General features: G+C 38.9%; 2 protein-coding genes across 3 annotated transcripts; both read right to left on the reverse strand.

Moving 5' to 3' along the window:
* Nucleotides 1-8,492: 8,492 nt before the first annotated feature.
* On the reverse strand, nt 8,493-23,092 carry LOC102695762 (histone deacetylase 2). The gene is made up of 14 exons (XM_006626165.3): nt 22,930-23,092; nt 21,776-21,888; nt 21,025-21,142; nt 20,009-20,083; nt 19,477-19,615; nt 18,432-18,573; nt 17,898-17,990; nt 17,401-17,509; nt 17,090-17,230; nt 16,300-16,408; nt 16,064-16,194; nt 15,214-15,369; nt 12,356-12,413; nt 8,493-8,938 (listed from the first exon to the last, which is right to left on the reverse strand). Exons 1-14 carry the CDS (start codon nt 22,982-22,984, stop codon nt 8,908-8,910), a joined length of 1,470 nt encoding a protein of 489 aa, XP_006626228.2. The 5' UTR covers nt 22,985-23,092; the 3' UTR covers nt 8,493-8,907.
* A 9,677-nt stretch (nt 23,093-32,769) lies between these two features.
* On the reverse strand, nt 32,770-120,438 carry LOC102695568 (heparan sulfate glucosamine 3-O-sulfotransferase 5). 2 transcript variants are annotated; one of them, XM_006626164.3, is made up of 3 exons: nt 119,949-120,438; nt 37,997-38,138; nt 32,770-37,065 (listed from the first exon to the last, which is right to left on the reverse strand). In XM_006626164.3, exons 2-3 carry the CDS (start codon nt 38,101-38,103, stop codon nt 36,135-36,137), a joined length of 1,038 nt encoding a protein of 345 aa, XP_006626227.1. In that variant the 5' UTR covers nt 38,104-38,138; nt 119,949-120,438; the 3' UTR covers nt 32,770-36,134. The 2 variants fall into 2 exon arrangements, with proteins under 2 accessions (XP_006626227.1, XP_069052356.1); XM_069196255.1 differs by lacking the exon at nt 119,949-120,438 and adding an exon at nt 50,236-50,340.
* Nucleotides 120,439-131,988: the final 11,550 nt, after the last annotated feature.

Here is a 131,988-nt window from a genome sequence, read left to right on the forward strand (position 1 = left end):
GCTGTACCAGTCGGTGATTAAGTAGAACTACAAGTTGTATAGGCTTTATTGTTTATTGCTGGTTTTATGACCTTAAGAAAGTGTAATTATGTATTACCAGCAGGGTGTTTTTAACTGTGATTATTGTATAAATGAAATCTTGATATCAAGAAGCACATGAAGTTTGCAGCTCTTTTTCCACCCTGCTCATTTTTGTAAAATAATAAAAAATCAAGTCATCCTGGAAGACCTTTTAAGCAATTTTAAACTCAACAAAGCTGTGATAAGTGGAATGGTTACTGTTTATATACTGTGGTATGTTTTGATTACAGCAGACAATGCTTTTTTCAGTGGTCTTTGACAATTAAGGAATCTCTCAGATGCAATGTTTGTGTAGCATCTTGTCTTTTTTTTTTCTTTTGTAAATACTGGAGAAGCTTTGACCAATTTGACTTAGAGATGGAATGTAACTTTGCTTACAAAATTGCTATTAAACTCCTCTGCTTAAGGTGTTCTAATTTTCTGTGAGCACACTAAAAGCAAAAATAAATGTGAATAAAATTTGACTACAGTGTTTGTCTTTTGTTCATTTCCTTTCTTCCTTAGCTTTGACTTTGCAGTAGGGAGCGCAGCAGTTTGCAAGTATATGGTAGGGAGTCGCTAAACAAACCCGTCAACCATGGAAGAGATGGTCTGATATGTCATGATCAAGGTAAGACGTAACAAAATGGGTTGAATAAAGCATCTAACCACTAGAAGTTTCAGTTCCTCGGATCTACAAAAAATAAAAGTAGAACTAAACTAGTCCCAACTTATGATACTTATAATGCTGATGGAGGAGTTGAACAATAAAACAAGTTAAAACGGCTGTGTGGAACTGCCTGCCTTATGTTTTGTGTAATTTGTTTTTGTGAAATCTTAAGCTTCTACACCACAAAATGGCGGCTTCAGGGAATTCTGCCTTTCACTTAGTGTAGCTGTAGTGTAGTCTCCTATTACTAAAGACTGGCGTTCAAGACCCAAGGTGTTGACAGTTGTCTGTAGTACTAGTGATGTCATTGTTCTTGCGGAACTATAAAATCTCTTAATCCAAAGACTGCATGAATCAATTATAGACACTTTTGTAAATTAACATTAGAATGATGGGGGGTGCTTTAAAGTAGACTGTACTTTGGCAATGTTTGTAGATGCAAATAGTAAACTTCACAAACTCTCCTATGCACTCTATGGTTGTTTTTACATTTTGAAGATTAGTTTTATAAGAACATGCCATGGTATAGTGACTGAACTGTGTTTTGAGTGTCTTCTGAAGATCAAAAGCATGCATAATTTCTTCCTATTCTTGTGAAAATGGTCTTTGTTTATACTTTTGGTAATTAAATGTTTGTGGTGCAGTGATATTTCTGCTGTACAGATTTGTTTTTAGTTGATTACTAATTGGAACAATCGCTGGGTTTATGATAAGCGATAGCCCCATAGAGCTCCCACTTTAGTGTCACATGGCAGCAGGGAAAGCAATGTAACAAAGAACAGTATCCAGCAAATAATTCCTTACACTTACATAGTGCTTTTCTGGACACTCCACTCAAAGCTCTTTACAGGTAATGGGGATCCCCTCCACCACCACCAGTGTGCAGCCCCACCTACAGTAGATGATGTGACGGCAGCCACAGTGCACCAGAACACTCACCACACACCAGCTCTCACTGGGGAGGAGAGCAGAGTGATGAAGGCCATTCAGAGATGGGGAGGCCATGATTGGTAAAGATCAGAGGAAAATGTGGCCAGGACACCGGGGTAACACCCCTACTTTGTTTGAAAAACACCCTGGGGTTTTTAATGACCACAGAGAGTCAGCATTTCAGTTTTACATCTCATCTGAAGGACGGTGCCTTTTTACCACATAGTGTCCCTGTCACTATACTGAGGCATTAGGACCCACACAGCCCGCAGGGTGAGCGCCCCCTACTGGCCCCACTAACAGCTCTTCCAGCAACAGCCTTAGCTTTCCCAGGAGGTCTCCCATCCAGGTACTGACCAGGCTTACATCTGCAGAGATTCAGTGGGCTGCTAGCTGAGTTTCAGGGTGATGTAGCTGCTGACAAAGCAACCACTTAGTTTATTAGTTTAATGAGGAGAGAGAGTGCCACTGATACTTGATTGATTATTTTTTGCAACAGTTTTAAAATATTTACATTAACAGTAATTATTAGTTTCTGGTCTTTTGCTGGGTAACATGCTATTCAAGATGAATGTTACTCGTAGTAAACTGATGGCCACATTAGAATCTTGAGTTGTATGGTTGTATTTTTCCCAATTGACAGCAGCTGGTCGCTGGTCTCTGTTTCCTCCTGTCCTTATGCAAGTGCACTAGAGGCATACAGAGGTTGCCCTGGGTGTTGTCGCAGTGCGCCTGCCAATTCCCTTACCTGGCAAAGAGGATCTTGCATGTGCCAAAGGGGAAATACTGGCGAAGCAACCTGATAACAACACCCAGGCAGCAGGCACCCAGTCAGGGACCCCAGTTGCTACTGTCAAACGAATAATATCCCTGTCGCTCTGATTCTATGCCAATTCAGCCTCGATCAACACTTCAACACTGGGATGTTCTCTCCTACGTTTGTGAGCTGCACAATGTGCAGAACCAACTCTGCTGGCTCATGATAACATGTTTACGATGCATTTTCTCAGCATTCACTGATTTTTGGATCCTACTCAACTGACAATACAAAGAACTGAGAAATCAGGCCAAACTGGCTTTTCTGGATTGCAAAACTCTTGTCTATAACATGTTGTTCGCTATTTCTTTACTGCCTGTATACGTTAAATACAGCTTGAATGGATTTCTAAGTAATGCAATTCAGCTGTACTCAAATTTCTGATTCATTTTCTGATGTGCTTTGGAAAGTGTTGCAAAATGAAAGCAATAGGAATCAACCTTTTTCATAGGCGATGTATTTTCTAAAGATGGAGTATCAGAGTTATTTTATGAGTACTGTTATTCATATATGGCACTATATTGTACAAATTCTGTAAAATATATGGAAAGATATCGTTCGATTTTGTTTATGGTGCCCACCTAGTTGTTACAATGGTTAAAATGACCTGATTTCTCAATATTGAGAAATTTCATGTCAGAAGAGGAGTGTGCCTGAGAAAATGGTCTATTTGTATTTTCTACAATAGTCATCAAAGTAGATTAGATTCAGTTAAATCCAAAATACCCCCAGGGAGCAATTTAAGATTGCTACTTATTGGTTACGTTTATGCAGAGCATGAAAGCTCACCATAAGGAATGAGTGAGCCAGCCATGGTGACATCTCTCCCCTGGATTTTCAGAAGTGTTTGAACCCCCCTGTTAAACGGCTAAACCTCTCAGATAGTGGGTGGGATATTTATTTGGACACACACACACACACACACACACACCAGGGCCAATGTTGCCAGCATGTCTTTGAACTGTGGGAGGAAACCAGAGCACCTGGAGAAAACCCACACAAATATGTGGAGAACATGCAGACTCCACACAGACAGCAGCTCAGGAATCAAACCCAGAACCCCAAGCTCTGCAAGGCAGCAACCCTAACCACAGTGCCACCAGGCCACCCTCTCATCAATCACACAGAATCGAGTTATTGTCAGAATGGCAACGTGAAGGTGGTCATTCCAAGAATTCGAATTTGTTTTTTAATCTGTGAATTTGCATACAGATCAGCCATGTCTCATCCCTTGACTCAGTTCCACACGATAGGATGTGCAGTATGGAGGTAATTCAACTGCCATAAATGCAGAAGTGATAGAAGCTGGACAGCCTGGTGGCAGGGTGGTTAACTCTGCTGCTTCTCCATTCTTGGGTCCCGTGATCAGTTTTGTGTGGAAAAACTCCAGCTTGTAGAAGGCTTAAGAGACTGTGACAGAACTCACATAAGGACACGGGATCTGCAAGGTGATGTGGTCTCTTTAGCCCATCCCACATTCAGGAGAAGGGGCAAAGCTGGAAGGTTAGGTGGCTGGGTCGCTTTGGACTATATGGCATAGGGTCTCACTATCACATCAGCTTCAGGACACTTCCCTGTTGACAATGATAACAGTCCTTTTCAAGGACCAACGCATGTGAAGACCACCCACTGTTTCTCCAGTTGTCTCCTGGTTTTCGTCCGAAGACAAGCTGACTAGGTTACTTGCAGTCCCTTAATTTGTCCCTGTTTGCTTCTGTGTGTGTCTTGCAATGGACATGCTTCCTGCCTTGTGTCTTGGGCTTCTGGGATAGACGCCTTACGGGGAACAAGTTACTTTCTGATCAAGGATTGATGGGCTTTAATTATTAAAACAATTTCCATCAATTCAGTTCAGCAAGTACACTGAACAAAATTCTATAGAATTTGTCTTTCATCTTGATTCTGTTGATAGGCTGTACAGACTACAATCTGAGTTATTTCACAATTCACTTTCACAAGCACATAAGAACACTGAAAATTACTAGACTAGAGCCATAAAAATGTGACAAATATATAACAAACTAGGCTTGTAGCTCCATTATGAATGATCCTGTTAAACAGGTGCAAAAATAAAAAAAGCAAAGGAACAGATAACGGGGAATCTAATGTGCATTTTACCTACTGTAGCAATGAATACGCAATGGATCATTAGGAAATTCTAATTGCAGAATACTGCTTTTTTATGATTTCTTTTTCTTACATACATGCATGATACCAGTAATATCTGAGCTTCTTTAGCGTATTACAGGTCACGTGAAAAGCTTACCATTTTTAAAATTGTCAGTTGAAGGAAGCCTCTTCATTTATATCAGCAATAGCAACTATTTTTATTCTGCTTTCATTTATGTTTATAGAAGTATCAGCACAATCTATTTTTTGAAGCAGTGTGTTTATGTAATATTATGTCATCATTATGATGATACTGTATGCACTGCAATAATTGATTAAATAATTGGTTTAAAATATGAATTATAAGAAAACACTTTGGAAAATCAAGGGTTGTTTACTGAACGTTTGACTTTATATTACAGCTTACTTTCAGATAGGGATCTTTAAAGATAGGGATCTTTAATTCGATACACACTTTCAAGGGAGATCTACAGTCTAAGTATAAAAAGAATTGGCATGTGAGGTGATGGACATAAGACAACAAAGAAAAAATCGAATTGTCTGTAAACATCGATGCTACTAAATACATTTTCTTCTATGCTCTTACAACAGCTTGTTTGAAGGCAGGGTAACCACACGAGTGTGAAATGAAATATGTATCAGCTTGGACAGAAAAGAGGAGTTCACTCCAAACCTTAAAGATGAAAGCAAAACAAGACATGAAGGGATACGAACAACGGGTTTCACCTGATGGCGGTTCAGCCCGGAAGAAGAGAATTGTTTACAACTAGAAAAACAAAACCCTGGAAAGGGGAGATTTACAGCAAGTTGCAAGCGTATGTGCTCAGGACCCTGTCGATACACCTTCTCTAATGGCAGGAAAAGGTCAGCTGGTCTGCTGACTGGTCTTTTGTGTAAAGGATGCAAACACAGCCAGGTAAATTCCTAGATTTTAGCAAAAGGATAACAGCTGCTATAAGGAAGAAAACAAATTGAAGCTTTTGAAATGGACCAGTTGTTTGTAAAACACTGTCTGTAATTGTTCTTATTCTCTTGCATTCACATTGTGTCACATAAAAAAAGTTAACTTTAGCTGAAGAAAACTAAATTTTTCTCCTTTCAACTAATTCAACAGTAAGTAATGCATGCTAGAAGGAACAGGTGAAGGTTCATACCGTGCTGAAAGGTAAAGAAAATAACATTTCTGCTGTGAAGTCTTCATCATCTGTGACACAAGAAGAAGGCTTCACAGCCAAAACATTGTTTTTCCTTTAACTTTCAGCACGGAATGAACCTTTACCTATTCCTTTGCAGCCTCCACATACAGACACAACTATATACTCTGTGCTCCAATATTCTCTTCGAGGTAAGTGCAGGTTTCATTTGTTCCTATCAAAGAGCGCCACCTTGTGGGTATTTCAAATATGACAATGTATACCACCCATCCATTGTCTAACTCAAGGGTCTCCAACCTACGGATATGTTTATCCGGCCCGAAAACAGAGGACTACAGCGCCACCACTTCACGCTTACGCACAGGTGTTAAAGAAGTCAAATAACCTTTACGTTTAGGTTCACTTGTTTGGTGTTCTTGTGTTTTCTTGCATTGTTTGTTTATTATTTTACGTCGACATGTCAGGAGCTTGGAGAAGAAAAGTTGACGAAGAGTGCTGTGTTTTTAACGAGAAGCGGCCTGGAAACCATTTCGTGACTTGAAAGCAATAACAAAGCGTTGTGCTTAATAATATGCAAAGAAACCGTCGCTCTTCTCAAGGAGTATAATATCCGAAGGCATTACGACACGAAGCACAGAAGTGCTCAGACTTGACTGGTAAAATGCGTTCAGATAAAGTAGAAAACACTGAAGAAAAAATTTATCAGCGTGAAATATTCACAAAGCGATCACAACAATCAGAATCCATTGTAAGGGCGAGTTTCAACATAGCCAATGTCATAACTAAGGCAGGGAAACCATTTACTGATGGACAGTATATAAAAAAAACGTGTATTATGAAATCTGCTGAAGACCTGTCCAGGAAAAGTTGCTTTGTTCAAGGAAACAAGTCTGTCAGCTAATGTAATTGTCGCACAGAAGACCTGGAAAATAACATTTCTCTGCAGTTGAAGAAAATGTGGATATACTGTAGCTGTGAAGACAGTGAATTTTATCTGATCGTCCTCCCTTAATCATAGTGTTTAAAAACTTCCTACCTGAAATTGAGAGTGAATATCCGGGCGTTCCGTACCACTGTGAGGTTCGCTGGATCAGCCAAGCTGAAGTACTAAAGAGATTTTTTGAATTACGCACAGAAATCGATATTTTCATGACCTATTAACGCCCTCTCTGACAGTGTTTGATTATGGAAGCTCGCCTTTCTTGACTGCACATGTAAGTGAACTGAACGTGAAACTTCAGGGCGAAAATCCTGTCATTTCAGATTTGTTTTCACATGTAAAATCCTTCAAACAAAATTCTTTTTGAAAAACAGGCGGCAGCTCACAATTTTGTTCATTTTGCAGCTTGTGAAAAGTACAGGAATGATTTCTGTTCGCTTTAAACGCGATTTTTACACCGGAAGCAGCAATTTCAGGACAGTTTTCAAGATTTTAAAAGTATCTCGTAGAACACGAGACTGTTCCAGATCCCTTTTGCAAGTAAAGGTGAAGATCTTCAGCCCGAACTGCAGCTCATAGTTGACCTTGCTAAGGATGACTTGTATAGGGATCTGTTTAAGGAAAAGGTTTTTTTAAACTTCTGTAAATCACTGCCTGAAGACAGTTTTAAGAACATTAGAAAATTTGCTTGTGGAATGTTTTCTGTCTTTGCCTCCACATATTTGTGTGAACAAACATTTGCAAAGATGAAATGTGTAAAATCTAAATATCGAACATCACTCTGATGAACACCTCAAGCAGATTTTGATTCTGGGGGCAACAAAGTTTGAACCAGAATTGGAGGACATTGTCACAGAAGCAATTCCAAATGTCGCATTAAATTTGTACCCATGTATGTGATTATTTAAGTTCCATTTGAATATTACAATATATTACATTTATATGGGTTTTCATCATATTATAATTGTAAATTGTGTTGTTTATTACGTATTCCACTATCATAAAACCTCCCTGTCTACCTACCCTCTGACTGTCTGGCCCTCCAGCCTTTCTTCCAAAGCAAATGTGGCCCTCAAGGAAAAAAGGCTGGAGCGCCCTGGTCTAACCACTTCATCCAATTCAGGGCTGTAGGGGAGCCAGAGCCTAACCCAGCAAGCAAGGGGGGGTAAGGCAGGGTACATGTTGGATGGGACGCCAGTCCCCTGCAGGGCAGACCTACAGTCACACATACCCACGCCCGGTCATTTTTTCCAGAAGTCTATAAACCGGTCGGCGTGTGTTCGACTATGGGAGGTTAGAGCAGCAAGAGGAAACCACACAAGCACCGGTAGGACTTACAAACTCCACGTCCGTAAGACCCCCGGTCCAGAACTGACCCCAGCCCTGTGAGGCAGCAGTGCTCAACTCATAGAAAGCAGGGGTTCTCATCTCAGGTCCTAGGGCTCTGGAATCCCTTAAGTCCCCTAGGTCTTCTTGATATAAACAGCCCCTCCCGTGGAAAAACACTTAAAACTGTTTGAACTGCAGTTCAGGCAGACCAATTTATCCCTTCTTCCTAACTTCAAACTGATAAGAATTTTAGGGAAACGTTAAACTTGCCAGATGCGGCTCAGGGTTAATGAACTCCTGGCATAAAGATTCTGAAGTGTGCCGTGAACGTTGCTCAACTCCTCCAGGAGTATCTGTTGATTGGGAATTCATGTATAGTCTGGAAAAAAGAATCTAGGAGCTAATCAGGTAAAAAACAAACAAACATTAATCTCCAATTCAGTACAATAAACGCACAACACATTTATAAAAAAGCTTTTATTACAGAAATGAAAAGTGTGAAACTAAAACAAAAATGATGCCTTTGCAGGTTTTCATCTTTTAAAAACCACACCTACATTAACATCATCAAACATCATCTCTAAAACATTTTAATTAAAAATGGTTATAAAATGTAAAAAAATGTCCCTTTGCAATAAAAATGCTTTCGTTTAAGGGTATTAAAAGAAAATACATCATCTTAATCCTATACCATGATACCAATACAAAACAGTGCCATTATAAGATTTTTTTTTTTTGTGATAAACTCACGACACACATCTCACATCTATAACACAGATCAAAATAAATAGGGTGTTAAGATTTTGAATCCAAAGCGAAGTCCAGCAAATCGATTGCCAGTTTAATGGTTCCAGATCTGTTTGCCTTTACGGTTTGTTCAAGCACTACTAGGCTGCTCGGCCTTGACGCTGTAATGGACAAAAGAGACAGAAAAACAGTAAGAAGTACTTGACTAGTATTGACAAAAGCAGAAACGGTATCGCCTCTGTTCAGCATTTGCCTACTAATTATCCCTCATTAAGCAAAGAAAATTAATTTATTTTTAAATGCCTTTTTAAACAAAAGATAAAAATACAGAAGGAACAAAGTTCTTAAACAAATGCAATCCGATCATTCTGTAAATTTCGGCTCCAGCAAAAACACGCCCGCGGTCTAACTGTTAAGCAAATGCTACTTTCAATTTAAAACGATAACAAGCAGAACCGAGCTGCAAATCGTGGGTCTTTTTGTGAAACATTTTTGAAAACAGGATCTCTGTCCAGAAGGATAGAGATCTGGATGCTACTTCATTAGGACGAGTATAAATTCTAACAGAAACTGCTATAGTCAGGCCTGTTCATTTTTCCTAAGAATGACCGGTTTTATATAGCACCTTTCTGCTTTATAAAGGATTTCAAACTGCTTGTGCTCGTGAGGGTTGAAGGACCACATTCAACAGGGAGGACCAATTAACTTTCCCTTCTCAACAGCTTCCATGTCCCCTTGCGGGATTATAAAGCCCTTCCAGGGCACAGATGCCGTCCTTCTTGTATCGGGAGTCAGTTCAGACTCCCGTGTTGTGTAGTGTGCATTTAGGACCCTATACAGGCGTTGAAATCCGGAGGAGACTGGAGAAGGACAGCAGGGAAACACGACAGGATCAGGACGGGAGGACTGACAGGGGGGCGCAACGGCAGTGTTCCGGTGCTCGGGGGGCGTGGCGCAGGGGAACACGTCCAAAACAATCCGGAAGGGAAAACCAAGAAGCAGTCCAAAAGTCCATAGCCGGGAGATCCATCCGAAGAGAGACGGGAACGGGGACGAGGAATCAGGAACAAGGAAGTTAAAATCATAACGGATCTAGGCGCTCCAAGCCCCGAACTCGGATGGTCAGGACGCTGGGGTGAAGCCTATGCCGTCGGGTCTCTCCTGGACCCGCTGGTAGGTGGACTTCTGGGCGTCCATCTTCCGATGCTGAGTGCAGAGCTTCGGAGGTACTGGGTTTAAATAATACACACGGACCAAGGGGCAGGTGAACGTAATAATGAAACTAAAACACAAAAAAGGGTCAGAGTGCCCTCAAGAGGAGGGATGACGATCGTGACGCTTCAAGCATGTTCTGGGTCGTCATCAAGGCCTGCTCCCAGGGGATGTGCCCAGCAGAGCTCATCAGGCTTCTCCAGTACAGGTAGAGAAGTAGCAAGTCTACTCATGAGTTCTGTCGAGACAGACAGCTCTGCTGGTCCCTGTCCACAAAAAAGTAAGTCCGAGAGCCCCACAACAAACTTAATTTTCACTTCTGATATCCATGGTTTTATCCTTTGGGTCATTACCCAGAGTTTTTGACCACACCTGAGGATCGGGACGTGCAGCTGATTGATCTGTACACCACACAATCCGCCACAGGGCCCGCGGCGCTGCTGGTGCTGGACCAGTCCAGCTGCCAAATTTACACTCCAACTTGCCATTGTTCTCAAATTAAGAGTTAAGCTACTTGGGCACCTCCGCTAAGGGCAGGGTGCTCCCCCTTCACCAGGGGTAAGCCACAGTTTTTTTTTCTGGAAGAGAATCGTGATTTCAGATATGGACGTTTTATTACAATCCAAGCAACAGAGTCTTAAGTGCCCACTGGAAATCACAATCAGACGAGGCAAGAAGTACAAAATCTTCAAGGTGAAAGGATACCACCTTTTATCCTCAAACAAGATATTCTCCGTACCTCAGCTGTACCTTGGCATCCTGTCTATGAAAGTCACGAAAGTCTTCTTAAGGGGAACTGCAGTCCCAATTTTTCAGAATGGTTATTACATCTCGGTAACTAAAAAAATTAATTGACGGTACCAAATATTTTACACATTTCAAACTAAGCACGGAATCATGGACTTGGTGAAAGTACTGTATAGTTGCCACGGTTGAGAATTCGTGAGAACTGCAGTGTGAAGTGGCACTTCCTGCTCACTGGTCACTGTAATGACTCATGCAATGTGAGTGTATAAGTACAGGTCGTGCCTCAGACATTTAAAACGTGATCTGCATACAGAGTTAACAAGTAAGAAATATTTGCAGCGCAGTGTTTGCCAGGGGGACTGTACCCGTCTTCCATGCAAATTGGAACGATGACATCTGAACATATTCCAGCACTTTCAACATCTCCAGACAAACCTCATTAGCTTGGCTCATTTTTTTTACGACAGCAGCCACTTCAGCATTAGTGACAATCTATTCGGATGAGGGGGTGTTGCTTTGTGTACAGAGGCTGTGTCCACCAGACTGAAGAGTTCTTCAAGGTGCTCCTTTTCACCTCTCAACAATATTCTTGAATCAGGTCAGCATGTTGGCATCTTTGAAAGAACAGCCTGGGTAATCTGCCAACAACCCTACCTAAGACATCAAATGGTTTACCAGAACACCTTTGTGGTGTTACACCAGCGATTCTCCTTCTAAGAACTCCTTTCAGGCCCAGTCTTTCACTTCAGTGACCATCAGAGCCTCAAACGTCTTGACCTTCTCAGCCTTTTTGGGAGATCAAGGGACCAGTTCTGGCCCTGCTCTGAATGTCTTGTTCTTCACCTTGAGAGTTTTATTTGCCACTGGTGTCCACCAATAGGACATAACGTTGTCACCCTGACTGGCACCACCTGGCTTCTCGAGGCCCTGAACACAGCTCACTCAAAAGTCCATATTCACCTAGAATATGAGAGAGGTTCTTCCAGAGGTGAGAGCTGAAATCTTTCTGCATACGGTCATTCACAAGATGTTGCATTCAGTGCATGGGGCTACAACTGATCACCAAGTGGTGCTACCGTAACAGCTTTGCACATCTCTGGATAGTTGGACTCTTCCAAGCCATCACCCTCCATTTATCTCCAATATCCATCATGTGAGCATTGAAGCTCTCAGGAGAACCAGAGTAGATAGTGGGCTCGGTGCTCAATAGGGTACCATCTATCTATAAGAAGACTACATCTCTGCACTGCTGTTTTCATGACTCATGTAAATGAAAACAGTCAGGAGCTTCCTCCAAAACCTCAAAATAATAATCTCTGAAAGGAGCAAGCTTAATTGTAGTTTTAATCAACATTATATACTGTTCTGAAAAACTAACATTTCAACTAAAAACATTTCATTTAAAAATCAAAATTTGAAAACTGATCTTAAAGTTTATACCATAACTGTTACATTTAGTCTGAAAGATCCATAAAAATCTTAGATCTAATCTAATCTTAGACTATTCAGACAAGGACAAAAGTCCCAAACTAACAAAAGTTTTCATTCAATAAGTCAAAACATTTATAAGTAACTAGTCATCTACCTCTAATACACATGCATCAAACTCCAAGACTTACGTTTTGGCATCTGTCTTTTCTGAGCTGTTTTCCTTAGATTTCTCTTCTTCTTTTACTTCTGTAATAGTAAACAAAAACTGTTGTAGCCAAAACGTAGGAGGGACAAAAGTACATTACTCCATGTCCTGCACTTTACCACTTTTTAACTAGCTGATTAGGTTCTTCAACAGCTAATTGATCCAAGGATCTCATTCTTGAAAGAAGCCAGGGTATCACCTCCAACACCTGGTCCAGAGTGTTTGTCTTCCCTGCAATTGTGTATCAAATAATTCAAACCTGTTTTCCAGCGGCAGAAAATGTCCTATAGTAATTCTTGAATAATCCATTCTGTTGTAACTGCAAGGATAACACTGATAAGAAAAAACCCTCATGTCTCAAAAAAGTACAGGATGCATTATTGTTTTAAAAAACTGAATTTAAAAATAGTGCAAAAAGCTCTATCTAAAAGAGATTAGACTAATGAAGATATCAGGGTTTTTTTTTTTACATTGGGCTAAACAAAATAAAACAAGCTTTATACATAGCTTACATAAATATGATGTATTACTTGTACAGCACCATAGTAGTATATAATAGTAATTTAAGACTTGTTTTTTTTTTTAAACTCTCTGGTTAAATGTTAATACAATGAGCACTGAAACATTATAAAGGCAACAAATTCAGAAGGTTAACATGAGAATGACACTTTTTTTGGAGTAGGCGCACAGACATTAAACTGCCATCACACAGGTAAATGTACTATGCTGGCTGATACTTGTCCTATTCCTCCTTGTAGTCCAGTGGAGCATGTGACTCTTCACTGGTCTCCGAGACCTAAACATTACATGTTGCCCCAGCTCATTCCCCAAACGGGGCTCAACTGTGGTGGGTACGGCATCCAAGGCACGACGATAACCTTCTCATCTTTCACAAGCAGAGAGAGTGTTGATCTGTGGAAATTGTGTCGCATTCGGACAGGCCAGCAGGAAGACCAGCAACTCCTGGATCAGGTTCCAGGAACGTGAGCCCGGAGCACCATGCACTTACGCTGCCACCAGACACGACAGGTGGGAGTTCTACACTGACTAGACACTCCTGCCCAGTCGTTCATGTTCTGTACCCAGCACGATCTGCCAGGCATGTAACCAGAGCACAGATGGTGGTGTGCTAGTCAGACGGACTGCCTCACAGCTGCAGAAGCCTGGCTTCAGTTCCAGCTTGGAGCTGCTCACTGTGTGGACTTCGTATGTTCTACCCATGTTTATAATCCGTTTTACCCCCCACCTCCAAGAGACACGAGGTTAGGTCTGGTTTGGTTTTCTAAATTGGCCCCTTGCAGTGGGAGTCTTAAGTGGAATTCACTGATGGAGGGATCATTCTATGCTCCCAGTATGTCCAGCAACAACTATGAAACATATGGAAATAAATAAAAAAAATCATTGTGCTTGATGGGCTGATTGGCCTCTTCTAAACTGTGGCCTGATTGTCTGACAAACCCTCTTAGAAAGTCTTCTCGTGCCCATAATCACTTTACTGACAAATTGTGGTCCCCTGTTGAACACCATATTAAGCCACTTTCAATACTTTTGAGTGCACTGATGCAGTTTGTTGTCAAACTTCTACATAATTTCAGCTTGAGCTACTGTGATCCCTTATGGATTCTGTGAATTCCTTCTCAGCTTTTCGCCTGCTGATTTCTGTTCCCAAATAAAAGTAAGAAAGTGCTGCGCTGTGTGGAGGCTTCATGTTGGGACATTTCCAAACCAAGCTTGAGGCTCCAACCCAACCCTTTATGTGTAACAGCCCAACACAACCTGCCTCCCTGCCCTGCCCTTGTCATCAACTTTATTTTATGATCCCCAGAAGAGGATTAAGAGATTATGCTTTTTTTATCACATTTGTGATATGAGCCATTTAAAAAAAATGCAGCACTTATGTTGGAAGAAATTGATATACATATCATCACCCATCTCTTAATCTGTATCTCTTTCAATGCTTCTTTTCTATATATTTACGTTTGTTCTCCAACATTAATGCTTTACTTTCATATACATTCAAAAACACACTTTCAATTCAGACATGGGAGCTAAGAACTATACCTAGGAGGGAACTCACTGAGCTTTATCATGCTCTCAATCCAGAACTCACTCACATTATTGGTTAAGTGTTAAACAGGAAATCCAGCACAAAACAAAATCAGATAAGGTCTCGTACTGAATTCTAGGCAAGATCAAGAAGTTACAGTAAGTCTGTATATTGTAAATGGGAAGGTCATTTATTTTACCTTTCCGGACACAGTCCTTTATGAGGCAACTAATGAATAGAGCTTTGCTTGTCCCACACAAACATCTTCAGTGTGATGTCCTTCCCACACATTCTTCTCCCCAGCGCTCCCTCTCTGCCCGCAACACACAACCAGCAAACACCTCAACACCTTTCAGGAGCTCCTCAGATTTACCGCTGTATGATCAATCTCCCTGCCTTTTACCGTACCCCATACACCACTGTGGGAGACACTTTCACACCACTCACTGTAGAACAGACCACAGGAAAGTTGAACTCTTCACAGCTGCTGAAATCTGCTACCTTACTTGCTGTGGTTTAAGATATTGTATGCTGAACTGTATTTTTGCTTCAGCGTGCAATTTACCGCCTCTGCTTAGCGTAGAAACTGTAGGATTAGGCCATTTATTAGTGTTATATTACTAAACATTATTTTACGATTAAAACCAAATTAGAATCTGTAAATCATAGGTTTGTAATTGTTGGCACAAGTGAGAGAAACAAAAGCTCTGAAACTGAAAGGTAAACAATTAAATCGTTCCCAAAATACGCATTTGCTACTTCCATCGTATTTCAGTTCTCAGAAGAGTACTTGCCCGATTTCTTCTCCTCGGCTTCTCTCGGATCCTCTTCTAGCCTGGCGCGCTTCACGTTTTTCTTGTGATTTGCAACATTTCTCCTCCCTCCCTCTCCTTCGTCTTCAGAGTCAGAAAACTCTTCATCGCAGGCTATCCTTTTGTCAGATGCCCGGACTGAGATGGACAAGAAAAAGACAGTCAGTGTTCATCACACATAAACTATATGCAAGTCGTCTCATTTCCTGCATTTGAGAGTCGATTGAGAGTCCCTAATGACAATTAAAAACACAATAATTCAAGAATTATGAGACAAGGTTAGCCGGTCTTTAAAGATCATGTCTTTAATGAACTGCAGATTGTTTCTAACTTGAAAGAGAAATGATAGGTGACACAGATCACTCGTATCAGAATTCACTATTCTCATATTTCATCCTTCCAGTAACCTCATGTTTTGGCCAGTGCCTCTTGGCTCTTATTTCCCCAATTTGTTGCAAAAATCTGCTGACAAATATTATTTCAGTATTAAATAACCATGTACTTGCAAAGGCTCTGAAACACAAAGCCGTAGCACTTTCGGTTTTAATAATTTGTCAAAACACAGGCAGTCGAGCATACTCTTCTCCTAATTAGGATACACCAAATGCTTCGAAAAGGAACCATTATCATTGACAGAGAGCAGTGTTACTTCAAAATAATCACCAAAAAGTCTGAAGCTCTAATTAAATGACCACCTAATAGTCTAAAACATTTAAAGTGCTTAACTCCCAAGTGGCTCTATCTCAAAAAGCCTTATAAGAAGATGTCGTGTATATTTTCACAATTGTTTTCAGCCACCAATATGGAACGTGTACTGAAAGCGAGACATTACTTGATAAGCGCTTGTCTGGGTTATCAGCGTCTTCGTCCCCAGTGTCTTCGGGCACAATGTCCTCGGGAATGGCCTGCATCTGTACTCCTGGGGCGTGCGGCAACATTCTCAGGTTCTCAAACAGGCGCTGTCTGCAGAGACAAGTACAGCCCCACATTGAGATCTCAACACATTCTGCACCTCTCCCACAATCCGGTTTTCGTTAAGAAGCTTTTGGACAGAAAGAGCCTCCTTACTTGATCTTGTCCAGATACTCTTGCGTGTTCTGGTTTGTCATGTTGGAGGGACTGATGTGCAACTTAAAGTCAGGTCCAAAGTATTCGAAGTAATCATTGTATGGCAATTCTAAAAATGACAAAAAACAAAAAATAATACATTTTCAAATCTAACTTGCCAACAACAACAACAACAACATGAACTCTTGACTAATAAGATCTCCTGTCTGGCACTCATAGGATACAAGAGGTGATGCTTCAGAGCCTCACAAATCTGTGGTTCATATCATGTTTTTATTTTTCTAATAAATCCTTCAACACTGAATCCAGAACCTTGGAGAGAAGCAAAAGGATATGAAAAACTAGGAATCCCACATGAAGGTAATGATGCTGTTTTAGATGGCCTCAAGTTCGGATGGCTTTTTTTTCCATCCAGCTAATAAATAACTTTGAACTTAAATATAGTTTAAGAAATAAAAGGTATAAAATCTCAGATTATGCGTTATGTACATACATGACAAAACAAGACTTTGTGTTTTACGCTCTCTTCTTTAGTACAGTAGCTTTCATCTCAGTGAGATTCAAGCTTATAATGTAGTCTTTACAAGACAATTTTAAACGTTTGCTGCCATAACGACGACTCCTAACAGCAAAAATATTTTGACTCACTCATCCTGCAAAGAGTAGTTAAGTAGAACTAAAGTAGTAGGATGTTAGTTAAAGAACTGTCTTAAGTCCGGAAATAAACATGTCTAGCATTAACAAGTCTCACTCGGGGCCTAAGAAAGGACACAACATTCAACTACAGTACCATCAGGAATATCTGTATCCAGTGCCACAGCAGTTTCGTATGTCCAACATCGGGAAACATTACGGATGGTGTAGCCCCCTCCCCCCAACATCAGCAAAGGTAGATTGAAAGACTTCATGTATTCCACACATTTTGCATGACCTAATGAGGGGGGAAAAAAAACAAAAACAAAGGTATCAAAAGATCAAAATGATGAGATCAAATAGCTCAAACAAAGCACAAGATACACACATACATCCGTGCCTGGAAGCTCAGTTCTGCACAAACGGACGGATTTCTGCAGAAGGGTCATGCACATTTTCTGAGCGTACCTCTTATTGTTAGGTTAAAGCAGCCAAGCCGATCTCCAGAGAGCGAGTCGGCCCCACACTGCAGGACAACTGCACTGGGCTGGTACATCTCCATTACCTTGGCCATTACCTGCAAAGCCGGACAGAATTCCCAATTAGAAAATATTAGAGAAACTGTGTTGTATAATACAGTAGAAAGCTACATGCACAATAAAGTTAAAAACGCATGCTGAAATGCACAGATGAACACCAGTCGTATAACCTTACAAGATATAAATGAACGGCTTTGCAATTGTATTGTTTTGCACAGTGGGTGTATGCAAGTACTGTCAATGCAGTTACAATAAATTAAGTCATTACAGCTATGCCAATACATTTAGATTACTAACATGCCATATTTTTTTCCTATATTTTACATAACATTTTTGCTACACAAAAATATAAAAAGTGTAAAGACAGCAGTAGGCATTATGCACTATGATTTTGGCTGTCAGTCTATACATTAAGGATGCACTTACTGGCTTAAATATTTGTTCATATGAGTCATCATCTATTCCATCTCTCAGTGGGAAGTTGACAGCATAGTATTTGCCTTTTCCTGCACCTATATCCTGTAAAGAAGCAGGACAATATTAATAAGATGACTATTAGGACTGCCATAGATGCTTACTAAAGTAATCTCCTTTGCAACCCAACAAAGGATTTCTGTTACAGCAGCCAAACATGTATGGTTCAGTTTCAACACAAGCAAAAAGGATAATAAAACCAAAAAAAAAGTGTACTATTTAACAAAAAAAATACATAACACAACACAGACAACTGAAGAATAAAGCCCACAAGTTTAATTAAAAGCGGAAATCGCTTGGATTACATTATCACAGGTCACAAAAATACGTTTTAGCAGGCTTAAGCAAGAGAAAAAAGAGGAATAAAAGTATTAAATACACGCGTGCATGCATGTCCTCTACAACATAAACATTCAGAATAGTCTCATGTTTGTCAGTTTTGAGTTCTGCTGCGATCTTGGAAATAAACACCCACACATCACTTACTCGAAGGTCTCCGGTGCCTGGGAAGTACTCTCCATATTTATGAAATGAAACTGTCATGACACGGTCGGTTGTGTAGAAGGCCTCTTCCACACCATCTCCATGATGGATATCAATGTCAATGTACAGAACTCTCTGGTGGTATCTGAGAGAAATGTGAAGAAAAACTGAATTCCTTTCAAAATTGGTCACGAAGCTTACATCTTACATACAAATGAAGGAACGCAGTCTTTAAGGAAAAGCTATGTAACTAGAAAACAACCAAAACCTACAGTATCCTACTGACCAAGAAAGTATAGCAAATACATGAATAAATGCATGGTTGCTGAAAACACATTTAGGCAGGACTATCCTTTGTTCTACTTTGTGTTTTAAGACAGAAGATTGGACCATGTCACATACAGCTCAAATCTGTGCGTTCCCTCTAAACATCTAGTACAACAGCCTAATCACATTTCCTTCTGTGTTAAGATGTCAACCAACTACACAGAAATACATTTAAAAATTAAGACTTAGGTAGGGGTCTTGATTAGCTGATAAACAGCTACACAGGAATTGACTGTAAAGGATCTACATGGTTACACATTTAGAACACAGTATTCCTGTCTGTGTCTCTCCTGGAGAGCAAGCTGGGGTATGCGGAAAGACGAATTCCTAATGCAGGAAATTGTATATGGCCAATAAAGTGATCTTATCTTGTCTTAAAATTACCACTTCCTTGTACATGTAGGACTCCCATATAGACAAGGCAGCAGACATGCTCACTCTAAACTGCTTTTGTGTCCATTGGATATCAGTCAGCTCAAGGTACAGTCCAGGCTCACAAAGCTGCTTTTGTAAGTGTATTAAGACTCTGTTTCCCCAGTGCTATTGAAGTGATCACAGCAGTGAGCTGAGCCGTCAGCATTTCTCGATTCTCGACCAATAATATTTGGGAAACAAAAATAAACACTGCTTTTTGTAGCTAACAAGCTTTGCCTTCATACGAAGGCAGTTCTAACGCCTGTCTTTAGTTGCAAGACGTGAGACTTAAGGGTGAGAAACTTACTTGAGCAGCTCAAGGATTCCTAGAACAATATCATTGACATAGCAGAACCCGGAGGCCTCGGACTTCTTGGCGTGGTGAAGCCCTCCGGCCCAGTTGATTGCAATGTCCGTCTGCTGCCTGTTCAGCTTCACTGCTCCAGCTGAAAAGGGCCAAAGAAGCTCAGTTACATTTAGATACGTAACTAGAGTGTTTTTAACTTTATACTGGCATACTGCAGATGTAAAACAATGTGAAGCCTAATTTAGGCATTCACTGTTATGCAGGGTGCCCGATCTACTAGCACTGACAGCTGGGCGTCCCAGTCTGTCTAAAATGCCCCCGTACTTCACACGTACCTGTACGCCTTCAAGATAACGCGAGAATTTTTAAAGGAGTGACAGATGTTCTTGTAAAACACAATGAAAATGTGCATAAATAACTCTGCTCTTTGCTTTAACTTTGATTCAAGGTGGAATGAATCTCGGCTACGATTTAAGAAACAGTCATGCCATATCAACCATGTGCTACAAGAAGTCTGGGTTTTTCCACTTACCAGCAGATCCCCCTGTTGACAGCTGGCAGAACTCGAACAACCCATCGAAGACTGGACAGTCTTCCCCAACATTGACTATAAAAGAATGCGACGCATACATTTCGGGAGGTTAATAGTTAAACAGATCATGCCTTAATAGCTCACACTGTCATCCTATAAATAGTACAGATAACTCTGAATACCCAGAATGATAAACATCTACTAACATTTCAGACGTGTTCGTCAAAGACAAATGGACGTCCACGCACATGTGGTCATATCAGTCACTCAGGTTATAATATATAAACAGTATTGCAATTAATAGTATAATAGTCCCCAATTTCCATTTTTTATTTTTACATCTTAACTACAACCAATGTACTGTACAGTACATTTTGTAAACCACTGATTATTTTTAATTCTGAGAATATTAATAGCATCTAGCAAAACAAGTCTTGCAGCCTCACCAATACTTGAAGCAGCAAGATCTTGTTTAAAAACAATTATTTGGTTAATAACTGAGCTGGATGCCTTCTTTCTTTATATTATCGTCCCTGAACATTCTCCGTTATTGGACAGCAAAACCAATTTAACAGATGAATCTACAGAAATACTATCTGCTAAATATCTATCAAAAACAATCAACCAGAGAACCAGACAGGAGAAACAGTTGTTTCAACTGTCGTTTTCTTCACGTTAATGATACCATAAACGTGATATGTCCAGGTAAAATGACAGCCAGTGATGTATTTAAAAATCTATATTCTATATGGTTTAGCTGCTTTACATAATTACTTTATAATTATAAATTAGGTATGATTTGTGATATAAAGACAAAAATGGTAAGCTAACCAAAAATAAGTAATTAACTCAGTAAGGTCTTTTTTAATTAGTATTGTATTCCTAGTCAGGCGCTAGAAAAAAACAACATCTGTAAAACAGATTTAACAGATTCTTACATAAGTTTTGCAATTAATCTACAGTGAAGTGTTTGATTAGACAAGATCTCAAACTGTCTGAAAAGTTGCAATGCTCACATCTTTGCATTTGTTTGCTGAATTCAGACATGTTTTCTGTTCTGATTGATCTGAGGAACTTGATGTAATCATCACTGTGGTACTTTGTCATTTCTTCAGCTGTGGCCTTATGAGGTCTCTGCAGACACAAAAATGAACATAATCCAATCAACAGAGTTAAACACAAGACAGAAACAAGAAATAAATATCCCAATGGCATTTTAGTATCATACATACAGGAACAATATAACTATGTATATAATAAATATATTAAAATGCCAATATTTAAATCTACATTATAATGTATTTACAACTGATCAAATAGTACTAATGCTCCCTTATTTATTTATTCTATTGCTTACTTTCATAAAGAATTTTGCTATCCTAAGAAAAAAGAGTCCAGATATATTACACTATGAACCTACACACTGAGCGGAATAAGAGCATTTTCACATACTGCTTCCGTGGCTAAAGTACATCAGTCCTCTGCTTTAGTGTCTGCATGATAACTAATCATAGAGGTATTTCTCTGTTTAGCAGGTGCCCTGTTCTAAGGTGAATTTTCATTGTAATACAAAGTTTAAATGACCTGTAAGTAGGAAGGAAACAACAGGTACAACAACATGCAAATTGAATAAAATGCACACTGTAGATAAGTGAAATGGCAATAATGCTGACTTGTGAAGCGATGCTTGGCAAACACTTAAAGACAGCAATGCAACAGACACATGTTCAGCGGAAGTGTAATCTGTCATTACACTTCAAGACTTACATAGATTTCCATTTTCCTGTAAAGCCCATAGTTTAAAAGCAAGTTGTGGGTCATGCGAATTCTGTGAGGTTTCATGGGATGCCCCTGTCCATAATAATAGTTTCCAATGTCACCTGAATAATAAAAAGTAAAGGTTAACAGACAAAACTGGGCATGACTTATTCAAATTCTTCGTATTGAAAGAAATACAAAACTCTTTTATTAATAAACCATTCAGTGCCATTTATTTCTAAGATGTTAAGGGACACCTTTTCCTGCTGTGGACTTAAGTCCACATTTACATTTTGGCAAACAAATCTTCACTTAAGAGACGCAATAATTACAAATTAAACGATGAAGATTGTTTTGTTGTTGTTGTTTTTTTGCGTCGGGCTCATTTCCATAACGCGAGGAGGCCACATGTCCTGGCGTCAACGTACTTTAGAGAAGCACAATCCGCTTGCAGTTTAATCACACGTAGGCAGGTATTAAAGAAAGCAAATATACGCGGGATAGTGTAACCGTTTTGGTGCTGGTGAGTAGCGATAGCTACATTTTCCGTGGCGTCTATAAAGAAAACGGGCGATACCTACTAAATCTGTAAAGAAAACAGCGCTAATGGCTCTGACGACGGAAGGAGACGGTTTTGTTTTGGATGAAGGCGGACATGCGCAGTGTATGGTTTTGTTTTGTTCCCGTCGCCACTAGGCCTTGGCGGCAATGAACAACTTCTGAGTATTTAATTTGATTCAGCACTGCAGTCGGGACACCTCGCTAACCTAACCCCCCCCCCTCCAAAAAAACAAACAACAACTTTTAAAACAGAAATTATAAACGCACAACTGCTGCGCAGTGGCCATCGTGCGTGATGTTTCTGTGTATTATTACGGCTGAGGTACGCGAAATGTTCGCATCGACTCTCGGGGGTTCAACGTAAAATCAGTTTCAAACGCGTTGTAACTTTCAATTATGCGGTTACAGTCGATGTAAAAAGAAATATCAGCTGCGAGACACGATTTTACATTTTGCGTTACATTTAGACACACTAAACCCGGCCACCCGTCTCTTGTCCCTCTCGTCTTCACTCGGCCCCTCTCTCATTGTGAGCGTCACCCCCGTCGTCTATTGTATAAATAATAACTGCAAAGCAGGAACAGGACTGCAGGGTCTCGTACCGTCATAATAGTAGCAGACTTTCTTCTTTAAACCGCCTTGGAGGGTATATGCCATGATTACTCTCTGATCGAAAGGTGATGTCGGGTCGACGGAAGCTGGTTATATTTTCGGCGGAGAGATAAGGAAAGACGGGGAGCGGGGCGGTACACTGACGAGAAAGAGGTGGGCCGTGTGGTGGTGGGGGTGTCTTATATCCAGCGCCGAGCATCGGACTGAATAAAGAAGACGGAAATATTCCAGCTGTCCATCAACACACTCTGTAACACCGACGGGCCTTAGTGCGTCAATCATTGAAGTAAAACAATATATTATTTATTGGTATCTCGCTGATCATTTGTAGATGGTGAAGCCACTTCTGATCCAGGGTTGTGTGAGGCTACTAACACGAACAGAAATAATTTTAGATACCAGTTATGCCGTCGTCAGCAGGACAAAGCACTATATCCAATATATGAATAAATGTGATCTATACCGGTCATGTTTTTGAAGTACTGTACTAACAGAAATAAAGTATCCGTCTGTACCAAAAAAAAAAGTAAAATGTAAAGAGTTAGCTTCTTGAATGGCAATTTAAGTGTCTTCTATAAAAATGTTATAAAAAGTGTTTGATGATTCTAATACAACTGGGATAGCTGTTGTTAAAATGATGAGAGCAATATTCAAGGGTCAGGCCTTTGTTACTTAGCAGTGCAGTAATAAAGATGTGTGAAAGTGCAAAGCCAAGTTAACACAGCGCATCCGATCTGAATTCTGATATCTTTTTTTTTTTACTGTTCTCATTGTATTTAGTAGTGAAATCATCTGGGAATCGGAAACCAATCAGTGAGAGTGAAGCGATTTGCCTATAATCTTATGGTATTTATCTTTTGATTTATAGCTAAAATCAACACAGATGGTTTCTTCGAAAGGAATAGTAAAACGGATCAGATGACACAAGATGAAACTGTGGTGAAGTGCCTTCAAAACCTAAAACAGAAATCATTCCTTTGGAGTCTGGAACAGGCTACCAAACCATGTTGTTGAAGCTGATACTCTGGTTTCTTGCAAGAAACTTTTGGATGAGACCTCTGGAGCAATTAGTTACCAACAACCTAACAGGCTAGACGGACCAGACAGCCTCCTCTTGCTATAACCTTTCACATGTTCTTCTGTTCAATTGATTGGGGTTTTATAGGAAACCCTTCAATCACTGATGTCTAAAAGCTTGGCACAATGACTTGTGATCAACTGTAATTACTTCTTTGTTACGTGAAATAATTTATAGATCAGTAGGAACTTACATTTTCAGTCCTCAAGGACAGGTGTTCCCTCAGCTTCACAAATTACTCATTTCATTGCTTAATATGTCTGGTCTATGCCAAAAATGCTTTAGAGAATTTTTTAAAAATACAGGACTGGGGCTTTCCAGGGTTAGGGTTCAGGTTTCCTGACATAATCTATAAAATACTGTGTATGAGTACCTAGTACTGTACAAATGCAAGTGCTTCAAACTTGAGTATTCCTTGGATAAATGATACCAAGTTTCTAAATGTCTCCCCTTACCAGGGATACCTCTTGATTCCAGAGCTGTCTGTTCATGTAGTTTCACAGTTCTCTATAGAACTTGTCAGACTCTAGACAGGGAATGGAAAAGTCAGTCAGGGCTCCCTGGAAGGAGCTTCAGTAGGTTTTGCTTTACTATTAAAATGGGTACTGATTGGCTGCCAGTTGTTCAAAAGCTTTAGTTCTTTTTCTTTCCCTGAGAAAATGGAATCGATCAATGACTCTTCATACTTTAAGCCTGTAGGCCCGTGCATGTTTCCTGTTAATCTGAGACCTCCACACGGATGCCCTGGTATGGTGCACCAGATAACAAAAGTCGTTGCATTAGGTCTATTAATTCACTAATCCATTATTGATTCCCACAGTGAAATAAAAATGAGAAACCTTCATTCTGAAATATCAGTCCTGGTGTAGAGAGGAGCTATGAGCCTAGTGTGCCTGAATGGAATATAAATGCTGAGAAACTCATTTCAAATGGTGCAGGATAGCTTTCTCAAAAAGCACATGATCCAACAAAGGGGCTCATAAGAAATATAGTTAGGGTTAAATTATTGAACCTGCCTCTAGGACTTTGTGTATTAATCTCAACATACAGCTAACCTTCATTGTGATCATTTATGTCATAATGAAAAATACAGAACTGCTTTACTGATTAAACATCTTTTAAAGCATGAAGGAAAGCTGGAAAAATAATACTTTTCAATTTCTGTGAGAGCTGCAGGTTCTGTATATGGGAACACAGAGTCATTACGTATTGTACTGTATAATGGTTTTCTAGACATCAGTTTGTAGTTGGAGGCTGCACTTTATCTGCGCTGTGTGATAGTCATTAGACTCATTTTTCCTCTTTTCAGTAAAAACACTTTAATAAAATTTTTCCCTGTCCCTCTGGGTAACTGCCTCAGTAAGATACTTTGTCCTATGACTAAATACTAAGCCCAATACGTAGCAGGACTAAAATATCAATGTAAACTTCAGAATATCATTGACTAATTATAACTTGGCACCCATGGGTCTCTTATTTTTAAGTTAGATTTACATCAGGCCATGCGATACCAGAATATACAGTAAATTATTCTGCTTCTTTCTGTGATGGAAGCTGACATAATTCAAAGAAAAAGAGACCTTCAGAAAAACATACAATTACTTTGTTGACATTTTTCCTGTGAATTTTCAGTGAAACATTACAACCTTCCCTACATTTGTACTTTAGTAAGTAGCAAAAAATAGAAAGGAATAGAATGTTATCCTTGAACTGTATCCAATTTAGTATAAGACATGCAAACCAAAAAACATAACCTTCATTGTTCCCTATTTGACGTTCAACTGCTTTTTACCAACTTGTTAATCTTATCATTTTGTGTCATCTTGTTAATCTTAATATGACAAGTTTCATGCATATACTGGTATATCATTAACCAGTCTGGATATAACTACATTCTTGGATGGGAAATTCAGTTCTCTATAGAAATATTACTGTGTCTATAAGAAGCAGAAACATCATGAAAATTAAATTAATTCTGTACCATGCAAACTACAAAGGAAGAAAGAGAGATTGATTCCATTCAAAAGAAAGAAACTAAGAAAATATTTGCTTTATACTTTTCAGCAAAGAGCTAACCAATACTTGTTATATTTTGCTTTCTAATTTCTGCACAAACACTAATCTAATTGGATTACACATCAGCATACAGTGCTTGGCACAGTTTTCAGATTTTGTTGCTTTAAAGCCTAAAAGTAACAATTAATATTTGTTATATACACGACCTACTCCACACATTCTAAGCAAAAACAAATAAGTAACTTTATAATTAATATGAATGAAAAATGGAAAGGTGATGATAGCATAAGATTCAAACCCTTTCCTGTGCAAATGGAAATGAATTTACATGCACAGTATTACTGTACCTGCGCGAGCCACCTACAGTAATTAATGGTTTCAGAAAACGTGCATTTGGCCACGTAGTGAATTTCAGGCAAAGACTCAACCATGAAAACTAAAGCACTTTCAAATCAAGTCACAGGTTAAGTCTTTGAAAAGCACAGATATGGAAAAGGGACCACAAAAGGTTGAAGTCTTTGAATACCTGCATGAACACAGTATAATATGGGGAGAGTTCTTTTTCAATGGTATTTGCTATTAAAACCTATAAATTTATATTCCTAAAAGAGCAACATGCTTATTGCATATGCAGTTTAGCAGTTTCTAGGAAATCACATTATATTAAATTGATTGAATTTAAGTTTCTTGCATATTTTATTTTTCCTGCAAAATCTGGATTTTACATGAAGACATCCATCCATTTGATCCAATTGAAGGTCACTGGGGTGTCAGAGCCTATCCCAGGAAGCAAACCTGGATGACATGCCAGTCCATTACAGTGCAGACAGACACAAACACAGACACACCACACCAGTTCGTTTAGATAGGGTATGTCTTCGGATTGTGGGAAGAAACTGAAGTGAGCAGTGAAAACCCATGCAAATTCAGGGAATTACATACAAACTCCATGCCGACAGCACCTCAGCTCTGGAATTGAACCCAACACTGCGAAGAACAACGTTAACCACCGTGTCACTAACTGCCCAATTTAGCCTTTGTCATAATGACAAAAAAGTGGCAGCACACATTTTTCTTTTGAGTAAAAATAGTATCAGTTCATTGTTTTTACAACGTTTTCAAACTCCAGGACAGAAAAAAAAATGAGCCAACTTAAATTTAGGTCACACAAACATAAATTATTCAGCAGTAATGGAAGTGTCAGGTGTCATTAAAACTTTACTTTGTTATTTTTTTCCTGTGATTTTTATAATATAAAGTTATAATATACATGTGTATAAAATGATTTATAAAAAAACTAGGTAAACTTCTTATGGGCCCATCCACAATTTCAACAAGAAAACCAATAATCAAACTCTTAAGAAATTATGCAATTTGTGCAATTTAAGCAATCCAAGCAATCTTTTAAATGACAGTAATAGAAGGTTTTTAGATATTTCCTGACACATAAACTGCTGATTAATAGATTTTGATCTTTGGGGAAGGCAAACCTGAAACATTCTTGTCACTAACATCATACATGCAATTATGAACTTGTGTCAGTGCCTGCCATCCTGAAATTTCTAGATGATTAATATTTATCAACAGGAGGCCCATAATAGAGAACCTTTGTGAATTGCCATGGATAGCTTGAGATAAAATCCAGTATGAGAAGAGTTATTAATCCTGCTGTAACACATTTAATTTGCATTTTTTCATTTTCCAATTACCGCACAATGTAACTTCAAAACACCAGGTGTAATGTCATTCATCGACAGCTAACCTTATGCATAGCTATCCTCATGGTGCTCTCTGCACCACCCAGATTACTGCCGAAAAAACAGATATGGTGGAAAACCACACAACTTTTTAAGAGGAAAGAACATAATGTCCTGCAAAATCATATATTAACACAATAATTCAGCTAAAAATATCAATGAGGGTGCTGGACTACATTGACTGCGTTACATGCAATGATTAGTGCAGGTAGTCTCATCATTGTTTCATACAGTATGACACGTGTCTGGACTATAAAACATTCGGGGATGAAACTAGTTGCACTGCCTCTCCTCCAGTTCTTGGTACATAGTCTTGACTATAGTCACACATTGCTCTTGAGCACATACTGTACAGTTCTTTGCATTCAGACATATGGTGTCTGCACAACAGTATACACTTCTTCTTGTCTTTAGATAGCTTGTTAATGGACAGACTTAACACACTGGTGTTGTGACTAGGGCTATGTGTCATTTTTCCACCATGATCACGTTTTGCACATTCTCCTTCCTATGACCATTTGTCAGAGGTCACGGGCAATCATCCAAAGGATAACCGATTGATGAGGCACCTGCAGGTTAGATAGGAAGACTTCATCTGATGACACCACGACCAATCACCAATCGTGATTTCCTGGTTTAAAAGATACTGCAGAGCCCACCTTATGTGCTTGCTCAATCATTCCCCCTGTCTCTCTCGAACATTGCAATCTGTCATCCACCACTTGACTGCAACCACTGCTCTCCGTGTCCGGACTTTAACTTCAGTTCTCAAGGCTGAGAGAGTGCGGCCAATCCATAAAACAGGATGTAGCACAATATTCTCTCCATGTTATTGTGCTTGATCAACAAAATTCATTAAGTTGAACCCTTTGGTCAAGTCTAAATATCGGAGCATATGTATGAACAGTGCTAAACCTGGGATAAACCTGGGAGTTCCCATCTCACTTAAGGCCAGACCCAAGCCAGACGCTGTGCTCAGACCGTTTTAAGGACGGAAGGTCAGTGCCATGCTGATGAAACCCGATGAGCAGTCTTCGGCTGCAGCTCAGCTCGGTCTCTCCCTCTGCGTCCAGGTGAGTAACTGGCACAGACCCAGCCACCTGAAGCAGAGCAGACCACTGGGAGAAACCCAACCCAATCCTGTCTTCCTTTTCACGAAAGGCTTGGCCAGTGAATCTTTAGAGAGTATAAAATGTGTTATTCAAAAGTTAAACTGTTAATACAAATACATTTTTCATCAAGTTTAGTTCACAATAGTAAATGAATATTTAATAGCCACTGGCCATGGCTAAACCTGCACTGGATACAAGGGTCATTACTGTCTGGGCTATTCCTCCCACTAATTCTGACCTATCTCTGCAAACATGTGAAAAATGGCATCTTCAAACAATTTTTTTTCGTTTAGTCTTACATTTTAAAATTCTCATATTAGAGATAAGACAGATATAAAGCCAAATACTCCTGTTTTAAACAGATGCATATATCCTTGTGTACATAAATGTCTTCATTATATTTATTCTAAACTTGGATATGCACCAGAATTTATATTTTTTTTAACGCTGGCTACTCTTTTAATGTTTCACCATGTGCTATTCCCATTTCAAATAGTCAACCGATTCCGTTTATTACTTCACAGTAACCTCGTTGGTGGAAAAGGATGAAATTGGAGAATGAAGTCACCTTGCAATACGGCAAATGTTTTGGAGGTGGAAAATGGCTTTCACCTACTTTGTGTATCATGTCCTGATATTCGAATTTAGACGCTGATTCAGATGCAAAGATTTTTCTAAGACTCTAAACAAGCAGAAAAGTAAAAAAAGTGAGTAAAATTTAGAAGGAGAGGACTGTATAATTGTTAATGCAAATCCATGGAGATATCACTACTCACAGCACCCTAACAGAATATCCTGTTATTCTGTAGCAGAATTCTGTAGCAGAATTCTCCTGCCAGACCTCTGGGACAAACATGGACAGTGTCTTCATTGTCAAGTGCTCTTGTTGTCCAGAAGAAGAACATTAAGCAAAGTAGAAGGCAAGCATTCTTTTAGAGTTAATCTCAACCTGTGAGGCATGGTAATTTTACAGGTAGATCTTTAAATGGGTCTCTCATATGGTTCTGAATTGTGAAAATAACACCCTGGAGTGTAAACGATTAAGCTTTTATTAATGTTCACAAAGGAGAAAGTGTTATTGCATTTGTTTGCACTACAATTAAAAACGTATATGATAGCTTGGTACAATTGCAGTGATTTGTCAAAATCAGTAAAACAACCATGTGTACTTTAATGAGGTCAGTTTATTTTGTGTTGAAAGAGAGCTCCGCAGTAATTTTAGTTCCATGTCTGTCACTTTGCTCGTCTTCGTCTGAACAACATATACTGTATATACAGTATAAATTACATGGCTCACACTCCACACTGCTTTATATGATAAATGTTTGACCACATAAAAACACGTTTCCACTCACAAAAGAGCAGAAAAGTGTGCACAGTTTATCAACAGTTACAATACTGAGCATTGGACTAGGATAACCCTTCCTCGTTAAAAAATTAATAAAGTAATATGTGACTGACCACTTCTAACATCAATATCTTCTCCCCGATGTCTCATTCTTTTTCCCGCTACCTTAGATCACTGGGTTTCAAACTTCAGCAACAGTGACTTGTACCCTGCAAAGGCACATTGTGCCAACTATCCCACTGCCAGGCTAAGGTCCAGGGTGCATGCCGGTGGCAGACAAGTTGGGGTACTCCGACAGCCATAGGTCCATCCAAAATGGCGTTTGCCTGTTGTTGTTCTGAATTTCCACACATGCAGAAGTTGGAATGATGGCTTCAGTACGGAGTCCACTTTAGGAAGAGGAAGTTCTGGAAGCAGGAGCTTAATATTGGCACCATACTTCACAAAGTCACATGGCGAGAGGTTTGATTTGATGGTGTTGTTCATGTAGTACTGGCCTGTAAGTCTGCCTGAGCTCTGTCTTGATGTGGTGGAGCAATCCTTCCCACACAGTTACATGGTCATCACTGCTCCAGTAGCCTCACTATCTGTGTCTCTCCAGAGAATTGTCAGCATATCTTTTGCTGCAGTGCCTCCATAGCTCCATTCATCCGTTCTGAATCGCCTTTCAACCGTAAGAAAACCTGAGACTCACTGATGTTATTTCCAGTTACATACCCATTGCAAACTGCCTTTATCCTAGTCTGGGGCGTGCAAAAGTCTCCTAGTTCTCCCCCCAAACAACCAAACATACTGAGGAAGTTTGTTAACCGCCCAGACCAAGAGATACACCTGACTTCTCTCAAGCAGTATTGGAGCTCGGCTGCATTTGGATTATAGTGACGCAGTCTATATCTGCTAAGGTCTTTGTGTCTGTTAATTCTTATTTCCTTCATTACTGGTTCTTGAACTTCACTTAGACTGTTCTTATTTAGCACATCCACACTGACAATTAGCACATCAGTTATAGACTGATGTCTTTTAGAAACACCTGAAGCACTGTTCACATCTAGACCTATGCTAACCACTTGTTGTACTAAAAACTCAAATGCTTTACATCTGCACAGCACGTTATCCATGTACTGTACTAATTCATACCAATCAAATGTGCTGTCACTTATTGTCTACCCCTCTGCATCCCAAGTGTTCACTCCCTGAATTTTCCTTTTGATATGAGCATAGCCTGCCTAATCAAAGGGCCGTACTGAGCACCACAACATGGTTATTTCAGATCAGGTTTATAAACGCTGCAACCCTGAAAATCACATCTGTATGCCATGTACCATTCTTCAGACATCACCACAATCAGTTCTAATTTCCATAAATTACTGTGAGCAGTATGTATTTTGACAGGCTGAAAGACCCCTGTGTTATGATTCTGGATTTAATCAAAAGACAGTTTAGAACACAGCCAGTTTCATTTACTACTTAATTAGCCCAGTGGTGTGGGTACAGCCTAGGCAAGATGGAAGGCAGAGCTCTGAGCTTGGAAAATGTAGCATTTATCAGAGATGTTCTCAGAAGAAAGCTTGTGTTGAGTCAATGGACTGTTTATCTTGTTTCTTTTATACACAGTTGTGTGTGTGAGAGAAGCATTTGGCTCTCAAAATGTTGTTGACTTAATTTGGATGTTATTTTTTTAATAAACAAACATGAGAAATACTGCTAAGAAATACAATAGGTGTTCTTCCCTTACATCATTGCTAATCTCTGCTATGCATGTAATTACATACAAATACAGTAAAAACATGAAATGTGGGTACATGTTAGTAGATATGCAAACTAAGTCATTTAATTAAACATTTAATGTATTTTAATGCAATGTTTCCCAAAAAAGTATTATCTATGTGCTGATATAATAATCTCTCTTGTTCAGACTGGATACACAAAAAATGCCGAGTTCCAGCCTGCTGTTCTGGAATGAGTTGTAAGACCTCTTTCTCCTTTGTTCCTCTGAGTTCTTATCTTACAGTGTTCCATTTTGATTTATAATTGTAACATTCTCCTGGGCCAAAAGTTGGCAATTTCTTTTGTAATTAACAAACTGTGATGAATTAAAGATACATATCAAAATGGAAGCCAGTGGTGTGTGAAACAGGTTAATTAGTTTCCCATTTAGAGTGATTTATTAAAAGTAGGTTCAGAAGCATGGCTCTGTCCTGTATATTAAATGAAAAAAAGTCTGCAAATGGTGACTTTTGAATCCTTCCCATATTAAACCAACATTAAATTATATTTAAGGAATTGAATAATAATGTACTATAAAATATAATTACTTAGCATTAAGCTACTATTTACAGACATGTTGCACTATGTACTCAAGCTTCCTATATCATTTTTTTGTGGATTCGTAGTCTAAAGAAAAGATATGTTTAACTGTGGTCAGAAGATCTGAGGAAGGCCTCCATCATGCTGATCAAAGAAATGTAATGTTTAAGGTGAAGTGCAAATCACATGCAAAATCATTTGGACAACATTAGGCATCATAAAGTCATGTTTAATCCTAGTGTCATCAATTAAAGACCTCCAAGTCTTAATTTAAATTAAAAAAACAATGCATTTGCTACCATGAATAATGTGAGACAGCAGAATAAAAAGTATTTTTCTCTGAATCCCTTGAAATGGAATCATTCTCCCGGCAGTTTGATTATTGTTTAGATCGTACAAAAATGTTCTATTGTTGAGAATGTACACAGTGAAAGGCTTTAGCTGCGCATGCCGTACCTTCAATCTGTGGTGAAAATGGTGGTGAATAATCTTATTACACATATTGATAAGTATCATTATGCAAATTAACACAACACACCAAAATACCATCAAAAACAACCCCCAGATCCAAATTCCTGCTTTAGAATCATTCGTACAGAACATTGGACACAACCAAAATGAGAAAAAAATCAATTAATATTCCAGCACATTAGTAGTTCTCAATGTGGAAGAATTACTTGCTAAAACATGGATATTTGTCTCTCTTAATTATGAAAAATGTTTTTGTTGAATGAATACGCCTTTTGTACATATTTATGAGAGCATAACCTATTTTAGTTGTAGTTTTAACCTTTTGTCAGTAAACACATCGAAAATGGATTTTGAGGATTTAAGCTTTAGTATGAGGGGTTTATTATTTGGAAAATACAAAAGACACAGAACATTATCTCATATGTAAACAGACACTTTTAAATCAGCATCCTTTATACAAATGTACACAACATACAAAGTAAATATGGTATGTCAGTATTTCATGGCTATCTTTTTCAAGTTTAAACAAGGTAGCAAACTCTCTATCATTTCAGTGATTTGCAGAGAATGCCAATAGATTAACTGACAGTGTGAGTTTAAACTTAATTAAAGAAAATAAAGTTTACTGCAATTCTGATATTAGATACACACAAAACAGAACAAAAGTGAGGAAGCCTTTTGAGACCAGAGTTCAGACTAATTTATGTTATACCCAGTGACAAAAGAATCACTGACTTATCACTTTACTTATCATGTAATACTGTATAAGTAAAAAAGCTAAATCAACAGAACTAACAGTGCTAAAAGAACAGAGATTTCTACAGAGGAAAGGAGTAAATTCACAAAATACTGAACAGGCCCATATTTATTGCATAGTATGAACTGAGCTAGAGCTCATTTAAAAGGCAGTGTCTATTTACTTATGTGAAAATTGTCTCATATTGTATATGCATATTTATCCACTTATAAAGGCTGAAAAGAAACTTTTTACAGCAGAAATGGACACAAAAATATAGGAATATTTTACCAGTACAATGAGTGTTATAGTCATATTTCACGTGGAACGTATTTCACAACAGGCAAAAGAATAGCCTTACACAGTAATTTAGAAACACCTGAAAAAGAAGAATATATGCAAATGAAGAAAAAGAAGGATTCTATTTAGGAGTTAAGGAAAGGTGGTGGTTAATTACATGCTGAAAAGTAGAAAGAAGAAAAAACTACAGTATAATTTGGCTTTCTTTAGGTATGTCACTAGTCAAATGAATTTAAAGTGTATGAGATGTGCATCATTTAAATTTTTTTCAAAAGAATGATGGCAAACGAGTGATTTTTAGCATGCCCTGTCAATGTTAATGTGCATATTGACAGAATAGTGTTCTAGTAACACATGCTTGCAGTCCCTAGGGCTAACATGCTGTTGCTCCAGAAATCCCCTGGCATGCAGAGAGAAAATGACGGTTTATATTTCTTTGGATAAAACTGAAAACATAAAACCTATTTTTCAATGGAATAATGACTCATTTAGAAATGTTGCTCTTAATAATATTACTGGTTCTTTCCTCCAACAAATTTTATTCAGGTTAACACACACCTAAAAATCATGGTAGGTAGGTGCATCCTACTTTTGTGTCCTACATTGATTTAATGTCTCTGTAGTATAAATGAAAGAAAAGCAGTTATTTTTCCATAACAATTTCTTAAGCCAGAGCATCGATAAAAATCAGTTTCTGTTTACCATCGTTAAAGTACACATTCCATGTTGTATATTAAGAGAGAAAAAAAGCATTAATCACATTACAGACATTTTTGATGACAATAGAGTAGCATGGGATATATCTTTCTGAGCATTCAAAAATAATTTTAACATTCCTGTAGCATCTAGCTACCTACCTGCATCAAGGGATAAGTTATAACTCCAGTACAACAAATTGTTCTTTTGTACCAGTTAGGCACTAACAGCAAAATAACTAAATATAAATAAAATTATTACTCAAAATTTAAAGCATTTCAGTAAGGAATTAAGAAATGTCAGGAGTTCTTCATCATAGCCTGTCATGACTGTCAACATTGCAGAATTCAGAATACAGTTTCAGTAAGTCCCCACTATAAAATATACATTTAAGCACTGATAATGCATGGTCAAAGACTCATACATGCAGAAATACATAGCTGTTGAAAAATGTTGGTGTTCCTTATTTGCATTGAAGTCTATTAGTCAAACACTTCTAATATAACAAAAATGTCCAGCTCTTTGAAAAAGCAAAAAAATTGCTTGAAGACATTTCAGACTTCCCTGAAAAATGAAATACATAAACATGGTTTAACATATTTTTTCATGTCATTCCTGCAATGAAATGATTGCTGATTTTTCCTTATAAAGGTTACATAGAAGAAAAGAAAATAGAACAAACTGGACATCTGATAATGATTTCAAAATTCAACTTTTTATCTTAATACCTCCATTACTGACTACAAGACTAAGGATTGCAGATATTCTGAAATACAGGATAATGCTTAGTTTAAACAGTTTAATGGTTCTTTTCATGTGATGAAAACAAAAATAGAGAGCTATGTTTCTTAAATGTCTGAATGTGACAAAACATACTGATACAAATTCAAATACAAATACAACAAAAACATTTTACTGTGTGTGAAAAAGCTGTACTGCATCTGAAGTTATGGCATTTATTACTGTTCCACAAACACTTTTTTATTGATATCTCCTTTTTCTAAGGTGGACAACCCGCGGGTTGTGAAAATCAGGACTAACAGATCACATGTCTCAGCATATTGTTCAGACATGTAAGCAACACTCCATTGAAAAATAGCATTGTGTAAAAGCTTAGAGAGCAGTCCCATTGTAATCTATCACACAGCGACTGTGTTTGATGGCCTAAACGGACCTTCAAAATAAAGAGGTGATGGGTTTGCCGCACATTTAATTACTCAACAAATAAACAAATATTGATCCCATTTTATATTTGGTCACATCGTGATAATTTGTAAGTCTTTATTTGACTCAAAGTGCTTTTAAAATTTTTTTTTCAAGCAGGGCATTTCAAAAACGCCCACAGGCGCCGCCATGTGTTGTAAACGTTGGTCTTCACGGCCAGTTGAATGTCCTGCCAGTGATCTGATAAAACTTCTGATTGAAGGGGTGAAAGAACTTCCGCAGCTTTGTGACAACAGAGGGGTCCACGTCCGGGTGTATTCTCCCCTTGCTACCAGCCAGGCACTTGTTAAAGACAATGTTAAATCGCAGGCAGTAGAAGCCTCGGGTAACATTAAAATATAAGTTATACTGGCTAATTCTCGGAGGGAGATTTAGGAACTGTTCAACGAGCTGCAGCTCGGGCAGGGGATCCGTTATAAGCTTGTCACCGTCCACAATGTGGAACTGCTCGATAGGAAAGTACTTCAGCCACCTCTCCAAATGTTTGGTGTAAATGCTGGTTCGTACCGCTTTGTATTTTGTGTTCACGTCACAGGTGTTAGTATCAATGGCGAGTTTCTCGAACTTGTAGTACGTCTTATTCTTCCTTTCCTTCCCCTCCAGCACTTGCGTGTAATCTGAAATGGCTCTCGTCGTGGGTTCCCGCACGATAATTAGCAGCTTGACGGACGAGTTCATTTTAAAGATGCGCTCGGGGACTTCCTCGGTGATGAAGTAGGCGGGGCTTTTCTCTATCGTGATTTGGTGGGGGAAGGAAAAGGGCATCTTCCCTCGGTACCACTCGATGCCCTTGGCGTAGTTTTGGTCGTTGTCGAAGAAGTGGATTTCCTGCGAGGCTTTGACCACCGCAGGGTGGAGGTTCAGCATTTCCAGGAGCGCCCTTGTGCCCCCTTTCCGTACTCCGATGATTATGGCCCGGGGGAGCTGCTGCACCAGGTTGTGGAGGCGGATCTGCTCCTTCGTGGCGTTCCCCTTGCGGAGCTCGTGCAGGAGGCCGCGCTTGTACTGCAGCGTGCGCAGCGGGATCTGTTCTGGGAGCTGAGGCGCCAGTCTGCTGTCTATGGGGCAAACCGGCTGCAGCCTGTTCGACAGAAAGAAGCGTACAACTGATTCACCACGGAATGAGATTATGAACGGTGTGTAGTCTTGAAGAACAAGCACACAAGCAAAACAGAAAAGCACTGTAACAATTCCCAATAACATGGGTTTTGAAGCTGCTCAGATCAGTGGTGCTACATACAAACAAGTGGTGTCAGAAAGGTCTGTAATTTACGTACTCAGATTATCGTTTTGACCACTGGAGCATTACTGAAGCGTGAATGCAATATTTGTAATCCATGCCTAAATTCCGTTATGACTAATGCTGCTTTGCTCTTTTCGTGGTCATTAAAGGCTGGGCTTTTCAAAGCTTGAACAACGTGTAGTCATCAAACTTTTGTGCACCTAATTCATAGACACGTGGATGCTGTGTTAGGGAAGGCTGGCTCTCACCGTTGTACAGCGCCAGAGTTTAAGCTTAATTTTAGACACTCTCCTCCCCAGAAACATTCACCCAAAAGAGACTGGTAATTCTGTTGGAATCCTTTTCCCTGAGCATCTAGGCATTCACAAGAGTGGTATAGTGAAGTCAAGAAAAGAGTCGCTGGAGCTCGTAAGCATCCGATCCCTGGAAGTGTGTGTCTTGTCTGGTTAATTTTGATCAGTAATGGGTTCACCACTGGTTTTCTGAGAGATAGACTTAATTAATAGGGCATGCTGAGAATTAAAGTCCAGAAAATATTATAATTTTGATATCAAAGCAGCAAAACCTTTTGGATGCCGCTTGCCATCACACACATAAAGTGTGTTTTTATACTCCTTAAAAAACTGAGTAAGTTGTAAACTTGTGAACAGGGGCTTTATAAAAAAATGAACAAAGTTTTTTTGTGCTTTACTTGTATTGTCGCATCATGTTGTCAGTTTAGAGACCAAACATTAAAAAAGAAAGTTATACATTTAGTCACGATACAAACCTATCCAAGCTCCCAACTCTGGCAACTAGATACAAGAGACTTCCAATAGCAAGGCTCCCCAGCACTAACAGCTTCTGTCTCAGCAACGCCTGCTGTTTGAATAGCATGGCCCTCCATCAATCTTCAGTACTACGTCTTCAGCCTGTAGAGATCAGAGCACATAAACCACTAATCACCAAGTGGAAAAAGACAGGTTCATGTTTATTAACAGACACTCAATCAATTGCTACAAGTGATTAAGCCACACTCACAAAATCTTTTAAAGTGCAGCATTGCCATTAGCTGAGATGGTTTTATCAAGCTCCTACATCTAATCCAGTGAAATATGGGACATCTTGTCCCACGTGAGTCCCGACAGTATCTTTTTTCAGGTCATAAATCCACAATGTATAATGTTAATTTTTTTTCTACATCAGATCAAGCTGGACTACTATATTATAAAAATAACACTGTGTGATCTAACTCTCTGCAAGCGTAAATGACAAATAGACTCATCAAGGCATTTTTATGGAGTGCTGGATGACTCCAGAAATATGAAAACAAAAGCTGGGAGTAAGAGTAGATAAATCCTAAATCTCGCATACACAACCACAACAACAATAATAACAGTCTACGCAGATAACAGAAATAAATATCATGAGAATCAGAGATAGTAGGGTTCTAATGAAATTACCACATGCAAAGACCCAATTATGCTGGAATGCACATATACCATATGCAGAGATTCTAAGACTAAAATGTTATGAGAATATGACCTTTCCAGCATGGTCTACTTGCCGTGAAGATACAGCTTTAGAATGTGCTGTTAATCAGCATCCTGACCTGATGTACAGCAGAGCCTCAAGAGATTCAGAAAAAGGTCTGGAGGTACATACAGTAGTATAGAACCATTAAAGCTACTGTAAGTAATTAAATAATTAATCAAAGCATGTATCACCTGCCCAATGCTATATCATGTGACCACGATTCTACTGATTTACCTCAAGGGATAGCTAGTTTAATGGTTTTCATGGTACAGTAATAGTGTGACACGTTTCACTGTGTATCTTTATTGGGTAATTTCACCGCAGTTATGAGCCACGAATATGGATCAGACTCGACTTGACAATTTTGCGTTTCCAAAAATCCTGCTACTGACATTTGAATTTAACAGTCTCCTTCAGACTCCTAACATGACTAGATGTCATGAACTACAGGAATCAGCAGCAACAATGTACAGTCGTGGCATTGTGTTATTGAGATCAGTCTTCATTTTGTTAGAAGAACACATTTAAGAAATACGATCAATATTACCCCACCACAGCACTGTTTTTAATTCTTTATACGCTTTATAGGAACTACAGCAAAATGCATCTTAACCATTAGATCATAATAATTACATCAATGAGAGAGAGATTATTAGCAACAACCGTGATTTTCTGTTTTCTTATGTCCTCTGACACAAAGGTAAGGAAAATACTGTACATATCAAATGCAAGCCTGTGAATAAACACACTGCACTTGAGCACTTTAGTCAATTCTGTGTGTTACAATACACAACCTGTTCCTACAAAATGGCTTTGAAATCCTTTAATAAAAATCTGTTACATTTTTTATTGTTCACAATTTATTTCATAAATAATATACAAATATATTTTAAAAAAACAATGTAATAAATTCCAAACAACATTTAAAATCTTTCTATTAATTATTTTAGTTATTTGGTATTTTATTTTCCAACTGTATACATGAATAAGAGGCATGAAATTAATCAAATGAAATGGCAGGACTGGTGAGAAATACTGTATAGAGCATCCCATTGTTTCTTACTTCACTATTACTTGGGTGAACTCTTTAAGGTAGTTATATTGCTATGTGCAGCCTCACACAATACTTATTCATGTTGTGTGAATACCCCAATGCTGTTCAGAGGATTTATTAAGTGAATTTGTACTACTATGCAAACAAATAACTACTGTGATTCTTCACAATGCCAAAATGAAAGACCTTAAAGAATTGACTGAATACGTGAAAGAACTTCCCCTGTAGGGGGCGCACTAGCACCATTCATCAATTACTGAATTCCTGGAACAATGCCTTATATAATGACATCACTACAAGATTTCCTAGTATGAAAACATACATACAGATTAATAACAGCAGTATCTGTGGAAGAATTCAATAAAATATAGGCTACACATTGTGAAAAATTAATATTAAAAAAGGCACGTCTTGTTCATGCCGCTCAATCAGTCCAACAGTAGCAAAAAAAGCACAACAGATTGTTTCCATTTCCAACCAATTGATCAAAAAAATATTTTCCTAAAACTGTGCTTTAATTCTACCAGAGCATTAACTTCAAAAGGATGATGACACGTATAGTACTTATATTCCATAGCACAATTCACAATTTGACTTTTTTCTGTTGCTCTGTTGCAACTGCTTGCGCCTGGAAAGGAAACTGTGTTTCCTGCTCAAGGCTACATTATATTGTAGAACTCCACAGAATGAGAAGGTGGCACAGAAGTACTACTTTTGTTATATTAAACAATGAAGATGCTTGTGATTTATTAAGCCGATCATCTTCAAAAATATTTTAAAAATTCTAAATCACTTTGAAAAATTTCATTTTAACACCTGCCTAAGACTACTGCTGACTACTACTATAAACCAACTTCTAATACACTTGATTATGTAATACACTCATTATATGAAACACACATTGCACCTGTAGTTTGTTAATAATCCAAACAAATCTTAAAAATAGGTCTGCTTTGAGAGTGTCCTACTGTATTATCACTAACACCATATACTGTACCAGTATAAGTAGAATTGTTGTAATAGGTTAAAATAAAGATTGAAAATGTGTTATAAAAGCAGTTAAAATGTTATCTGTCTGAATATACAATTGTGGCCTTAGGCTGCTACCTTATTCAGTAAGATGCCCTTTTCAGATTAAATGTTTTATTACACTTTGTGACTGGGGATTCACAGACATCGGAGTGAAGCAACCAATTTAAAAATCTGACTATTTGGGTGAAAGTTGCAATCACAGGCTCAAAGGTTCAGCAGCAAGGAGTGTAGTCAGTCTTTCCTGTAGTAATAGCTGAATTACAGAATTTTTTATAAAGCTAAACGGACATTCCATGTAATACTATTAAAATATGCCTGACACTTATAGACCACAGTTGAGACATGAAACAATCCTCCTTAACAAAACATTCTCAAAACTGTTCTGGAAAATATCCAGATATACTGTATCTTGCAAATTGAGACATCCAGAATGACTGAAATTGAACAATTAAATAAAGCATCTCTAAAAACAGGACTAAAGTTCTGTGATATTGGTGCTATGGATGATGTCTCCAAGGGACTGAATTGGTGCCACTTTATTTAAATCATTCTGTTCACCCAGAAATTTGTTTACGTTATTTATTTTCTAATGCTTCACTCTTAATCCTCCATGTCTCCAGTTTCACTAACGTTGTTTGTTGGAGCTGTTTCTTAATTCCTTAATTGATTACACTGTTTTGAAAGCACTGAAAATTTGGTGCTGTAAATTGCAGCTGCTATAATCTAATTGTGATAATTAAGTGCCTTATGCCATTCGACAATGCAGTGTAGGCAGGCTTTTAAGAATGTGGGGTGTGCCTCGGAACTCTCATATTTTCAATTGTGTTTGTATCTTGTGACACATTTAATTATCAGCATGCAATGATGTGCTGTTTTTAAATAGGTCAAGGGAGTTGGTCTGTATGGGTGACCTTTGTAGCCACTGATTTAAACCACCTACAGCTGCCATCTCCCAGGACATCCTAATGAAAGGCCTCAATGCCAAAACGAGAGACCTTAAAGTGGCATCTACAGTACATTTTAACTGTTACCCACAGCAACGTTACAGAAAATGTCTCAGAGGACTGGGTGACATTAATGTTTCAAGAACACAGGCAAAAGGTTCTACACTGCTGTGTTCAACTTGAAAGAAACTTACAACCTTGAACATAAAGACATGTTCTAATGTAGCTCTTAAAGGCTTTTAATTACTACATCCATCAATTTTATTCTATTTTTGCATTTTCTAGAGAAACTGCTATTAAGCATGTCATGTCCTTTTTTTCTTCTGTGGTAAACAAGAAAATGTCAAAATGTTAAGAATTGAAAGAGCAATGCAATGATTTGGTTATCAAAAGCCACAGTAAAGAACACTGTTGCAATTAAAAACATGAAAAAACACTTACTATGTAGAACACTCAACAAAGGATAAAGAGTGTGTTGAGCATAGTAAGTTTATAGGTTAATAGATAAAAGAGAGGAAAGAATGTAGAATGTTTCTCAAATCATTTGCATTGCTGCCTCACAAAATCTTTTTTTTTCCATGGTTGTGTGGAAAATCACAGAAGATACTTTTTTCTTTTACTTCATCTTCTTACTCACCTTACAGTATCACATTTTTTAGTGCATTTTTTATTTTCAGTAACTTAATTAAACCTGCCTGTACAGGCTTCTGAATAAAATTGCTTCTTGTCAGTGGTAAGGTCTTGAATAGTCTCTGCAGTATAGTATTTTGTATACAATAGCTGCTTGTACACGACTAGCAAACATTTTTATTTAACCTTGAGAATTCTATTCAATAATGTAGTCCATGCATTTCTGAGTTCCAAAAATTGAAAACGTTTAATTCTGGTACATAATACATAGAAATATAATATATGGTAATATTAGAATATATAAGATTATAAACATATAATAATAAACAGTCATAACGAGCTGGCTACATCTAATTTCATAATCTTATGTTTTAGATTAAGATTAAATTGCTATATATAAAAGACCTAGACAAATTGGTCTCAACCCCAATACATCACTTTTCCTGTTAGCCTTAGCTATACAGTATCATTTGAGTGCGTTGAAGGAAAGAAAGAAAAATATGAATTATTCACCACTGAGAAGTTTATTATTATTGATCTTGGCTTTTTCACTTGAGAATGATCATAGGTTCTGCTTTGAGGTTATACCAAATTCTCATCACAGTTCCTCACTTTAGTTCAGCCATCTTGTGATATTACACATACATTATTTATTGTCTTGAACTGTCCTCTGGCACCGTCATGTCTATAGAGCTTTATTTATTCATTTGTACATTACTGGATCTCCTGCTTGAGAGAAATTAGTTCAACATTCGTTTTTTTTTTCCTGCACATACTAGTCACATTAGGGGGATTGATGTTTCAGAGAGCTCAACAGAGAATCGGAGCTAAACTGGAATATTATACATTCCATTTAATCAAACCCCCAGTTCTTCATCAAGCCACATCTTTACCAAGCATGAAGAGTTAGATTTAAAAAAAATCCTTTGTTTAAATGAGGCCAGGTAGTCCTTTATGATATTGATTTTCATTTGTTTTTAAATGGATGCGGTTGTGCTTCAAACTACAAGCCCAAAGAGCTTATGTTTTGTTTAGAACACTACCTCTGTTTTATTATTCTGACATTGTTTACACTGTCTCCTGATCAAGGCATTCAAGCTACCTAAGACACTTTGCAGATGGGGAGCTAAATTGGCATTAGACCTCCTCAAGGGACATTCTAGTAATCCCTTTTTCAAGCTACAGCTTTGTTCCTACTTACTAATGACAGCCAAATTCATTTAACCCCTTTACTTGCAATATCCGAACATGATAACAACATTTTTGAATGACAAAACACCTTCATCTTTAAAAAAAATAAACTGTAACCTACAAAGTGAAGGGTTTTGCTTCCGAAAAAGAAGAAATGTGGTTACCTTGTCACCTTTTGATAAAAATATCTTTTGATAAAATGTTTCTTATGTATTGTATCGAGGATTAATCGGTTAATTACTTGTCAATTTCAGAATTCATCATGGAAAGCAGCTCCACGTAAAAAGTCCATTAGGACTCATGTACATCCTGCTGAATGTTGTAAAAGAACATACAGTCAGATTCTGAAACCCTATGGGCTTGATGACAGATCCATCGGAGTGGAAATGTATCAACATAGAAGAGGCCTCATAGCTTCATTACATTGGAAATGACTAATTACCTCGCACCTTGCTAGAATGTTATCGCCAACTGAGGTTTGAAAACATTGTAAGTGTAACATTGATGTTACATGTTAAATGCATGTCACAGTTAAGCACCCTGGTACCTCTATTTTCTACAGGTCAAGAAATGGGTTTAACACTCAAACAGTAATGGATCCTTATTTATCTCAGCATCACGGAAGACTGATTACGATCATCAGGTGCCCTTACAGCTTGACCACCTGACTCAAGGTCATGGGGCTGCTGGGCACACCCAGACATTGGCAAATTGTGGTAGTTTTTGATAAACCCTTTCCTGTATCACATTTGGTGGTGGCAGAGCACATTCCTACAGGAGAATTTAGGATTGTGTATGAGCTCTTTTCTTCTTGGTCCCCTTCACAGCTGGAAATTGTTCAACATTATTAAAGCAGTCTGGCACTGCCACTGTCTTAACTTTATATTAGCAAACTGCAGACACACATATTGTTTTTAGGAGATTTGTGCTGTCAGGCTGCTTTCCTCTAGACACTCTGTGAACCACTTAGAGTGAATTAGAAGACTGATTCAAGTCTTGTCCACTAACACCTTCAACATCCACTGGCATCTATTCAGCAAATTGAAGTACACCATACCACACATGACATATTTATATTATAACAACCAGGATTATAACACCTCAGTAGATCTCTGCATTGTGAACTGGACTTTCAACTTTCTACTGCCTGTCTATGACTCTACTTGAATTGTGCTGAATTTGAAAAGATTCCAATTTTATCAGCCTCCCCAAGGTGGTATGGACTTTTTTCCTGAGACTTAACAAATCACACCTTTAAAGTGCTTGATTATCTATTGCGTGCAGTGCCATCACACTCTGATGTACTGAGTTTAAAATCACAAAATAAATGAGGCGAGAGAGAAGATCAGCGAGGGAAACCGTCGGGTAGGAGATTCTTGGCCATGTATGACAAGTAGCAACAGCTGGGGGTTCAAATCAGAGGCCTGTGGGTAATGGGCCTGCCCCCACACTCCAGTGAGAGGCGTTCTCACATAAACCGTAATTATCTCATTTCTGCAGCAACTACATTAAAATAAAAACCTATAATGCTAAATTGAATATATCGCCCAGACAGTGGGAACAGAAACTGCGTAAATCACACGATTCAAAATCCTCGGGAAACATGAATCATCACACAACTGAACAAATTCCAGTAAATAATAATAATAATAATTGCTTACACTTATATACCGCTTTTCTGGACACTCCACTCAAAGCGCTTTACAGGTAATGAGGTCTCCCCTCCACCACCAGTAATGTGCAGCCCCACCTGGATGATGCGACGGCAGCCATAGTGCGCCAGAACGCTCCCCACACACCAGCTATTAGTGGGGAGGAGAGCAGAGAGTAATGAAGCCAATTCATAGATGGGGATTATTAGGAGGCCATGATTGGTAAGGGCCAATGGGAAATTTGGCCAGGACGCCGGGGTTACACCCCTACTCTTTTCGAGAAACGCCCTGGGATTTTTAATGGCCACAGAGAGTCAGGACCTCGGTTTTACGTCTCATCCGAAGGACGGATTGTGACGTAAATCCGTCACAAGTAAAGAAAATAAAATAACTGCACAGTATTCCGGAAACTGAATTACATGATAAAATGAATACGTCCACATGTCTGTAACAAACCCACTGGGTCATTTATGAAAATCCTCCAGGGAGAACTTAAACGTGGCTAAATTCAACGAAATATCAACCATGTACTGTATATAAAATGTACTTTTTAAAGAGTCCGGTAAGTTGCAATTCTGTACCACTGACATTCTAGACGCTCTGTTATGGTCTTGTAATATATTCAATGTGGTCAAATGGTACTAGGACCAAACTGCAGCTGTGAACATAGGGGCTATGTCTTTAGGTAGATACTGTAGGAGGCATGTTAACCACAACTTATCATCGCTCTAAAAAATGACATGGGGAAGTAAACAGCCACATTCAAAACACCCTGTTCACACACTGCAAAGGGCAGATATGGGAAAGCCCTGAAGTGGCTGTAATAATAAACTGTTCAATCTGTGAACTTGAAAGATACTATCTTCAGTATTTCAGCGTGCTGACTGCAAAGAAAAAAAACAGATTGGCTGCAAGTAAGATTAGGCAGCGATGCAAAGCCCTCAGCTTACAAGACCTCAACTGAGATACTCAAGAACTTCATACTAGCTCCAATGAGTAGATGGCAGACAAAACATTGTGAAGCCCAGACACATTGTACACCAAATGAAAGTGAACATGTGAAGATATGGGATATATGCTTATTTAAATTTGTGTGAACATCAGTTCTGTATAAAGCATCAAACACATAAGTAGTTCAGGTGGGTAGATGCGTCAGCATGCGTAGGCTGCAAAGGAACAAGTAATAGGTTTATTCCCTGCTGAAAAGAGAAGAAAAAAAACACAACGTTTCAGCTGTGGAGCCTTCTTCAGGTGTGAGTATTCAAGTATGTTCATACTGTAGTTTAGAGCACTGTAAAAGGAGAACTGGATCTGAAAACTACTGTTTACCATTTTTCTGGAGGATATTTGATGTAAAAAGGTGTGAATAATGCTTTTCATCTGTAAGTGACTGGTACAGTATGGAACGCTCAGGATTTGGTTAAAAGACTGACGTGAACAGGTATTACTATGGGCCTGTCTATAGAGGACAGTACAGACAGCTCAGGGTCTCATTCACAGAAAGCTGCTTTGAGTATTACGTTTTGAACATTAATTTGCTGTGGGCAAAATCTAACTGAAACTTCCTCTAAGGGAAAGTATCTTTAAAAATATATCATTCATTCATCTGTTTTCTAACTACCTTATCTACAGGATCACAGGGGAGCCTGAGCCTATCCCAGCAAGCAACGGGCACAAGGCAGGGTTCACCCTGGACGGACGCCAGTCCATTGGAGGGTTAAATATATATTTAATAAATTATGTTTGTTGCGCTGCACCTTCATAGTGTTTCTCGGTCATATTTCCTGCCATGGCAGCTGACAACTGCTCGGCTACCCTGGGCTGTGGGATTTGAACCCGTTCTTTAAGGAAAACGGGAGCCTCAGAAAGTGTTTTAGATTCTTTAAAACATCTTATCCTGCTAGGATTATCTGATATTATTTTGATAGACATTTTCATAAATGTCTGATACACATACTGTATGTCACATTTTTGCAATCTTACTTTACTGTCTTTTGTGATGACTACTCTGGTTTTGTGATAATCCTACTGCGTTGGGCCCCTGAGCAAGGCCCTTAACCCCCACTGCTCCAGGGGAGCCGTATAAATGGCTGACCCTGCACTCTGACCCCGGGCTTCTCTCCCTGTCTCTGTGTCTTTGTCTCATGGAGAGCGAGCTGGGGTATTAGAAAAGACTAATTCCTAATGCAAGAAATTGTATATGGCCAATAAAGTGATCTTATCTTATCTTATGACACGCATTTTTAGTGGCATTTAGTTAGTGCCTAAGAGCCTGGACTGCATTTAGAAACACAAGAAAACCAATTCAGTTCCGTTACTCTTGGCAGGCATTGCAGAATCTTTCCCTACACAGTTTCCACAATGTTTTTCTGTTATTCAATGACTAGAGTGGGTTTTTCTCACACCCTGCCAATTCAAGAACCTACCATTAAGACACACCGGTGGGCAGTGTGCCAAGCACGTCGTAGCGGTTCTGATCGCCATTCGAATCCCGCGTTTAAAACAAGCCTGACACGACTGCAACTGCCGAGCCCATATGCGCGCCACAAGCCAAATAAATCACGACTGAGGAGTGGAGCCTTCGATGTGTAAACATGATTATGAAACATTTAAAAGTGCTTGTTTTGTGAACGGCAGTGTCCCTCGGGGACGGCTCGTTACCTTGAGAGACGTCTAATTGCAGCGAAGGCTCCCTTCCCCCCCTTCTTCACTGCCTCCCCCAAATCGCTGGAGGGATTGGCAGCATTTAACAAAGAAGTGTCAAGAACTCCTGTGTCCAATTAAGGTTTTCTTTGAGGATTAATACTCAGGTTCTCTCGGCACCACCACCCCACAGGAGCTGATCTCTACAATCTTGCTCTTATCTCCCAACAGGATCCTTGCAGCCTGAAACGAGCTGAGTTAATGGTTCCATTAGCCCCATCGAACAGGAAACCGTGGACCTGATAAGCAGTGGTTATATTTCCTTCTGAAACTGACAGAGTTCTTATAAGCAATCGATCCACACTGCCATGGAAACTCAAATAATTCTAGTGTTTTCCCAACTTGTTTTTTCACGTTCTTCGGATTTTGGGGTTCTCTGTAGTAAATGAACGGATTTTGTTTTTAGATTCTTTCATGTTGCAGTATTTTTCTAAATACAGCTTATTATTATTTCTACCAAAGAAGCAGGGGGGTTGCATTTCAAGGAAGCCATTGGACAGATTCAAGAAACGCAACACTGCAATGCTTGTGGCAAGCTTCTTTTCTCATTGTGGCTTACTGCTCGTTTCTGGGAGTGCCACAGCCCCACCAAAAACCAATACCTGCTAGGGCATTCAGCATTGAGTGGCTGTGGTACGGCTACATCTGGGCTAAGTCTGCATCTGCTCCTGCTTTATCAGTGTGCGGTTTCCTAACAATCCTGACTTTCATCCCTCCCCCTGTCTCTCTCTGGAGATTACTCATCCTTCTCAGAACACTATAGCTCTGGAAAGCTGCCAGAGTCTCTTCGTGAGTTACAGAGCACAGTTAGGATACAAATGATGCAGACCTGAGCTCTAACAGTTTTCATACCAAACTAAAGCTACTTTGCCCAGTGATGCATCAGGCTCCATGCTGCTGTTTGACAACAGCCAAGAATGAAAATATTGAGCCACAGAAAACATCCAAAATCTCCTCCTCCTCTTCTCTTTACACATTGTAACTTTGCTGGCTTCTTCTTCGCCGTGGACAGAAATATTTGTGCCCCTAATCTCTCCAGCAACATAAATGTAATAAATATCCTTCAGGATACCCGTTGAAGACTTCTTTCTCCTAGCAGTAAGACCAAAATAGGAGGAGTTGCAGTGTGGAAAGAAGTTACTTTTCAGAATAAATAAGAGACAAATGAAACAGAATGCAGACGAATGTGAAGTACTGTGTGGAAGCAGCTAGAAACTAAATTCTAAGATACTCTGGATACAAGACAGATGGCAGCTATAAAGGCCAGCAGAATGCTACAACATACAATGTAGAACAAGAAACCCTCACTTAGGATATTGTTCAACTCTTCTCACCACAGTACAAAAATATTCCTGTCATGGAAATAAAGCAAATAAACTAATTCCACATCTAAAATATGTGTTTGACACAGGTTAAAACTTGTTATTTTCAGCCTTGAACAGAAGACATTCAGAAGAGGCACGGTACAAAAAAATAAAAGAAAAACATTGAGAAAATGTATCCGTTGGATTATTTCAGGATCAGCAATGATAAGCAAAGTCCCTGGGGCACAAATGAGACTTAGTGAAAACAGGACTGAGAATGGAAAGTACTAGTTTACACAAAGAGTGGTGGGTGTCTGAAACAAGCTGCCCATCCATGGAGCTGATTCCAACAAAATATTCAACAGCTGAATGAGATTTGTGGATCAATCAGCACCTATTAAACCAAGCAAAAACCAAGCATAAAAGATGGGTTGAGTGGTCCTCTTTCATTTGACTTGCATCGTCTAATTATGTCAAACTTTAATACTTATTTCAAGAAGTGGACATAAAAAACATAAAAATATGGTACATGTAAAATATCTTGCACTGTAAACAAAAGTTATAATTACTTATTCAAATAATATGCTACTCTGAAGAAAACTCAGTGCAAATACCAAATATTGAAAGTATCTAAAATCAAAATGACATTTTTATTGCATGAAACAGCAATTCCATGGTAAGTTTTAACCTAGAGCATTATCTGTAAACCTTCAATACAACACACCACTTCCACAAATTACACACTTTAAGGTCCCAAAGGTAGTCAGTCTTATAAAATGTGTTATTTTTCCAGCCCTGTGACACTTTAAAAAGTCTGAACACATCAAAAGTAGGAGCAGTCTGAAAGAAACAGATATTTAAAAATTGTCAGGATTTAAGATGATTACTTTCATGGATTACTCTGGGAAATATGATGATTTAAAGGAAGAATTCAGATTGCCTCCAGACGGATTTAATTACTGTGGAAAAAATGCCAAATTTACCTTAGTACTCTTATGTAATCTGTGTCTCTGCTGCCAGGAGTGAAGATGCAGTTTTTTAAAAATGTAAATATTTCTTAAACAAAACATTCTTCAAAAGCAATTCAACTCCATTTTAAATGCAATGTCAAAATCCAGTATAAGTGTGTTATGGAGAGAGTCTGGGTTTGTTTACCCATACAGTGGAAAATGACTTTCACTGCCATGTTATTATAATCTTTGTTTTAGTCAGCAAATACCTGACCATTTCGCAAATCAGCAACATTTTTTTCCCATAACATCAAGGGAAAAGAACATAAAGTCTATTTTTTTCCCAGGACTGACCACATGACGAGAAGCCCCAGTTTATAATTCGGTAAAATTTCACTTTCTGAAAAGTATTCATCATCTCTTTGAGTGAGATAAAAAGCACAGTGTGGATAATCTAGTTGATAGGCAATGTAGGGTAAATGGTCAAGAAAAAACTGCAACACGTTTCTTTATTAACGATTTATGAAAAAGTAAAAAGTAATTCATATACTCGGTGCTCAAATAATTATTTATTACATTGCAGCTTTCATTAATTATAGGGAATAAAAAAAGAACATACAGTATTTAGGGAGTTTAAATACCAATTAGGGTTAGATAATCAGAACAATAAACAGGATGTTTTAATGGTTTCTTTTTTCTTTTTCTTTTTGTCAAAGCGGCAGTCCGAGAAACTGACCTTAAGGGGTCAGTGCATTGGAAAAGAAGAATTCGCATTCTGGACTAACAAACAACAAAATCGACCTGCAGTTCTTTCAGCCTTGCTCTGTAAACGGCAAGTACTAACACCTTCTTGAAAATTGGGAAAAAAAGGAATGTCAGGAATTTTTTTAACAATTACCGTCCAAAGGAACTGAGAGGACTGCAATGGCAGCAAAAAGACAGTAGCAAAACTGGTTCACCTTCATGGTTGAAGAAAAACAATTTACCTACTGCTGAGATCCTAATGTTATCAACATGGTCTTGACTGATGCCTCAAAATGATTGAAGCATCACATGATGTTTTAAAAACGGAACATTTAAAATATTTAAAAGCATTCGCCCTGTTATTTTTCCCACAAGTTTCTGACAAATGCATTTAAAACCAATCATATTGAAGCCCACAATGGGCTTCTTTAGAGAGAATTTGAAAAACAAAGAAAACTTGTTAGACCTGCCAGACAGGGAAAGGCCCCATTAAAATAATGTATCTGTTCTGAGCCAAAATGTTTGCTATTGCAATTACTAGGGCTCCTGCAGATCCTTCTAAACGTATCTGTACAGTGAAGTCTAGAGTTTCACTATTAACATTATTAACTCTAATAAACATTATAGTATTAATAAAAAATAATAAAAAAGTTATTTTATTTATAATGAAGTACTTTTTCATTTAGTTCTGTTCTTGTGGGTCAATTACATGAACTGATAGTACAGACCTGCTTCAATCTGAAAGAGCAAATGTATTAGGGCATATGGCTGACAGGGTGACTCATGTTGGTCAGGTGTTTGTTTTGGGCTAATTAGGCACTCAGTAAAAAGCTATCAACACCCCATATGTCTGTCTCTGAGCACTGTTTGGAATCTGAAGTCAAAAACAAAATGAAAACCAAAGTACCTTCTGTTAAAGCAAAGTTAATCGTTAAGCAGAAAGAAAAGAAAAATCCAATCAGACACAAGACATAAAAACTGGGCAAAACAAACAATTTAGAAAATACAGAAGAAGAAAGACAAATATCTGCAGTTAATGACATAAAAACCACAAAACAACTCTCAATGAGATCTTTAACTACCTCCAGAGAACAAAGGGTTCAAATTCCAGGGTTCGCAAACCACTGAACCAGCAGAAGTACTCCGCAGAAATTGCACTCATCAGCAATTGACATAATGTTTGCTTGGAAACCCAAAGATGAGCTAGGAGAACAAAGAACCTTGGAACAAAGTTTTATGGACAGATAAGACCAAGATGTACCACAACAGGGGTAACGAACAGGTTCAAGTGTGGAGAAAGATTGAAACTGCTGATTCTCTGAAGAACATCATCTCAGCTGGGAAGCCCGGTGGAGGTCATGTCACGTCCTGGGCTTTCATGGTCACCATTAACACTGGCTCACTCATCTTTATTGATAATGATGGGCAATTCTACTACGGAACATGACAATGGCCCAAAAGTGAATGACGAATGCAACTACGGAGTTCAGCAGACAAAAGTGTGAAGTTCTTAAACTGGTCAAGTCAATCTCCAGATTTAAATCCATTTGAGACATTATTTTACATGCTGAAAAAAAACGAATTGAGGACAGCCCAAGAATAGTGAAGAACTTAAAAGTGGCTGCAGCGAAGCATCTCAAATGATAAAGTCTTATCTATCTATTATACTGAGAGTTTGGTGATCTTAATAGCTTACAGGCTTCGCGTGGTTATTGCCAAATACTGGCATTTACACTACTTAGTGCCCGAATTCTTATGGTCACTTGAAATTATGGAGTTGAACAGAAAGCACATTTTTGTTCTAGCATGACCAAATCTATGCATCTGCAAACATTATTCTTTAAACAAAAGGTGTATTAAATTGTTTTAAATCATCCATATTAATTTCACTGCACAAAATATAAATTGCTTGACTGTAGAGCAAAGCAGTTTTGACTTTGGTGTTCGAATACTTTTGGAGGACACTGTACAGTATATATTACAATGTAACCATTTCGTTTAGTTGTCGAAATCTGCCGCAATTTGTTAGCATATTCTTTCTGGTGACATCTGGTTAATTATGCACTGAAACATTGTATTTCTAGGCTGTTAGTCTTAATCTTGCTAAACCTTGCAGGAAGCTCATTCTATAGACTGCAGTGATGCATTTACTGCTCTAATTGTTCTAAACCATTAAGATGCAGGGAGACGAAAGCTGAATATGTGATGTGTTCTGAAGCACATGGATTTATTGGGATCCCAAATGACAGGATTTGTGCTCTGCCTACCATAGAATCTGAAGTGTTTTTTTCTATCTCCATTGAGGCCATTTGCTGCAGAAGAGTTTGTTGCTGTATGGATTATAAGCAAATAGGACAGCCCAGCCTATAGTAGCATCTGACATTACCATGTTTAATTCTGCCCACACAAAAGGCACATCTACCATAGACTGCCACCTGGAAAAGTCTTAACTCACGTCCTGACCTTTTCCATGGCCTGGTATTATGTCTATATTTGGGTATTCTGACCAACAAATGGATACCAATATCTGACATTTTATTGTGGTCAGTTCAGACAAAAATATACAGTACTGTAAGAATCATTATTCTGCTTGCAATAGGTCTGTTACTGCAAAAACTAAATAGAAATTCACAACCTAAAAGCTAAATGTGGGTATGGGCACAGGATACAGACACATGAGCATGACACAGCATTCTTTGCAATTTGCACAACATTGACTTCCTGTTATTTTGCACTCCAGTGCTTAGTAGAGTCAATGTTTCACAAGCAGAGAATAAAAAAATCAATTTGAAAAAGGCAGATAATAGACCCCAATGACATAGTATGTACTGTAGCCACTTGAGCTCTCTTTAAGTTTTCAGGTGGCTTATCTCTTCTTGCTTTGATCTTGCCACCTACAGTACGGGTTATGCTAATTTAACCTAATCTTTAAAAGTATCTAACCAGTAATGACCCGTTGTACTCTTATTAAGAGGTCACAGTTAAACTAACCTTTACATTTGACTTGAAAAAGTAAAAAGCAAGTTATCTGCTTTACTTCTGCTTGTAATGCAGAAATACATAGAATAGTTATTCCAAATTTTCCGTTTCAAATACCGAAGAAAATAATCTTTAAGAAAATAATGCATAATATTCCTTTAGTTCCTTATGATCATATCTGTCTGAAGAACATCTCCCAGAGTTGCAGTGTGGTTTAGATCCTCAAGACACATGGCTGACTGGCTGACTTGCTTCAATTCCAGGAACAATACTGGGAGCAACACTAACCTCTCTACTTAGAATTCGTTGACTAGACAAAGGCCTTTTTTATGAGGCACACAGTAAGACCCCCCTGAAGTATGGATGTCCTCCAATTTTCAGCAGATATTTGTGGAGTAAACCTCATAAATGTATCTATTACAGAGCCCAGTTTCTATCACAGAGTCAAACAAGGGTGTGTCATTGCTCAAATTCTATTTTTAATTGTTGTTTGTTATGCTGTGCTCCATTTGATAAGCTCCCTGCTGGAGACAACTTACCAAATAGATGGGAAAGTTCTTAATTTCCAATGATTGAGTCCAACACAAAAACCACCACAAATGCTTTTCATCCAGGTTTAGTATTCTGATGATGCTGCTTTATGTGCCTTGATAATTGAAATGCACCTCCAGACAATTGTCAACTTATTTACTGCGGCACATGAGTTGATGAGACTTACATTTAACAGGCAGGAGACCAAAATGCTCAATCAGCAAGCTCTAAATGCACACAATGCGTGTTTAAGAATATAAAGCACCTCCCATACTTTGGGGGCTATCTTTCACAGAAGGCTGGAAGAAATAAAGCAACACCTAAAATCTAGAGGTTCAGGCTTTGGCAAGCAGAAAGTACGTGTTTGAGGGTCACAAAAAATTTAATAAATTGATGACCTACTGAGAGTCATTATTTCTCTTTGGGGTTCAGACATGGACAACATACTGTTACAAATGGGGGTTATGAAAATGGTGAATATCAGAGATTGACCAAGTGGTTTAGTCAATAAGTGAAATAATTATTCATAACTTTTAAGTGATTTTTCCAGAATACACCCGGGCGGTTGGTACAATTAGAGGCAAGTGAACTTTTTGTTCTCTGACACAGCACTGGTGAAAAGAGTAATACTGCAGGCACACTTGGTTAAGCAAATATTTAGTACAATGGCAAGACACAAACTACACTACACACAATAAAACATACAACACACAAGTTACTATATGTACAGTATTTACCGATAATGCATTTCAGAGGCTTAACATTCATCCTGAAACACCCCCAGACTTCTACTAAGTATAAAACTCTTAAATAATGCCTACAAAGGCCAAGTAAGAGATCAGCTGCCTTCTCAACAAATGTAATAAAACCTACAGTTAAATCTCTCTCTGCACCCCGGACGTCACAGAATAAATTGGAGCCTATCTTCCTATTCTATTAATGCACCCTCAGCAGGAAAGATGTCTCTAACCGAGGTATCTTTTACCTAAAAAGTTCCCTAAAAACACAGAACAGCAAGCTCTCTCCAGCAAGGTTCAAATACTGAGCTCCAATCAGGTTTTGTTTGGATGATCATGAAGTAGGGGCTCTCGCCTGGCGCAAGCTTCAAGTCCCCACTCCTCTCTCTTTTGTCCTCTTCTTTCCTGCTTCCTGTTGTCTTTCTTTGTCTTGTTTTTGTTTTTTTCTTGTCATTAATGTGATCTTATATGGTATGTTTCCGTACTGTTCATTGACTATCATTAACCCACAACTTACCTACTGTAGGTAAACCAAGGTAAACTTTACAATTTGTTTTTGCTTTGAACAGGGAACTCCCACATCTAAAAAAAACATCCCCCCCTGCTTTGAAGCAAGATGTTTTTAGTCTGCCAGGTGTCACAAACTGGTTTTAAACCCTTAGAGATACTTCCTGGTTGCCTAAAGCTGTAACAATAATAAAAACGTTAATTGAAAGTACTGGAATTGTATTACCTATGCTGGTTTTCACCCAAGATTTTACCTATCAAGTAGGAGGGAAGACCAACCAACATTGCTCTCTCCCACATAGGCACCACAAGCTCGGAAGCGATGATCATCTTCCATCAATTGTGTTGGGCTGATCATGCTGCCTGAATGTCAAACTCCCAGCTCCCAAAGAAGAATCTCTTCCCTCACCTGGCCAGAGCTATTACTCCAGAGGAGGCCGGAAGAAGCAGTTCAAAGATATGGTAAAAGCAAACATGAAGAAATTCAAGACTGATTTTGTCTCCTGGAAAATGAAGGCCCTTGACTGAAACAGATGGGTCAACAAATGAATACTGTCAAATTTAATGTGAAAATATTACATTATCAAAAGTCTTGGCAGTAATAAAAGAAGATTTACATGATCTGAGTGAGGTGAAGTTAATGACATGAAGAGCAAAAAACAATCTTATCTGAAGCTCAATATGATTTTCAGCATTATTTAATTTTCTGGCTGCTTACAGTATGTCACTCGAGTCTTATACATGTAAATCTCCTTCTACACCTCGGTTTTCTTTAGTCCATGTCTTTCTCAAAGCAGGAATTGTTGCAGAAGTGCTTCTATTAAATCTGTAGAGAGAACCATGCAGACAGCAGCATTTTCTAAAAGGAAATGCTTTAACTATAGTATTGTTAGATTCGGGTTCTGTGCTTTGCAAAACATATTACGTCAGTGACAATGGTTGTGTTTAATCAAACCCCCCAAAATGTTTTTTTTGTGAGTAAGAAAATCACTATTGGTATGCGTTCAGAAAATGATCTAATAGTAACAGCGACTGGAAATTCCGTCTAAAGCCAACAATCCTGAAACGTAGGTTTGGAATACCATCTACCTACTCATCTCTCGAAACATAAATATTAAGTTTGCCCATAAGACTTTCACCTTCTCTTTCTTTTTTTAAACAATGCTGTCTCCATGCTGTGTATATCCATGCATTCACTGCCTCAATTCATTCACTTTCAAATCTCACCCCAGGATGATCTCTTCTTCAGAGCTCAGGAGATCCAGTCACTTTGTTCACCCTGCCCTCACACACAGTACACACAGCCCCACCCACAATGACAAAGTGACCTTTCCAACTGTCCACTGGCTATGTTGCATATCCTGGCCTCCTGAGTACTGTAGTTCTTCTGACTTCTACTGAATGATCAAGAGCTACACACAGCCTACACACAGACACCTGGCCTAAACCATTCTGTTCTCAGGCTCTTTCTGCAGGACCTTTTACAGTAACATGAACTGAAAATTACAAACTAACGCAATATGCAGTGTGTTGATTTAACATTGTGGAATGGCACATGGTGCATAAAATGATGGGTTATGTTATGATAGTAAACGTCACGATGCTCGTGCTGTGACAGAAGGGTGCCTTTCCTACTGAAGTAGAAAATTAGCATTAGGGAAAAGGCAATGATTTGAAAAATGTGTCAAAAGCTGTCTCACTCAGGAAGAAACTGGTTGTTGTTTATGGTTTGGTGGATTTTATATTGATTGGAATCAGGTCTTCTGAACCGCTCATACCAGGTTGTGCTTAAACATAGCTTGTTTGACCTCAATTCAGACACGGATTTCCCAATCCTTCCTTAACAGTCAAATCTGTGTGCACAGAATCCTTCCACCTTCCTTTGAGAGAGAAAAAGGAAAATGTATATTGCTGTTGGCTCAAAAGACGCCAAAACAGAAGCAACCAAATGATGGTAACATAATATGATTGGTTACCGGTTCGAATCCCGTGGGCAGCAGAGGAATCCTACTCCGTTGGGCCCCTGAGCAAGGCCCTTCACCCCAGCTGCTCCAGGGGTGCTGTACAATGGCTGAGCCTGTGCTCTGACCCCCACCTTCTCTCCCTGTCTGTCTGTCTCATGGAGAGCAAGCTGGGGTATGCGAAAAGAAAAATTCCAAATGTAAGACATTGTATATGGCCAATAAAGTGATCTTATCTTATATTAATTTCTGTGCTTTGCAACTACTTTATCTCCTTGTATCTTGCTCTTGTCAGATCTTGGAAAGCAAGACCTTGTTAGTAGTGGAACAAGATTTCTCTAAGGCAGTGGCTCTCAATCCTGGTCCTGGAATACTCTAGTGTCTGCTGGACTTGTGGGATTTTAATCACCAGTGCTAATTGCTGCCAGAAATTGTTCTGTTTGCTTACGCTTTTTTTCTGTACTCAGGCCTTTGTTTCTAAAACCGTACAGTACAGTGCTACAGTATGATTAATCACTTAAGACATTTGTAGTGAGAAATAAGGAAGGAAATTCTTAATAGTCAAAGAAATTCTCTTTGCCAAATGAGAAAAAGTTACATAAAGTTCTGTGCAGAGTATATGGCATACAATGCCCTCTAATTAGTGTATTTAAAATAAAATCAAGGGCAGAGTGCAGAAAAAGTCTAAACCAGCAAGCAAATCTGTTACAGGTATGAGTTAGCAGCAGGGATTAAAGGCTCAGTATAAATAAATACAGCAGACATGACAATATTTCAACTCCAGGATTGAGAGCCACAGCTCTACAAAACACCATGTCACTGCTGTAGGTGTTTTTGTGGACCAATAGGTGGCACTTTTTCCCAGCAGACAAGAATGTCCACACCAATGCCCTACTATGGTGATCAGGGACACTGAAGTATTGAAGGTGCCATCCCTCGTATGAGATGCTAAAAAGAGGTTCTGACTTATCATCAGATAAGCCATACTGCTATTCATAAGAGCAGGGTTCATAGTACAGGTGTCCAGGCTGAATTTGTACAATCTGGCCTTCCTACAGTTTCTGAGGTGAATTAAGTAGGTCCCCTGTAATGTGCACAGATCTTTGGGATTCTGTGAAAATGCAACAAATCTTTATTTTAAGCAATAATAAAGGGTATGTTTTGAGACATCCAAAGATTATTACACAGCAGTTTTTCATCAGCACAGATAGTATAATACACCCTGAAGAACTGCTGGATGTAGCATAAGATTGCTTAATTGAAGTAATGCAGCTGACTGACAGGGTGATTGTTTTCATCAGACGAATGTAGAAATCAAGGCAGGAAGGTATGTGGGACTTTGAACATGGCGTTTACATACTTAAAAAAACCAAGCATCAAAACAAAGGAGTATGTGTTCTTAGTAGTATTTTAGATATAGATGATCAAAAATCTGAATATGGAAAATACAGCTGAATTTGGAGAAATGAGGCCTACAGATCTATGACATTTATTCCTGGAGTGTGCAGATGATTGCTGAGCACAAGAGTGATGAAGCAGGCCCCAGGGTATGGGTAAACTATTCCCAGTGTCAGCTCAACAACAGTGTTACTGTGGAAACAAAGGCCATTACATCTGCTGGCACTATAACCCAGTTAACTAAACCGCTCAACCCATGCATCATCCGAAGACTATGGTAGCAATTTCTGTAAAGATATCAATACTAGTAAACTTCCAATATCACTTGAACAGAATTACACGGTATTAGTGCAGTTCGCAGCTAACAAAATGACATACAGTCTGAGCTAAGACAAATACAGAAACCTAAAACAAATAAGAATCATAATTTTTCTACAGAAAATTCAGTGCTTGCTCGATACGAATCGCAAATACTTCATTTTCGGGCTTTATTTGCATTTAAATTGTAAATACGATCACAGTGCTGTACAAAGACGATCATTGCCTTATTTCTTATTAATCAGATATTCTTTAACAATCGTGAAAGGAAGTGCATATCAAAGCACTAATTCACCTCAGTGCTGTACTTTTTATTTCATTCTTCTTCTTGTAAACAGAGCACAGTGTGTGTCACGGCTTTGTCCCTTTGCCCCTTTGATATAAAGCTAATGAAAAATCAATCAACTCTCTGCAGGGTAAATCATTTCTAAAAGCCAGAAGTACAGTGCATCTTAAATCCATTTTATTCTTTTGCAAAATAATTGATTTCATGTATAAGGCAAAATGTAAAAGATTTTTCTTTTAATACTAGACAGCAATGATAATTATTTTGCATTTATTTAACTTGACAAGAAAATCTACTATCTAAGCAAAAAAAACAACAACAGAATGCAATCAGTCTTATACTGTGACTGAACAGAGAAGGTCATTTTGTACAGTCCAGTTATTTCACTGCTCCAGAGTCTCATTTTCTGAGTTTGTTCTGTGAACATTAGAGCAAAGACTTTTTTAATCATATAAAAAGATAAACAATCAGAAGTATTTTAAAGGCATTACAATCAAAAATCCAATGTAGTTGCACAGCTTAAAATAAAAAAAGTATATAATTATTAAAATACACCAAATGTATACAGTGTGTATTATGCATTTGTGATATTCGCAAACACTGGAGTTTCCTCATGGATCCTGTGATGTCAAGCAAGGTGGGATACAACAGGAAGATCATCTACAGTAGGTGGGCCCCTGGCCAACAGATACCTCTGCCTGGCAGTCTCCTTCAAGGTAACAGCTGGTCCCAAGCCCAGGTTAAAGAGGAGCACAGGAGGGCTGAGTGTAGGGCCAGCAACCCTACCCATAAAAAAACCCACTGCTACAGAAACAGAAGCCAACACTATGAGAGGTGATGGAAGTGGGGCAAATCTGGCAGCTGGACTTCTGTTGATGATAGTAGGGAGGAAATCTTCACACCAGCTGCAGATCTTCTGACACCAAGAACTGCTGTTTTCCAGATTGGAAGCTGTAATAGACTCCACAAGGAAGGGATCGCAGCCAGTAAAGGCTTCAAAAGTAGCTCAGGGTTCAGTGTTTTGCTCTACCGTTTTGAATGCTGAAAAGTGACCAAGCCCATCTCAAGGAAGACTGACACCTTCCAGACCAAGTGCCTGTGGCTGACATGAAGAAACTACTGGCCGAACACCATCAGGAAACCATCAGCAGTCCTCAAGCCACTCACTGCAGTGGTCAGAGACAGACGATGGAGGTGACTAGAACAGTTTTGCGAATGTCACATCTTTGCAGGTTTCTACAGGAAACAGTAGTGGGGGACAGTAGAGTTTTGAAGTGCTGCTCCTCATGCAGTCAAAGCCTTATTGATCAGAGTCTATTGTACATGTTTGACTGTATTTTAAGGGTCCTCAGATATGAACTTAGGAGACATCCCACTGATGGGGACGGGTAAGGGGGTTTATGTGGGTTGGAGGAATTGTTAATTTCTTGTTTTTTGTTGTTGTATTTTGTACTTTTCACATGCATCAATCAGGTTTGTATATCCTTATACCACTGCGGTAAGATACAGTATCTGCCATCTGAAGTGTAATATTGGAAAGGTAGAGTCCCAAGGTATATGCATTGGAAATGTCTTAGACAACGTATTAAAATTATATATCTTCTAAAGCCAAAAAGTGAATATCATTTAACTGACATGATCAAAGTTAGGGGGAAAAAAATCAGAAACACTTCAAAAAAGTTATATATTCTATTGATTTCAAGTTTAGAATTTCACAATATCTTGTCTATCGTCTCTAAAGGTCTCTCTTTCTGCTGTGCAAAAACATGAGACATTTTGCATTGATTGCCTTTTACTCATTGTTTTCCTTCTTTGTACAGAAGTATAATTCTATGGCAATCTTCTATCAAAGTGTTTGCCAATTTTTACGCATCCTGGCAAACCAGTGTTTTGCAGCACACAATTAGCCTTATACCGTTATGGATGTGTATAGAGAAACAAATAATGTTGACAAGGAACAGGTGACAATGAGCCTGTTAAAATGTAGCACTATGGGTGACTGATTAGCTACTGAAACACTTCATATTGGCTGCTTGTGACCTTGGTTTGTTATGATCAGGTTTTTGAGGCTCCTGATCAATATGAATTAAAGACTACAAAATGGGAGTCTTCGTTTCTTGTCATCCAAACACATCTCTATTAATATAATATTGTAATAACATTAGATGACAATAGTGGCAGGTTTGAGTAAATTGTTACAGTTCTTGATATGTATGCTCATAACATACACATATTATAACCACAGATTGTCTGTTGTCTAAGCCTTTTGCACAGCAGTGTGTGTGTATGTGGTGTCGGTGGACTTACTCCCATTAAATCCCAGTTACAGGGTCCCTGCACTCTTTGTACAATGACCTTGGTTTGACCTAACATTTAGACTGGTCTCTCTGTGCCTAGCCCGACACCATGGTTAGGTGACTTCTCCTATGTTCTTAACCTCTTTACAGAGAGCTGTAATGAAAATGTGCCACAGCCGATTTCACTCTCATACCCTTGTGCAAATGCCTGCACTTATTTTCTTTCTAGAACTGTCTGAAATCCACCCAGCTGATAAAAATCGATACATACAACTTAAGAGAGACAGCTGCTCTCTTACAAGCATATCAGCATTCATACAAAAGTACCAACCTATGAACTACAAAATACGATCATTAAGCTTGTTCAGTGTACTGTTCAATCGCACAGAGCTGTAAGTGCATTTATGACTTCTGCTTTTTTAGAAGGGACTTCAATGGAATAGCAATACATTCAAAGCTTAGGTGCTCCACTTACCACTATTAATTATTAATACTGCCACATTAGGTAGGCAAACTAGAAAGATGTCCTGCCAGTGAAGCCATGCAGATGGAATTGAAAAGCCATGTAACATGGAATAAAAACACGTATACTGTATATAGTCTATATGAATAATTGATTTCATACATACCTAGTAGCTCATAGCTTCCCCTACAGGTTCCTAGTGCAAGGTAACCAAATCAGGCATTCTGGGCACAGTTATTAGGATGCAATTTGAGACAAAGTCAGTTAAAATGTCACGATTATAGTCCCCCCTCCTTAAGGGTGCTCCAGCCCTTCACTTTAGACTTTATTCTGTGCACCTGATCCCTATTCCCAGCCCACCTTAAAAGCCAGGCGCTGACACTCATCCGGGCTCTGCATCTGGTTTCCGTACCGTGCGAGTCCGGGACCTGGAAGCGCCTGGTCCCGTTAAGGTTTTAATCTCTGTTCCCGTTCCTGTTCCCTGTCTGCCGGTTCTGACCCGGTTTCTGGTTTTAATTCCTTGTTTTGATGGATCTCCTGGTTTTGGACTTACCCATGTGTTTTGGATACTCTCTAAGGATTATTCTTTTGGATTGTTCGCCTCGGCCACACCTCCCCCGTGCACCAGCGCACCTTGGACAGGCCCCCCTGTTTTCAGCCCCGTATTCCTGCATGACGTTTTCCCAGTGTTTCCCCACTTCTTTGGATTGTGTCGTCCGCATAGGGTCCGGAAAGAACTGTTCGTTACATAAAAGCAAAGGAGATACAACTGCCCCAAATCTTGTGCCTTGACAAATGTTCAGTGGTCCCAAATTAAGAATTCTGGATGTAAATACTACAAACTGCACACTGAAAAGTAATACAATCTATAACAACTAACTTCTCCATTTAAGTACAAAATGGAAATAAATATAAGTTATAACAGGAATTTGAGAGGAAGTTTAGATCCTAATCTCTCACATTTCTACTCGCCTACACATATTAGTCTCACAGCAGGGATTTATCTGTTTCACGTGCCCTCCTGCCCCCGAGTTCCTGTCTATACCCTTGCAGCAGGCTCCCCAGCTCATTCCTCACAATAGCGAGGGGGGCTTGGGCTGGCTGTCCAGTCTGGGAGAGGCTGCCATTCTCCCAGCTAGATCAGTCTCGCCAAATACTTTATACATATTCATTTTCTCTTGCATTTGTTAGGATCTATAAATACACACTTCTCTTTTTAGTTTTTTTGGAGCGTGGTTTTATACATAAAAGGTACTGCCAAAGTTAATGCTTCTTCATAGTTCTGTGGAGTTGAGAGCATCCCATGTGGCTTAGTGATGATGCTGATGTTATGACATGAGGTGGCACGTGAGACAGCAACAATGACTACAGATCTCTTTTCAGGACCTCTCACATGCTGTTTGAAGGAGGAAGTGATTTTGCTGAAAAATAACCAGAGTAGGTGGAAAATCAGGTGGAATGTGTGTTCTATCTTCAGCTGAAATTACCAGAAATTATACCCTGCACCACACTTATGTAAACACTGATTAAAATCTTTCCTACTTCATTTCATTTTTATGAGGGTAAGAATTGATAAGATCAGCTTGTAGTACACAAATGCTATTTTACATCAGGAATTAATTAAGCTTTTTTCACTGACTTGTTAGTTCTTTGATCATGTCAGGTGATTCAAATTAAATTTGTTTCACTCCTAAATATTTTATTTGAACAGGGAGGTTATATTTTAGATTTTGCTTGAGTGACAGCAAACCAAAAGAATATACTGTAGCTTTTAGCATTTTTACAAATATCTGATTTTAATAATAGTGGCAATACAGAATTACTGGCATTGCAGAATTTTTTGTCTGCATTTTGTCTGTTTTTTCTTTAACATCATGTAACAAAGATTCTGTCGCTGCATTCTGTCATGTGGTCCAGTCGGCTAAGAGGTGTTATACTGATATATCATTTTGTTCGTGCTCTGAAATTGAACTACAGTTGACCTCTCCCCATTTTCCCTGTGACCTCCACAACAAAGCTGTCCTTTAATATGAACTCAAATGTAGCATGGCAGGCTAGACTTGCCGAATGGTGAAAGGCAACTGCAGCACCTTTAGTGCTGGCTGTAAACATTGCTTTTGCTTTGTAATGTACATATATTGTTGGTAATTTTATGATGTTATTAGGACATTCCTGGATATTATTTGGTTTTGTAGACATGATTCACTCCCACATCAAACTAAAGTCTGTGTTTGATGTTTTCTTATTCCTCATGAGCTGTTTTATACCACTGATACTACTGTATATTCTGGGGGACATGTACGTTCATCAGCTGGCGATTTACATATTACTACAACCCCTGTATAAAAGTACATTCTGGAATACCAAGGAGTTAAGCAGTAAGGTTCTTGTTTAGAAAATTCAATCAAACCAGCTTGTAAGATGACTTGTTTGGCACCTGTTTAACATCCCATAAAATAGGCAGGAGGGTAAAATAACTGTGGAAGAACGGAGATGTAACAGATCACAAAGATTATGGCCTATTCAACGGCTTATTGTAATTTATTTAAAGGTTTGAATTCATTTAAGAACAGAAACCCATTTACATAGACGGTTTGGGATCAATAAAGGAAAGTAAAACTGAAGTCCAAGTTGACAAATTGCCAATGGACATGCAGGGACAGAGTTGGACAGTAATTTACTATCAGAGCCAATGGGGTCCTAACTAAGGAAAAAAGGAACCTATAATTTGTGCTAAGCCTAGGAAAAAGAAAGTGTAACAAGTAATTCTGAAGCTTACAGACCTCTGAATGAGCTAAATTCAAAGCTGTTGCCATATTTTCTAATGCATTTAGATACTGAAAACATGTAGAACTGATGTTCATTTGGAGGTAGAAACTAGATATTGATTTCAATAGCCTGGCAGCACAGCCTCATTAAAGCATAATGATGCTCATTACTAGAAGCTAAAAGGAAACAGTGTTGATCTATATAAAAACTGACTTAAACATAGATAAAATATCACCTGTACAAAGAAAAAAATGTCACCTGAAGGTGACTATCGAGGCATTGATTTATTCTTCAAAACAAAATGAAATTCTGTAAGTATTAGTTGAGTAACAACATTTTAGATCATAATAAAAATATAACCTGAACTTAATTGTTTTATATTTAAAATGTTTATTTTAATACTTTTTTCTAGTTAATATGAAAACCTTTAGCCTTTGTTGACTATTCTGGTGTCTTTGCCTAGAATCTACATGTTATGTAACCAAATCTATTGCGATATATTTGAAATATACACGAAAAGGCAACTAAAACAGCTCCATGAGTTAAATAATTTTGAGACAATGGAAATATATACTGAGTGGCAAGTATATTAGGTACACCTGCCATTCCCATGTCATTTAGTGCTCAGACATACTATTTGAAGCAGGCTGGGCAGGTACCTACTGATCGTGTGTTTGAGCAATTCAGTGGCAGAATGGGTAAGACAAAAGATTTCAGTGACTTTGGTCACGGGCATGGCAGTGGGCACTAGACGGGCCAGGAGCAGTGTATCACGGGCTTTCACGAGCGACAGTGTCACTGGTTTATCGAGCACGGGGCACCACCCAAATATCAGCCATCCAGCCAACAGCGGCCCTGTGGTCAGAAACAGACCGTTGAAGAAAGGGTCTCATCTTGTGCAGAGTAACAGTCAACTAACAGCTGAGGTCAACAGTGGTGCCGGGGGAGGCCCATCAGAACACACGACTTGTCCTGCCTTGTCACGGATGGGGTATGGCTACCCACTCCTGTCAGCAAAGAACCAGAAGGTACAGTTGCAGTGGGCTAAGGAACACAAACACTGGACAATGGAGGATTGGGAAAACATCGCCTGGCCTGACATGTCCTGGTTCCTGCTACATCACGCTGTTACCCTAACTCAAGACTAACACTCCAGATCCCTCTACTGCACTGAACAAAGTTAGCCAGTTAAGCTGTCTGGTTAAGCTTTCATTGAAACTCTGCATTATTTGGACTCCACACTATCACTCATTTACTACTAGATTTTACTGGTTCAAAAACACAGTTCTGTCTTAATCATGCTCCCTGATGTTGATAAGCACAGTCAGCTATTAGCTCAGATGAAACCATGATTTATTAGAGAAAATGACATGTTCTCATCTTCTGAGAACAAGAACAAGGACGGTCTATTTTCCTGCCCAGTGTTTTTGAGCAGGTTGATATTGATGAGGAATGACCTGTCAATGCTGAGGCCATCAGTCTCAACAATTTCAGACTGTTCTGTAACTAATTCGTCTGTTCTGAGACCCAGCTAGTAATGATTTCTAGGTAGACATGATGACAATAAGACATCCGACCACCTGCTGTGACATTCCCTTTTTCACCTACCCCTCTTCTGTGCAGTTGATGGTTGTGGCATTTTGCAGATAAATGGTAGAACTTATTAATGCATTCTTGTATAGAAATGGGATTTGCACAATGCATAAGCATCTCGACATCTTGCACTGAATGGCATTCCACAAAAGGTTTGGGCTGCTGTGTTTGTTACACACATTTCACCAATGCAGAAACAATACCAAGGACACGATTTTTCTTACACCAACAGGTTCTGATGATATTTTTGATGATAAACATGACCTGATAATGTTTTGCACAATTTATCTTAAGAAGAGTCAGGATTAATCACATGAAAGGAGATAAGGCCATTTGTTATGATTCTGATTCCTATTCCCTGAAGTGGAGGGATTAAGACAACAAATGACATTGTTCTAATATGGCTAAACACGTGTGCACAATATACCAAGAAACAAAAACTGAAATTCTACACTTTTACCTCACATTCATCTTTTGATCTGAAATACAGATTTTCAGTACGACTGAGGTATAGTGGTTCGCATTGCTGCCTCGCAGAGCTGGGATCCTGGGTTGAGTTCCTGGGATGCTACTTGCATGGTGTTTGTACTGTATGATCTCCCAGTGTTTGCATGGGCTTTTGCTGGGTGCTCTGGTTTCCTATAGGCAAAACACATACTGGTAGGTTCAATGCCTTCTGGGAACATTGCCCCCAGTGTGAGTGTGTCTGTGCTTGTGTGTGCCCTGGTTGGATGGATAAACCGATTTCATTGGGAAATGCTGCCATAATTTATATTACCTTTCTTGATTTATTTTTATTTATGCATGGATTGCTTTGACCATACAATTCAATTAACTAGGAATGTGAGACTAACTTTTATGAGATTTTAATAGATATTCTATTAATGATGAAATTATTACAAATGAAGGTTCTGTAGAATGTTAATAAAGCAGTCATACTGTAGACACATAAGAGTGACAATACTAACCCCAATGTAAACTCCTTACATCTGAATATTTGTGGATACTTTATTAAATATCTACAGTACCACCATGATGCTTGTTCTAACAATGTTTTTAGAACAGCCATGCTTTTTGCAAAAGTACAGAGACAATTAGTATTTTAAAATGCTAATACTTTAAAAGCACATAAATGTAATTGATGCAGCAGGAACAAATTTACAAAATAAGATCTAACAATAACAATGACACCATTTAATATATGGAAAATTATTTTAATTGCAGAACTGTGACTGTTAAAAAGAAAATCATTTATTTTTGGTTTTGAAATTAAACTCAACAGTTTGGTGGTTACAAAAACAATGCTAGAGACTAATGGGTGAATCAGAAATCCCTGCTGAATTTGTAATCTTATTACAGATTTTTGTATTCCTTATTGATATACACCCCTAGTCTTTAATTTGGTAATATATTATAGAAAACTGTCACTTCATTTTTAAAACAAGCCCATGAAGCACCAATTTTGCTGACACGTCACTAGAAATATGAGCAGCAAAATTAATCACTTACTGGAGGAATTGTGTAAACAGGGTCATTTCTCACTCTGCATCAGGGAAGTAGTCACAGGAAGGTGATGTATGGCTACTGGTGAGATTTAGCACACAACAACCACAGCCTGTATCTGTAGGGGTATTGTGGTACAGACACATTACTCCTTGTAAGCAGAACGGCTGTCAGGGAAAGAGACAAAGTCACACCCAAGGACAGGTAAGGAAAAGAGTAGCTCATTAGAAATTACGAACGCAATGTAGTGCATTGTGTCAGTTGGCCTCACTCTTGTTCCTCAGAATGGAGAACCCCAGATTCTTTAGTACCAAATGGCTTTATCAAACGCTTGTAAAAACCTGTTTAACTTAGAAACATCCCAAATGACCCTTAAAAGAGGTTATTATAGGTTTACACAAATTGGGTTTAATAAATATTCAGGGACTTTGGCACTTCTTTAAGGGAGACTGTAGGTACTGCCAATAATAAAGAATGTGTGCTGAGACACAAGAGATGCAGTCAGGAAACCATGACGACTTCAACATACTGAATCTCTGATGCTTCTTTAACTAAGCTTTTCTTTTAAGCAGCAGAGTATGAAAGCTTAGTTTAGACTGATACACTGTAGTGACACAGAACAGATATTTTCATTGCACAGTAAAGCTCAATATAAAACGATAAACTATTCTATTTAGCAATAAAAAGCTATAAATCTAATTGTTATGCTTACAGTCACAGACTTCTATGAGGATAAACATCTTTTTCTTCAGAGGAACAAGTAATAGGTTTATTCCATGCAGAACAAAAAAGAAGAAAGAAAACACGTTTCGGCCGCAGAGCCTTCTTCAGGTGTGACACCTAAAACCTGAAGAAGGCTCCACAGCCGAAATGTTGTGTTTTCTTTCTTCTCTTTTGTTCTGCATGGAATAAACCTATTGCTTGTTCCTTTGCAGCCCACGCATGCTGACCCAGCTCCCCACCTGAACTAACTTTTTCTTCATTCTTGCAAATTACTGAAAATAGCCTTTAAAAGTAAAACACGATGGGCGGGCCTTTGAATTAAGTGCGGAAATGCTACAAATTACAAATGAATTTTTATCCTCACCATAGGCAAGACAGATAAAGGAAAAGCAAGGACAGTCCAAAACCACAAATCATATTTTGAGAAAACCACATATTGTGTACTGTATGTACCTCTGGAGTCCATCTGTAAAAACCCATTAAAGCTATAGAGATCATATAACATGATCCTGTCAAACACATTCTCTATCATAGTGCCAAGTAAAGGTATTTCTCCAGCCTGGAGCTGTACTAGAAAACGTCCTTCAGAATGAGCAATGCCGGTCAGTACCTTCTTTTTCTTTTTCCCCATGTTGTTTTCTTTTCAGATGCCCTTCTCTGACAGAAGCCTAAATATGGCATTATTCTTAAAATGTAAACTAATTTTTTGCACACCAAACCAAACCTTCCACAGACTGTCTTACAGCTGTTTGCGATCTTTAAATCTTTCATCCTTATTTTACGCTGTTGACATTTTAAACCTAAGTACCTAAAAAAGAGGTTTTCGATGACGAGGTGGCTTAAAGATTTTGATAGACATTCCAAGCATTAAAAAGTAACCTTTGAGGGGCATATATATCTGCTTTCATGGAAAACATGTAAACCCACAACCAAATTAAACACCAAAACACTGACTAAACTATGTAATAAATTATAAATTAAATTGAGAGAACATGAGGCAGGGAACATTGTTCTATGATCAGGTACCCTGGTTGCTTTTCTCTGGACTGATTCCAGAGCTGCAATATTTTTTAACAATGTGGTGACGAAAATTGTACAAGGTATTCTAATTGTACAAGGGGCCTAAAATTCCCCTGAACTGAATTCTAGACTTTTGATTTGACTTTAATTGATTTGACGTCATTTGACTCCAACCTGGTGTTATCAGCGTGCAGGTTTCATACCGTCACTACTTTGACCAATTAGTGAGTGGTCAGCTTTCTGGGTCAGGCACTTCAGACAAGATCTTTTGTCTCGTCAGAACCTGCCATCCTATCCATCTGTAATAACTTAGGCCTGTTTTGTCACCTTTCTTGTGGAATGGAAATTTTCCAATCCATGTTTACTCATTTCTACCATCCTAGAAATACTTGCCTTCACCTGGTGAAATAACTGCATAGTTTAATAAGCATGATTATAATGAAACACTGTAAGAAAAGGACAAGGACAAAATAACATTATTCACAAACTATTGTGTTCCCTTTTCACGATCTTTTGTTTATATAGTGTATTTATAGATTCATGTTGTGTTTCTTTTTAGGTCGTATGTTCATATTATGTATTGATTTTCCGTTTTAACCCTGTCATAATTTATTCCACAAAACTAATGAAATGGCACAATGTTACAGGAGTGAAATGCTATAACATCAGTTTTGAGAGGACGAAATGACAATCAATAATATTATATGCTTACACTACATTACCAAACCCATTTGGAAGTATTGCATAGCAAGCTAAAGATTCTCTATTAAAGTATGCTGTATCATGCAGAGGCAAAAATACAGTAGAGGTTATGTAAAATCCTATAATGCACAGCTTCAATTGCAAAAGAGAGGAAATAAAATTGTTTCTTTACCCATTTGAAATAAACCTAATTTATATATGAAATTCTTTTAACACCAAATAAAAAATAACAAATCAGCATGCTGCCAATTTGGGAGGAGATTGTATGACAAACCATATTGGTTGCTGGAAATCAGTCAGACTTGTCTGTTCAGTCAATGAACTGTTGAACTTATTCAACACATAATTCTAAATTTCTTATGATTCGGTGCGTACCAGGATAAATCATGTGATGACAGCACCGTGCTTGAATTGGTCCTTTTCTGCAAGATCTACTGCTACATGACAAAGAACAGTTTAGAAAAAGACAACCACTAAAAAGCTTCTTTCTACATAAAGCTATTTTTTTCTAAACACATAGTACTGCACATGTGGGGTTGTGGGAGCCGTGTTGTTGAATCTGACTTGATACAATGACACACTGTTGTATCTCTATTGGTCAGAATATATATTTTATCTGTATGTAGAGATCCAAGTTTTTACTATTATGCTAAATACAATAAGGCATATTTTCTGGTACATGTCACCGACTGTATCAGATTTAGCTTTACAGAATACAAATTTAATGGTTTGCAACTTTCTAGTACACACATCATATATTTGTTGGGATGTACATATGTAAATTGTCCATCTATATAGTATATTATAGATAACAATGTTAATAAACATATTTTTTTCTAACTCAATATTATGTCTGTAGACCTAGTTGTCCAGTATTCCATTAAGTAAATTATGAACATAGTCTATCTGTTCAAAAAAGTATACATTACTAAAAACCTGTACAAGTCATAAACACTCATTCTTTGCTTGCATTTTTCCATTCAGCTATTACATATTGATCTTTGTAACACAGCATATACTGGGAATTGTGTGCACTATTAAAAATATAGAATTGGTTCATTGCAGTATTTCACATCTATACAAATCTGAAATTCCTTGAAGCTTGTATTAATTTCAGTCATCCAGAACTGTAACTGAGACTACAATATTTAAACGTATGTATCTCTGTAGGTATGCAAGTATCATTCCGAATAAACATCTTTACTTTTGGTGTGCTTCTCACCTCTTCCCATAAATGCCTTAAGGCAATACGGCTTCAACGGCTTTCAAACTCCCCGTGGTAAACATTATACAATATCTTATTATAAATCAAGACGCTTGTGCTGCAAGTGAAAAGCAAACAACTTGTCTTCACTAAAGCACCTTGAATCCTTAAAGCACACTGATGTGTGAAAAACTCACACTGAATTTAACCTGTTTTGTTTTAAAAGTAACTTCGATTGGATTGTGGGCCAAATTATCAAAAAGAATAAAACTAATACTTAAATTCCCTTGCGCTAACTGAAAAGCTGGAGATGCTCACAGTACCCATCTTCTCAGAATAAAATTAACAAAGACCTTCATTATTTTTCAAATACCGTAACTGCATACAAAAATGGCGGTAGGTTTGATGAAAAACCACAGTGTCAGAAAAGGAGTCCACTTTACCCTTCCTGCATCAAGTTACTGTATTTATCTGCTGATCCAGCCACATGAGATGGATGTCCTTTAGTGCTGGAGTTCTATAATTATCATAGATGCAATTTCTTCACACCCTGCACTGGGCCTTAAAGGGCTGAGTTATCAACCAGAACAGAAACTGGAAGCTTAAAATGGCTTTTCCACGAGAAACATCCATTAAAAGTCTAGAGCTGAGCATCATTTTGGGAAGGGAATACGCTTATCAATACTGCACAATATAAGACGTTAACAACTGGTGTGAAGAACACTAAACCGACCATTAAACTCCACTTGCCTGCACTCAACACGCCTGAATACAACACATGAAGAGTCCTCATATAACCAGAAATAAAAAAAAAACACAACCAAAAGATATACACAGAAGGATTTGTTTTGAAAGCATAATTAGCATAAAAATTCTGCTCTGAGGATGATTTTGTAAGGTTTGAAAGAAAAAAAAGTACATGAGGTACATGTAAAGGTACACACAGGATGACGTGTACAGAAATACAGAAATTCACATAAATTACAATCCTCAGTAATCAATCATATATTTTATATTGGCCTACTCAAGGGAACAAATACTGCATCTTACTTAAATGATAAAAAGTGAAAGTGACTGTGCAACAATGCATGAAGCACAGTGCCATGAAAGATAACTTTTCTTTCCCAGTTCTCTGGGTTTTCCCCACATCACATTTAACTTTAGGGAGATCAAGCTGCATAAACTGTCATGGTTTACCTAGGACATGGTTATGTTAACACCCTTACAGTGCCAAAAAAAATAAAGAATCACTGGATCTTTAAAATTCAAGAAGTCAGAACAATTTCTATGATCACCATGCTGGGTGTAGTGGCCTGGACACTTAATTTGCACAACTGATTGTATATTTTGCTTTATTTATACATCTCATTTTTTTTCATCATACATTTAAACATACAGTACATCATCCTGTCAAATTCCGTGTGGACTTTAAAATCCTCATGCTCACCTATAAGGCTCTGCATGGCCTTGGCACCTCAGTACCTGTCTGAACTATTATCGCCCTACTCCCCACCTCGCAACCTTCGCTCTTCTAATTCTGCTCTCCTTACTGTCCCCCAAGCCCGTCTACATTGTGTGGGTGACAGGGCCTTCTCCTGTTATGCCCCCAAGCTCTGGAACTCTCTCCCAAAGGATATCAGAGTCACGTTCTCTAAACTCCTTCAAATCCAGACTCAAAACCTTCTTCTTTAGTAGAGCCTTTACTTAACTGGTTCTATTCTTAACCCCTCTGCTCCTACTATACTTAGCACCACCATCCATGGTCTCCTCTGTATATTGTTAATGTGTTTTATCTTGTGTATTCTTTTTATTTATTGTTGTTGTTGTTGTTCTGTAAAGCGCTTTGAAAAGCTGCCTTTAAAGGTGCTATATAAAATTAAGTTTTTTATTATTATTATTAAAGTTTATTATACGTGTGTGTCTATGATTTGTTAATGGGTTCATGTTGTGTTATAGTACATGCATTAAGCATTGTATCATGTCTTTTACCTGCCACAAAGCTTATTTCCCATCTGGGACAATAAAAGTTGGTAAGTAGGGGGTCAACCCCTGTGTCCTGGTTAAATTATACCCTCGGCTTGAACAATATGACATTACTAAAGTTGGCCTAAAGCCAATTGGTAAAGCAATTTCTCAAGCAATTTGTCTCTTCCTGATTAGCTGCATTGCTCAGCTGCTGGCACATAATACCTGGTGCTGGTCTCCCAGGTGGTGCTGCACTTCAGGGCTGGAGGAAGGAGGTCGCCTCATATGCAAAGCTTTTGGGGATCTTTTGAATCCAGCAGTAAAGAACACAACGAGCTTGAATGTTTTATCAAAACTGAAGTTTTCTTTGTTCATTTATTTAGACAAAAAAATAAGAACAGAAATAAGTGATGCGTTTAGTTTGTAAATTGTAATATAAAAAAATCAACATTTATTTAGCTTGGTCAATTCAGTACTTCAGTGGTTAAAAAATGATTAAAAAAAGATTTAGTCACATTTAGATGTCTTTATAGCAACAAATATTTAAATTGTGTTCTAGATTGTGTAAATGTCCATTACGGTGTGTATCAGATTATTTGAAATATGTAAATCATTTTAAGGCTTTAAATATTTGTGAATACCATTTACTTCACAAACTCAGCACTTTATCTGAACTTCCCAAAAGACTTAGACAGAAACTAACGATGTCATAAACCTATACATTGTAATGCGCAAAGGAAACTGGTAGAATAAATTGCAATAACCTTTCAAAAACTAGCAGCTTTTAAAAGTATTAATTTCTACTCCAGATAATTGGAAAGGACACCTAGGTGGCCGAGCAATATTTTTTATGGGATTGCCCTGTCAGGGACGTAGATTGTCTTTCGAAGCTGAAAGATCGTTTAGTGCAAAATGACAGTGAATCTTGGAAATGGGTCTCCTTAGAACGGTATTTGCCATAAATTACCACATGGAATTCTCTTCAAGGTCAGCTGTAAAAAAATGGCATGCTTTAACAGCCTTCGCAAAGCCTGGAGGATGACCAGAGGACCCACATAAATGGCCACTATCTAAGTGAAGAGAAGCGAACTGTCCGAGGGGAAACATTAACATCTTATATCCCAGGAGAACCTGTACAAAATAACTGGAAAAGGCATTAAAGACTTCTGCTCTGTGCAAAGAGGACAACCCAGAGAGAGCACAGCAGCTAGGGGCTGTTGCAAGCAGCAAACCATAAAAACTTTAATAGCTTTAGCTTGATCATGTGTCTACTTTGCATGCTTCTCGTGTGAAGCCCGTTAACAAGGCAGAAAAGCACAGACTAATACGAAAGAGAAAATGGGGATTAACCAGGTCCTGAACACATTTTAAGCTCCCCTATTAACTCTACATCATCTTCCTTCTGGGCAGAAAGGTAATTTATACTCTATTAAACAGGCCTGATCTGCATTAGATAAAAAAGACCAGCTGTAAGGAAACCAACTGGCTATAGTGGGTTACCTTAGACCATTCTGAGTCCACAGTCGCACCCATCAGGGCTCAGCTTTCCAACATTTAATACAGATTTAATATGGATTCATTGTATTTAGTCACATAAAACACAGAATAATCCCCCCAAAGCAAAGCAAATTGCCCAAAGCAAAATAAAAGTTTTTCATACAATGAAGTGACACATACCGAAAGGTGACAGAGTTGATTCCATTACTCTGTATAGCAAATATATAATTGCATTTTCAACTGACATTCCTTGCAGGGTTTTTGGAATACAGAGTTATAGTTTAGTATTTCCATTACCTAGACAGGCTTGTGAAAAACTGAGTTGACAGTATTAAATATTATACATGAAAACCTGTGCACTGAATCCAACAGCACGCCTTAAATTATCTGGATTTCACATACTGTATAAGGAAATTAAAATTTCCATCATATGTACAGGTACAAGTCAGCCGTGCAACACTAGTTCTGTTATCCCCGATTGTAATACATTTTCTGATCAGTGTGTGAGATGTAGCTTTCTATTTTGAAATGTTACTTTGGGCATTTTGGTTAGTATAAACACAGCACTCCTTCTTCTGTTAAACCATGCCACATTCTGCTAAATATACCCTCTAGTTTGCCTGACACTCGAAACTATTACGTTCCATGATAACCCATGATTATTCTATTCCATTACTGCGTCTCCATTAAGTTCTTTCCTCTTGCATATGAGACTTGATAGCTGAAACATGACTTGTGTTTTTAAGTCTCTCAGATGCTTATGTTGAGTATTCTACAAATGGGTTTCAAATAGATTGTCCAGTACATTTAAATACAGTATTCTGATATACTAGAAGAGAAAACACACACTATACAATATTAGATTAGAACAAACTGGCTTAAAGAAACAGATACACTAGCCTTCTAGACTGACCTCATCAGATCTCAGTAGCAAAGCAACCCTGGGCCTGGTCAGTACTGGGATAGGAGACCTCCAAGGAACCAGTTTTGTGTTGTAATTTGTGTTGACAACCTGGCAGCACTCTTTCCAGACAAACGTCTGAGAGTGGTGACTGGAGACACTGTGCTGTAAATTATGGTATCCTTCAGATTTGATATTAAACCAAGGTCCCAGAATACTTGACCATTAAAAATTCCCTGGCATCCTTCATATGAATAGAGATGCTAACACCAGGGTCCTGGATAAGCTCCACATTGGGCCTGCTGGATTTGATTGGCATCGCAGTGTCTTGGTTCCCTACATCATGTGCTGTGTAGTGGGGCTGCTGGTGGATAATGTCTGCTACACATCACCCAGGTGGAAGAAGGTCCCGTGACCCTGAATTGGATGAAGCTGTTAGAAAATAGATGGATGAATGTTTTCAGTACTGCAACACCAAAACAATTTAAAGAACAGTGCGAAGTCTGTCAGGGATCATGGAAAACCTTCCTTTAGAGTATGAAAGGGAAATGGCTGATACACAGCTTCAGAGCTACAGTTTCGAAAAGCTGTCTGGTTACAGGGCCTTCAAGAGTATCCAGTCCCATCAAAGCTTCCACATTTGGTTTCAAATAGCACTTTATATTTAGAATCTACATTATCTACTCCAGACTGATGATGCAAATTAGAAGATTTCACAAGTACTCAGCCGGTTTGCTATTACAACTCTAAATCTGCCCAGGTACTAAAGAATTGTTGGAATAAATCGCAAATAAGCGTAATCGCCTCTGTCTGTGTATAATCATAGTGGTTTAACTCCACACAGGAATAAATGCATCTCTGTCTCATTAGGCTCCGCGAGACAGACATTGAATTTCAAGCCAGTGATACAACAAATCAGTCGTGAAGGCCGAGGACTTTTCAAAACAAATCAGTGACAAAGTGGCAGAGAGGCACGTTGAGTAAAGGGACATCCGTTGTCAAGAAGAAGAAGATTTGGCTGAGGAAGTGCATCTATATCCAACCATGGTGTTCTCAAGACAGCAACAGCTGGGTTTGTTATTTCTTTCCCTTCTGTCAGAGAACGTTTTCTGGTAGTTTTTAAGACACAGTGAGGGCTTTTCCTTAAACCACCATACTCTCTAGAGTCCTACACTTTCCTGTGGAAAGAAGGTCACTGCTGAGCATGATGCTCCACTCCTCCAGGTGCTAGCACCTCCTGTAAGCCCTGGTCCAGTTGGCCAGTCCTGCTCCTCAGAGGTGCATGTCACACCCATCAGGCCTGACAAATGACTTACAGCACAACACAGCTATTCAGAATCTTTGATATCCCTTAATATAACCATTTCTTCTTCATTCTTCTTCAAGCCTTCCTAGCTTATTGAGTTCTGAAGACTGGTCACTCCAACCAATCTAGGTCTAGCAAGAACTCCTCCTGGCAAAATTCCACTCTCTTTCCTTCCTGCCTGTAGCCTAGATGCAGACTAAATCCCTTTCTTCCCAATTGGTTTTATAAGTCTCTTAAATTACCCTCAGAGGAGTGGATAATTCCATGGAGAGCCTATCCTAACCACTCCTCTCCCTCATACAGAATTCCTCTCAATTCGAGTGCTATAGATTCAATCAAACCAGCTGTGTATAATTCTGCTGCAGCGCTGAAGAAATCAGGTGGCCATCTTGGCTCAAGGCCACATCATCAGGTCCTGGGTTTTGAGCCAAGATGGTGGCTTATTCATTCACAAAGCCACCACTCACTACATCATATACCCATTGACTAGAAAATTGTTAACGTAGCACCCTGTCAGAAAAAGGGTGTCAGACCTAATCCAAGGAATTATAGACAAAATAACTAACATCTATAACATGCAATATTACAGAATGTTAACTGTACGGTAATATGATTGCAAGGGATAATCAAAATGGATTTAGAAAAGACAGGCATTGTTTAATCAAGCAACAGCATTAATAAATATCAACAAATTTTAAATTTTAAGAAGGCGTTGACAAAATTCTTTATTAATTCTTTATCTACAAGTAGTAAGCATTCAGGTAAAGTACAGTATGTCTGTTGATTGAGAACTGATTATGTAACAGAGAGTATAGATCGTTGTATACAAAGAACATTATGAAGGGAACTGATCTGTGTATTCAAAATCCTCAAATACTCTGACAAAGTTAATTTAATGTATGTTTAAATAATTAAGTGAACAAAAAGAAACTATAAAAAGGTGCATTTGAAACTGGGAATGGGAGGCATTAGTTTACTCGGGGGATTATGGGAGTCTAGAACAAGCTACCCAATCATGTTATTGAAGCAGATGCCCAGACAACTTTCAAGAAATGTCTGAATGAGATTCCTGTTTTAATTACCTACTAAAACCTAAATCAGCTAAATGTTCCAAACACCCTTTTCTTATTTCTATCTTTTCTTACCTTCTCCAGGAGAGATTTAGTAGGTTTTGTAAAACGTACTAACACAGAAACAGATTTTCTTTCACCTCCTAAAAAATACAGTTCATCACAAGACCAGAGCAAGGGAATTAGAAAAACAACCATATTTCTCCCTAAGGCTGGCATTGAACTGAGCCATTTGAGTTTGATTCTTCAAGAGGATTCCTCCACCTGCACACTCTGAAAAGAGCCCCCTGAGGCCCCATTTTATCAGTTCGGGAATAAAGACATTTCGAGTGACAGTGAAATCCAGAGAAGGGGATCAATGTCTGTGCGAGATGTGACTGATAATCTCCCCAAGGAAAGGACTGAATGTCATTCAGGCTAATTACTTGTAAATAGAGTTGATCTTTAGAACAGTCAGAGACTTGCTTTCTTTCTTCCCCAAATATCACCCTTTTGGGAGAACAAATAAGAAAGAAACTAAGAAACTGAAACTGCGTCTGATCTGCTAGCTAATTTTAAACTGGTACGGACAGATAGCATCTGAAACAAAATCACAAGATACAGCTATGCTACAGTTTATCAACTGGATTTGTATGTGCAGCAACATAAGCTTTTTAGCAACAGTGACTGAGCTATGATATTATTCATTCATATTATAATTCTTTCTGGAATTGGAAGTATCCTTCTGCATCAGAGCGGTTTACTATATTACCTTGTTGCAATTTTGCCAAAACTTAATTCCTTACTAATAGACTGAGAGGAACACTGTTAAAAGAAAAACGTATGGCCAAAAACATTTACAGAAACAACCTTTTATTATAATTATGCCTACAGATTTTGAGTCATCGACGTAAGAGAAGCTAAACATATGATTAATGCAGCTCAATATGTAAGCGGTACAGAGTTTAATACAGTCCAAATATACTATGGTGACTATTAACGTGATACAGAAAGTCATGAGAAGAGCTACAAGATGGAAATATATTGTTAATATCACAGAGTGATTATTTGTGTGCCAGTTCTTCAGTGGCAGATGCAGATGTTTTTAGTGGGGCAGCAAGTGTTCATTACAGATAAGGGAGCTTCTCTGCCCACACAATTATGTTGCTGCACGTGGAAGTCAGAATTACTCAATTTGATGCTGCCGAAGCATTATAATCCAAAGCCTTCTTATTTTGAGAATTTTAAAAACTTTGATGACTTTGACCAGCCACCAAGCATAAGCTATGGCAAACAAGATTCTCGTGTTAGTGCTTCTAGGCTGCAGTTGTTAATGCAATTTCATTTTTTTTACATACACAGAATATCAGAGAAAATGATAGCGTCTGGCAGAAATCAACACGGACTCTGGAAGTGCATCCAGACTCCACACAGAAGGTTATAAACAGGAATAGTTTTGTTGTTGTATAAGCTATATTATGATGCACTATAGAAAGTTAAACATGAATTTGTAAGTGCTGTAGATAATGATAGATTTAGTGAATACAGGATATAATATTACTATATAATTACTTGAGATAAGGATATAATTTTGATTGGAGGAATGATCCTCTTCTGTTAAGAAGTTCTGTTGTGGTTTGATGTTCTTCAGCCTGTATGGTAGGGAAAGACTAGTAGACTTCAATAAACCATGAAGATTTCAATGAATAATTAATGCTATGCTGTGCTAACAAATAATGTAAAATACATCAGCAAAAGTCTGGCTAAAAATTAAATCATGCAGCCTGCTAAAATTACTCTGGATATATTTGCCTGTGACCCACAAATAAATGTATGATGTGCATACTGTACTGTGTACACAGTATACTGTATATGAAGAATCAAACAATGTAATATTTTATCATTTAGTTTTAACACCCATTCAAGGGCATTTTCTGCAGTCTAAGTGGAGTAAGGCTCAAGATATGGCATTGAGATTTTTAGACATAGCTGGAACTGCTGGTGTAAAATGACAGAATTGAAGAAGAAGCACACGGAAGTTGTGTCTGCACCCACAGATCCAAAAAGGGTGATAACAGTCAACTAGCATTAAACTGGCTCAACTACTTATGTACCCGTCCAGCAAAATAGTGGAACCTTTAGGGTTTCCATTATACTGTATAAAGATATACCAGGCAGCTTGAAAGTTTATGTAAAACAGGATTGAAGTAACTACAAAAACTGAGTTAGTAATATTAACTTGGGGGTGTTAGTAATTGAATTAAAATTCTAAATACGAAAATTACAGTTCATTAATATCAGGTCCTGGTAGCAGTTTGCTATGCCAGAGAATTACCTTTCAAATGTTTATACTAACACATCTTCTGCTATAGGGGAAAAAGAAACTGAGCAGTAACATGGCAGGTGTTTCCTACTACCAAGTGATAACAAAGTAATGACCAGGTTGCAAAATTTTAAACAAACATTTTCTAAAATGTATAAACTCCAACATTTCTGCAAATGCTTTTTACAGATATTTGATATTTACACAGCACTGCAGAGCCAGAGAGCACAATCCCAGCCACAGGCAAAGAGGCAGGGGCTCAAGCCAGAGAAAACAACGATGGAGATTCAAAGGCCTTGTCAGGCACGGGAGAGGTCAGCAGCACAGGACAGAATTCAAAAGGTCAAAGCAGTCCAGGTCAGTCCGGCATGGAGACACTAGGGAAACACAATGGTGACTTAGGAACATGATCAAGAGAAAAGTCAGAGAGGCAACCTAGCCCGAGTCAAAGAGCCAAGCTACACAAGTGAACTCTCTATGATTTAGGGACAAAGCACTAAAACTGAGCAGGGAAGTACTGTCAAATCTGGTTCATATATCCAGCTGGAACAAAGCGAGTGCTGATTTAATTATGTACTGGTAGGACTGATAATCTGCCTGACTGTGTTGTCAATGGACCGGGCTGATTAGCAGATTAAGAACCCCAAATGCTAGCCATGGTGTTTCAGGACTCCACCAAAAGTCACCATGACACAATGAATAACAAATTGTCATTTAGCAGGTGACATTTCATCTAGAGAGAAGAAATAAGACTTTCTGGTCAATAATAAAATCACTGAGAATCAGAGCCTTGGCATTTAGAAATCACAGAGAGCAATTAAGGGCAGTAAATTTACACAGCACGGGTTGCAGTTTTGGGGAAGAATGTGCAGAAAGCTATAATCAATAACCATGGCCCTTGAGTGAAACCCAATGTTGACAAAAGAAATATCACTATTTTAAGTATTTGCAAAGTGGTCAGAATTAAGATCCAACGAGATCCTAATTATTGAGCCAAAAAGTCATTACAGTGTACAAAACGCAAGTTATGGTTCAAAGTTGCACAGAAATTCCATCTGTCACACAGAATTAGCAGCAAAGATCGCTGCAACAAAACCAGTAAGAAACACAGATCACGGCAACAGTAATCCCTCGCCAGGAGACATTGCTCCAGCTCCTACAGCAAAGAGATTCATAGAAGCAGGTCCGGGATATGAGAACAGCAGTAACAGACAACCCAGGACCAACTGCAGCACTCAAGCACAAGAGCAGTAAGGCAACCAGTGCAACCAGGCAACCAAGGCAACAGGTTTCAGCAGTATCAGGATTGATGCTTCCAACTAACCGAAGACCACATGCAGGGCACTGACCACAACACATTTGTCACGCCCACTACTCCTAGAGGGCGCTCTACTTCTCTCCTGTAATTAGTGCCCTGTGATTATTCATGTCTTTCTGGTGTGTCTTGTTGTGTAGCCTATTTACTTCCTGCTTCTGCTCTGCTCCTGCGCTCAGCATTGACGTTCGGATGTCCTGAGACCCGCCTAGCACCAGGTCGCCCCACGTCCGCTACCTGAGGGCACAGGTTTCTATACGGCACTTCCTGAACAGCTGAGCCCGGGCTAACCCCGGTCCCGCTGCTACGCATAGGGTCTTTATCGCTCTCCTGCCATTCCACGGTTCGTCCCTTCCGACATCCGTGACAACATTAATGGCAGAATGCAGCACAAACGTAGCAAGGAGAGGAGCCAAGTCAGCAGTCTGCAGCAATATCAGGACCCAAGAGCACACGACACGGAGATCGGCAATCATCTCAGCTGCCCAAGCTAGCCAAGGCTATCCACTCTGGTTAGGGGCCCACAGCAGGTCGTAACAAAATCAGGGAATCAGGTGGGAGGAGAAGGGAGAGGGTAAAGACAATGAAAGGTCCAAGCCAACCCCAGTTTGTGCAGGCAACATAAAGAAATTAGTTAAATAAGCAAACTTCTGTAAGGAATTAGCAAATGGTACAAAGAAATATACCGGTGAAACATCTAAAACCTACCAGTGAAGAGTACATAAGAAATTAATGAACAAAAAAAGTGTCGGGAAAGTGTCCTCTCACAGCTGGAAGTTGACCCCATCTCTCTAACCTGCCCAGCCAACACGCAGAGTCGTTGCCAGTTTGTTCACTGGAGGGACCTTCATTCTCTAGAACAGCTGTTTAACCAGCAGAGGCTAACATGTTTCCCAGATATATGGTCATTCTGTAGCTAGCCTTAAAATCCACTGACATATGGCTCTCCAGGAAAAGGGAAGCTAAAATGTTGTTTTCCGATAGATTAAAATGCCTGTGAACTACCTACTGAAGTACAAATACATAACCATTTATTTCAATTTAGGTGAAGAAGAAACATTTGCAATAGCACTGTGATTATTACAAATAGGTTTCCTCTGGTTAAACTTAATTACTTACTAATTACTAAATGAGCATGGACTTAACATTATTCTCACTAACAATTCTGTTTAAAAGTGAAGGTAAATGACTGAACTCTCAAAGCACTTGCAAATAGATCCTGAAAAGTAGCCAAATTCAGGTTTACATTTTATAAAGGCTTCATCAGGTAATGCCTACAGATAGATCTTAGAAAGTGACCTTGTGTTATAATATCTATTTTTTATTGCATTCTGTCTTTGCCTTAGGTTATCAAGAATGCCAGACAGACACTTATTGAGTTGTGAGGGTTTGATCAGATGAAATTACCCACTTTTATAAGACTTCAGCACCAGGATATTGCAATTTATCTATCCTGACCCTACAAAAGGCAACATTTGACATGGGATTATTAACTGTAGAGGACACACATAAAAAATCATAATCTTAACATGAATGCTGAAATTTCTTCAAGTTACACCAGACTCCAGATTTTCCCTTACACTACAAGAAAGTCATATTTGTGTATAGGATATTTGGTATTTAATTGCATTTTGTTTTGGCAAATTAGTACGCAGATTGCTTGTACTAAAAAATATATATTTTTTAATTCTCACCCTGTGAGAATTTTGTAATTCTCAGGTTCTCCAGGGTTAACAGATAAACATTTTGAATAAAGTAAGAGAAGTTGCAACCCATGCTTATTAAGAAATGTGTGGCTGTGGGTTCACAAGCAATCGTGTTTGAAAAGTTTGTACAGTATATATAAAAGGTAAACAGATAACCAAGTTTTAATCTTCCACAAGACCACAAATAAGTGACACTGGACCTTCTGGAGGCAGATGAGGATATTCAGAGGAAACACCATGAACGTTCTCCATGATTACCAGAGGTGGTCTAAGTAAGGCGGTCCAGAGAATGGATAGCTCTAGACTGTCTGTGACGGAGCCGACCAAATGCAACTATCCACCTGAGAGACCAATTCTACACAACACAGATTACAGCTGCTGACCCAAAAGATGGTATCTAGAAAAAGGCTGCATAACCTATGCTGAATAAGAGTATGGGATAGGTGGGTAGGTCGGTCCCTTTTTCAGGCCATAAAGGCCCATGGGGAATGGGGGCAAGGGCCACCATTTTTTCCTCAGACATCCGATGCTCCAGCCGGCCTGTTACCCCTGGGACTCATTTGGAAAGGAGGCTGAGTGGACCAGGGAGCCATCTGGAAGGAATTAGAGCTCCATCGCTTGCCCCTACCTGGGATTGAACCCGGGACCTTCCAGTCAAGAGCCAGACACCCTTGCTGTCTGAGCTACCACGGCCCCTTTAAGAGTATGGGATAACGGGACAAATTCTGGAAGGTTCACAAAGGACCATGTAGTCAGGACTGTAAATCAACCTCATTTTGCTGACTGTATAGTAATGTTGCAAATGATACTTGCTTTAGAAGTTGACTAATATTGGTGGGAACCTCAAAGCACAATATTATGCTGACCACATTTTGAGACCTATTTGTCCACTTGCCATTACAACAACGCCAGCATCAGTATCATTCTCATTTTAACGCAATGATGCTCCCATTCACAAGGCAGGATGCAATCAAGAATTTCTGCTTCAAAGTGAGATTAGTGTCACGCACTGATCCACTTCATCACCTCCCTTCAGTTTTAAAGCACTAACACAGGGCTTACAGTATAACACTAAAATAAAGTTTATACTGAATAAACTGCACAAAGGAAACACTACACTCAGGATTTAATCAAATATATGAAAAAGTGATGACAAATAAGATCACAGAACATCTGAATAAAAGCACAAAACAAAGACACATGATTGTTTTTTAGTATGAAATATGACATTGTCTAAATGAAAGCATTGCAGCATTACATACATAGGTATGACATCCCTGAGCATTAACACTGTCGTGGTTTCAGCCTCTGAGTTTCTGCAGAGTTTAAAGGCCTCTTTCAATGAAAACCTAGAAAACAACTGAGAGGGAATGGAAGCCAGAAAGAAATAAGAATTCAAGGAGGAAGGTTTCCCTCCCTTACTACAATCCGCTAAACATTGTTCGGCCACTCTTCCTGTGCGTGTGTTTCAGCCAGCTAGCAAATATTATATTCCATTCAAGTTAGTAATGGCACAACCTCAACATTTTATCTCTTGTGCTGTGTGGTCCTGCATTGTCTTGCTGGAAAATGAGCACTTCCAGTTTGTATTTGCAGCAGAAAATCTGTCATCTGAAGGACTTTATAAAGCAACCTGGGTAGTAACATTGCCTTTAATCTATACCACAGCCCTACGTTTATTAAAGGTGATTTCCTCCTCACATCATTCCACTATGCAGCCTTTTGACTCACACACTTCAACAAAAAGCTCACCACTTTGTCTCAACAGACATTGTTTTGGATCAGATCTGTCAATGTTAAAACAGTTTTCAATCATGATTTAAATACAAGTAATAGGTTTATTCCATGCTGAAAAAAAGAAGAAAGAAAACCCAACATTTCGGCCGTGGAGCCTTCTTCAGGTGTGAGCAACTGATTTAAATACTCTCCACTCTCCACTGTTGCTACTTGAGATGTTCTCTGGCCCACAGAAGATGGTGTTTTTCATTTCTCAGTTGTCGGTGCTCTCTGAGAAATGACTTGTAGTTCATTTTCATGGAATGGTGAACAGCTATTCTTCTTCAGTTTTTTTCCCCTGGAACTTTTTGCGCCATAGCTTTTGTGTAACAGGGCTTGTGCACTGAGCCAGTTACAGAAGTGACAAAGCTAGACAGTGTAAAGCTTTGCCACAGCAGGAGGCCCAGTACTGTGGTGCTGGCTTATAGGGTGGTGCTGTGTGGCTCTGGGCCCACTAGTGACTGTGATTGAGTCCTGGCAGGGGCTGAGCAGAAATAAATGTATGACTGGTATCATGTCGAATTCTCTCCTGGTCGAGGACCCGTGCTTTTGGTGTGGTGGCATTATCTACTGTTTAGTGATTGGAGCTATATGTGCTTGAGCCCATGAGTGTCTGAGATCAAATCCTAGCAGGGGTAAGAAGAGCTTAATGGTGGCTTAATAGCCTGTCCCTCATAGTTTTACATGTAATAATTAGTGCCTTGTGTAATTGAAATTGAATGTTAAATAGTGCACAAACCGCACATAATGGTAATGGCAGATAGTATCCTTAAAATGTTATGTGAAACTTGTAGAAAAGGGTCTGTAAGATAGATAAGAACATGGAGTTTTGTTTGCTAATTCAGAAAAGGCACAAAACGGAGCGTCTTTCAGGACCCTATGCAGACGACACAATGCGGAAGGGAGTGAACACACACAGGGAGGAGACGAGGAACAGGGCTGGTAGACGAACCGGCTTGGGGGGGGCATGACGAAGGTGCCCCAAGGGGTGTGGTCCAGGTGAACTGTCCAAAAAGGAAGTCCGGAGGGAAGTTGTGCAGGCAGATGTCCAGAGCCGGGTGATCGATCCGAGCCGAACAAGACAGAGTTAAAAGCCTGATTGGGATCCGGTGAGGGGTTGTAGACAGACGAGACAAAGTTAAAAACCTGATCGGGATCCAGCGAGGGGTTGTAGACAGACGAGGTCGGGGGGGAAGAAAGGGAGAACGGGACCAGGCGCACCAGGTCCCGGGCTCGGCTGGTTCAGGACACCTAGGAGGCGAATGCCACCCGAGCCAGGGACGTAGGGTGACTCGGTAGGCGAGCCTCCGGGCGTCCCTGTTCCAATGCGGGGCCAGGAACAGAGTGAGCGTCTGGCTTTTGTAGGGAGGCTGGAACAGGGAGCAGGTGCACAAAATCAACTAAAAAGTGAACGAGCCGGAGCGCCCTTAAGGGGGAGGGACTACAATCGTGACACAAAACAAGGCGAAGAGTCATCCAGCACCTCTCAGGAAGGAGGCTCAGTCAAAACTCTGGATGGAAAAATGAGTCCTGCTGGATAAGTATACACAGCACAACTAACCCATCTTGCCCAATATTCTTTCGCTGACCTTTTAAAAAGTATGACATCCACCTCTGTGCTGATACAAACCACACAGGAGACAATTATAGCTGAGGCTTTTTATCAATAAACTGTTCCATTTAAATTTAATTTGAAGTCATTACCAATCATATAAATCATAAACAAAATCCATTTGGACAGAAGAAAAATGTTATTGAATTTGCTTCTGCTGAAAGAAGTGTGCTTGCAGTATTCTATGATCTGGAAAATCAAATCTATTGGCATAATCACACAGAACGTCAAATAATAGAGCTTATAACAGAAGTTCAAGAGGAAGGTCAGGTCCTAATCTCACCCATTTACACTCCTGTGTGTATATATAAATCTATCTAGCACCCAGGAATTCCCTTTTCATATCTCTGAATATATCTCACACTGCTCCCTCCACCTTATCCATACCCTCTCTCACTCCTTGCAATAGTGAGGGGGTTCAGGAGCCTCATTCTCTAGACCGCCAGTCCCTCAGCTAGGCAAGTCACATCAAACACCTTCTAAACATTCTGACCCTCTATCTTATTCATTAGGATCTAACCAAACTACAGAGAGATATTTTGTCATCCGTCATTAACATATTCGCCTAATCTTTGGCACTGTGCCTAAGGATCTGCACCTGTGCCTGTGGCTGGAAGGTTGCTGGTTCAAATCCCGTGGCCGGCAGAGGAATCCTACTCTGTTGGGCCCCTGAGCAAGGCCCTTCACCCCAGCTGCTCCAGGGGTGCCATATAAATGGCTGACCCTGCGCTCTGACCCCCAGCTTCTCTCCCTGTCTGTGTGTCTCCTGGAGAGCAAGCTGGGGTATGCAAAAAGACAAATTCCTAAAACAAGAAATTGTATATAACCAATAAAGTGATCTTATCTTATCTTAAACTCTAACAAAGCTAACAAAGAGTAAAGAAATACTACATGAAGGAATTGACACCAGTTATTCCATTAAATAGGCTGATTCCCCTTTCAAGTTCTAAAATCTGGTTTTCCTGTTATACCATTTTATTTTTTCTTTCAACACTTCCAAATGCTTTTTCTGGTCACTGTTTGATCATATTAGTTATGTCTACAGTATGAAGCAATATTAAAATAGGAGGTTAATAAACTAAATTTTAATCAAAAAGTGCTTATCTAGCTGGAAGCAAATCTCATTCACTTGTAAAAGAATAAAAGGCATAAGTATAGAAATGAAGTCAATCAGCCAAGTGTCTCTGGGGCACAACAGATCCTCAATAAAGCATATCACCACATATCAAGCATAATGGACACCCTTAGGTAATGTTATACTTTAGCAGTGAAACAAAAAAGAATTTGCCATGCAACATTTTTCACTTAACCAGTTGAGACAGTTATGTGGAAGATGGCAAAGCTTTAATGTACCAGAGTAGGCATGTGGAAAGTACAGGAAGATACTGTATGGTTCTGTACAGACACTTCCACAATTCCCAAATTACCTCAAGTAACCTAACGTGACTCTGTGTGTAATAACAGTACTTCCCATCATTTCAGGATAAATACAGCAACTCTGTAAAATCCCTCACTCAGGTGGTGAAAGTTAAGCAAAGCTTAAAACCATGAAAACCACAAAACAACTTAGGGCAAATGTTGTAGAATGGCACAGGTAAGAAGAAGGTTATAAAAAGTTTTCAATAACACTGAAGATCACTTTGAGCTTGACAAAATTGGTAACTGATGTAGACACTGTCTATATGAGGCACTTCCTCCAAACTGAGAAGTTGGACAAGGAGGAAACTGGCGAGAGATGTCACTGTGAGGCCAATGACAACGTTGAAAGAGCTGAGTACAGATTAGAGTTCAATGCATGTTAGAGTTGAAGGAAATGTCCAAAGCAAAGCACAGGCCAAATACTAGAGGAACATCTGGTTCAATCCACTTAAGATTCAAAACTGGGTCAAAAATTCATCTTTCAATCAATCAAATAAGGTTTATTTATCAATACACGAACAGTACAGCATACAGCGGTGTTGTCAGCCATGAAATTATTTTTCCGCGAGCTCGTTAAGTGGAATAGAAGAGTAGAAGGAGAGGAATTTATGGGGATTAGATTCATGAAAAGGAAAAAAAAATAGGATACAATAAATTACACACAATTGCAATTTACAATACAATTTACAGATTGTGCGAAAGTAACACAAGGATAGGAGGTATTTAGCGCTCTTCGTATGTGTTCTGAGAGTGCAAGTCACAGGAGGGCGCTGGTGCACCTGAGTTCAAGGAGGTAACTGCAGGCATCTGCTGTGGTTGGCTGTTGAGCAGTCTTACTCCCTGGGGGGAGAAGCTGTTACGAAACTTGGTGGTCTTGGTCTGTAAACTTCGGTATCGTTTTCAGCAAGACAGCAATCCAAAGCTCAAGGCCAGAGCTACACTGGAGTGTGTTAAGAATAAGAAAGCGATTGTTCTTCAGAGGTCCACTCAAAGTCCTGCCTTTAATACGATTAAAGAATCTCTTGAAAGACTTAAAAACTGTTGTCCATAAGCATACCTTAGAACAAACTGGAAAATCATCAAGACTTTTACAAGCATCCAAAGAGTAACATGCAGGGAACTACAGGCTTCTCCTTTTTGGTAAATGAGACCGTTCATGACTCAACTATCAGAAAATGACTGAACAAAAATGGTGTTCATGGAAGGATGGTAATGAGAAAACCACTGCTTTCCAAAAAAACGTTGTTGCCCATCTGACATTCGCCAAAGAGCACATTGACAATCCACAAGTCTTCTGTAACAATGTTCTCTGGACAGACATGTCAAAGGTTTAATTCTAAGGCCTCAATGAGAATAATTATGCTTGGCGAAAACCAAACGCTGCTTTTGAACACAAGAACCTTGCCAGGCCATCAAGCATGGTGGTGGGAATGTGATCATTTGGGTCTGCTTTGCTGCTTCGGGACTTGGACTTGGGATGGCTTTCCGACATTCACACAACCTTGAATTCTGCACTGAAGCAGGAGATTCTAAAGGAGAAAATCCGGCAGAATTAAATCTTCAAAAGAGTGTCTGAAAAAGAGATTCTGCATTTTTACAATGACCAAGTCAAAGTCTGAACCTAAAACCCATCACAATGTTGTGGCAGGACCTGAAGCAAGCTGCTGATGCAAAGGAATCTCTCATATGTCACAGAGTTGAAGGACTTCTATAAGAAGAAGACATTGGTCAGAATTCCTAAAAAAATGTAAGATAGATAGATGATAGATACTTCATTGATCCCGTGAGGGAAATTGCAGATTGTAAGAAACTGATCAACAGTAATAGGAAATGTTTAATTGCAGTCATTGCTGCTCAAGGGAGTTCAACCCATTACTGAGTTGAAAGCTTCACATACTTTGTCACACATACAGTAGATATTGAATGTTGCATTATTTGAGGATAAATGAAAGTGTTTTGTGTTGTGCGCCATTTGTTTCACCAGGTTAACTTTATGTATTGTTAGTAGTAAGGACTCCTAAGGATTTCCTAAGCCCTAACATTTTCTCAACACTCAACACATTCATTTTCTCTAAGACCCACACATATGTAAAACCCACACCCCGGCTTCAGAGACAGGCGCATCAAGGGCGCACTGGGGGTGCTTGTGAGCACCCTTGTGAAACACAAATTTAAAAAATCGGACACTGAGCCCTAGCAGACTTAAGCGGGAATGCGCATATGAAGAGCACAAGTGTGCATATTGGGATATGAATATACAGTAGTTAATATTACTAAATATGAATATTGAGTAAATATTAATTGTTATCTTAAAGTTATCAAACTGACTAAGAGGACACAAAGATGAGAGACCTTCAAAAGCTACAGTATACCCATACAGCTGACACTCGGGAAAGAATATTATGAAAACAGACTCAAAATGAGTATCCTGTTGCACTTTAAACCACTTGTAACAATACTCACATACTTTTGAAACATTTGTTTTGCAATAAAGTACAGCTGTTGGCTTGTGAAGATACAGTATTAGCCTGGAATGCAGGCCCCCTTTTCGACATGCATAGTCAAAACCATCACCATAAAGGAGTGCCAGTCTAATATAACTAAATCCCTTCTAAAAGTGTGCATCAAAGGAAGAAAAAAAGTGGAATTCTTATGATGTGTGCCACAGCGGCATATGAATTATGGATGGAAAAACACTTTGATAACAGTTTGTGTTGTGTTTTAGGCACTGCATAGAATTTATTTAAAAAATCATAAATATCCATATGTATGTATGTGTATTAATGATTTAAAAAATGTTAAGTGCATTTTAACTAAGTTTGTCTGTGTACTGTGAATGTAGTGCTGAAGGAATGACTGAAATAACTATGTTCTCATGATTAGCAACAAACTGTATATGATCTGAAATAATAATTGTAAAAAAAAACAGAAATTCGCTAATGCTGTTTACATTCATCTCACTTCTCAATGTCTGGCAAGAGGCACGTTGTTTAAAGATTGTGTAACACGAAGTGATTGAATTATTTGTTTGGAATGAAAGAAGGAAAACGAGTGAGTGCGAAGAGAAGAGCCATGGACATTGTTGAAGACTTCTGCACAGGCAAAGGGAAAGCACATCTCGTGCTGCTGTGAAGATTCTCAGTAATGACATGTACAGAGAGAGATTTGTTTCCATGTTAGCAAATGAATCTGCCACCATAATGGCATGCAAAACTGGAATGTTGTTCTACCCTGACAGATCTGGAGATCGGTTCTGCTAGTTATCATGATATTGCCCTATATTTATCATAAGGACTTATCGGAAGTGACTGACTTTCTTCTGCCAGTTACTGCACCCTAGTAAGACTGCCTCAGGTTTCTGGAATAAATCTTGACTCATCAGCGCATTACATGTAAACACTGGACCATGGTTCATCTTAGAGGTTGTTCACACCTTACTTGCTGGTGTCTAGTGGCCTGAGAGAGCAATGTTGGTGTTCAAGGAATTCCAGTGCCATAAGCAGGCGATCTCTCATACTTTCAATTCTTGTCCCACCTGCTGTATACTGCAATGTGCAGTCTGCCATGCCATCTATAGTGAAAAAAAAGTTTGTCTTGATGGTTGCTGGTGCATATGAAAAAATCAATAATGGGTTAATCAGTGCCAATTATGTGTTCAATCAACTAATTATAAGTGGTTAGTGATTGAATATAGTAGTACATAGTATACTGCATATTATTATTGGGTGCTTCCACCTCAACGATTTAGAGCATTCCAACGATGTTGAGAACGTTGCCTTCTATCTTCCTTAGTCACAACACCAAACGAGTCTGAAAGCATGTCTTGATCCCATTGTTTCATATTCATCCGTGCACTTTTGACACAAGTTACGTGCCTCACTTTTGTGAATAAGCCAGTTCCAGCACAAGCCGCTTTCAGCTGATAGAGGTTTTGTCATTCACCAGGTAAGGCAAATACTATGAAAGATATACACCACTCAGACATTTCTACTTTGTTTCAAGATTATATCCCAATTCTAATCATCTGTTCACTTGAAAACAAAACTGTACTTTCAATTCCAATATCCACTGCTTTTCCTGGACAATATATGAGCACAATAAAACAATGTCAGCTTTGAGGCTGTAATGAAGCCCTGTTGAATATACGGTTTAAACATGAATGTGGAAAGTGCATCACGCACTTCTGAGGAAATGTGTCTTTTGCATTTAAATTTAAAGACTTTTAATGCCAGGAGTAAAAGCTATGTCATGGCCAAGGAATGTGTCAATTAGTAATAGATGAAAACCTGGGTTCAGTAAGTGATCTACATTACAAAGATGGGCTATTTGCAGTTCCAACATCATTGGCATCAGATTGGAGATAAAACACAAAGCCTTAGAAACCTTTTAAAATCTATTATTAATTTTTCTGAAAAAGAACAACATTTTAACTACTATTAAATATGGCTAATTAATAATATATTTCTATACACCAATTATAGTAATTATAAAACAATAAGAACATGTGGGAAATGATAAAAACAAAGCATTAAATCCTCACTATGAATATGGCTGATGCAATCTTGGTGAAAATTATATTGTCTTTATACTAAACAAAGAACAGGAGGTCCACAGTCTATGTGTAACTGAATGCTATAAATAGCATTCCCAGTGCATTTCTTTTAGACTTGATAATTGAGACCTCTGAGATTTTGAATCGTCAATTCACGCTGAGCCGAATACACTGAAATCTGCAGAATCTGTGACAAACTGGCTATGAGGACTTACTGTATGAGCTGAAACAATCCTCTAACTGAACATTCAGCAGGAAGTCATCTGTGAGCCCTGTAGTAGTATTTTCATGGAAACAGCAGGACCAGCAATGTTTAAAGTGCTAACAGACCTTAGTCATTATTTGAGTCCAATGGCCACTGGGTCATCCAAAACCCACTGAGTCAAAAGGAAGTGGAAGATGATATTTAGTGAAAGAAATGAGAAACTCAACCTATTTTATGCAGACTGTAACTATGCTACAGGAACTGATATTTTCTATTCAAGGAGAAAAATAAATTTCCTTCAAAGGTTTTGCAGTGTGCTTAAGTTTTATTACAAAACAATTCAATCTTGGATTATGTGTCTACTTAATTCAGTAAAAAAAAAACACGCCCCATAAAAACTCCATGCAATGACAAGAGCTTACAGTCCCTGGCACTACATAGAACGACACTACTAAAGCAAACCCCATTGATAAATCCCCTTAAAAATGTTTTGTCCATAAAAGACTGGAGAACAATCTGCAGTCTGCTCAGGTGAGTCAGCACTATAAACAAACAGATTAAAAAAAAACAGTCTGTTCCACACCTAAGACGTCTCTCTCTCTCATTGTGACCTAGGGTAGAACTCTTTACAACCAACAACATGACTTCAGCCAAAATTATGACCACCACACTCACTCACTTGGCTACCCTGATCTCTCAATTTCCACTTCTTCTAACCTGTTGCGGCCCTCATTCACAACCAACAAATACCCAGCCTCAAAAACTCAGAAGGAAAGAGATCATGCTTGACTGATGGTCCCCTGATCGATTCTAATAGCCCCAAGCTATTAAAAGGGAACTGTGGCACCAATTTCTCAGACCATTTATAAAATCTCAGTAACAAAACAAAGCCGTTCACATTACAGAAAGAATCTCACATTTCGGATTAAGCCCAAAATAGCCACGCTGTTGAAAAGCAGCATTGGAGTTCCCACGAACTGCGACGTGATGAGGCTCCTTCTGCTCACTAGTCGCTGTAATGACCAAAAAAATGTGATGTACAAAGCAAATAAATGCAGGTGGTGCCGCAGACATTTCACCGGAGAAACGTTCCAACGCGATCTGCATGCAGAGTTAACAAGTAAGCGGAATTTGTTGGCAAAACCGTCTCTGAATTTAAGGCGATATTTTTATGGGATTAAAAGAGATGCATTCACAAGCTTGTTTACAATGCAATAAATCGTGACTCATCACCAGAAGTTGTCTTGTTCCGAATCACAGAACATGGGGCTGTGCGTACCTGGAAATTTAGTCTATTTTGTGATGTAAATTGGAGGTTTGTACTGTACATTTTAGTTTAATTGTGGCTTGAGATTCGGTCATCAGTGCTGATTCTTCCTAACCCTGAAATATACAGTAAATACAGCATTGCAGTTCCCCTTTAAATGGGTCCAGTCGGGCAAAACTATCTACTTACACTCATTATATCAAAAAATAAATTCAATTAATTTTTTTAAAGGAGGGGCACCTCTCCATCCACAGAACATCAATAATTTCTTTAATACTAATAAACAATAAGACCTAAATACTAATATTCATACTAACAGATTTAGATAATTTTACATTAAGTAAAAAGCAGTAAAACATTTTAAACATGTTTCAAAACGAACTTGGATGAGTTCAATAGGCTTTAAAACCCTTAACTCTGGTATCAGGTTACTGTATGAAGGTCTAAAATGAAAAAGAATGTTTTTGCTGTTCAAAGCACTGAACAAGCCAAATTATTTCTAGTACCACTGTACTCATTTACAAAGTGCCCTGCATTAGCTGACCTTTGATTTCCTTTCATCACATGCTGAAAGCTAAAAGCAAACTGAAAGTTAAGGTACAGAGCACTACATTAAGCTGGTGTGTGAGCACAGCTTTCAAAATCAAAGTGATGGTTAAGGCTTTCACGAATAGTTTAATATTTAAAAAATATGACATGATGTCATAGCAGTTTAAGTCTGAAGCTATTTAAGCTTAAGCTTAGGGTTAGTTACGGGAAACTACTGTATATGTTGTTTTCTATCTATTTTTAAATGTCATTTTTATTTACATGTGCATTATACAGTATTGTTGCTGAATGGGTTATTTGAGGAGCACAGTACTGATTGGCAATGTTGTATTGGAGTTTCATACAGATCGAGCCAGATGACCTATTAGGGCAACATTGTGAGGTGTTAGCTCTTATACATGATGCTGCTCCCAGTACAAAATGGATTCACTTGTCGAATCCATCCAGAGACCTTGACTGTGAAGAAGTTGCCAGAGGACATGAGAACTGTTAGACGTGCTATGAAACTGATCAATTTCATTCTAGTAAAACCTATATTTTTTTGTAATTTTACTGTGCTGTGTAATGTAATGACTAGTAGCCACAAGTAGCTTCTGTTTCACACACAAGCAAGGTGGTTATCCAGAGGCAAGGTGCTCCTATGGTTATTCAAATTGAATTAGGAAATTCAGATATATTTGTAAGAGCATCAGTTCTTATTGTCAAAGAGCTTTGATGACCCTGTCCAACTATCCCAACTTGCATATCTGTCAGACATATTTTCACGTCTCAGTGAGTTATATTTAGGGCCACAGGTAGTCAGCTTTTGGCATAGGTGACAAGACACCATAGTGGAAAAGATGCAATAGTGTGAACTGCAAATGAAGACGGGTGACATCCTTTGCAACATCCACTTTGGAAAACGTTTTGTCAAAAAAAGAATAGGATTACATCGCTAAGCCCTCGGGAATCAGTTTTTGGATTATTTCTACCTCAGGAGGTAACAAACAGCTGTATTGGAAACCCATTCAGGACTGATGTTAGTGAGCTCTCCGACTGCGTCAACGTGCATGAGCAAGAACTCTGTCGCGGTGAAACCTTGAGATATGAATTTACAAGACATTCTTTACTGGATTTTTGCACATTTTGCAAAGACAGGACAAGCATCCAGAACTTCAGGCAGCACTACTTCTCCTGCCATTTTAAACCACTTGACAGTGCGAGAGGGGGTTCTTGCTCCTCCCTGCCTTGCTACTATAAAGGCAGGTTCAGAAGCAGGTGAAAGCTGAGTCTGTCCTGGGACTGAGGCTGACTTCAGGAGCCCTCATATGGCTGACCTTTCCTCCGACAAACAGATGCACACTTCCAGTTGACAACTTAAGATAATTCTAGGTTTAATACTTAAATTTCATATATAAGCTATTATATATATGTTACATTACATATATTACACCCTATGTTAATATTTTAATGTTTCGCTGTGGTCTTCATAACTTTTTTAAGTGGTTTGTGAGGAAAAAAAAAAGGTTTGTGAACCTCTGTTCCTGAGGTTTTCCCACTATTGTCCAGGACATACAGTATTTTCCTCCATCCTTAGTGGCTCACTTGCTGTTGTATTAATGAAAAAAATTACGTTAACCTTCAGAATTCATTCCCATCTCGTCCTTTCCATTTCATGCCTTTTTTCCCAACCTTAAATCTAAATTCAACTTTATTCAAATTTAGTTGTAAATAAAACCATTAATTCAAGTTCAAATCCACGAATGAAAAAAAAAATTGCCAACCTTCAAATTTTATAAGTCTATTCAATTAAACAGCATATAAATATTTGTCTGAAAAAAATAAGGAGAAACTGACTGGCAATGGTGCTTATATACTGAACATAACGAAGATAGTTGTGCAGTCCTGGTGTTTCCATGGGAACTTACTTATTGCAAATTTCCACAGTTTGCCATCCACCAACAACTCTTTACATTATACATAGAATAAAAAAATAAAAATTTGGTTTAACATAGAACTACTGTGTGTAATATTGTATGTGAATAACTGTGTGCAATTTTTTTTATTTAGGATTTCAACAAGCTGTTAGGGAGTAAACTCATCCACCCTGTTTACATGTCCCTCTATAGTAGATTAGTTAATAATTTCCATGTTTTGACTTGTGCAGAGTTTTTCAGGAATCCTGGAGAACTTCCTGTATTCATAACTCCTTGCTCACCATGTACCATGATGTCCTTGGTTGCTGTTAAAAACTAGCTAAAATGTGGGGTGGCCACCACTCAAGCAATCAATCTATAAATGTATCAGTTTCACTTACTTTTTTATATTGTGCAGTTTAGTTTTTAATGACACAGAAGTACACAAAAACAGTCATTACCCAGTGAAATATTCTTATAACATGTAACCTCAGCTTTCAGGCATGAGTGATATCCTAACTGTTAGGACATCGTATCCTTACAATCAGGAAAGCAGACTTTTACTAACATTATGCCCAGGAATCACCTGGAATGATTCAAGCCTGCTTTTAGTCCTTATATTCATTAGCAACATGCATCTTGTTTTGCATATCATACAAGGACAGTACTGCTGCATCAGAAAGCCCATCGCATATGAAACCATTAATAGACTGTTTAAAAATGTATATTAATCAATCTAAACAAACAGGAAACCTGATCTGATTTTTCATTGGGGGTTACAAACCTAACAAGCCTGAGAGAACTGAGACTAACCTGAATGTCAATTTTCTGGCAGCCCCACCCAAGTTTGCTCTGGAGTGTTCAAGCACCAGATGCTTTCCCACACACACACACACGCACACACACACACACACACGCACACACACACACACACTATCCAGGATAGATATGAGTGCTCTCAACTTCTTCCCTGGCTATAATCAGCAACTCATCAGAAAAAGGGATTTACTTCCTGAAATGATGGCCGAGAAAAGTGTTAAATTACATTTTTTTTTCTCTCCTTCCAAGTGAAAAGTCAATAGATTTAATAGGTGGCAATGCAGTTTTTTAAAGCAGGTTCAGCAAAGCCTATTAAGAAGCGACTCTGAGGAATTTATAGGAACTTAAAGCGAATGGCATTCAACTTTGCCATCCCTGGAATATTGAGATGCAAATTAGTTTCTTTCCTGTATAATATTCCATCATTAATGCAATCTGTGTGCTTGAAGAGACAGATCTGGTTGCCGTGACCTGACAGAGGCGCCAAAGCTGGAATCAATTTTATTCTATTAATTACCTCTACAGATTTATAGGCTGTTGTTGTTGTTTCAGTATTGGTGTTGTCAGCAGATACGCTGCAGATATTACCTGTATTACACTTTGGGATAATTGATGACCAAAGCCATCATGCTGCAGCACCGCATTTCCTGTGGGAGGGAAGATGGAATATTAATAGGATATCTTATTTTGATTACAAACATTTTCCAGTTCTTTGCCCTTTATGGCCTCTGACATGCTCCTTATTACTTCTCTCCTGCCTATTTAAAAAGTGACCTGAATACTCAAACAGCCAAATCTGATTTTGAAGATTATTATCTGTGGTCCCTGAAAAAGTATTCCTAAATGAGGTATGAATGGGTAAGTCTCAACAGTGAGACTTTATTTATAATAAGGTACAATAGTGAATATTCTTTTTTTGCAAGATACATGTGTTTCAGCACTTATGTTATATCTAGTAATAATATACTTTTTCTGTATTAAAATGCGTCTTGCTATATGGAATAACCATCTGGTTTAACAGTCCTTCTGTGCAACAAAGAGCCAAGATGATCAGCCTCAGACAGTGTTGCAGCCACTTGAGTGAAGCTTTCAAACTGCTTTCTGTACATGAAGAGTGTGTTGAGACTGACTGTCTCTGATCCCTCGTATGTTCTGCATGAAGAATACCAATGTCTGCCTTCAAACAGATGAATTAGAGTCCCTTAGTGCAGACTTAGTTACACCCTATCAAACTACTCAATCAATAAATGAGTTCACAACAGAAGAGATTTTGTTTATGGGCAATCAGTGGATTATGTGCAAAAATGAAGACATAATGTACACTTATTGTGGCTTAGGGTGATTGTAGAAGGAGTACGTCTCAGGTAAGCTGTGTGGATACATGTAGGAGTGATGTGTATGAGCTGATGTATGAGCATCATACATCGTATGAGCTGATGTCTTTTATGTAATATTATACTTTATTTATATACTTTATACAGTATATAACATTTACATACTGTAATGTTGTATTTATTTTAATGTAATGCTTATTTTCACTGTTTGTCTGTTTCTGTACATTTCGTATGTGTGTACAACATAAGTGATTGGATGGAAAACAAATTTCTGAGAAATCAGACAATGGCAAGGTTATTTAGATAAACCATATTAGAACACATAACCTTTGTAAAGCGAAGCACACTTATTCATTTGATTCACACAGTTCCTGTAAAACTCTTGTCTTTAGACAGTTATAAATAACCCAAGGCTGATAAGCATTCTGAACTGTAATCAAATTAAGTTTTTGCTACAGAATTATAGATGTGATCAAAGGCGAGCAGACAAAGCTAAAAATGGTATGAACATGCAGTGTGTTGCATGGGATATAGAGTTACAGCCCTGTGAATGTCAGAATGAGGCATACGATGAAGATATTCTGACTGCACTTCTTTTCCACAACCTTCTTTACTTGCACTTGTCATTTGAATTATTCAAGCCCCCTCCATTAATAGACTCTGCCTGTTTTTCCTGGGTGGTTTGCTGTGTATCTGAGCTCGTGCTGCAGACACCAGCAGATGTGGAAGACACTCCTCTGGAGAGCTTACACACTCTTTTCTTAGGAAGAGCTGGCACTGAAAGGAACTGACGCTGAGGGACTGAACAAAACAAATCAGATTCGCAATCTGCCACAAGGAACATGTCACTTCCTGCTGGTTAGAACTGTCACTACAACAGGTTTCGCTTAACGCTAATTTTAGATACTTTATTGATCCTGTGAGGGAAACTGCAGTGCAACAGCAGCTTAACACAGACAACACAGCCACAGTGTAACGAATGATACAATAATAATAATAATACAATACATACAATACAATCAGTACAGTGAGGGGAGCACTAAAAGAGTTACTCACAGTCCGGACACACAAAGAACAAACTAGAACAGAACAGTACGCAGAAAAATCGTATCACACATACGAATATAAATATAGATGTAAATATAGATATAGATATAAATATAGATGTATTGCACGGGTCTCTGGCATATACAGTGCCTTGCGAAAGTATTCGGCCCCCTTGAACTTTTCAACCTTTTGCCACATTTCAGGCTTCAAACATAAAGATATAAATTTTTTATTTTATGTGAAGAATCACCAACAAGTGGGACACAATTGTGAAGTGGAACGAAATCTATTGGATTTTTGAAACTTTTTTAACTAATAAAAAAATGAAAAGTGGGGCGTGCAAAATTATTCGGCCCCTTTACTTTCAGTGCAGCAAACTCACTCCAGAAGTTCAGCGAGGATCTCTGAATGATCCAATGTTGTCCTAAATGACTGATGGTGATAAATAGAATCTACCTGTGTGTAATCAAGTCTCTGTATAAATGCACCTGCTCTGTGATAGTCTCAAGGTTCTGTTGAAAGCGCAGAGAGCATCATGAAGACCAAGGAACACACCAGGCAGGTCCGTAATACTGTTGTGGAGAAGTTTAAAGCTGGATTTGGATACAAAAAGATTTCCCAAGCTTCAAACATCCCAAGGAGCACTGTGCAAGCGATCATCTTGAAATGGAAGGAGTATCAGACCACTGCAAATCTACCAAGACCTGGCCGTCCCTCTAAACTTTCAGCTCAGACAAGGAGAAGACTGATCAGAGATGCAGCCAAGAGGCCCATGATCACTCTGGATGAACTGCAGAGAACTACAGCTGAGGTGGGAGAGTCTGTCCATAGGACAACAATCAGTCTTACACTGCACAAATCTGGCCTTTATGGAAGAGTGGCAAGAAGAAAGCCATTTCTCAAAGATATCCATAAAAAGTCTCGTCTAAAGTTTGCCACAAGCCACCTGGGAGACACCCCAAACATGTGGAAGAAGGTGCTCTGGTCAGATGAAACCAAAATCGAACTTTTTGGCCACAATGCAAAACGATATGTTTGGCGTAAAAGCAACACAGCTCATCACCCTCAACACACCATCCCCACTGTCAAACATGGTGGTGGCAGCATCATGGTTTGGGCCTGCTTTTCTTCAGCAGGGACAGGGAAGATGGTTAAAATTGAGGGGAAGATGGATGCAGCCAAATACAGGACCATTCTGAATGAAAACCTGTTGGAGTCTGCAAAAGACCTGAAACTGGGACGGAGATTTATCTTCCAACAAGACAATGATCCCAAACATACAGCAAAATCTACAAAGGAATGGTTCACAAATAAACGTATCCAGGTGTTTGAATGGCCAAGTCAAAGTCCAGACCTGAATCCAATCGAGAATCTGTGGAAAGAGCTGAAAACTGCTGTTCCCAAACGCTCTCCATCCAACCTCACTGAGCTCGAGCTGTTTTGCAAGGAAGAATGGGCAAGAATTTCAGTCTCTTGATGTGCAAAACTGATAGAGACATACCCCAAGCGACTTGCAGCTGTAATCGCAGCAAAAGGTGGCTCTACAAAGTATTAACGCAAGGGGGCCGAATAATTTTGCACGCCCCACTTTTCATTTTTTTTATTAGTTAAAAAAGTTTCAAAAATCCAATAGATTTCGTTCCACTTCACAATTGTGTCCCACTTGTTGGTGATTCTTCACATAAAATAAAAAATGTATATCTTTATGTTTGAAGCCTGAAATGTGGCAAAAGGTTGAAAAGTTCAAGGGGGCCGAATACTTTCACAAGGCACTGTATTGCACAAAATAGGATTGTAAACGGGAAAAGAAAAAGAACAGATGTAGCAGTTTTAATCAGTAGGGCCAGTGTCCACAAAGGCAAACTGACAACAGAGTGAACTAATTATGTTAGTAAAAAATAAAAAGAGGCATTTCTTTGCTGTATTAATGGATTTTTTATTGACACATTTTTTCTTAAATTGTTATTTTAACAAAGGTTTACTATTGTCACTCATATACGGAACATTTTTTTCCTGCACTTAACAGATGGTACAGTACACCCTCAATAAATATGATTTTGTAATGCCTTTCATGCATGTCTTTAGATACCGTATATGGATCATTTCAAGCATTATTTAATTTTTAAAGACAAAGTTAAGAAAGATGATGGTCTTCTTATCTTGACATGTTAGAAACCCATTTTATAAATGTCATTTCAATGATGTCAATCTGACACTTTCTGTAGATTTCTGTTATAATCCTGTATAAACCAAAGAAAAGCCCACAATAATTCATCTGCAATGAATGATTAATGTCTCTTGTAATCCTTGGTCTATGACTTCGTAGGAGGCTTTCATAAAACAAAGGCTAGTGATGTGTAGACTAGTTTTGGCTATTGGATGAAAATCTATACCACATAAATTCAAACAACAACCACAGGAGGTTTCTAGATTTTGGTATGACTTTGCTATCATAAATGCTTGGAAATCACATGTATCATCCTTCTTCAATTTGAAACAAAGCACAGAGCTGCACCATGACAGCCATGAATCAATTATTTTGAAATGTTCACCAGCACTATCATTATCACCTAAGTTTTTTTTAAAGTATTTTTTCCAGAACAGTTTGAGGACAGAACTGAACCAACTGAGCAAAGCTGAGGGTCAGAAATCAGAGTAAAAAGAAAATTGCTATGCACTTCTGGGTTTCTAATAAAGCAATTAGTGAGATTTGAGTTTTCACTGTCAACATTTTTCATGATCAATGTTCTTAATATTAAAAGGATGAAGCTGTTATAGATGCTAACAGAAAATGATGTCACTGTGTTAATGTTCCACGTCTCCAATTAAAATCTGACCACATATGACCACACACTGTTGGAATAATGATTATAGTTCCAACACGGCACAGAAGTAATTTATGCAAGAAAGTTGTAAAACAATATTGCTTGTTTTTATATTTCTATATTACATTTCCATAACTTTCAGACAAATATTTTATGTCAGCAAAAAATTAATAATATTGCATGCAGCCCATAGAAATGAGCAACACAAACTTGGTTGTTTTTTTCAGTATTAAGTAGCTGTTTTTTTTTTCAGTTACAGCCTCACTGTAAAAGCAATGTTTTCTGTTGCTTCTTGTTCTCCCTATTAAGTGCATCTGCTTAAATTCTAATTACATAGGCCATCCACATAAGACAACTGAATACAGCCTGGATCATCACATTTAACAGTATGACTCATCATTAACACTCTGGTACAAATATCAATAGAACATAAATGAAAAAATGCTGCAAAACAAAGCACAAATTAACAATTAAGTGACACATCAGATAAGTGTTACCAACAGTTCACTCAAAGTAGGATGAATGTGATAGTTTAGGCAACTGTCATTAAGGCTTAAGAAGACTGGACCAGCATTCCTAAATGGTGAGCAGAACTCATGTTCTGAACCCTGTTTATCTTCAGTAGAGACTGCCTGAATGCAAGACATACAGAGCCGGGGTTACACACGAAAACTAAACTTCTACTAGATAGTTTCTACATTTATCATAATAGTGCTTATGTTGGTATATAATCTATACAGTAGGAGAAACATGGAAACAGGACAAATGGATATTGTAACAAGTAATAGGTTTATTCCATGCTGAAAAAAAGAAGAAAGAGAACACAACGTTTCGGCCGTGGAGCCTTCTTCAGGTGTGGATATTGTGATGCCACGGGGCAGGACCACCACTTTGGGCACGAAACAGGCTTGTCCACAGCAGCTGACACTTCTGGTTCTCGCACTCACCTGCCCAGGACGCAGCAGTGGAAAACCCTCGGCTCGGTCGTTCCTGTTTGGCCAGACACCCTCTTCTGCCTTCTACACCTTGACACATTGTTACAATGCAACAAAATCAAAACATCTGGCATGTGAGTCCTTTGCTTTATAGAGAATCTGACTTTGTGTTTTCCCATAACAGTTGATCAATAAAGTACTGTTCACTTTCCACAGTGCAGCCAAGTTATTTATTTTTCGTAAGAACAAGGTATGCATGAATGAGGGAAACGGATACATTTTTGGCAAAACTAATCAATAACACATCTACAATAATTTGCACATAAACTATATCACCTTTGATACCTAAAAAGTAAATTTCCTTCTGAATCCTTGTGTGGCCCATAGCTTTCTAAAATTGTGGGATTTTACTTATAGAAACACAACAAAGAATAATGCAGAAACCAGCTTTCAGAGCCGAAAATCTAAAAAAAAAATTCTCAGAATTCAATCACACTTAGGCCACATCAACACTCTTTTGAACGCTGAGCAGCTAGCTGACAGAATGATCGACCGATAAGAGCAATTCCCTACATTCCAGTGCTCATCCAATAGGAAGCCAGCACTCCTACAAACCAACAATAACTGAAGTTATGGCAAGAGCCAAACATGAGTGTGCACTGCTCTGATTTTACCCTGTGTTCATGTATACCACTGCTTAAAGATAAAACAATGTGCATTTCAAGGAAATTGTTCCACCATGCGTATCAAAGTACAAATACATAGGTTAAAATATTAGACCACGCCAATGTCGTGCTACGAAATTGTCACTTCACCACAAATCAACTTTCTGAACCATCTGAATCCAACTTTAGACAATTCACCACGAAACTGCCAGTGCTAAAGCTGCTAATTGCCTTGGCTGCATTATCTTAGATCTCAGATCCAAAATGAAGAATTTGGGAGCACTTTTCAGTTGTGGAACATCTGAATCTCATAGAATCATAGAGCATTGTAATGTCACGGCCTCCACTAATCAGACACAAGCCCCTGCTTCTTCACACAGACACAATGCACATCCTTATCATCCGACCACATCCCTAGTCCTGCACTACACCTCCCGACCACCCACTACCTAAGGGCTCCTCACCTGCACTTCCTCGCTCAGTATTATGCTCGTTCTTATAGAGTTCACCTTCCTTACAAACTCCGCATCTGAGAGAGCTACCGTCTTGTGAACCTACGCGTCCTCCTGACCACGACTTTTGGCAACGTGACTCGGCTAAGAACACCCGGCATCCGCTCTCCAAATAATTTCCTTGCTTAACATCTTTAGCTAAGAACCGCATAGGGTCCAATCCCCTTGCTGAATCTTACATATAAAAGCATAATTTTCCCACCTCAGAAATATTGCAAGACTGCATCCTATGCTGCCTATAATAGAAAAACTTATTTATGTGTTTTTTCGTCACAGATTAATTATTTTAATGCCCTTCTTGTAGGACTCAGATTAAAACTGTGTTCAACCCCTAAAAATACATTTAAACTGCAGCACCTATAATTCCAATCAGGTCTATATATAGCTCTTGTCTATACAGTATATAGTCCTTGCACTGAGTTTATGGTTCAAGCTGATTTGAAAATTCTTCTGCTTCTGATCAAGCCTCTGCAAGATATGTCTCCACAATTGTCTGCTCCCCCTATTTTATATGACCTTCGCTCAACTAATTCCTATTATGTTTTCCCAGTTTGCTTGCACTCTGTTGGCGACAGGATCTTTTGTTAAACCAAGGCTCTCAAACAACACACTAGGAGAAATCAGGTGCTCAGCTGCATTGAGTGCTTCTAAATCAAGCCTGAAAAATACCCCTACTTATCTGAGAAAGACTGGGTAGTAAATGTTTCAGCTTCTGTTTGATTTGTTGTCATATGTAGTTTTGTAAACCTTAAATGTTATTGCGCTATGTACTTTTTACGTGTTGTGAAGCACAGTGGGATGACAGTTTTAATGGCACAATGGGAAATAAACTTGATTATTATCGTAAAATGAATGGAGAAGGAGGCATTAGGAGTTACACATATTCCATCTATCCATTTTCTAACTTCTTTATCCAAGACAAGGTTGCGGGGGAGCCTATCCCATCAAGCAGTCTCAGTGAAATAAGGAAACCCACACGAACATAGAGAGAACATGCAAACTCCACACAGACAGCACCCCAGGTCCAGAATTAAGCCCAGAGACCCAGCCCTGAGAGGCAGCAGTGCTCACCACTGAGACACCGTGCCACACTTTTCCAAAGTCAAGTTAGATAAAGATTGTGTTATTTTTTAGAACCAGCAAATGCAAACATTCTTGAAAGAGTGGCACATACAATCTCCATTTTCTACACTTAGTAGAATGTAGTAATCCAACAAGAACATTACAAAAATGAATTTCCCCTCACTTCTGTTTATTTAAAATTGGAGGTATAGCAGACCTAAACAACCCTGACCATTACCGTGCAGAGAAATATTTAACACAGCTATAGATGCCCGTTGCTATGGCAACACCACTAGGCCCTCCTCCCGTAAAGCACTAATTGATAGCAGCAGTTAGTAGTTCGTTTTTTTATCACATGTCAGACTTGGCTCGTACCCTGCCCTATAAAACTGGCGGTCATATGAGAGACAAAGAAGTCAGGCATCTACATTAAGCAGTTCAGGTGGGCAGCTGCGTCAGCTGAAAAGAGAAGAAAGGAAACACAGCGTTTCATACACAACGTTGATGGTTTCATACAATTAATTTATTTAATTAGTTTTCAAGTAAGCTTAATAATGAAGAAAGTATATATAAGTATTATATTATAAGTATTATGTATACGCCTACAGCACAGATTAAATTATTTATTCAAGACAGCACATCTGAGAGTGCAGTACTGAGCAAGAAACAATGGCTCAGCTACTTTCTTACATATCTGCAAAAGATATATTGTAACAACCGTATGAAGTAAACTTTTAATTTTGATCCCATTAGCGACATGGACAAATATCAAAAAGAAAGAAACAAAAAAAGGGGAATATCAGCAAATATCCAAAAGCTGAGGGGAATGTCATGGTTTTCAAATTATATATGCACAGTTCCTGGAGAGGAGTTGCTTGTGGAGTTTCCATGTTCCCCTCCAGTTTGTGTGAGTTTATACCAGGTGCTGTGGTTCCCTGCCAACTCCCAAAGCTACATTTAATTGGTGTCTCTACGGTGTCTACAGTCTGGGCACGTGGTTTATGTAGCATTAAGCGGACTGTGGAGCACGCGACTCTTCCCCTACCTGGGACACGTGTTTTTCGCAAGGGATCACCCCCAGCACATACACAGCTGGGTGGACTGGAGCAGCCGGGGAAAAGTCTCTCAGTCAAGGGTACTACATCACTAACTTAAACCCAGAACCTGTCAATCGTGAGTCCCAAGATGAAACTCTACACTACAGTCCTGTGCCAAATCATTCCTAAAAATGAACATCTTCATTGTATGAAGATCAACATTCTCCACCATTCTTCAGCAGCATTCTCCACTGTAGCACAGGGTCTAACCTTCTCCACATCACCTTCTGTTATTGTGAATGGTCATTCTTTCGTTAAAGCACTGCATTCCTAACAGTCCTACGACTTTATAGGCAATTTAATATAGATGCTGAACTGAGATCACTGAATTGCAAGGTGGACAGGCTCCTTGAGCTCAAAGTGCTGGAGAGCTCATTAGGGAATCAAGTACCTTGTCTTTAATGTACTTCATGTACACCCAAAAATGCTCTGTACTCATGACTTGCTGTTTATTGGATACCTATTAAGTAAACCAAAATTAGGTGGACTTGAAGGTACACTCATAAGCCAGTATAAGAACGTTCAGTATATGGATTTCCACTAAATTGAACATGAAAAAGTTGTACATTGTAATTCGTTAAAGAACAAAACTTTGCTAATCTGAACTCGTTCGAAAGTGGCTGACATTGGCCGAGAACCTTCTGTGAACATTTGAATTCTGCGCCACTGAACAGCTGCATGTTTCTGCGTGTGCGACACACATTGTGGTTATGGATGCCTTGAGGCAGCAGTGCTTTGTCTACAATCATAGGGAAAGCTTGTACTCTCATTTTCAAAGTGTTTTTTTGTGCTTGTTTTGTAGTTGCTGTTCATTATGGGGTCTTAAGGAAAAGAAAAAGATTATTTAGACTGAAAGTCAACAACAGTATGCACATCGTTCTAGCCGATCTCTTGGATAGAAATCTATTGAAAAAGAATGAAAAATGTAAATATGATATAGTTAATTATTTCACAGCTATAGTTGACTTATTTGAGTAGAACTGAGTTGTTCACTAAGCTTGCTATAATGGTCTGTATGGTATTATATGTTTAGGGTGGTTTTTGAGTGAATTTATCTTTGGTTCGGAATGGCGTGGAATTTTCCCAATAAGAAATAATGGAATTTTTATTTTCGATTTACGATGTCCCGCCTTCCAAACAGATTTTCAGGAACGAATTAGGTTTGAATACCGGGGTTTGAGCGTATTAGGAAATTACATGGTTAATTTACTAAATTCAGTACGTAGTCATACTCTGCTTGGAGGGAACCTGCTTTAATGAACAAGTAAACGACTCTCTGAGTGACAAATGCAAACTGTTTCACAACAGAAACAATTTAAATAAATATGTGCCAGAGCATTGTTAATATATCTACTAAGATTTCTTTTTAGCAAGAGAGAGGGTAATACAATGGATGACCTTGCATCTCATTAAGAGACTCCTGTAATCCATTCTACTGGCGAGTCAAGGAAAATTACTTAAGTAAATCAGCTTTCTGTTGAAAATATAATTAGAAATGATTTTTGTATTTAGTACAATGGCATTATTGAGCACATCAACAAGGCTTCAACAGTTTATCTTTTTTATGGTCAGTTCCAATAGCAGTGTGCATAAATTTAAACACTGCAGCATGCAAAACAAAAACAGCCAAACTGTACAGAAAAAGCAGCAGAAAATCTGCTCAGTTTCAGAAGTGTCAAATATCGCCACAATTTTTAAGAAAGACCTATCATATAACGACTACAAAATGAATGAGACAACTTAGTTCAAATATATTTATTAACATTAAAAAATATTTTTCTCGGGTTAATAAAAGCTTAAAATTCCAAAGAATTTTTTCCTCCCTTGTTCCCTTGGTCTATTTAACAAATTACATTTGAGAAGCAATAATATCCTCTTCTTTCAGCTTTTTAGTGGCTATCAAAAGTAATCACACCCCTTGGACTCTTTCACATATTATTGTGTTACAATATGGAGCCATAATGTATTAAACTGGGAGTTTTTTCCCATTAATCGACACAAAATATTGTGTTGTCAAAGTGAAAACGAAACTCTTGATCCGACTTAGATCCGACTAAATTTATTATAAATATAAAACATAAAATAATGTATTGCACAAATATTAATTATTTGGGAGAAGTAACTTCTTGGATGAGTCTCTACCACAGTGGTTTGCACATCTGGACACTGCACTTTTTGTCCATTCTTCCTTGCAAAATTGCTCAAAGCCCCTCAGGTTGGATTGAAACCAATGATGAACAGCAATTTTCAACTCCTGCCCTAGATTCTCCGTTCGACTGAGGTCCAGGCTTTGTCTGGGCCACTCCAGAGCACTGGCTGTCTTGTTTTTAAACCACTTCACTGTGGCTTTGGCTGTATGGTTTGGGTTACTGCACAGTATGTGTTACAGCAGGGATGGTGTTCTCAGGATGATATGCAGAGGTGGGGTGGTGCTCTCAGGATGATATGCAGAGGTGGGATGGTGTTCTCAGGGTGATATGCAGAGGTGGGATGGTGTTCTCAGGATGATATGCAGAGGTGGGATGGTGTTCTCAGGGTGATATGCAGAGGTGGGGTGGTGCTCTCAGGATGATATGCAGAAGTATGCTCATGCCAAACATAGCACTTAGCGCTGAGGCCAAAAAGGTCAATTCTGGTCTCATGGGACCATAGAATCACCTTGAACTTGGTCTCAGATTTCCACAAACTGAAGCTGAGATTTGATTGAGATTTGAGATTTTACCATTCTCCCATGACGCCCCTAAGTGTGGAACACCCAGCAGCTGCTGTCATACAAACAGTTTCTCCCATCTCAGCTGTGGAAGACTGATTCCTTTAGAGTTGTCACAGGCCTCCTGGTGGCCTTCCTGACTAGTGCTCTTCACGCCAAGATACAAAAAATACAAACATTTTTGGAGGACGCTCTGCTCTGTGCAGATTCACAGTTGTACCACAGTTTCTCCATTTCTGTACAGTGGGCTTAACTGTGTGTTGGGGATATTCAATGTCTTGATTCTTTTCTTATATTGTTTTTGTTGGGAGTTCCAATCAATTATTTTCTCTTGTCTATTTATAAGTAATTGAGAAGGATCTGTAGAATTTTGTTTTCACCTTGACATTAAGGAGTGTTTTTCTCTGATCAATAGTGCAAATCCCAATTAAATACATTACAGGTCTGTATGATGTAACACAATGAAATGTGACAAAATCCAAGGGGGGTGAGTACTTTTGATAGCCACTGTAACATAGGGTTTACTTTCTCCACATCACCTTCTGTTATTGTGACTGGTCATTCTTTCATTAAAGCACTGCATTCCTAACAGGCACACTAAGGGCCTTGAAAGGTTGATTGGTCATGTCCAAAAAAAAAAGAAGATCAATCGTACGATCCAGCCTGACCCATCACCACCATGTATGACAGCACAGATAGCATTTATTATTTGTGTATGGAATCAGCATCTACAGTGAAACTGGTATCAGGATGCAATAGCTGTACATTACACACCATTTCTATATTCTATATCTATACCATGTTAACTCTGAACTATACTCACTAATAACACTGTCACTTCTTCTTTTCCTTGCCGACTAAATTGAAAATTGCTTCTTCAATCAGCTCATAAAACATCAGAGAACAAGTGAAAGACCAGTTTTTGAAAACTGATCCCTATAAACTGACACAGAATGACATGCTGCAAAGAAGAAACAATACCAAATAGCCAGTACAGTATACACAAAAGTAGAAAATCTCTTCATTGAAGTTATTTCCTATAAGCCTTTGCAGAAACACTACATCTAAATCAACAGCATATTTTACAATTCACGTGACATCCCTCCCCCCCCCAAAAAAAACTTTACTTTACTTTAGAATAGTGCTTTACTGTCACAGGAGACACACTGCTGCATGCACCTTCACACAATCAAAACCAATATATAAAAATCCAAAACCACTGAAATAATGATTGGAAATGCTTCCTGCCAATTCTGCAAAAGACGATCGACCTGTTTCATGTTCTGTTTATGGTACTAAACACATACCATGTTCTGCAGTACAATGCACATTGTGCCAAGAAATTCTCACGTGTTCTTTAGCTGTGAAGCAGCTGTATCACTTGTGATGAGAGTGGTGGGAAGGGAATGCGCTTGCTTGTGTTTGGGAGATGGGATGAGGAAGCCAGTTGTGGTATCTGTCCACCAGAACAGCAGAGCACAGATCATTATATACAGTATGCACTCTAATGTCAATTACACAGGGAAAAGAACATTGCAATGAATAAGGTAATATATATTCTAAAGTAACAATGGACTATTTTAATTGGATGAGCTTTGATCTTGGAAAATAAAAACAGGATTGAGCATACATAACAGCATTTAGCGCCCTTCTTTTTCAAATGTTCAAATCATGACACAGTGAGAACGCAGACTGCACTATCAAGAAAGAGAGATGTGATGTCATTAATTTTTCAATGAGATGGCATTCTTAGTGTAGGAGTCTAAAACAGTTTTATATATAAAAAAAGACGTGGAAACATGACTAGACAACAATGTGTGGGACATTTTCAATGTTAGAATGCCAAAGCTACAAACATAATCTCAAAATGTCAGGTAATGTAAGTTTATAAATTATGGTTCCTGCTCAGTATCATGCGCACTTGAGATTGGATCTGCCAAGTGAGGTCAAAAACTCCTTGAATGTACTGTTCTTGGTGGTTGTCAAAAAGAATACTCTTTTAAAGCAACATGAGTGAACATGGCAATGGGTCATAGCAAAGAGAGACTGTTCTTTTGATTGTGAGGTGTAGTTACCCAAAGGTATTATACATCCAAATGTAATTTTCCACAAAATGTACACTGCTGTCTTATATATTTAAATTATTTTCGCATTGAATGCTTTTCTTATTTTTGGAAAAACACAATCACATGGTGATCTTCATCAATGTTTATTAGCAGCAGATCCTGAACCATCTCTTATTTTGTAGTGAGAATGTCAATTGAAGATTGATAAATAACAATCTTGTTTCTTCACCAATGTCAAAATCTTTCACCACTAGTAAAAAGAAACTAAAGAAGGCTGTGAGTAAATTATTAATGCTTATATGTGTAAAGGTAATGTAACCCCCGATTGTATATAAGATGTTATAGGATTTTAACACAGAAATGCACATCTATTTTACTCTTTTCAATTTAGTACATTATTTATACATAAGTTCAGGTGGGTAGCTGCATCAGCATGTCACCTGAAGAAGGCTCCACGGCCGAAATGTTGTGTTTTCTTTCTTCTTTTTTCAGCATGGAATAAAGCTATTACTTGTTCCTTTGCAGACATAAAATAACCTAAACTGTAGTAATGGCAAGTAGTGCAAAGTAAGCACTTTAGGATGCTGATGAACAGTCCACTAAATACATATGACTTTAACCTAAGATTGAGTCAGTCTAGTACTGCGAGCAGCACTGACACTAATAGGCATTACAGTGCCCATTTCTGATGCTTTGCAGGGCTCTGTACAAAGGAAAAGTAAAGAAAATATCAACTGCCAACTATTTTATGCATGAGGATCATAGCTTTGATGTACCCATTTGTGCAATTTTCTTCCACCTCAAAAATATACTGTACATATGGACAGAGAACTTCACAAGAGGTCATATGTGCAGATGATGGTTTAAATGTACAAGACAGGAAGGATATAAAACCTGAATTTTAACTTATGAAATTATAAGATTGCTGTCATTACTGGGTCCAAAACTACTTTTTATCTATACAATGAACATTAATAAAATCTAAATTGAATCACGTGCTTAGCAGTAAATTCGTGAAAAACCTTTAAGACATAATAATCCAATTCAGGGTGTTGTGTAAAGTCAACATTTCTGAGTATGTTGTTTGTGAGGGAAACAAAATCAGCGAATTCACCCTGAGAGATGATAAATGCACAGAAATGTGTTTCAGGATTGTCACACGGTCACCTTAACAATATATTTTATGTCTCATAAAGATGATTTGGATGTTGTACAGATGTCAGCTGAGAGGCACAATCAGCAGATGGTCGCAAAGGATTGCCAAATTTCTAAGTAAAATTTCTTCTCATAAATGATTTCTTAGAGTGAAGACTTCATTGCCCCCTTTTATCTAACTGTGAATCATAAAAGGCTTTACAAATGGAAGCATGCCTGTCCCAATTTTATGATTTTTCTTTGACCAGAAAATTAAAGGGTGTGTCTGAGCTACCCTACATATTCAGGCTATGGTCAATCTCTAGTCTGCTATAGCACCTCATTATTTAAAAAGGCTTCAAACTGATGATGAATATACAGAAGGGCTTTGTGGTAAGGAACATACAGGTAGCCCCTAGTGACTGCAGTTTTTTAGCTGAATTGTTTAGATGTCAAATATGAAAATAGGTTTTCATGTTATTCAGGACCATTCATTCATCACTCTTCCTGAGGTGCCTTTTACAGTTACAGAAGCTCACATGTTTTCTGGAGAACACAAAAACCTTGTAATTGGTGGTCATGATCCAAATCCCAAAATAAACCAGTGAGAAATACCAGGTTTCACAGGTAGGCTTAACACATTTATGACACCATCCGAGTTCCAATGTTGATGTTTTTCAGAAAATGATGGGAATTGAAAACTGCCTGAGATTAAAGACACAGACAGCCCAATGAAAGAATCTCATCAACATGCTGAACACCTGCATTACAGAAAAATAACTCAACTTGTACTTTGATCTTTAAGGCAGTATGTTAAAAAGACAAAACAATTCTAACCTCTAAATATACTAAAAAAGCAGTGATGCTGATTCACTTATCAAAGATGACTCCTGAAAACTTCACAACAGCATGATAATCGTGCTGTTATCTGTGGGTCATCAAAGCAGCATTTGTCAGGCAGTGGTTTGTCATTTCTATTGCTCCATAAATGTCTTCACTTTTTGTGACCTGAAATGGTGAGCCCAGACAGTGAAGGTACCTCAGAAAAAATAATGTCCTGATGCAGAAAAAGCTATATTTGGAAGGCAAGATAAACCAAGCTATAAAATCTTTGTCATTGCTTTTGCACTTTACAAAACAGAATTGCTAGAATAACCACAGCTTATATACTGAACTTACACAAAGACAGTTTTTTCATTTTTTCTCATTCATTTCTCAAACGGCGATATTTACATTAGAGGTGAGTATAATTGTCCGTTCTACAATATACTGTTTACATGCGGGGAAATCTTAGATACATAAAATACTTCTACTCTTCTTCATTTAAAACCTCAAACTTATTCTATGCAGTATAGACCATTCATATGTATACACATCTTTATAGTTCAAACTATGCGGAAATTATGTGGAGGCACGTTTAAAACAGGGGACAGAACGCACGTCTTCACTCAAAGGATTGTTTTAGTATTGAACCAGCTACGCCGCTATGCTGTTGACGCTGAGACAGATGCTTCTTTCAAGAATCGTGTGAATGAAATTCTTTACTCAATTAATCGCTAACTACCAAACGGGTTAGATGGACTGAATGACCTCCTCTAGTTTGCAAACTACCATAGCTAGCAGCTGTATCACCCTGCAGCTCACAGCTGGCAGCCCACCGAAGCTCAGCAGGGTTGGGGCCTGGTCAGTACCTGGAGGGGAGACTCCTGGGAAAGCTGAGGTTGCTGCTGGAAGTGGTGTTAGTGGGACCAGTAAGGGGTGCTCACTTTGTGGGGGCCCTGATGCCACAATATAGTGATGAGGGACCCACATGGACTGCAGGGTGAGCGCCCCCTGCTGGCCCCTCTAATACCTCTTCCAGAAGCAACCTTGGTTTTCCCAGTCTTGACAAAAAGTTCCCACTTGGTAGTGTCTGACAATAACATCTTTTACCATGTGTCTGCATTCTCCCTTAGTATCAGTTATCCCATCCAGGATTTGAGATGTTCCATACAAGCCTCCTTTGTGGAGTGAGTGGGATACTGTGGTTGTCGGCCTCACAGCTGTCTCCTTGGTTAGCTGATCAGTATGGAGAAACAGCCTCATCTGAGTGGTACAGTACATGGTTCTTAATTCATTTCAGCATGCTCAGACATTGTGCGACTCAAGGGCATATTCAGTGTATCCTTTCATATCCTTCTCCTGAACCATGCCTTTGTTCAATTTTGACCCTAGGTTGTTTTGAAAACTCCTTGGCTGACGCTTTGCTTGACATTCACTACCTCACTGAGGGAGCTTACAGTGACAAGTGTGCTTATACTGAAGTTACATGAGCCCCTGTTACTACACACAGACTGAGATAATTGTGTGATTTGTCAAAGTAGTTGTGTGCAAATGACATAATTTAGCTAAACAATAACATCGGGTACATGTATATCTTTACCAATGCCAAAACATCAAATAAACATCAAATAAATGAAAACTCAGGACTAAGCAGTTATTTCATCATCACTTTCACTATCATCCCCATAGGATTCACCTGTCTCTTCCATTAACATACTATATCACCATGCATGCTTATGTGCAGTACTTCAGCTTTATTACATTGATCAGGATTCCCAGAGCACCTGCCTGATTCCTGCACCTGATCTGAACACCTAGCTGGATTAGGACATGGCACTGTAAGATCCCAGATCCCAGACTGATCCATCCGGCTCTGGGACACACCCACTCCCTCTCATACTGCACGTCTGCTTTCATACAGAAACCCCAACAACCTCTCCCAACCTGGCTCACACATACACTATCCTGCCATTCAAACACCGCCTCACTACACACAGCCAGTGCCTGCAGGGGAGACACACCACCGGGCCTCGGACCCTCAGGGAATCACTTCTTTCCTCGTGGAGTTTTTTGTTTTTCTCTCCTTTGCGCCTGACGGCCACACTGCTACTCTATGACACATTAAACAGCTTTACACCCACTTATGCTCATTTCCTTTTGACGTTTTGTTTCGCACAACCCTGCCAGTAAAGTGTGTGTCAATCAACGAGATAGTGCACTGCGACAGCTTGCTGTGAAGGCTGCTATGCAAAAACTAAAATGACATGAAAATAAAAGGCACATGCTTTATGACATTTTATTAGATTCTTTGTCACAACAGAAAACGTGGTAGGAAAATGACTTAAACTCAGAACTGCCGAAATTTTCCACACATTAGCGATTTCCCCCCTCCAGCTTCGAGCTGAGGGTTAGATTTTCTGTGCTGTGTTCTAGGATTTACAGTACAAACTAGTGTTAAGGGGAACCTCAGCTCTGTTTTGACAGCATTCACACAATGATACGTCCTTTTGCTTTTTCACACAAAACCTCGCATTATTTTACCGCTGGGACGGGACCTGACCCTTGTTTCTAAAAAAAGCAGAGGAACAAGCACACACACCGAGGCAGGGTTCAAGAATGAGCCAGACAGATTCAGATTATACCAGCATCTGAATGACACAAGTCATTAATACGCTAGAGACCTGAAAGCCCCCCACAGTCTACATTTATAATAATGTAGATGAAACTAATGTCTAGTTAAAACATAAAAGCTAAAGGCCACAACGAATTGTGAATGTATAGTTTAAACATCTTCCAGTTACATCACTGTGGTGATATAGATTCTACCATTTAAAAAATCACTTTTAGGTTTAAGCTTCTTTTGTAAGATTAATCTAATGTTAATATGTGAATCTTATTTTACTCTTTACTTGCATTATGAGATAATTAGAAATGCATTTACAAAGCACAAAGTGAAGACAATGAGTCTCCAGCATTGGATGTAATTATTCAGCAACAGAACACAACAATAATGGACATTTACACGGTCTAGCCTTGTTAAGTTTCTTTTTATGGATGTAAATTGCAGTTTATACTCCCCGCAGTGAAAGCTATTTTCATTGCAAGACTAAAAAGTATAGCTGATGTCAAAATGTTAGGAACATGTCAGTTTCAGTTTGTTGTGTATTTTTTAAAATGTTAAATACACTGTAAAACTTTTATCTGATTTGATACTATAAAGCTTTTCAGCAAGTGTCTAGTCATTCGGTAAATATTCAGCCTGCTTTTACTCAGGGCTGCTCTGGTGTTAGGGAATATTCAAGCAGTGCAAGGGAAAATATTGTAAATGGTTATGTTTTTTTCTACAATTCTGGTTGACAGAAGATTAACTTAGATTAACTTAGAGACCCTTGCAAGTGCTGAATCAAAGTGCATATTTGAATTCCAAGCACTGTAATCTCCTCTACAATAAACTTCTAGTGTAAAAAAAATGTATTCCTTTTCGTATTGTGACAAGACATTGTCAGCAATTGCTAAATGCAAAGAAATGTGATGATTACACTAGCTCTCTAAATTAGTCACTGTGAATTTTCAAAACCTGTCCTTCTATGAATTTTACTGCTATTCGGCAGCTCAGTCCTTTCATCGACCAGCAGAACATTTCATGTTTTCCCTTTTGAAGGTCACAGCAGGCTGCCTTGCTTTGAGAAAGCACAAACCCTTCAGTTTGTGCTGCAGTCTAACCCTGCAGTGTCATTAGGATAAATGGAACAACACACAACCATATCTACCTCCTCATGATTGGCAATTATTAAATATTTTATCATCACAATTAAACGTAGCTCTCAACAAAGGAGCAGCCTGAGGATCAGGCTGGTAACTTCTTTTGTATTTGTTTGAAAAGAAAAAAAAGATTTCATACTCATTTGATAATTCTATCAATATTTTTAAACTCTACAGCTCTTTAGTGAAATCTAGTGGTGCATATAGTATACACACATTTGATGTGCAATATATCAGAAGGGAGACAAATATATCTAAGGTTAACTATAATTTTCTTAATAATCTCTGAAAGTAAGTGGAGTCTGTTCTAAATTGATGGTTACCTGAAAATATAAATTATGTCAATGTTAAACACTAACATAGAACTGTTTTCCCTGTATTTAGTCATGTTAATTAACATAGTTGGCAATCACTAATTACAAAAATCGCTTTTATCTACTGCATGTAGAGTAATGGTGTTAATTGCAACAGAAATGGACGAAATGTAATCTGTATATGCCGATAAAAGGAAATGGCCAGCTTGTTTGACGTGTAAAAAATAACTTTTTGACGATCTGTGCAATTTAAAACTGAGCAGGAACCGCTATATTAGTTTGCTTTTGTTGCCTATTTTATATACTGTATGCATTCATTCACTTCATCATTCAGTCTTACAAGAGAAGAAAAATATCCTAATAAACAACTTCCCTGTTAAGACCACATACAAATTATGCGGAATTTATCATTAATCAAATGTTTTTAAAATAGGGATGAAGTAGAATACACCTTCAAATGCTGCAGGAAAAAAAAACCTTCAGTAGGTAAACGATAATCATTTACACAGGACAACCATTCACCTTTAAGCATGGGAATATATGTGTCGATCTCTTCGTCAATTTGTCTGACAAAAAAGTCCCGCCCATCTAAATCCCTCTTTTAAAACCCAGTTAATACCAGTAAAGAGACAATTTTACACCCAAGTGACACAGATAGAATACCAAAATGATTCTGCTCACCATTCAAAACATTAAAGATTTACCGTATTTGTATTAATTGCCTTTTTCCCATTTTTTCCCAAAAAGGTGGACTTTAATACTTCGGCAAAATGCTGTCCTATTTTATATTTGGGATCTTTGTTCAAATAAACTTGAACAATGTCCATAACGTCGAACACTTTAAACTTGGACAACTAAAACTAACCTGCACTACTGCGATAGTTTGCTTACAGTTTGGAATTGATGCTCGTTTCGTCGTTTTCAGCTTATTTTCGGTATATTATCTGATGCTTTTGCTCTTGGTGTTATTTATTGGCATGATCCGCAGTATAAAATCACTTTAAGAGCATATAGCAATCCCGTCTGAATCAAAACTTTATCTTTCCAGATCATCAAATTATTAGTGCGTACACAAGTGCGCAGTTTCATCTAAATTACATCTGTAATTTTGTCAAAGAAAATAGAATACCCACTTCATATCGAAGCTACACATCTCACCCTTATGTTCACCCATGCCCAAGAATGGGAACAACTTATTTTCATATCAGTCTATTTCCAAAAGACACGTTTTGAAAACCATGCCCGGATAAACGCCTCACGCGGCATCTGCAAACACCATTAGATTAAATCAAGAGTCTTATCAATCGCAAAACAATTTTAGCACACAAAAAGCTAGCTCTCAAGCCTTCGCTGAAGAATCGGCGAGCTTCCACCCCCCACACACACACCTGTCATAAAAAAAAACACGCACGACTTGTGTTTTCCGTTGATCCCCCCCAGAAACACCTTGTCAGCCTTCTGAAGTCGTACTACTGTATGAACTCGAGGCATGCGACACTGCGGAACACAACATCGCAAAGACCAAGTAAAAAAGAAAACACGGGTTCTGGAAACAAGAGCGGACACTTACCTGTTAGGCATCCTCTGCAGGAGAAAGCTGTCCTCTCACAGGCGCTAGGTACAATGACACGGGAGAAGTACAGTAGCTGAGGTCTCAATGCTTTTCTCCATATCCCCAAACGAGACTGGCACCAGGTGCTTCACATGAACACAGGCTCTGGCATACGCATCCTACACCAGCCTCAGACCTCACCCCCTGATTTGCGCTAAAGCTACACGTATTTTCGTTATAATCTTCTCCAGGCGCACAGATGCTACTTCTTCTTCGGCCAGACCAGGTAACGCTCACCGCCCTGTGCAACTGTCACGTGAAATCTAGGACGCGGAGACGAGCTGCGAAAAAAAAACCCGCTGTCCCAGGCAAATAATTGTTCAAGGATGCACTCAGCTCTTTTCCTCTCAGTACAACCTCTCGCACTCGCTGCGTTACAGCACTCGCTCAGGACACGCTTGGAGCAGCTCTCTCGAGTCCCACAGCGGCGGACAGCGGCGGCTGCGGAGTTTTGGCTAACAGCTCGAGTCTGATGCCGAGTGAGTGCTGGGCGTGTTTCACGGAGGGGGCGCTCTGGAGGGGAGAGCCTCCTAAATAACAACAACAGCAATAACAATTATTGATATTATTAGTTTATAAGTAGGGGCTCATAAATACATTTCCGTTAATTGTTTTTTTTTTTTAGATGACCCTTTGTTAAGTCATTTATCGCGACGTGCAGAAAAAGAACATTGCAATTGCTGAAAATAGTGCGGGGGAATATAAATAACGTCTTTGGTTTCTTCACAAAACAAATCCTAATCTATACTGAACGGAAGCCCTATGTGTTGTACGTTTCACACAAATTCAATTCAGCGAAACTGGTGAACAAAAGGCGTCAACTACAACAGTAGGAATTCATTTCTTTTAGTTCAGGTGGAGAGCTGCGTCAGGCTCCAAAGGAACAAGTAATAGGTTTATTCCATGCTGAAAAAAAGAAGAAAGAAAACACAACGTTTCGGCCGTGGAGCCTTCTTCAGGTGTGAGAAAGACAAGGCCACTCTAATCTCTCCGTCTGTGTTCTCAAAGATGGTTTTCCGAACTCATACATCAGAAAGACCACCGAAACTTAAATTATCCTGCAGCTAGGATCACACCTTCCCCCTTCTCTTAACAACAGACTACTTTCCTTCTAAATTCTCTCTATTCGTTGTAGGTTTCATTTCACACCTCTCTACACCTATTCTGACTTCACACCTCCTGATTGGCCTCTCTGTCTGTCCCCCTGCTCCCGCCTCTCGCTCCTCCTCTCTCCCAGCTTTTGTTCTCCTGCTACATTACCTTTGCCTACTGCCCTGTCTCTCTCACACCTGAAGAAGGCTCCACGGCCGAAACGTTGTGTTCTCTTTCTTCTTTTTTTCAGCATGGAATAAACCTATTGTTCATTTCTTTTATATCCCACTGTCCTGTGTTAAGGCTCTGACAGGGAGAAAAAACTAAATGGACGACTGGACAAGACACATTGGAAATGATTAATATTAATATAATTGAGTTGCTTTCTTTCGAGTTACCGTGTGCTGTGGCACTACTGGTTAATAATTGGTTAGTTCAGTTCACTGGTTGGTTACCAGGTTGTGGAAACCTGTATAGTTTAATGTGGATTTTAAGTTTTAGTTCTCATTTTGCTGTGGGCGCCTGTTTTGATTGTACTGAGTGCATGATGTAAACTGTGTTATGTACTGTGAATCGAGTTGGAATAATAATAATGTGCAGCTGAAAGTTTTTTTAAACAGTGGAAAAAGAGAGGCGAGGAAGCTGTTGTTCTGGCTTGTGAGGAAGCGATATTGCCCTTTAATTTGCAGCGGGCGTGTTATTCACGGAGGGGTAGGAAAAGGAGGGTGAAGACGAGAGGAATGATTTCAGGCCGGAAGAGAGCAAGCAGGAGCGTCTTAGAACTATTATGGAGAGGGTGGTTCAGGTCCGGGTCCGGGTCTTAGTTGGGCAGTGTAGTCCGACTCATCCACGGCAGGGCCTTGGTCTGGGTGAGGGGGGGGCTGAAGAAGACCATCTCTGCTGGTGTCCGGACCTCACAACCAACCCACAAGGGGTAGATTGCCGAGCAGCAGGCGAGAAGCACCACGGGTGTTGCATGGTCCCTATTTCTCCGGTGCCGTGCAACAGCCAGGGACAGCTGTGTGCCCAGGGTGCGGTTGAACTGCTCAACACATATTGCCTTGGGGGTGTAGGAGAGTGGACCGGGTCTTTCGAACGCCCAGGCACTGGCACATGCACTGAAACACTCCAAACTCCAGCCTGGGTCCAAGTGCAGTTTTTGTGGCACCCCAAACTGACTGAACCCCACCCCTCCAATTATGGCCTCGCACACGTCCTCCTCGTCGTGGTCTGGTAGGGTGTAAGCCTCTGTCCTGCGGGTAAAGGGGTCCAAGGCCATGAGTATGTACCCATTGTCACGAGCGGACCCAGCAGGGCGGCCCAAGATTGGTCCGGAGGCCCCTTCTGGGTGGTGACAAAAGTCTGTGACGTCCTGTCGGACCTGCCCTCAGAAATAGGCTTGCTGGACTCGCCTCAGGTTCTTTGTGACACCAAAATGCTCCACCCCTGTGGCCACACGGTGCACCTGGTGGAACTGTGCCTTAGGCACTGCTGGCACAATCACCTTGCACCTCTCCCCTTCCTGAAGCAGGGTGCACCAAACCCCACTTCAATGCTCCATCCTGGATGCCGCGTCCAGATCACTGAGCCCAGTCAGCTTTAAGGGCGGATGGACATCCGGCCATCTTCCTGCAAGTGGGGCATGCACCCTTGCTCACCAAGTCCCAGACCTCTCAGAGCCCTGGTTTGGCGTTCTGGTTACCTTTCCATGCTGGGTTGGTATCCTGTAGCTCGTAGTCTGGGATGGTGAAGTTTGAGCTCTGCAGCCTCTATTTTCTCCAGGATGTCTTAAAGGACTTGGGGGGCTGTCTTGCATGAATCACCATTCACCGTGAGGTCATCCAGGTACTGGGTTGGGGGCACCTTCTCTATGTCAACCTTTCAAAGGTGGCTCGGGCATTGCAGAGGTCAAAGTGCATCACTTTAAACTGCCAGGACCCATGCCCTATGGAGAAGGCTGTCTTGGCCTAGGCGTCTGGTGCCAGTTCCACTTGCGGGGCTGCTGTCTGAATGGGTGGGCTTCACAGGTGTCAATCCACCGGTAGCACCTGAATGAAGGCCACCTGCACAAGCCCACGAGAGCGCTGCTGGCTGGCTTACATCACCACAGTGGTCTGACCGTGGATGGGTGCTGCTCCGCCAGTCGCAGTGCTCAGCTCTAGGACTATTGGCTGAAGCAGTGTGTGGGTTGGCAACAGGTCAGGGTGGACCCTGTGTTCACCAGGTCCCGGCATGGGATCCCTTCCGCTCGGACCATGAGGTGGTAGCAGTTGTGTGGTTTGGTGGCTGGGGCTGCTGGCAGGAGGATCCAGTTGTGCATCTGAGGCCTGAGTGGTGTGAGTGGTGGGACTGCTGCAGGGGCCAGTGCTGTCTCACCCACACTACACCACACTCATTTTCCGACTGCTTTTATGGGGGGTACAAGGCAGGAAAGGGGGAGCCAGAGGGTAAAGGGCAAGGGGCACAGAAACAATCCATGTGGGGGCAGAGCGGATCACTTCAGTATGAGAATAGGAATAGGAATAGGAATAGGAACAGGAATAGGAATAGGAATAAGAAAGCTGTAATACACCTGCAAGTTATAAAAGGAGGTCAGGTTCATATGAAGGTTATTTTTTTAGTTTATAACAATAAACCTGAGTTTGACATTGTACATTTCCATTGCTTGACTAGGACAGAGCGAACTTTGATGTCCACATATAATGTGCAACTTGAGCCGCTGGATTCTGGATAGCCAGTGGTTGGCGAAGGCTGCTATAAATTTCAAGCAATAAATCAATTTTCTCCAACAGGAGGTTGTGTATGTGTCTACCATTGTTCATGTACTGCATCTGAAGAGTGAGTGGTTTCATACAAGGTGACACCCAAGTAAAAGCACTTCCAGGGGCACCGTCAGGACTCAATTTCAATCTCGGAGATTGAAACAGAATTGCAGTTGTTGTCCATGCTATGTAAGGACTGATAGTTCATATTACACACAGAATAAAAGTATGTTCCTTTTAAAAATCTTTTTCCTATCATCAAATGTTATGTTTGCAGTAATTTTTAATGTGAACAGTCGAAAGAGTATTTATTTTGAATTGTCTAGTAATGGTTTAGCATATTCATTACTCTAGCAATATTTTTTTAAAAGAACGTACATTTATTGAAGTGGAGGCACTCTATGGTGTTTCAACAGAAGTGTGGGTATATCTGGATTTTATATCTATAAAATATCTAAAATAAAAGATGCAAGCAGCAGACACAGACAACAATAACTATAAATAAAAGCCTATCATGGTACCCAATGATAAAATGAACTAACATTATTATTACTGTTTTTTATTAATGACGCAGCACAATAACTCTTTAAAATATTTTACAACTGAATATTCCAGTATTTTATAAAAGGACTGATGCGAGTGTGTACTTTTTGTTTCTCGACTACTTACATTAATCAGAAATCGGCAAGATTTTCACCGTGACGAATCATCATCATCACCATATTAAACATATTATTTATGTGAGATTCTTTTGACACCAAGACTTAATCCAGGAGATGTGAGCAGAGCATTGCTATACAGGCATGGAGCAGCAAGCAAGTTCATGTAAAAGACACTTTGAGGTATCCAAGTAGTTTAAAACTGATTGCAAACCATTGTCAGGATGATGGACAGCCTGGAGTTCATGCGACTTCAGCAGCAGCATGTCAGGATCATTTGTGAAGACACGGGCGTGACATCAACAGGGTGGTTCAGCGGTTAGCGCTTTTGTCCCTGGATTCGAATCTGAAGCCGGAGTGGTATCTGTGTGGAGTCTGTATGTTCCCCTTGTGTTTTCTCCCGTTTTCTGGTGTGTCAGGGAGATAGGCTCCGGCTTCCCTGGGACCCTGTATTGCTTGTAGAGGTAACGGAATGGATGAAGTATAATAATAGTACTTTTAATAGATGCCATGCTCATGTCGACTTACTACATACACAGTTTGCATCGTGTGTAAGTGCAGGCCAAACCATAATCCAAGCACAATAAAATGACAATACAGATGGTAAGAATTGCTAGGACGAGGCTGGAAGTGCAGCACAACCTATTGCTGATAAGCAAGCAAGCTTTAATATTCTTCATTTACAGTAGTTTCAGCATTATTGTACAATATGCAAATGTTCACATAAGATTTTTTTCTGTCAGTGGTATTCCACCACCGCTAGAGCCAGGAATAACTGGACCGGGCTTATGAAATGCAAAGTGCAGCATTTCGGAACAATCAACAGGATTAGCTTTAGCTAACGACTGTAAAGTAAACACTGTGAAAAATGCACCAAGTGCCACATGCTTAAAAACCAAACTTGGCAATGAGTGAGTGTTAAAGATTCATATTTTCATTTCATGAAACAATATAAACAACTCATCGTGCCAGTACTGAGAGAGGGCAGCGACTCCAGACAGAATGGAGATTCCTGCCCGGACCACAGTCTCCAAAATGCTGGCTGCCCTTAATCACCTGACCTGTTGGCCCAAGACAATCGGTCAGGTGACAATTTAAAAAGCAGGAAGCTGAGGCTTTCTGAGTGAGTCATTACCTGCTCTCTGAGGGCAGATGGCAGATCCTCTGTTATGCAGGCTGTACTGGGGGTGAGGGAAGAAAGCACAGACTGACGGTGTACGTGAGCAATCTCACAGTGTGAGAGTTGAAACCATATCAAACACACAGTCGTTCGACACCCTGACTTAATCCCGGAGCTCCATTCCGGCTAAGGACTTCTTTTCGTGACGTGATTATTAAAATTGAATGGAATATTCTTGATGCGTTTTTTACTGGTGCATTTGCACAGTTTAAGCATTAGATGTACAATACAGTGATGAGTGTACAAGTAGTCCTTTTATGGAACAAGTAAAGGTCAATTCCATGCTGAAAATAGAAAGAGGAATCACAGCATTCTGGCTATAGAACCTTCTTCAGATGTGAAGTTAAACTTCAGGTTCCATTTTGCTTGTTCCGCTGCAGACAACACACCATGATGCAGCTCTGGACTCAGATATATATAATTCCTTTAGATTTTTCCAGTTTCAGCCTGATGTTCTTGGAGAAATAACTGGATGCAATAAGTTGGATCAATTAGCTATAGCAAAATACAAAGCTTTGAGAACACGATCAGGTATTCCATCCGGCCTGGCTGGTTTGAAATTGTTGAAACCTGTTTAAAGACAGATCTCGTGTCAGCCCGAGTGACAGAGAACACAGAGTCATCAGGGGCTGTAGGGGCTTGCACAGCTGATTCTGTGTTCCATGTTCAAAACCGGTAGAAAAGGCAATAAGCTCGCCCATGAGAGAGGCGTTAGTATCTGTGATTCCATTCGGTTTCCCTTTAAAGTCTGTGATGGCCTGTAACACTTTCCACATACTCTGAGCATTAGAGGTGTTAGACTGCAGTTATAGTTGGCTCTTGTCTTCTTTTTTAGGACCCCAGATGGCATTCCAGAGGTTATACCTGGTTTTCTTGTATAATTTTAAGTCACCAGATTTAAAAGCCAAGGATCAGGCTTTTAAATATCATTGGCTCTAAAAATGTCCAAATTATTCCAGGCTGTATACTAGCTTTCTAAGTAGTATTTAAGTTAATTAAGTAAACATATACTGTACCGTAGCTCATTTATTTTCAACCTTTTGCATTTACAAGGCTTGATTTCTGCAACTATGGGCTCTCTAACACTCTCTTCAGCAAGTGGACATATGTCCAAAACTCTGCAGCCAGGCCTCTAACTCATACTGGACCCTGGTAGTGTAGCAGAGCTAGTTCAGATACGGTGTCATCGCCCTCCCTGCGCGTAGCAGAGACCTCAGCCGCCTGGGCTGGTGGGAGGTCTCCTTTAGCTCACTCGGCTGGTTCCCTGTTGCGGTATGCTAGAGGCCCAGGTTCGCCCCCAGGTGTTGCGGAACCGCGATGGTCACAGTAGCATAATACTCCTAATCTCAAAGATCTTTACTGGGTGCCGATAAAGTCACATCATCATTAGATGTTCTTTGTTTCTGACTTCCAGTGTAAGGCACTGAGTAATGTGGCTTCATCATACATTTCTGCACTTCCCCATGTACTGTATACACTACATCCTGTAGGCTCTGTTCAGATAAGGCTGGTCCTGTACTCATTGTAGTAGCACTAAATGTGGGACTGTAAGTGACTGTACTTGTTCTGTCACTGATCCGTTTGTATTGATTGTCATTCTTGTGTCTCTTCGAGACGCAGCCTCTTTGACTGGTTTTAAATCTAAACTAACATCACGCCTTGTATGTTCTTGTCTTATTTTAACTTGTTGGTTTTCAAATACAAGTTATTATTATTTTATTATTATTATTATTGTTATTATTTCACAATATATCCCTTTCAAGACTGCTGAAGGGTGAAAGTGATCATTGAAACCATCCATTTTCTGAAGTATTAGTTTAGTTTTGTAAATCACAAATCGGTATTACAATTTTGTGTGATATATGTTAGCTTTATTTTTATTGCATTAAAAGCTGTACTAAATAGGCTAAACAAGCTGAATGGATTAGTTTATACAAAATGTTTTTAGCTTGCAGCAGTGTTTTTGTATTTTCTTTGAACATATGCAGTGATGTCAGTCTTTTTTTATTTTTGACATTTAACTTTTAATAGGTCTCTGTTTGAGTACCACGTTTTGATTTAGATATTCACTTTGAAAAATGTATGTACATGCAGGTACATAATTTCTAATTCAACAGAATGGGGCATTGTTGTAGGGAGGTTTACTGTATATATTTGCATGATTTTCACATTTTTCCAAGTGCTGAAGTTTGACTTGTTTGATGAGGATTGTTTTGCTTTGATCTTGGGCACTTCAGGTGGTCTAAAATAACCAAGAACATGTGCTTTTCAGTACTTTTAAGTGGCTGAAAACAATGCTGGCAAATGTAACTCCACAGCTGCCTTTTATCACATGCAACTTAGTTAAAAAAAATCAAATCATTTTAAACAAGAAGAGAAGAAGAGAATAAACTAGTCCCATTTAAAGTCATGTAATAATATTATGCTCTGCTTTGGGTTGGTAGCAAATACCATTCTCTTGGTTATATTAATACACAGTACATTAATATTTATTCAAAAGGAAATGATAAAGACACAATTGAAGGCAAAGGTACTATATTTAGAAAATGGTTTTCGTTTAATATGAGTAGAACTTAATGTGGTTTCTCAAATACGCAAATACCTCATTTCTTTTTTATTTATATACCTTCTGTATCTGAAAAAAAGTTTGTATCTTGTCAGACGTAGCTGCTGTGTGCACATGGTGGTAGAAACTGTTAATTTATTAGTCTACACTTAGATAGATTGTCCCTTGATTTATTAATTTAGGAAAACAAGAAAACTGATTAGTTATTAATACATTACTGGAAGCTATTTGGTGGATTCCCATACTAGTTGTCTCTGATATCTTTATTAAATATAAATGTTCCGAAAGAAAGAATTAACAACGTTAACAATACTGGAGCTCAAATAACAATATCTGCTTGCCAAATACTGGTATACTGTGGTTGCTCTGCAGAAATCCTAGTGCTGGCATTGCCAGTATTACTTAATTACTAGGTGGAAAGAAGATATCAAATGTTTTATACTGATGATACTGATATCTCAGTTAATTCAGCAGACTTTGTTCAAGGTACTTTGGTCACAAAAGCTATTAGAGGCTGCTTGAATCTCTCCATGGCCTTCACAGCTGCCAGATGGTCTGGAGCTAGAACTTTCAATTATTCAGAGAACCTGAGAACAGATTGAATCCGTCATGCGTGAGACATCTTGGCTGGCGTCTTCTTGCACTTGAGTGTAATATGTGATGTTTGGTGGAAGGGAGTTCATTGTTTGTCTGTGGGAGAAACTGACTTAACATTATCTTTAACAGATATAATCAGCTTCCCTGCCCATGAAAAAAAAAATTACAGTGCTCTGGTATATACTGTATGTTTGCTTTTTTTCTTCAAGTATTGGCTTACTTCTTAATAAATATACTGCAATACCCCTAATAGCTAGACTCTACAAAGGACATACTGTATGTAACAATTGAAATGGAATTGAAGTGTGTTTGGATCTGCATTCAAGATGTCTGGACAGGACACAGTGTGGAATTTGTGTTTGTGTGCTTGGTTGCTTATAAGAATTGTAAACCCATGTTTTCATTATGTCTCGCAACACTGGGAAATTGCTCTTTGGAGTTACGTACATAGATACACATACTGCATGTTTATATTTAATCTACTTTAGGGGTTTCTCCATTATATTGAGAGGCATAGGACAGGCAAAAATTTAATTAATGCAAATTAATTAAAGCTGAAAAGGGGGCATAAAACTATACAAACAAAACATGAAAATCAATCTACTTCAAAACACAGAGTAATGATCAGAGTGCTTAATGGTGATGATTACCATATCTGCTATTAGTGGTATTAGACCAAGATGCAATATTGATCTGGTTATAGCAAGATCATATCAATTTATTCACAAGATGCATAAAGTTGTATCAAGCTAATCTTATTGTACATCTGTACATACTGTAGTGAACAAAAACATGGATTACAAAATACAGGTCCTAGACTGTGTTTACCAATTTTGTATATAAAAGACATTTATTATGGCCATCGGTATGAGTATTTTTAATAACATAGAATTTCCTCAGTCGAGACATTCTTAACCTTTAACAGACTAACAGACTCAATCAATCAAAATAAGAATGCACAATATATTAGCTTTTAGCTAAATTAAGTTTGACAAGGACAATAGCTGATGATGTACTGCATATTTTCACTGAAAAGTACCAAGAGAGCAAAAGAATGAAACTACCAAAAAAGAGCACTAGCCTTTCATAACATGAAACGAGTTAAATTCTTGAACATTGTTCAAAAGCTTTTAAGAGGAAGTCTGATGCCAATATACCTTTTATATCCAATTCACTCATAAGATCTCAGTCATTCCTTTCACAAAATAATGGGAAAGTCAAAAAAGTGCATACATTCTCTTACCCACTTGGGCTTGAAGCCAGGGGGAGTTACTATAAATAAGTGGAATACAATTTATAGTGAAATATGACCGGGGTTCTTTGGAGATCATACCAGATAAAAGAGAAGTGTATGCCCCCATTATAAATAATAATGCAGTTATTAATGCTGCAAACCATCAATAATAACACTATAATTTTGCTAAAGTACAATAGTAATAGAAGGGATATCTTGTTTCAGGTAAAGACTGAACAACTGAACAACGTGCAAAGGTCATTCCCTAACACCTGATCTGTGAACAAACAGAGTTGGTATTGTAAATACCCATTGGTTTTACATTCATGGCCTTCAGGGGCTGCAGACCCTATAGGTTTCTTTACATCTTTAGTTATATCTTCATTTGGTAAAGGAACAGGGGGGAGTTTAACAGGTGTTAAATTATTGCACTTAAAGTATTTTGTAGTTAAAAGCACAGTCCATTACATACTGTACTTCATTGGCTACTGAAGATACTGTTATTTAAAGAAATAATTGCACATTCATAATAATAACAACAACAATAATAATAAGTAAATAAATAAATAATATTCAAAAGATAAAATTTATGTTGCAAAATAAAACATTTAATTTTCTTATTATTTATGATAAATCAGGAATTTCCCCTTACGGTCAACAGGAATTTCTTACTGGCAATCGTATAAAATATCTGAAAAGATCTATGACCCTGCTTGCATTGGAATTATAGTAAGTGCTAAAAACAGATATTCCGGAGCTGCAGTTTGACCAAGGGAACTGATGAACGTAAAAACTGGTAATAACAATAAAAAAACCACCAATGTTTTAGACAGCAAGTCCATAAGATTTATTTTTTTATGTATAAAAGCCACTAGCTGTGGCCCTCATGTCATGGATTGGTGACCCCAGATGCAGGAACTGGTTTTGCTTTGCACCCAACTAAGACGCCTAGGAATTATAGGGGTGCTAGGAGACATTTTTACCCACAACAGGTTCTTTTTGTCTTCCAGAACCACCAGTGCACCCACAGACAAGTCAAGACAGCCATTCCACATAATTCCCCCTTTTATTACCTAGTAACTGCAGTGTCTATCATGGCCTGTACAACAGATGACATTATACAAAAGGTATCTCCAAGGGACACACATCCCAGACCAGCACAGGAACCCCACAGACCCCGTTTACCAAAGCCCAGTGTCCCAGAGGAGGAGGGATTACTGTTATTATTGTTGTTGATGTTTTAGTCAAAGCTGCAGTCTACTCTGACAGGATACTCAGAACATCAGCAGTACAGCGAATTGCAAGGTTCCGTGTCCTGTTCCATTTAAAAAAAAAATTTCAGGTCAATTGTAAGGCAGTTTTAAATTGTCCAGTGAATGCATGTTAAATTGTGCTTAGAGCGTCTGGAGCATGGACAGTCAAAGACTGAGAAGTGTTGGAGCCAAGTTCTGGAGAACCTTGGCACAGAATAAGCACAGTAGATATTGGAATGATACAGAAATCTCATTGAAAAAAAAGTGGGATCTGTTAATCAGCATTTCCATGTGACGGCCTCCTGTTTTGCGGCGAACAAAAGAAAATGGTTTTTAATTGTATAGCATGGGAATTCTTTGCTTTTTATATTTGGGTCAGGGGATGATCATCTAGGGACATCAGCGTACTGTATGTGAAAGCGAATATTTCAGAAAGATAATGTTGTTTCAAGATAACATCTGTTGCGATAATGCTGGGTTTACATCAGTCTCTGGTTCAGTCTCCCTAGTAGAAGGTCACTCTGTTACAGAAGTGTCATGATATTAGTTCCCCCTCCTTAAGGGTGCTCCAGCCCTTTCGCTCAAGACTGTATTCTATGCACCTGATCCTTATTCCCAGCCCACCTTAAAAGCCAGGCGCTGACGCTCATCCGGG

This window comes from Lepisosteus oculatus, chromosome 2, assembly GCF_040954835.1.
Source record: "Lepisosteus oculatus isolate fLepOcu1 chromosome 2, fLepOcu1.hap2, whole genome shotgun sequence".
Taxonomy (NCBI): domain Eukaryota; kingdom Metazoa; phylum Chordata; class Actinopteri; order Semionotiformes; family Lepisosteidae; genus Lepisosteus; species Lepisosteus oculatus.

Coding starts and splice junctions, on each gene's coding strand:
- LOC102695762 (XM_006626165.3), bottom strand. CDS start 22,984: ATGGCATATACCCTCCAAGGCGGTTTAAAGAAGAAAGTCTGCTACTAT. Junction 16,409..17,089: donor GGATACAGATATTCCTGATG/GTACTGTAGTTG, acceptor TGTCATTTTTAG/AATTGCCATACAATGATTAC. Junction 16,195..16,299: donor GAGTATCTGGACAAGATCAA/GTAAGGAGGCTC, acceptor TTGTCTCTGCAG/ACAGCGCCTGTTTGAGAACC.
- LOC102695568 (XM_006626164.3), bottom strand. CDS start 38,103: ATGCTATTCAAACAGCAGGCGTTGCTGAGACAGAAGCTGTTAGTGCTG. Junction 37,066..37,996: donor AGAGTTGGGAGCTTGGATAG/GTTTGTATCGTG, acceptor TCTGTCGAACAG/GCTGCAGCCGGTTTGCCCCA.